This window comes from Chenopodium quinoa, unplaced genomic scaffold (assembly GCF_001683475.1).
Source record: "Chenopodium quinoa cultivar QQ74 unplaced genomic scaffold, ASM168347v1, whole genome shotgun sequence".
Classification (NCBI taxonomy): Eukaryota; Viridiplantae; Streptophyta; class Magnoliopsida; order Caryophyllales; family Amaranthaceae; genus Chenopodium; species Chenopodium quinoa.
The window spans coordinates 13,784,187-13,919,302 of record NW_018743292.1 but is presented as its reverse complement, the minus strand read 5'-3'; the positions used below and the strand labels follow the sequence as shown (position 1 = coordinate 13,919,302).

General features: G+C 34.7%; 7 protein-coding genes and 1 long non-coding RNA gene across 11 annotated transcripts; 7 read left to right on the top strand and 1 right to left on the bottom strand.

The window, feature by feature from the left end:
- Positions 1-6: 6 nt before the first annotated feature.
- LOC110737161 (pentatricopeptide repeat-containing protein At5g48910) lies at positions 7-564 on the top strand. The gene has a single exon (XM_021917540.1). It carries the CDS (start codon positions 102-104, stop codon positions 534-536), a length of 435 nt encoding a protein of 144 aa, XP_021773232.1. The 5' UTR covers positions 7-101; the 3' UTR covers positions 537-564.
- On the bottom strand, positions 554-6,363 carry LOC110735992. Its single transcript, XM_021916159.1, has 7 exons — positions 5,946-6,363; positions 4,128-4,417; positions 3,930-4,020; positions 2,855-2,925; positions 2,565-2,672; positions 1,056-1,429; positions 554-973 (listed from the first exon to the last, which is right to left on the bottom strand). The coding sequence occupies exons 1-7, from the start codon at positions 6,166-6,168 to the stop codon at positions 709-711; spliced, it is 1,422 nt and encodes a 473-aa protein (XP_021771851.1). The 5' UTR covers positions 6,169-6,363; the 3' UTR covers positions 554-708.
- Positions 6,364-20,158: 13,795 nt separating this feature from the next.
- Positions 20,159-24,290, top strand: LOC110737160. The gene is made up of 3 exons (XR_002514349.1): positions 20,159-22,703; positions 23,056-23,224; positions 23,847-24,290. It is a non-coding gene; the product is annotated as an uncharacterized LOC110737160 (long non-coding RNA).
- Positions 24,291-46,054: 21,764 nt separating this feature from the next.
- LOC110737159 (AT-hook motif nuclear-localized protein 14-like) lies at positions 46,055-57,324 on the top strand. The gene is made up of 6 exons (XM_021917539.1): positions 46,055-46,755; positions 47,395-47,441; positions 54,072-54,203; positions 56,309-56,461; positions 56,569-56,809; positions 56,963-57,324. The coding sequence occupies exons 1-6, from the start codon at positions 46,350-46,352 to the stop codon at positions 57,025-57,027; spliced, it is 1,044 nt and encodes a 347-aa protein (XP_021773231.1). The 5' UTR covers positions 46,055-46,349; the 3' UTR covers positions 57,028-57,324.
- An 8,955-nt stretch (positions 57,325-66,279) lies between these two features.
- LOC110737158 (protein EIN4-like) lies at positions 66,280-78,427 on the top strand. The gene is made up of 3 exons (XM_021917538.1): positions 66,280-66,689; positions 66,940-68,772; positions 77,501-78,427. The coding sequence occupies exons 2-3, from the start codon at positions 67,054-67,056 to the stop codon at positions 78,014-78,016; spliced, it is 2,235 nt and encodes a 744-aa protein (XP_021773230.1). The 5' UTR covers positions 66,280-66,689; positions 66,940-67,053; the 3' UTR covers positions 78,017-78,427.
- A 4,868-nt stretch (positions 78,428-83,295) lies between these two features.
- On the top strand, positions 83,296-88,389 carry LOC110737157. Of its 2 annotated transcripts, none has more exons than XM_021917537.1 (3): positions 83,296-83,471; positions 83,755-84,007; positions 87,867-88,389. In XM_021917537.1, the coding sequence occupies exons 2-3, from the start codon at positions 83,825-83,827 to the stop codon at positions 88,134-88,136; spliced, it is 453 nt and encodes a 150-aa protein (XP_021773229.1). In that variant the 5' UTR covers positions 83,296-83,471; positions 83,755-83,824; the 3' UTR covers positions 88,137-88,389. The 2 variants fall into 2 exon arrangements, with proteins under 2 accessions (XP_021773229.1, XP_021773228.1); XM_021917536.1 differs by having other exon boundaries at positions 83,297-83,471; positions 83,781-84,007.
- Positions 88,390-89,875: 1,486 nt separating this feature from the next.
- On the top strand, positions 89,876-96,347 carry LOC110737156 (methyltransferase-like protein 6). Of its 3 annotated transcripts, none has more exons than XM_021917533.1 (7): positions 89,876-90,301; positions 91,415-91,519; positions 93,695-93,906; positions 93,995-94,083; positions 95,388-95,490; positions 95,662-95,804; positions 96,028-96,347. In XM_021917533.1, the coding sequence occupies exons 1-7, from the start codon at positions 90,129-90,131 to the stop codon at positions 96,124-96,126; spliced, it is 924 nt and encodes a 307-aa protein (XP_021773225.1). In that variant the 5' UTR covers positions 89,876-90,128; the 3' UTR covers positions 96,127-96,347. The 3 variants fall into 3 exon arrangements, with proteins under 3 accessions (XP_021773225.1, XP_021773227.1, XP_021773224.1); XM_021917535.1 differs by having other exon boundaries at positions 89,884-90,301; positions 91,410-91,519; positions 93,695-93,886; positions 94,047-94,083; XM_021917532.1 differs by having other exon boundaries at positions 89,884-90,301; positions 91,410-91,519.
- Positions 96,348-113,523: 17,176 nt separating this feature from the next.
- On the top strand, positions 113,524-115,224 carry LOC110737155 (AT-hook motif nuclear-localized protein 19-like). Its single transcript, XM_021917531.1, has one exon. It carries the CDS (start codon positions 114,086-114,088, stop codon positions 114,959-114,961), a length of 876 nt encoding a protein of 291 aa, XP_021773223.1. The 5' UTR covers positions 113,524-114,085; the 3' UTR covers positions 114,962-115,224.
- The last annotated feature ends 19,892 nt before the right edge of the window (positions 115,225-135,116 follow it).

Sequence of the window (135,116 nt, the reverse complement as noted above, 5' to 3'; positions counted from 1 at the left end):
TGCTTGAAATCGATCCTGAAAGCTGCGGTCATAATGTTCTCATCTCCAATATCTATGCAACAGAGAAGAGATGGAAGAATGTAGTGAGTGTGAGAAAAGCCATGAAAAACAGAGGAATGAAAAAGGAACCGGGAATCAGTTGTATCGAGGTAAATGGTGCAGTGCATGAGTTCACAACAGGAATTCAGGCACACGCACAATTTGGAGAAATTGATGATATGCTCAGGGAGATGCTCTGCAAACTGGAGGCAGCTGGTTACAAGCCAGATACTTCTGTAGTACTGCTTAACATAGAAGAGAAAGAAAGAGAGAAGTCACTTAAGTATCACAGTGAGAAGATTGCCATGGCTTTTGGCCTTATTAACACAGCTCCCAGTACTCCTATTCGGATTGTAAAAAATCTAAGGGTTTGTGACGACTGCCATACTGCTACAAAACTCCTCTCCAAGATCTATAAGAGGACCATCATAGTTAGGGACCGTATTCGCTTCCACCATTTCTCAGAAGGATCTTGTTCTTGTGGTGACTACTGGTAATGCATTACAAAAAGAAATAGGGAAAGATACTGAAATGTTATATAACTAGGAAGTACAGTATATACAGTTGAAGCTTACAGCTCTTTCACTTGAAAATGACATTCTCTAAATGCCATTTGCTCAAATAAGTGTACAAGATTTAGCTGGTACAAACGAAGGAATATAAAGCCAATCAACCAAGCCACTGCTGACAACGTCTGTCCCCAGTACCCCCAACAGCACGACGAATGCTGATCTTCTCATTTGAGTACTTCTCTTGAAGAGATTCAAAAGCAGTCACATCAAGCTTACCGGAAACTGACTTCCCTTGTTTTCGACGATTAAGTTGCTCTCGTATTGAAGTCCAAAGTTTCCCTATAGCATCCCTTTGTTGAGAGGTGAACCGTGATACATTGTCATAGGCATGTTTTACCAGTATGTCAATGACAGTCTGACACCTACAAATAAGATTCCATCGTTGTTAGCACAAAAAACGAGAATGAAGTAATTAACTTGTAGCAAAGGGGCGCTAGAACAAACCATGGGATTTTATAGCGCTTTGCAGCTATCTCCAAACAATTGATTATGGCTTCTCTTTGTAACCTCAGAAATCTCATCATCTCTTCTTCATCCTCCTTCCCTTTATTATTTTTTGCTTCTTTTTTCGGTTTACTTGAGATAAGAGCATCAAGCCCAAAAGGATCGAACTCTTCTTTGGTGGTAACCTCATTAGAAAGATCAGAGGGAATCACATCCTGGCTTGACTGAACCTCTCTACTTACCCTTTCCTTCTCATCTTGAAGTGCTGCAACTTCCTCAGCATCATCTTCCTTGGTTGCAACAGGAAGATTGGATATCAAATCTTTGACGCGACCAGCAGCTTTTGAGAACTGCATGTAGCCCGAACAAGAATGTTAACCTAGGTAGCACACACGCATTATAAGCTCAGGAAAGTACATTATAAAACAATTTACATCAATGAAGCTTCACATTGGCCAGAATGCCAAAAACTATAATCAGAATAGAAACTAATGTAAGAAAGTCAAGACAGCTACCAGCAATGGTAGAGCTTAAAAACTTAAAAGCTTCACAGAAAAAAAAGGGGCTGCCAACTTGCCATACGAAAAGTAACTGTGAAGAGGTCTATAGATGAAGAACTGTAACTGCTTCCCTAAGCCATGCATTTTCATGTACCTCTCCAATCTACAAAATTTGCTCTTTACTATTACCTCATGTTAGTTACCGGTGGAGAGTTGGAGACAGGAAAGGAATACTCATCTGCTTCATGAGGTTAAGATCAGAGGAAATATATAGTTTAAATAGAATAAGCTACCTTTGGCATTGTGTTCTTATGAATTATAATAGACATGGATTTCAGTAGAAAACTTATGATCTGTTTCTTGGTTCTTGACTTCTCCATTCTTTGTTATTATTTTAAGGAATACTAAACCCTCTCTAGCTGCAACTAAATTATTAATTTTTTTTTACGTATTTTTCATCTCCCAGCCCCAAAACTGCCATATAAAGAGTTAATTGTAGACCTTTCAAAATAGGTGACACGCTGGTGTATTGATACTTAGGTTACACATGTGTAGGGTTTGGTGGTTGGATGTATCTCTTTGAGACACTTAAAATTGACCAGAGCTTTTGTTGTAGCTTAACCAAAGGATTGAAAAAACTTCCTCATTTATACCTTCTCATCAAGTTTGCAACGATTGAAAATCTGCTTATCTAAATTTTCATCTAATTTCTGGTATTAAACTTCATATATATTTTAGTCCCAGATATATATATATATAAAAATGTATAAATTGTTATAATGGCCAGTTGGGCTCATAAGTGAGGTCAAAGACATATATTTGCATGCAAGTAAATAGAGTTGCATGTTCCCCCTCCGCACCCCCCACAACACCCGAGCCATCCATAAAATTTACAAAAACTACTCTAGAAATTTATCTTCTGTTATTTATAATATGAACCGCAGAGAGAACTTTATAAGATATGTCAATCAATGAATAGATGAGCAGAAGCATATGAATATTAGAATACCACAGAATGAAGTGGTCCAACAGAAGGTATAGGTTGTAAGCTAATAAACCCATTTACAAGCACAAGCATGAAGTCACTGTGGTGTATAAGCACACCAGTATGCATACGCTAATAGTATTCATCAGGTCAATGATTTCTGTACACAAAGATGTAATTTCCATCACCATGTTTCTGCAACCATTTAATTCCCTGAAGAAGACATGTTGACAGGAATAATGCAATAAATAAAGTATCTCCTTTTAGCATAAAACCCATTCTGATCCTATTTGTCAAACGTAAATCTCAAATACCCTAGCTTCTACATTTGGCAACTCTGAACTGCTACAATACCATCCAGTTAGCCACAGAGGCACAGAACATCCTAGAAATCACAGAAACACTGAAGGGTAAATCCTGCTGTTCTAGTAATATTTTGGAAATGAGAGCATGTAAAAATGTTTATAAGAAGAGACACTCAGAAAAATTATTTTTTGCCAATTTCCATAACACCTTGCATCTAAAAACATTTTTGAAATTTCTATGCCACCTCAATCACAATTTTTTACAAGGGAAAAATAGTTTGTAATCCCCTTCTTTGTTCTTTCATCATTGTACTGATCTACACTTAAACCAACACAAATTCATAACGCAAGGCCCAATGAGGTCGTCACTTATAATTTGATAGGCACAAATAACCTTTATTCTAATATAAATTATTATCCAGCAGCCATGCTAGAAAATCACTATGGACCAAAAGTGGTAACTAATATATAAGGGGCAACTCTGACCATAAGCTTCTATCTCACATAAATAACACATGCCATCAAAAAACTCATTCATCAATCCATCCTAGAGTAGAAAACAAATCACTTTGAGCATAGAACATTTGGCTAATTCCTCTTCTTAGACCAACTTTATCCCATCCTCAAAGATGCATCAAAATCTCCACAGCAGATTGCATGCATACCAATATTGTACACAATCCACAACTAAATCGTAAGATATTCTTCAGAAATATACCAAAGAAATAAGCCCTAATAGGGATCCTTTATTTCTATACACTGTTTCTTAACTAGATCTACAGGCATCAGCCCTCCACAGGTGATAAAGCATTAATCATCACTCGATCTAAAGAATACTTAATTACAAAAAACTAGCAGCTTTATCATAATAATTCATTAACCCATACTGCCATCCTTTAAGCTACAAAATAACTATGGGTTGCAAAGTCATAACATCACAAACTCATATTTTAATGCTGAATAACCTATCTATGATAGTACTCACAGTATATCATCATCTCTACTTTTCTTCTTCTTTCTTTCTTTCTTTTTAAAAAAAAAAATTAGTAAATGATATCTTAAGCAAAGTTCCAAAAATGCTTACCACAAAAGCTGTCATCAGTATACAAGTCATTTGCCACCACGGCTCGGATGGTCCATACAGTTAGTTGATTCTTCTGCTTCTTATTCAGACACTGCAGTCAACACAAGGAGAGTCATCTCTACAGAAATGTATCAAATATGAAATCAACAATCATAATAACAGAGATAACCACGCATTAAAGATCATTGAAAAACTTACATCTTTTGCATCTTGTGCCGCAGAGAACAATGCATGATAATCTGATCGTGCAGAAGCATTATTGCATGAAGTAGGCGAAAACATTGCTGCTTCCAGTATGGAAAAGAAGTGATCAGCAGTTTCAGGTTTGACACTTCCAGCCTGAATCAACTGTATAGCCAACTTCGAAGCTTTACTGAACTTAGCAGAATTTCCGATGTGGGAGGCTATCTTCTGCATGGCCTCAGCAATTTGTGATATAGAAGCATCCGTGGAGGTTTTAAACCTCAATTTCTTTCCAGATCCAACCTCTGAAATGAATTAAAAATAATTCAGCACCTTACTAGCATTTTAGTGCCATGCTTAGACATATATAGTCATAAAAGATCATATAAGAACAAAATTTCTCTCAAGTCTTTCCATAGCTCGAAATGCTATGAAATGCATATGGAATTTGGAAGGTTGCTGTAAGAAAAATAGCAGTCAGCAATTGAAAATTGATGATATTGTCTCACGTGAGACATCCCAATACTAAAACAATTTTCAGTAGGTTCCTCTAGATCAATCTATATTCGCAATTTCAGCAACTAAACCAGACAAAATTGAATCTTCATTGACTTATTGCTTTCTAGAAACACAAATGACTCAAGATGTCTTGTGAAAAAATTGGAAAAAAATCTAGATAAAAATTATTATCACCTACGACAGGAAAGAGTCAAAATTATGTGAAACCAGGAAACTCCTTAATACCTGAAGTCAAAGACAAAGGTAAGTCGAAACTTTGCAGCTTCAAATATCAGACTCTGACCAGTGTAGATAAAACAAGTGACATTCCTGAGTCACGGATCAATTGGCATCACTTATGCAATAACCATAACAAAATAGCGATCTAGTAAACTAATTTGAAAAATCATTACCATGAAAATGTTGCACAGATAGATATAACAATTCAAACTCACCCAGAGCGTAAGATTTTTATCAGCCACGTGCCATTTTTTAGATCATAAAATGATACCTTGAACTGTTATTGATTAAAATTGTTTCATTCCCCAAACTAGCTACCCTTAACTAGAAACACTGTACAAAGTATAGTATAAACCAGATCTAAGAATTTAAGCCTGGCAACAACCCTTGATTGCCAAACTTTATCCAAAACCGAATCAACCACAAAAAATACCAATCCTTGTTCATCTCTGCTTATATAGAACCACTATAGTAACAAGACGAATTCAAATCCACAATGACCCTTAACCACTGAAATAATCCAAGCAAATCAACCATAACCAATATCATTTCTTGTTTCAATACAGCACTGCTTATCTAGAACACTCTAGTAAACAAATCTATGGATTGCGACAACCCTAAATTACCGAACTTTATTCAAAAGCCAATAAATTATAATCAATAACATTTCTTATTTTTGATGAAAATTGTTCAGCTAAGCTTATCTAGACCCACTAAAGTAACAGACCTATAAATTCAAGTCGAAAACGACTCTTAATCACCAAAACTCAATCCAACAGCGAATCAACCGCAATTAACATCATTCGAACCAATCACCAAAACTCCAAAACCATTTAATCTTCAGCTTTCTCTTCTTAGAATCATTCAAGTCTAAAAAACCAACTTTCCCTACTCAGAAACCCTAAAATGACCAACCCCTTTAGTTCAGGTCAGCAATAACTCGTAATCACCAAAAATTTATACACAAATAAATAAACCAACAATCAATACCATTCCAATTAACAATCAAAATGCATAAATTAAAACATGAAATCAAAACTATACACAATTACATAGATAAATTAAAGTAATTGATTAAAAAGGGGGCAAAATAACCTTCATTTGGGGTAGATTCTGGAGGCTTGGATCGTTTGAAGGCGCTTTTGAGGGGAGGAGGAGGGAGTGGAGTTGGGTCTTTAATAATACTAGTTGTTTTATTATTTTCATTGATTTTGACAGATTTGTGAGGTTGAAGATGAAGTTGTTGTTCTTGTTGTTCTTGAGAAGGAGGTGAGAGGTATGAAGGAGGTGGTAAGTCGCCAAATAAGTCACCCGCCATTGTTGAAGGTTGAAGGTTTTCTCGCGCTCTCTGTTGCGCAGTTGCTAACTTGCTTGTGTATATGGAATTTACAGAATTGCAGGCTTTGCAGCACTAAAGATAGATAGAGTGTAAAATAAATTGAATGAGTAATTGATGTTGAAATAAAGAAAGGGAATTCAAAAGGTCAAACATAGGCATCCGATCGGACGCGCACCGTTTGATCAGGCGCGAGAAGAGTTGCAAATTCTGGAGTTTTGCCGTCTGATCGGCGCGAGAACAGCCCAGTTTTTGACTGGTTGTTCGCCTGACCGAGCACGAGAGCAACCCAGTTTTCGACTGGTTGCTTCCCAATCGGGCGCGAGGTAACCCGTTGGACTCCAACGACTCTCTCTTGGATTCCTCTTCTTGATTTCTAATTTGATTCTTTGCAACCCCCCATTTAAGAGGTTGATTATGTTGATTAAATCATTATGTTTATTCTGATTTTATTCCCTCATTGATGAAAATATTCTTCTTTGATTTTCTATCTTCCTCCATCCATCATTATAAATTGAAGGATGATTTTTCTGCTTTTACGCACTTGAAAAATACTTCAAACACATATTCTATTTTGGGCATAAATTACTTGGCTCCAACCTTCCACCCAAAAGTGCTTTTGAGTGGAAGTGGTGTGTTAACCTTAGGGTGAAAGGAATGGTGTCCTTCCAACAAGTGTATTCTTCCGGTAGAGGGTTCAGAATTATTACAGAGCTAATTCTTCAGTAAGGTCAAGTGATCGGAATGCCTAGGTGGAGGCCGCTTCCGATCAGTAATATCGATGTGCAATTGATGTTACAGCTTAATCTTAACTGAACCCTTCGGGTCGAACCCAATCGAATCACCGATCCGAGACGACGAATTAATCCGAAAGGATTTAATGAGTCGACAGAGTTTTACGAATACAGACGTCGGACATCGAGCCTAGGGCGTCGAGACCGAGCGTCGCAAAAATCACAATCGACAAATATGAGCGTAGCCATAGCTAGGCTAGGCTAGCTCATCATAGGCACTAGGCGCGCCATAGCAGCCCTAGCATCATGCCTAGGCGCTATCGCAGCCTTAGCGTGATGGCTAGGCACCATGGCTGGCTATCGCTAGCACCAGGCGCGCCAACACAGCCCTGGCATCATGCCTAGGCGCTATCGCAGCCCTAGCATGATGTTGGGCGCCATCGCAGCCCATCGCAAGCCAGCAGCATCACTAGGCGCACCATGCATGCCCTAGGATGGCTGGGCACCATCGCAGCCCAGGCAGCATCACTAGACGCACCATGCGTGCCCTAGGATGGTTGGGCACCATCGCAGCCCAGGCAGCATCACTAGGCGCACCATGCGTGCCCTAGGATGGCCTGATGCCGTAGCAGCCCTAGCATAATGCTAAGCGCATGGCAGGACCACACGCACCAAGCACAGCTAGTGCTAAGCGCTGGCGCATGCGTGGTGCGCGGTGCTTGGGCGAGGCATGTACGTGCATGGTGCACGGTGCATGGCCGAGGCAGATGCGTGTGGCTGTGCGAATGTGTGCGAGGGGCTAGCAAGCTAGCAACGTCAAGCCAAGCATGCGTGGCTTGCTAGAAGCACGCATGCTAGGCATTGCGTGCGAGAGAGGCTGATGCGTGGCGCGCATGATGTGCGAGAGGCCAGCATGCGTGGCTCGCTAGCAGCACGCATGCTGGGCCATGTGAACATATGGTGCAGCGATGATGCGTGGGATGCTGGCACCAGCGCCAGCACGCACCAGCCAGCACCAGCGCCAGCACGCACCAGCAAGCACCAGCGCTGCTGCTGGGCTTGTGCTAGCATGCTGGGCTAGCTGGCACAGCCAGCTGGCGTGCTAGCTAACAGTTGGCCAGCAGCCTTGGTTGAGGCGGTTTGTGAGGAGAGTGGGGACCAAGGCTTTGTGAAAGCCTTGGGGAGCAAGGCATTGGTCCCCCCACCTCTCCATGGTCCTCACCTAATACTCTCTCTCCCTTTGACACTTGTCGAATTATAATTGCATTTATTTATTGATTTATTTTAGAAATAAATTAATTAGCAAATAAAACATTCTCCCACATTGGTTGGGGAATGAAATGCAAGGGTTCATTTCCCTATAAATACCAAGCTTGGGTATTGGGAAATGAACAACCTTGAGTGGAATTAAAAAGGCAACTCTAAGAAAGAGTAAACCTTTGATTCGTAAAACTCATAGTTATTTTGTCTGGGTCTTGACTAACCTTCAAGACTTAGGACGCTCGGGTCGGGTCGAGGGTACGATCCGTCGGAGATCTCGTCTTTTCGGAATTTTGAAGTAAGAGCTCTTTGGGGGCGAAGCACGCGTCAAAGGTATAATTCTTGTTCTTAATCTTGTTTGATTAATTTTATTATGCTTGTTAATTGCTTTAATTAAGGGGCGGGTCTTGGTGGGTTTCCTTCCGCGTAGTGTCGGGTCACTACGAAACCCTACAACGGTATCGGAGCCACGCTCCTTTTAATTTTGCAATTATTGTTTAATTAAGGTGTTTTAAAAGAATTTAATTTTCTGGTTCATGTTCATCTAATTAGATTAGATGCTCATTTTAATTAATTTTTAAAACTCGATTTTATTTTCGATTTGGCTGTCGAACCTAGATTTTGGCTCAAAAATAGTGATTTTTGGGTGGAATCGACATTCTGGAACTGTTTTACTCCTTTAGGTTTGTCCAGAAGCCAAATTCGAACCAGAAACCCAATTTTTCTGGGGTTTTTCGTTTTTCAACGAAAATTTTAATTCTTTTTAAGCCTTGATTAATGCAAGCATTACAAGGTTAGATTAAATGCACATTTGCATCACTAATCTACTGGTTTTAAAATATCCTTCAGCATAATAATGGAGTGTTTATTAGTGCTTAAGTTGATATACCAACTTATCACATAAACTTGTTTTTCACAAATTTTGCAAATAAATTGCAATGAGGTGTGAAAACTTGTTGTGATTTTGTATTTAAGTTCCCAAGTAATGTTAAAGTTCTAATCTTTAAAGGTTTAAATGATTGGAACCCTAACCCTAAATTCCATATTGAACAAAGTTTGGATTTTTCATGTTTTGGTTGATTAAAATCCATTAAGTTCAATTACTTGTGAGTAAAATTTGATTAATCTTCATATTGGAAGATGTAATCTTGGTATTTTACACAAGTATGCAAGTTGGAATTTTTATTTTTTTTTTATCATTGGATGGTTAATTTATTTTTTCCAATTCCCATTTGTCAAATCCATTATTAATTTGCATATTGGCAAGATTAATTTTGGACATAGCTCATTTTATTTTAAGCATAAAGTTTGACCTAATTTTGTTCAAAATTGAAATTTTGGATAAATTTAGGCTTGTGCACCAATAAAATAAATTTGTTTAAGTTAGACTTAATTTTATTTTATTTTCCCTCAAAATTAATTCTAAAATGTAATTTAGAATTGATTATTGTCACACACAAATCGGAATTAAAATTCCGAGTAAAATGCACGCAAATCGATGCAAAACCGCAAGCGTGACCAAGGCTAGCCGAGCTGCCTAGCAGCCCACATGTAGGCTGTCTGTGGTGCGCATATGGTTGTGCATCGTTTGGTGCGTGGTTGTGTGGCGAGGAGAGGTATGTTGTGTGGTGCGTGTGCTGGTGCATGGGCCTTAGGCTGCTGGTGCGCTTGTGCTGCTGCTGGCAACGAGGCAGCAAGCCCCAGCCAGCCAGCCAGCCCGCTGCTGGCATGCGTAGCATGCTGCTGGTGCTAGCTAGCAAGGCAGGCTGTGCTAGGCACACTTGCTAGCTGCCAGCACCACGCACCATGGCGCAGGGCCATGGGCTGCCTAGCAGCCATGGTGCGCCATGTATCATGGGATGATGCCTTGTTGCTTAAGCATGAGCTATGATTTTGCGATAAATCTTTGCCGTTTTAATAATTTTAATTAATTATTTTAATGAGGCTAAAAACCTCGATTTTGATTTTGCAAAATTTTGACAAATTATGGGTTATGCCGACTTAATTAATTGGATTAATTAAGTACGGATGCGGAATTTAGTGGGAGCTTAATCAAGTGCGTTAGCATTTTGCGTTTAGAAATAATGGATTAAACCACTTTGACTAGTTTTAATTAGGCGTGTTAATTGGATTAACCACCTAAGTTAGTACTAGTTTTGCGTGTTTAATTATGTATTTCGTAAAATTGCATGGGCCATTCACAAATAGTGAATGGGTGAATGGAAGATTGTTTTCAAAACAGGTTCCTTGAATATGGCAACTAGTGGGGCCCGACTAGGATAGAAAATACGGACTGCGTTCCGTTATGTATTTTTGTAAATCTAAATACGGTCTGCGAACCGTTAAGTATTTTTGTACTATTAGATTAATCTTAGTCGTTCTAGCTAGCTTCTTTTATTTCATTTTGGTCAAGATGTCTCAAGACGGCGTTTCGACGAAGACGAGCCAAGATGAAGACCCATGGAAATTGAAGATTTCAAGGGGTCATGCTAGTTGCCAAATGCATCTATTTTTATGCCTTATATATTGTTATTATATATGATTGCTAGATGCATGTCTAGGATTTCTATTATGTTGCGACGATTAGTTAAGTTCACTTAAATCAACCAACATAGAAACCCTAGGTCCCTTAATAATATTGAGCTAAAATTTGTCGTTCCAAGAACAACACTTACCGAACTAATGCGCGTACGTGATGGATTACGCCAAAGCGAGGCATCACTACTTCCCTAGGAACGTAAGGTATACTAGGTATACAAGTTCTCTTGGTTAAGCTCACCGATATCAGTAAGGAGTCCTTAGATGTCGTGGCAAAAGAGATAAAATGTCAAGTATGCATTAGATGCGACATCTTATTAAACCGAGAGTAGCTTGGAGCTATTAGCAATTGGATTGCTTACCTTAAGATATTTAATGGTTAAGACAAGCCAAAGCATGCTTAACCATTTCTTGATCTTTGGGATCTCGGAATCATTTTATTCTCGCCCATAAGGGACAATCTTAAAAATGCGTGGATAAAATGCTCAATAAGTTTGAATATATGCATGAACGCTTTGAATTTCGACTTATTGATGTATGAATGGTTTTTCACTTCAAATTCTTTCAATTGTAGAATCATGTCTGCAAGTAACTCAAACAACAACCAATTCTCTTTGCGCTCAATTCTCGACAAGGAGAAGTTGAGCGGGCCAAACTTTCTTGATTGGCAAAGAAATCTCCGCATTGTACTAATGCAGGAGCAAAAGGAATACGTCCTTGATGAGGAAATGCCCGACGCTCCCAATGAGGAGGTCACTCAGGCTGCCCTTAACCGATGGCAAAGTGCCAATCGGGATGTCAAATGCATCATGTTGGCCACAATGTCTCTAGATCTTCAAAAGACTTTCTTTGAAAAGGAGACAACTTTTGAGATCATTTTTGAGCTACAGAATATGTTCCAAGAGCAGGCCCGAACTGAAAGGTTCGAAACCCACAGGCAGATCCTTGAGAGCAAGCTCAAGAAAGGAGAGCCAATCAGTCCGCATGTTCTCAAAATGATTGGATTATTTGAAAACATGGAAAGGATAGATGCTGGGTACTCAACCAAAATGGCAATTGACATCATTCTCCACTCCCTTCACAAAGGCTATGATCAGTTCAAGATGAACTATAATATGCATAGTATGGAGAAAACCCTCACCGAGCTTCATGGTATGTTGAAGCAAGCTGAGCAAACCCTCAAGGATGAGGGCAAGCATGACATGCTCATGGTGAGGAAGGGCAAGCCGTTCAAACGTGCGGGCAAAAAGAAGAGCTTTAAAGGGAAAAAGAAGAAATTCCCGCCTAAGTCAAAGTCTGCCAAGGGCAGCAAGGACAAGAAGGCAGCTTCTTCTAAATCTGATTCCGAATGTTTCTACTGCAAGAAGAAGGGACGTTGGAAACGGGACTGCCTCAAATTCAAGGAAGATAAGAAGAACGGCAACGTTGCTTCTTCATCAGGTATTTTCGTTATAGACTTAAACTTCGCTAGCAAAACATCATGGGTATTAGATACCGGATGTGGCTCACACCTTTGTTCCAATTCTCAGGGACTAAGGATAAGTAGGACGCTAGAGAAGGGAGAGGTCGAGCTTCGGGTCGGCAATGGAGCAAGAATGTCTGCCGTCTCCGTTGGAAGTCTTAGTTTTTCTTTGCCCACATGGCTTGTTCAAGAACTTGAAAATTGTTATCATGTTCCTAGAGTGACCAAAAACATTATTTCAATATCGGCGTTGGACGCCAAAGGATTTGAATTTCGAATCAAAAACAATGGTTGTTTTATATATTTTGATAATGTTTTATATGGTAAGGCACATTCTAAAAATGGTCTTTATGTGCTTTCACTAGACAAACAGGTCTATAACATCGAGAATACTGCCAAAAGGGCTAAGACCTTCGAGTCGAATCAAACCTACTTGTGGCATTATCGTCTTGGCCATATTAACATCAAACGCATCAAGAAACTTCTTCAAGAAGGTGTTCTTGACTCATTCGACTTAGAGTCGTTTGAAAATTGCGAAGGATGCTTATTAGGCAAGATGATAAAACAGCCATTCTCCAAGTTGGGAGAAAGGGCAAATGACTTATTAGGTCTAATACACACGGATGTATGTGGACCAATGAGCACACCCGCAAGGCAAGGTTACCGATATTTCATCACTTTCACCGACGATTATAGCAGATATGGCTATGTCTACATAATGTCGAATAAATCTGAATCCTTTGACAAGTTCAAAGAATTTCAGAAAGAAGTTGAAAATCAACTTAGCAAGAAAATTAAAGCACTTTGATCGGATCGAGGTGGCGAATATTGATCCATGAATTCGACGATCAATAAAGAAAATGGCATTCTTTCAGAGTTGACACCACCCGGAACTCCTCAATGGAACGGAGTGTCCGAACGGAGGAATCGAACCTTGTAGACATGGTTCGATCAATGATGGGTCTTAGTGAACTCCCTATCTTGTTCTGGGGACATGCGCTACAAACAGCAGCACTAACACTGAATAGAGCTCCGTCAAAAGCTGTTGAAAAGACTCCATATAAATTATGGACTAAGAAACCTCCTAGGTTGTCTTTTCTCAAGATTTGGGGATGCGAAGCATATGTCAAGCGATTAATTTCGGACAAACTTCACCCCAAATCGGATAAGTGTTTCTTTGTGGGATATCCAAAAGAAACCAAAGGGTATTACTTCTACAATAAATCCGAGAACAAAGTGTTTGTTGCTCGTGATGGTGTCTTTTTGGAGAAGGATCACCTTTCCAAAATGACAAGTGGGAGGAAAATCGAACTTGACGAAGTTCGAGAGGACGAGCAACAATGTCAACCTGACAAAACTGACAATCTAGATACTTTGGAAGCATCTAAGAAGATTGGTCGGAATCAAACAGACAATGTAAATGCTCAACCGATTACCCTACGTAGGTCGCAACGGCAAAGATCTCAACCAGACAGATACCTCGGTATCGTCTTAACTGATGATCAGGACATCCTAGTTATGGATGGTGATGAGCCAGCGACATACAAGCAAGCTATGACGAGCCCCGACTCTACAAAATGGAAAGAGGCCATGAAATCCGAGATGGACTCCATGTCTGAAAATCAAGTTTGGGACTTGGTGAATTTTCCCGAGGGTTATACACCCATTGGTTGCAAATGGATCTTCAAGGTGAAGACAGACAAGGATGGAAATGTATCTGTATACAAAGCTAGACTGGTGGAAAAAGGTTATAGACAAGTCCACGGGATTGACTATGACGAAACTTTTTCACCAATTGCAATGCTAAAATCCGTCCGGATCATCCTAGCGATTGCTGCATATTACGATTACGAAATATGGCAAATGAATGTCAAAACCGCCTTCCTTAATGGAATTTTGGAAGAAACTGTGTATATGACACAGCCAGAAGGTTTTTTCAATCTAGGCAACGCTGGAAAGGTTTGTAAGCTGAAGAAGTCCATTTATGGACTAAAGCAAGCTAACAGAAGTTGGAATCTGCGATTTGATGAAGCCATTAGCAAGTTTGGTTTTATCAAGAATCCAGATGAGTCTTGTGTATACAAGAAGGTCAGTGGGAGTGATATTGCATTCCTAGTCCTGTATGTCGATGACATACTGCTCATTGGAAACAACACAAAATTGTTGGAGTCCGTAAAGGGCTGGTTGGGAAAGTGTTTTTCAATGAAGGACTTAGGAGAGGCACAGTACATATTGGACATCAAGATCTACAGGGATAGATCTAAGAGGATGATTGGATTAAGCCAGAGTACTTACATTGATAAGATACTGGCTCGATTCAACATGGAAAATGCCAAAAGAGGGCATTTACCGATGTCCCATGGCGTAACTCTAAGCAAGAAACAGTGTCCGCAGACACCTGTCGAACGAGAAAGAATGAATCAGATCCCATATGCTTCGCTAATCGGATCGATCATGTATGCCATGATATGTATAAGGCCAGATGTATCGTATGCCCTGAGTGCAACGAGTCGATACCAATCTAACCCAGGAGAGGCGCATTAGACTGCGGCCAAGAACATCCTTAAGTACCTGAAAAGGAACAAGGATAAATTCCTGGTGTATGGAGGCCACAAAGAACTGGTTGTTGAAGGTTACACCGACACTAGCTTCCAGACTGACAGAGACGACTTCAAGTCACAGCCGGGGTACATATTATGTCTGAATGGAGGAGTGTTTAGCTAGAAGAGTGCTAAGCAGAGCACCACTGCAGACTCTACAACTAAAGCCGAGTACTTGGCCGCTTCAGAAGCTGCCAAGGAAGCTGTTTGGATTCGCAAGTTCATTAGCGAACTTGGTGTTGTACCCTCAATCAAGGGGCCGATAGACCTCTATTGTGATAATAATGGAGCTATCGCTCAGGCCAGGGAGCCAAGAGAACACCAGAAGGTTAAACACGTGCAAAGGCGATTTCACATGATAAGGGAATGGAAATCCGAAGGTGAAATCAGAATTTGTAAGATCGGCACGGATGATAATGTAGCCGATCCTTTGACTAAACCTTTGCCTCAAGTGAAACACAACAAGCACATTGAGGAAATGGGAATCAAGCATGTTGGAGACTGACTTTGAAATTCCCTGTACATGTGTTTTAATTAAATAGGATATTTAATGTAAGACACTGTATTAAAACCATTCATTAATAAAGTAATTAATTTTTGTGCATAATTATCATTCACTCCATTACTATTTAATTGTGGTTTAGAATTAAATAATGAGTCCATTTGATTTACGGAAATATTCAAAACATGGTATCAAGACCATGTCTTGGATAAAGAAACACCTGTTAAGTGAACATTGAATATTAAATCGAACAGTATCCCTAATCGAGGTCATCAAACAAATGGACGATTGATGACCACCATAGATTAGTGTGTAGTATGATTTACAGCACCGTTTCTTGTGCTGCGAGGACGTGACGGTCATAAATCATTTGCACAGGTACAGTTTAAGACTGTACTGGATAAGACCTATGAGAGTACTTTAAGAAAATTTAAAATTTTTTCATAAGTACATTTCTCATTATGACTATCGGAACTTGTTTCCTCCGACCATGAGTACTGTGAAGTTTTCTTGTTTGAGTACTAGACTCTTTGATGTTTCCAAACGTCTGCCGTAACTGGGGATCATAACGGGAACTCTCGAGAGACTATGTCCTCTTAGTAAGAAGAACTTACAATACAAGACTGGGATTGTCCCCCTACTAACAGTAGGGAAAATGTTTTGTTGTTTACAAGGCCGCTCGAAGAGCGAGACTGTGAAAATGCATGGCCGTGCTCAGATGGATTTTAGAAATCATCTGCTTATTGACAGTCGAACTCGGAGATCGAGAAACACTTCTGAACGTAATAAGGATGACAAAGAATCTTACCTTATAGTTCACGAAGAAACATTAAGTGACATAGGAAATAAGCTATACAATGTATGCACACTTGTCCGGAAGGACAAGTGGGAAATTGAAAGGAATGGTGTCCTTCCAACAAGTGTATTCTTCCGGTAGAGGGTTCAGAATTATTACAGAGCTAATTCTTCAGTAAGGTCAAGTGATCGGAATGCCTAGGTGGAGGCCGCTTCCGATCAGTAATATCAATGTGCAATTGATGTTACAGCTTAATCTTAACTGAACCCTTCAGGTCGAACCCAATCGAATCACCGATCCGAGACGACGAATTAATCCAAAAGGATTTAATGAGTCGACAGAGTTTTACGAATACAGATGTCGGACATCGAGCCTAGGGCGTCGAGACCGAGCGTCGCAAAATCACAATCGACAAATATGAGCGTAGCCATAGCTAGGCTAGGCTAGCTCATCATAAGCACTAGGCGCGCCATAGCAGCCCTAGCATCATGCTTAGGCGCTATCGCAGCCTTAGCGTGATGGCTAGGCACCATGGCTGGCTATCGCTAGCACCAGGCGCGCCAACACAGCCCTGGCATCATGCCTAGGCGCTATCGCAGCCTTAGCATGATGCTGGGCGCCATCGCAGCCCATCGCAAGCCAGCAACATCACTAGGCGCACCATGCGTGCCCTAGGATGGCTGGGCACCATCGCAGCCCAGGCAGCATCACTAGGCGCACCATGCGTGCCCTCGGATGGCTGGGCGCCATCGCAGCCCAGGCAGCATCACTAGGCGCACCATACGTGCCCTAGGATGGCCTGATGCCGTAGCAACCCTAGCATAATGCTGGGCACATGGCAGGACCACACGCACCAAGCACAGCTAGTGCTAGGCGCTGGCGCATGCGTGGTGCGTGGTGCTTGGGCGAGGCATGTACGTGCATGGTGCACGGTGCATGGCCGAGGCAGATGCGTGTGGTTGTGCGAATGTGTGCGAGGGGCTAGCAAGCTAGCAACGTCAAGCCAAGCATGCGTGGCTTACTAGCAGCACGCATGCTAGGCATTGCGTGCGAGAGAGGCTGATGCGTGGCGCGCATGATGTGCGAAAGGCCAGCATGCATGGCTCGCTAGCAGCACGCATGCTGGGCCATGCGAGCATATGGTGCAGTGATGATGCGTGGGATGCTGGCACCAGCCAGCACCAGCGCCAGCACGGACCAGCAAGCACCAGCGCTGCTGCTGGGCTTGTGCTAGCATGCTGGGCTAGCTGGCACAGCCAGCTGGCGTGCTAGCTGACAGCTGGCCAGCAGCCTTGGTTGAGGCGGTTTGTGAGGAGAGTGGGGACCAAGGCTTTGTGAAAGCCTTGGGGAGCAAGGCATTGGTCCCCCCACCTCTCCATGGTCCTCACCTAATACTCTCTCTCCCTTTGACACTTGTCGAATTGTGATTGCATTTATTTATTGATTTATTTTAGAAATAAATTAATTAGCAAATAAAACATTCCCCCACATTGGTTGGGGAATAAAATGCAAGGGTTCATTTCCCTATAAATACCAAGCTTGGGTATTGGGAAATAAACAACCTTGAGTGGAATTAAAAAGGCAACTCTAAGAAAGAGTAAACCTTTGATTCGTAAAACTCATAGTTATTTTGTCCGGGTCTTGACTAACCTTCAAGACTTAGGACGCTCGGGTCGGGTCGAGGGTACGATCCGTCGGAGATCTCGTCTTTTCGGGATTTTGAAGTAAGAGCTCTTTGGGAGCGAAGCACGCGTCAAAGGTATAATTCTTGTTCTTAATCTTGTTTGATTAAGTTTATTATGCTTGTTAATTGCTTTAATTAAGGGGCGGGTCTTGGTGGGTTTCCTTCCGCGTAGTGTCGGGTCACTACGAAACCCTACATAGGGAACGTGCTGACGAATACAATTGAGCACCCCGGTTGCATCGGAATTTCATTTTCAAGTCAGTGAATTTGCTTCACGACACACCGTACTCATTCCTTTTTGTGAGATCAATTTTTCGATCTTATTGATTAATATTTTATACGTACTATTTGTACTAGACTACTTCTTTATTTACAACAATTTGAAAACGAAATTATGTCTATTACTAATAGTATTGTGAAGTCTCTTCCCGACCTCTCTAAGTTGGAACCTTTGGATGGTAATAATTGTAAGAGATGGTCACAAAAGTTACTAATCTTTTTTGAACAATTGGAAATAGATTATGTTTTGAATGAAGATGTTATTGAGACACTCAATAAGGCTGAAGAAGATGCTAAAACCGCTACAGCTGCAATTCCGGCGGCCACAACGGAAGCCTTGAAGAAGAAGGAAAAGGACAACAAGCTTGTTCGTGGTCATCTCCTTAACCACATGAACAACACTTTGTTTGATTTGTTTGTCAATTTCAAGTCAAGCAAAGTCATATAGGATTCTTTGGAGAAGAAATATGGAGCGGATGATGCCATGAAAAAGAAGTACGTGGTGGGCAAGTGGATCAACTTCAAAATGGATGATGAGAAGCCTATCATGACTCAAGTCCATGACTATGAGAACATAGTGACTGAGATTCTTAGTGAAGGCATAAAGATGTGTGAGACTCTTCAAGCCAATGTCCTCTTGGAGAAATTACCTCCCTTTTGGAATGACTACTTACAATTCTTTGAAGCACAAGAAGAAGGACATGACCCTTCAAGAACTCATTAGTCACAGGAGAACCGAAGAGGTTAATCGCCTTAAGGATAAGTTTGAAAATTTATCTCTTAATTCTTCTAAAGCTAATCTTGTTGAGTCTCCTTTGAATGTGTCTAAAAACTGGAAAAACTCTAAGAAGAAGGGAAACAACAAGTCCAAAAGCAATTTCACTCCAAACAACAAAATCCAAAAGCTAAAAGATGTTTGCTATGTGTGTGGGATCGTTGGACACAAAGCATACCAATGCAACCGAAGGCATGGAGCCAAGAAATATGGCAACCCCTCCCAAGCCAATGTTGTTGAAAAGGAAGAAATCATTACAGCGGTGGTGGTGGAAGCCAACTTGATTGAGAACAAAGTGGAGCGAATTTTGGACACCGGAGCATCAAGGCACTTTTGTGCCAATAAGGCCTTGATGACCGAGTTTGAAGATGTTACCGACGACGATCATGTCTACATGGGCAATAGTAGTACCGCCGGTGTCCTTGGTAAGGGAAAGGTCCATCTCAAACTTACCTCCGGAAAAACTTTATTTTTAAATAATGTGTTGTATGTACCTTCTCTTAGGAGAAATGATATTTCGGGAGCCCTTCTCAACAAAGCCGGCCTAAAACTTGTCTTTGAGGCCGACAAGATTGTAATGATTAAGAATGGAGACTTTGTTGGGAAAGGCTATCTTAATAATGGCTTGTTTGTTTTGAATGTTATGAATGAAAATGAAAGTATATATTGTTGAGTCTTTGGATGTTTGGCACAACCGTTTGGGTCACTTAAATTCTTCTTATTTAAAAAAGTTAAAGGATATGAATTTGATTAGATTTTCAATGGATGACAAACTTGACAAATGCCAAATTTGTATTGAGGCCAAACATACTAAGAAACCATTTAAGCAAGTGGTCTCAAGGAGTACCAAATTACTTGAATTGATTCATTCGGATTTAGCAGACTTTAAAAAATGCACTAGTATGGGTGGAAAAAATATTTATATTACTTTTGTTGATGACTTTTCTCGTTATACCAAAGTTTATTTGCTTAAATCAAAAGATGAAGCCGAAAGTACATTTTTAAAGTACAAAGCCAAAGTTGAAAATCAATTGGACCTAAAGATCAAAAGAGTTAGAACCGATAAAGGTGATGAATATGGTAAAGATTCTTTAAAAGATTTTGTGAGGCCAATGGCATCATACATGAAACAAGTCCACCTTACACACCCCAATCAAATGGTGTTGCCGAAAGGGAAAAATAAATCTTTGAAAGAGACTATGAATGCCATGCTTCTTAGTTCCGGTTTATCCGATAACTTGTGGGGAGAGGCGTTTCTTTCCGCTTTTTGTGTACTCTATAGAGTGCCCCATAAGAAGTTGGTGATAAAACCCCCTATGAACTTTGGAAGGGATATAGTCCAAATTTTAAAATTTTGAAAGTATGGGGGTGTTTGGCTAAGGTGGCTTTTCCAGATTTTAAAAAGTCCACTATCGGGTCTAAAACTTTTGATTGTGTGTTCATTGGATATGCTCATAATAGTGCAGCCTATTAGGGCTGGCAAAAACTGATCTGACCCGAACCCGACCTGAAAATAGCGGGTTAGGGTTGAGATTTTCGACACGAAAACTTAAATGGGTTGACGCGAACCCGACCCGAAATTAAATGGGTTAGGTTAAGGTTGAAAATTCCAACCCGAAAATGACCCACTTAACCCGAATTTCCGAATATTTTTAAAAAAAAAAAACCTTAACTATAAAGATACCAACCAGCCGCACAACACACAAAAAATATGGGTCCTAATGTAAATTGACCAAAGCCCAAATATAGCTCCTTATATAAAAAATAAAACCCTAAAATCATCTCAAATTCTCAATGCTCACACCTCTCACTCAGCCGTTTCTAGCAGCAAAACTCCAGCATTTTTATAATTTAATTTTTCTTTCAATTTTCTCTCTCATAACTCAAACTCTAAAAATCTAAAATCATATGTGAATTCAATTCACCATTGATTGTTCAATTTCTAGTTGGGTTTTCGGTCTCTAAAATTCTAAAAAAAATCTAAAATCATACAAATTTGTTGATTTGGGTTTTCGGTCTCAAGCTGGGGTTTTTCCTTTTTGGTTGATCTGAGTTCAATTCACCATCGTTCAATTTCAAGTTTTCAACCGTTCAAGCTAATTTTTCGGTTGGTCTGAGTTCTACTTGTACATCTCCTCAAGCTGAACTTCAAGCCTCAAGCTCAACTACATGGGTTTTCGGTCGATCTAATTCTACATCTCCAAAACTTTCACCGTCATCTTCAATTCTTCCTCTCCTTCAAAGACAATTTTCTGTTTTAATTTTGTGTTTTGGTTTTTTTTTTTTTAATTTTTTATTTTCAGTTTTTCTATTCGATTGTGCTGTTTTTGGTTAATAATTGTAATGCACCTAAAATTTTTGTTGTTAATTTTTGCATGTTGGTTGTTTTTGCCGATTTATTGTTTCTGATTTTTTTTGTTGTTGCCAATTTGTTGTTAATTACATTGTTTTCGGTCAAATCAATTAATCAACTTAATTTAAAAAAAAACAACATAATTTAAAAAAAAAAATCAGGTCAAATCAGGTCGTTTTCGGGTTGACCCGAACCTGAAAATATCAGGTTCAGGTTAGGGTTTTCAACCCGAAAACTTAAATGGATCAGGTTCAGGTTGGGGGTTAGCTGACCCGAAACCCAAAAACCCGAACACGAACCCGACCTGACCTGATCCGTTTGCCACCCCTACAGCCTATGGGTTCATGCTATTAAGTGATAGATCAATTTGTGAAGCTAGAGATGCGGTATTTTTTTAGCATATTTTTCCTATGAACAAATCCTTGTCTTCTAATGTTGATGAGAATGCTAGTAAGTCAAGTATGAATGTGCCTCTTGCTGACTCTATGCCTAGTTCTAATCTTACCAAAGTGGTAGAAGTTAAACCTAAGAGAAGTAAGAGACCTAGAATAGAGTCTTCTTTTGGACCGAATTTCTTGTCTTCTTTTGTAGTAGAAGACTTTGATGTAGATTCTTTGAGTGAGCATATTGTGTCTTTGTTTCTTTTAGAAAAAGACCCTAAGACTTATGATGAGGCAATGAGATCCATAAATGCTAGATTTTGGAAAGAAGCCATTAAGAGTGAACTTGATTCTATTATGTCCAATCACACTTGGGATCTTTGTGAGTTGCCTAAGGGTTCTAAACCTATAAGTTGTAAGTGGATTTTCAAAAAGAAACTTAGACCGAAAGGGACCATAGATAAATTTAAAGCTAGACTTGTCATTAGAGGTTTCACCCAAAAGGAAGGTATAGATTTCTTTGACACCTATTCTCCTGTGACTAAGATTGCCACCATTAGAACCTTGGTAGCTCTTGCGGCAATTCATGACTTAGTGGTTCACCAAGTGGATGTTAAAACGGCTTTTCTTAATGGAGACCTTGATGAAGAATTTATATGACTCAACCGAAAGGGTTTGTGGTGAAAGGACAAAAACATAAAGTATGTAGGCTTAGAAAGTCTCTTTATGGTCTTAAGCAAGCTCCTAAGCAATGGTTTGAAAAGTTTTATAGCACTCTTAGGAGTTGTGGATATGTGGCTAATTCTTCGGATTCATGTTTATACTCTAAGGAGTTTGAATCATCTTGTGTTATAATATGTTAATATGTTGATGATATGCTTATTGTTGATACTAACCTTGATGTGGTGAAAAATGCTAAGGCTATGCTTTCTACCAAGTTTGAAATGAAGTACATGGGAGAAGCCGATTTAATCCTTGGAATTCGTCTAAGGAAAACAAGAAAGGGTTTTTCCCTGAGCCAATCTCACTATGTGGAAAAAATTCTCAAGAAATTTGATTCTTTTGATGTAGTGCCTTGCAATACCCCATATGATCCAAACATGAAGCTTGAGAAAAACAAGGGTCCTAGTGCATCTCAAGAGCTCTATGCAAAGGTAATTGGTAGTGTGATGTTTCTAATTAATTGCACACGACCCGACATTGCCTATGCGGTAAGTAGACTTAGTAGATATACTCATAATCCAAGTCAAAGTCATTGGATTGCACTTCGTCGGTTACTAAGGTACCTTAAAGGTACTATGAATGAATGTTTGCATTTTTATCGCTTTCCTAGTATTTTAGAAGGATATTGTGATGCAAGTTGGGTAACCGATAATGATGAAATTTCCTCAACTAGTGGCTATGTTTTTATTTTGGGTGGAGGTGTTATTTCATGGAAGTCCTCAAAACAACCATGTTTAGCTCGCTTCACCATGGAATCTAAACTTATTGCTCTTGAGTTGGCAGGTCATGAAGCGGAATAGCTTAGGAACCTCCTAGCTGACATACCATTATGGGGGAAGAGTTCATCACTAGTGTCCATACATTGTGACTCTCAAGCGGCAATTGGAGTGGCCAATAATAGCAACTACAATGGCAAAAAGAGACATATTCGTATGAGACACAAAGTATTGAGGTAATTTCTCAAGAATGGAGTGATTGCATTGGACTATGTGAGGTCCGAAAAGAACTTGGCGGATCTTTTGACGAAAGGATTGGCAAGAAAATAAGTTGGTGAATCATCGAGGGGAATAGAACTTAAGCCATATGATAAATTACATTTGTCCTAGTTCCTATGGTGATAATGTTTGTAATGTTTGTGTTTTGTTTGTGAGGTTGATTTGTTTAACTCTTAATGGGTCCTTGTACTATTGAGACGCACGTTAAACGACTCACCTATGTGGTTGTGAAGACTAGCCATCTTCTATGAAAACTTTGGTCGGTTTTCTAGAGTCTCCACTAAACCTAAGGTGAATGTGCTTAGCTATAAATAAGTACATCTTTTTGCGGAGTTCAAGTATAATTTGGACTGATGTATGTGATGTGGGGGTCTTGGATTAAACCTTAGAGTTTCAAGGTCCGTCCACTATTTGATGAAGGGTCTAAGGGTTTCAAGGTTTTTCCACCCTTATACTTGTAATTCATTGCCTCATCTTCAAGTTACTTATGTAATATCTAAATGTTATGTATTGATCTCCTCTTATGCCCAATATGTTTCTTATCCTCATCTTTTGTTGGTTTTTCTTCCCTTCCTTTAGTGCAGGATTATTGGAATAAAGAAAGGGAATTCAAAAGGTCAGATATGGGCACCCGACGGGCGAGCACCGCCCAAGAAGAGTCGAAATTCTGGAGTTCTGCCGCCCTACCGGGTACGAGAGCAACCCAATTTTTTGACGTTGTTCGCACGACCAGGCGAGCTTCGCCCGACCGGGCGCGAGAAGACTTCTGGAAAAATCAGAGGGTTAGCACGATCGGGCGCGAGAGCAACCCAGTTTTTTACTTGTTGCTCGCCCGACCGGGCGAGCTGCGCCAGATCGGGCGCGAGATTACCCGTTGGACTCCAACGACTCTCTCTTGGATTCCCCTTCTTAATTTCTAGTTTGATTCTTTGTAACCCCCCATTTTAAGAGGTTGGTGATTAAATCATTATGTTTATTCTGATTTTATTCCCTTATTGATGAAAATATTCTTCTTTGATCTTCTATCTTCCTCCATCCATCATTATAAATTGAAGGATGATTTTTCTCATTTTACACGCTTGAAAAATACTTCAAACACAAGCTAAACACATATTCTATTTTGGGCATAAGTTACTTGGCTCCAACCTTCCACTCAAAAGTGTCTTTGTGTGGAAGTGGTGTGTTAACCTTTGGGAATGTGTCGATGAGTACAATTGAGCACCCAGTTGCGTCGAAATTTCGTTTTCAAGTCAGTGAATTTGCTTCATGACACACCGTACTCATTCCTTTATGTAAGATCAATTTTTCGATCTTGCTTAACATTTTATACTATTTGTACTAGACTACTTCTTTATTTACAACAATTGAGTACTCTCTCCATCCATAATTGCACAGGTGTTAACAAGCAAATCTGGTCTAGTGGTAGATTTGCATTTCATATCCTAAGATTGTGGGATCAAACTCCACAAGAGGCACTTTAAGGTGGGATTTTCTTACCCTTTTCCCCCACTCCCCAAGTGTCTAAGCCCGCTAACTCGGGTCGAGAGGTTTTGCAAATGGTTTCGGCTCAATAGTGTCATTCTCCTTACCAAATTCCAACTCATAGTACTAATTCAATGGTGACATTAATGAGATTAATTTGCAATTATAAGTCTAACTATAGTTAACTAAAGGCAAATTGACTAATACATCCTTGAAAATCATATTTTCCTTTATTTTTTTAAAAATTAAATTATTTCAAAATAATAAAAAAATAAATCCACCACTACTCTTTCCCCCATCCCAGCCAGCCAAGCCCCTACCTCCATCCATGCCTAGCCTCAATCCCCGCTGCAGCGCCGACACCGCACAAACCACCAACTCCCCCTCCCTACCCCCACAAAACCCTATCCCTCTAAAAAAACCATCCCCAACCCCTAGCGATGGCGGGGGAGGGTCGGTTAGGGATTTTCAAGGGTGGGGTGATGTTTTTAGGCGGTTTCGTAGGGGGGTTTCGGGGAAGGGATAGGGTGGTTATCGGGGAATGGAGACGCGATAGGGGAAGGGGGTTTAGCGTGGCGTCGGCGCCGAGGAGGAGAAGTCTGGGCGCGCCGACGCGGGGGGCGGTAGAGGGCAGGGGTGGCTGGGATGGTGGGGATGTGGTAGGTTTTTTATCATTGTTTTTAAAATAATTTAATTATTAAAAAAATAAAAAAATTGTAACCCTAGTTAAAGTTTTAACCGAAATAAATCATTAACGTTATGATTAATAAATACTAATAATTCATGATTACCAAAGATAATTAGAATTTGAGAAATTCTCTTTGGTAACATTATAGTTTTTATTTTAATCGTCTTGAATCACGATCCCCCTTCCCCAAAACCCCTGCCACGTCGGCCTCCCTTCCGCACCCTCTCCCCTCCCCATCCCCCTGAACCACGACCCCCCTTCCCCAAAACCTCAATAGTAGGCATTTTCATGAAAATGAAGAACAATCCAATGACGAAGCCGGAGAACACAGCCATAGCAACAGAATTCCCACCTCGACCGTCACCCAACCAACCTGGCCACCCCTGCCGAGCTGCTACCACCTAAACCAGTCTTCTTCACCGGACAAATGGCCTTCCCCCCACCCCTACCGTCATCCCTTCTCTCCACTGGTCAATCTTTCTCTCTCTTCACGGTACTCCTACTGCTCGTGGGAACTTCCCGTTATCCCGTACCTTTAATGGCGTCGGGATTTAAGGTTTGTAGTTATGTGAACTGGTTTGATTTAGTTGATTTCGTGAGTTTTTGTTTTTGATTTTTGGTGGGTGTCAGGATGAAGGAAGGAGGGCGGTGGGGTGACAGGGGTAAAGGTAGGGTCGCTGCTGGGCGCCAGCAAGGGGAGGAGGTGGCGCTGGCAGGAGGGGAAGGGCCTAGGTTGCTGGTTGGGGGAGGGGTAGTGGGTTGTTTTTTTAAAAAAATTGGGGGAAACCTCTTTGTGGGTCGCCGGTAGGAGACGGAGGAAGCAGGGGTTCGCCGTCGGCCAGGGTAAAGAGGGGTGGGGGGTCGCTGCCGCCCAAGGGATCTGGGTGTCACCAGCCAAGGGAGGGGGTAAGGTGGTGGCTGGTGGGTGGGGAGGGGGAAGGGATTGATTTTTATAAAAAAAAACTTATTTTATTATTAAAAAAATAAATATTTAACCATGGTTAATGATATCAAAAATAGTTATTATCTATGGTAACAAAAATTTCAATGTTACCAATGAAAATAAGAATTTTTGCAATTTACCACTGAGAAAAATAAAAACTATAGTGTTACCAAAGAGAATTTTTCCTTGGATTTTTGTTGTTCACCATTGTGAAAAATTAAAAAAAAAACAGATGAGCACCAAAGAGAATTTTCCATGAAAAACACAAATTTGCATAGGTGTCCATATATATATATATGTACATATATATATATACATATATATATATATGTACATATATATATATATATATGTACATATATATATATATATATGTACATATATATATATACATATATATGTACATATATATATATATATATATATATATATATATATATATATATATATGTATATATATATATGTACATATATATATATATATATGTACATATATATATATATGTATATATATATATGTACATATATATATATATATATATATATATATATATATATATATATATATATATATATAGGGGAGGGATCATGTGAGAACCCACCCCTTAGGTGAGAACCCTCTTAAAATAAGAACCAATCTTACACCATCAATTTTGAGATTATGGATGGCTGAGATTAATTATCACTTTCCCATGCATTTTCTTGGGAACACGCATTTCAGTCATTAGTACATGCTTTTTAATTTTTTTCCTTATTTTCTGCATTGAAACACCGATTTATGTACTATAAAACCAAGAGATTCAGCCATTGAAGAGAGAGAAAATGGAAAATCTGGTTTCATTTTAATTTAGCCATTGAAGAGAGAGAAATGAAGGCAGATTTCAAATGAATATTTCTCTCTCATAAAGAAAGCTTTTGAAGCGATTTTTTTTAATTTGATTATGTTTTTGTGTAGAATAAGCATACAAAATTTCATAATTTTTGGAGTTCGTTTGATATTTTTTTGGGTAGAATTTTCGAAGTAGTGCAAAAAAGGAGCAAATCTGGAAAGACGGATTTCAAATGAAGATTTCTCTCTCATAAAAAACCCTTTTGAAGGGATTCGTTTTTTGAATCTGCTTATTTTTTTGTGTAGAATAAGCATACAAAATTTCAGAATTTTTGGAGTTCGTTTGATATTTTTTTGGTAGAATTTTCGAAGTAGTGCAAAAAAAGAGCAAATCTGTATGTGGTACAATAGTTGAAAATTCTGGAACGACATATTTAAAATTCGAAAACTAGGGGCAAATCATGTAGTTGGAACACTAGTTCTTATATATGGAACAATATATAATATTTATGGGACAATAATTCATATTTCTGGAACAATATAAATTGTATTGACAATAACGGGCATATCATCCTATTGGAACAGTATTAATTACTTATTTTATTGTATTAAAGGAATAATTTTGAGATGTTTCAAAAGATGTTATTATTGTTTCAAAAAGACTTGTCGTTGTTTCAATTAAAAAATGTAATGTTACATTGAATTGTGTTGTCAACGTTAAGTTAAAATGTAGTTGAAGTGTACGTTAATGATGTTTCATAAAATATATTAAGTGTTTCAATTTATAATATTAATGTTTCATATATATTATTGCTTGTTTCATATAGTTGGGCTATATATGAACTAGGTTTACTGTGATTTCTTATACCTTATTGATGTTTAAAAAAACATAACTTATGTTTCATTTTATACTACTTATGTTCCATAAAATATATGTATTGTTTCATATACTAATGATTTTGTTTTATACATAATATAATATTTCATTCGGATATTATTTATATTGTTCCAGAAATATGAACTATTGTCCCATAAAACAATATCATTAGTATATGAAATAATACATATATTTTATGGAACATTAGTAGTATAAAATGAAACATAAGGTATGTTTTTTGAAACATCAATAAGGTATAAGAAATCACAGTAAACCTAGTTCATATAGAGCCCAACTATATGAAACAAGCAATAATATATATGAAACTTTAATATTATAAATTGAAACACTTGATATATTTTACGAAACATCATTAACGTACACCAACTACACATAATGGATGGCTGAGATTAATTATCACTTTCCCATGCATTTTCTTGGGAACACGCATTTCAGTCATTGGTACATGCTTTTTAATTTTCTTGGGAACACGCATTTCAGTCATTGATACATTTCACACATATGATATGGAACAATGTATAATATTTATGGGACAATAGTTCATATTTCTGGAACAATATAAATAATATTCGAATGAAATATTATATGAAATATCAATGATTTTTATGTATAAAACAATATCATTAGTATATGAAACAATACATATATTTTATGGAACATAAGTAGTATAAAATGAACCATAAGGTATGTTTTTTGAAACATCAGATAAGGTATAAGAAATCACAGTAAACCTAGTTCATATAAAGCCCAACTATATGAAACAAACAATAATATATATGAAACATTAATATTATAAATTGAAACACTTGATATATTTTACGAAACATCATTAACGTACACCAACTACACTTAATGGATGGCTGAGATTAATTATAAATTTCCCATGCATTTTCTTGGGAACACGCATTTCAGTCATTGGTACATGCTTTTTAATTTTCTTGGGAACATGCATTTCAGTCATTGGTACATTTCACACATATGGTATGGAACAATGTATAATATTTATGAGACAATAGTTCAAATTTCTGGAACAATATAAATAATATTCGAATGAAATATTATATGAAACATCAATGATTTTTATGTATAAAACAATATCATTAGTATATGAAACAACACATATATTTTATGGAACATAAGCACTATAAAATGAAACATAAGGTATATTTTTTGAAACATCAGATAAGGTATGAGAAATCACAGTACACCTAGTTCATATAGAGCCCAACTGTATGAAACAAGCAATAATATATATGAAACATTAATATTATAAATTGAAACACTTGATATATTTTACGAAACATCATTAACGACGTACACTTCAACTATATTTTAACGTAACGTGTTTCAATGCAATAAATAATAAAAAGCATGTAATAATGACAGCTTTTGGCAGATTTTGTGTCCCAATGCACAAAAATTAAAAAAAAAAATACAAACAATCATTACAATTAATGAAGGTGGCCCACGTGAATTCCCACTAATGAAACAATAAATCTGAACCATTCATCTAATAAAAATGAATGGTGTTAGATGAGTTCTCATTTTAAAATGGTTCTCACCTAAGCCATGGGTTCTCACATGATCCCATTTCTATATATATATATATATATATATATATGATATAGAATTAAGATCATGTGAAAACAGGTGTAAAGCTGAAAATTAAAAACAGGCAATCTTGACCATTGAATTTCATCTAATGGATTATATTAGATCTGGTGTATTTAAGTGTTTTGTTACCTAATTTATGACAATCCATTATCTGTCCTTTATTTTTACTCTATTTTTCTCTCTCCACCATCTCACTGATCTCCACCCCCCCTCTCTCTCCTTCCCAAATCAAAATCGATGCTGAAAATCATCAAATTACAGAGGAATTTGGTTCAGTCTTCATCGATTTCGTCGTTATCTTTGGAAATCCAGCTGCAATTTCTTCGGTTCTTCATCAATTTCTCAATCAACAATCTATTATGTGAGTCATTTTTCATAATTTGAGTAGATTTCAGATTTTTAATTTTCGATTTTATTTGGCAATTTTATCAAATTTTTTTTGTTTTATAATTTTGATTGATATTCAATGTAATACAATTGTTTTATTTTAAAAAGTATTTCAATTAATTGTAAAAAATTATGATGGTTTTAATTTTTTTTTTTTAAGGAATGGTTTTAAATTTGTAATTATTAATCAATTTGTGTTCTTTTTGTTAAATCGTACATCGTACGGGAGCTAAACTAGTATATATATATATATATATATATATATATATATATATATATATATATATATATATATATATATATATATATATATATATATATATATATATATATATATATATATATATATATATATATAGGGGAGGGATCCGGTAAGAAATCCTCCCTATATAAGAGCCCAAGTGTATATAAGAACTAATCTAAGCCGTAGGATTAGATTAAAGTAGAAGGTTAAGATCAACGGAGAACAAGTAATGGCATTAGTGTAAATAATGAAGCTGCCCAACTTCATTTTTTACCCAAAATATCTGATTTCCTCTCTCATCAAACACGTTTCACACTTTCCTTCATCTTCTCTCTTAAAACCACCAAATTTTCTCTAAAATCCATTGTAACTGCTCCAAATCAAAGCAAATCACATCGATTCCTTTTGATTTTTGCTCAAATTCAATGAATTTTATTCATAAACTTATATAAAATAAGTTGAATTGAGCAATTTAAATAGAATTTTTGCAAATACGAACCCTAATTTGACGAAAGAACATATTGAAGAAAATTTTGAATGGAGGTTGGCGAAGAACAATAAATTCGTACAGACATTGTTCTAAATATACTCCAATATTTTCAAAGATTTTGATGATTTTTTGGGCGATTTTCGGCTAATATTTTGTGTACTATGTATATATAGTTCAAATTGTTGCAACTTGCAGGGTTAGAAGGAATAAGATAAAAGAAGTCTCTTTAATTAATGTGCCTGCTACCAATTCGTAAGACTTTTCTTCAACTTTTAGTTTTATGTTCTAAGCTTGTATTATGAAGATTTTATTGTGCTTGATATGTTCTAAATTTACAATCATAATGGGTGATTAAGAGAAGATTTTTGTACTGTGTATCTATGTGCAGATGTTAGCATTGTTAGTATACTAGTCTCATTGTGTTGTATCTATTCGAATTAATATTTGTTGTTTGCTTGACATGCTTTGAATTAATATGTTTTAAATTTATATGCATTATGCTTATGTTCTAATTTGTTTTTGAGGTTTGTGTTGTGGCACAATCGGTATAATGAGGGTGAGTATATTTTGTTGCACGTGTAATGGGTGGTTCAAGTTGTTCTATTTGGATTGTTGTATGATTGAGGAGTCATAGTTGTGTTGTGTTACATGTGTATATGTAGGGGCTTGCAAGAGAGTTTGAGTCTAGGTCAGTAAGGGTCAAGCGTGTTCATGTGTTGTGTGCGTATCGTATAGATGTTGCGGCTATTGGGCTGTTTTGGTATGCGTGTGAGGTTGCAGGAAGTGTGCTCTAATGTGGCTGCACTTTGGGCAACGAGTGCAGATGGTATAGGAGGGTTGTAGAGTGTTAAATGAGTGTGTTAAGTGCAAAACAGGTGGCTGGTTGTTGCGCCTGTTTGATGAGTTACCTAGTTTGTAAAGTTGTGTATTGCATTCATAAAACAATTGACATAACAATAAGATATGATTTAGTAATTTATATTAACCAAAAGGAAAAGAACAAGTAAAAAGTAAAAGTGAATGAGTTGAAGATTAGAACATAGGAAGAAAGTTTAGAACATGAGAATAAAAAATTAGAACATTGGGTTAAGAGTTTCGTCCAAGATCTTGTGAGAGCTTATGGTGCCATGAGGTATTGGGGTGCCGGCTTTGGTTTGAATTTCAGACTTATTGCCTTGCCTCCTAACTTTAGGAAAGCTCAAAGTGTAAGAATAAAATTTAGAACATAAAGAAAGCTCACAGTATAAGAATAAAATTTAGAACATAAGTAGGAAAAAAAAATGAGAACATAGTTAAAATACAGGGGAAATTAGAACATTGGTTTAGAACATAGGATAAATCATAGAAAAATGAGAAAGAAAAAAAAAAGGTTTAAATCATAGGTGATTAAAACATAGAGGAAAAAACTTTGGAATATAGGTATAAAAAGTTTAGAACATTAGATAAAAAAAATTAGAACATTGGTTTAGAACATAAGATAAAAATTTAAAACATACGGAGGCAAAAAAATTAGAACATAGTAAATAATTAGAACATAGAAAAAAAAAATTAGAACATAGGCACAAAAAATTTAGAACATAAAGAAAAAAAAATTAAAACATAGGCAGAAATAATTTAGAACATACAAAAAAAAAAGTTTTAGAACATTGGCAAAAATAATTAGAACGTGGGAAAAAATTTAGAACATAAGAAAAATTTTAGAACATACAGAAAATTTAAAGCATAAAAATTTAGAACATAGAAAAAAAAAAATTTAGAACATAGGCAGAAAAATTTAGAATGTAAGAAAGATTTTGAACATTGGAAAAAAATTTAGAACATAAGAAAATTTTTAGAACATACGAATAAATTTAAAGCATAAAACTTTAGAACATAGACAAAAAAAATTTGAAACATAGAAAAAAAAAAACGATTTCAAACATAGGAAATGTAGAACATAGGCAGAAAAATTTAGAATATAAGAAAAAAAAATTTAGAATATAAGCTGAAAAATTTTAAAACATAGGAAAAAAAATTTAGAACAAAAGTAAAAGTTTAGAATATAAGGAAAATGTTTAGAACATGGGAAAAAAAATTAGAAAAAAAATGATTAGTTTATAGGTATAGAACATAGATAAAAAAAAATTTAAATAGATTTGGAACATAGAAAGAAAAAAATTAGAACTTAGGAAAATTTAGAAATAGGTTTTAGAACATAAGAACATAGGTAGAAGAAGTTTAGAGCATTCATATATTTTAAACAGAAGAAAAAAAATTAGAACATAAGTTTAGAATATAGAAAAAGGTTTGGAACATAGGTTTAGTGTATAAGAGAAAAAAAATGAGGACATATGAAATAATATTTAAAACATACAAAAAAAGTAGAAAATAAGTTTAGAATATAGGAATTAAATTTAGAACACATGTTTATAACATAATGTTAGAACATATTCAGTAATTTTTAGAACATATGCAAATCAATTAGAACATACGGAGTATATTATAACCTATTAGCTCAATTGGTAGAGCACTATGCAAATGCGTAGGGATAAAGGTTGGATTCTTACATAGGTTCTCTTTTAAAATAACTAAAAAAAACTTCAAAAGTAAATCATAATAACTCAAAAGTAAATGAATAATTAAAAAAAAAAAGAATAAAATGAAAATTTTATCAAATTAGCACCAAGTTATAAGCTACACTGGGACCAGTATTTGAGGCGCAAAATCACTTTTACTTGAAGGAATAAAACGAAGGGTGGATGACGGTATGAGTATACGGGTGTGGGATGAGGCATGGCTGCCTGAGAGCATCGATTCTATTGTTCTTCCATCTAACTTGAATGTTGATCCTAAGCTTAAAGTTCTGGATTTAGTCGATTTTGAGAGCATGCAAAGGGAGTCTTGCCATCAAGGAAAGGTTGTGCTATCGTCACATTGTCACTAATAGTAATTCCAGGGGTGTGGGGTTGCTAGCGAGACTATAATACATGCTTTGTTCGAGTGCCTGAGTGCAGCGACCATATGGTCTCACAGTATCTTCCGGGAGTTGCTCACTTATGGTATTGATGCTTCTAATATTTCCTGTTTTGTTCGGCTATTGTGGGTTGTAAATAGGCTTGAAAAAATGAATTAACGTGTTAAGAGATGATGCAGGAAGTATTATAGCTACTGCTGTACAAAGAGTGAAGGCGAGATGGGATGTGGAGCAGGCTGAAATTGCTCCAAAGCTATATAACTTTGGCGGGGCTTGATTTGCTTTAATAAAATTGCCCGCCTATTGTTTCCTTCAAAAGAAAAAAAAAATTATACGAGCAACAATTTGGCTTGAAATGATTAATGACTATAACTTTGTTACAACTAATTATACTCTCATACAAACTCTTGTCTCTACATTAGTACATTACATAAATGAACTTAATTACACGTTCGAACCCACATTTTGTGCATTTGCACAATGCTCTACCTATTGAGCTAATAGGCTAATGTATATAAATCATTTGAACTAAAGAAAAACTACTAAAATGTAAATCAAATTAGTACTGTTATACGAGCCAAATAATGGCTTGAAATGATTATTTGTTATGAAATCTTTGTTACAACTAGACACATAGACATAATATACCCAAACTTCTACTTGTGTATAAACCCAGATTTCTACAAATCAAAGCAAAAAAGAGCAAACCAAAAAATCAAATGCAATTAGAAACCTCAATTCAGAACACCAAGCTGATATGAACCAGACCTGGAGTTTAAAGCAATATCATTTGGGGAATTTCATGCATTAAACAAGAAATTTTTACACGATGGCACATTAACTCCCAATATTCATTCATATGTATGTGCAATGAGACAAGTTAGTTATCAATATTAGTCATTATACAAGTCATGACTCACAATGGCACAAGTTGTAAGCTATTTTTCAGTATTTTGTGTTGAAGATAATGCTGCCAAGTCAAGTTAGTTATCCAAACATTGGGTTCTTAGCTTGATTATAGGAGATTGTTTCCTTATTTATCAAGGTTTAATACTATATTTAGTAGTCATGACTAGTATATAATACTTAGCTTGTACCTTGTAACTTTAAACTTATCAATATACTTTAATTAATCTTCTACATGGTATCTAAGCATTGAAGATATATATCTTATTCTCCATACTTTATTCCGCTGCTACAATTTTATTTTTTCCTTCCATGGCAACTTCCAATCAATCTCTTATTCCTAATGATGAACCGACAAAAAATGCAAAAAAAAAAAAAAGTTGAACATTATTCATTGAAAAAACGAATAATGTAGAAGTATAACGAAAAAATTACAGAAATAACCATATGATTTCATCAAAATCGCAATAATAATCCACAACCGTAGTAATAATCGTAAAGTTTCAGCAAATTCTCAAAAATAAACCCAAAATATGATAAAAATCGCAATAATAATCGAATATGGAAATAAACTATATAAAAACAAAATTTTCTACTCAAAAATCAATGAAAATATGAACTGAATAACAAAAACAAACACAGAAATTCAAAAAAAAAATAAAGAATAGAAATTATAAAATTGAATAACAAATCCTAGTTTTTCATCATACCTTGAAATAGACCAGAAACACGATATTTAGGAAAATTTAATGAAGAATTCGAACAAAATTCATGAATTTTAACAAATTTAATGTAGATTTTGATGAATCTTAACAAATTTAATGGAGAAATTGATGAATCTGGCATGAATGAGAGGAATTGGCAACGAAATTGATGAGAGAAGAGCGAGAAAGACTTGCGGCTAGAGAGAGAAAGTAAATGGTGTAAAAAACGAAGGCAATAAGTGTCATTAATATCATATTCATGTTAAGCGGTTAGATCTACTCTAATCCAACGGTCTGCATTAGTTTTTATATAAAGGAGTATTCTTATATAGAGAAGGGTTCTTATATGAGTCTTATATATATATATATATATATATATATATATATATATATATATATATATATATATATATATATATATATATATATATATATATATATATATATATATATAATTGAGATCATGTGAAAACCAAGGTGAATAATGAGAACTAAGAACCAATCTCAGCCTTTAATCGTGCTCCACCCCTAACGGCTTACCTTTTTCACCCGAATTCATTAATGTCATTTTCGTAATTTTGCGGCTTTTCAAACTTTTTTTTCTTCAGTTTTTTAACTTTTAAGGCATATATATATAAAGTCTAGTTTTTCTATGTGGTTACCCTCTATTATTGACTTTTCTAAGTTGTGCTCACTCCTATTTAATGTTGTAACCTTCAATTACAATTAGTGAATCAACAATGACCTTGCCATTAACGAATTCTGTCTTGTTGATTCAATTACCGTTAGAGGGCCCCTTTCTCCGCATATTAATTTTTTATTTAGATTTGCGTGCTAAAAATGTTTCGCTAAAGGTTTTAGGTGTCATTTTGGTTCTTATAAGTCCAAATTGAGCTTGGATTTTGCAACAAAATAACGTTAATGTCTCATCTTACATATCAAAAAGTGTCACAATTTGTGTATTATTATTATTTTAGCAGTGGAAATTGCTTAGGTAAAGTTTTTGCTATAGTTCCAAAAGATCAGAATTTGCAAAAAAACAAATGTAATGTCTCATTATGTGTGTTAAGAAATAATACAATTGACACTTAAAAACGAGATAATTATATTATTTATTTGCTGATTTTGAGTTCTATTTGAGGCCTTAGGAGTAAAATGACCCCCTAAAACCTTACCTTTACAATTTCTGCTCCTAAAAAATAATGACACGCAAATTTGAGACATTTCTTGATATGCAAAACGAGGCATTTACTTCATATTTTTGTCAAATCCAAGCTCAATTTGGTCTCATAAAAACCAAAATGACCCCTAAACCTTTTAAAAAATATTTTTCAGCACGAAATAGAAAAAAAAAAAATCAATAGGTGGATAATGGGACCCACTAACGGTGATTGAATTAACAAGACGAAATTCGTTAACGGCAAGGTCACTATTGATTCACTAATTATAGTTGAAGGTTACCGCGTGTAACTTTCAAAAGGGGTAAGCAGAGGTTGAAAAACTCAAAAATAAAGTATTACCATGTAGAAAAACCCTAAAAAGTCATAATATATCTAAAAAAAATCCAGATTACCTAATTAATTCATAAAAATGGTGTTATAAATATAAGTAAACTTAACACCGTGTGATGCACGTGTTTTTCTTATTAATTAGATTTAACACGTCTATCATAATAATTATTAAATTAATCCTTGTATATCTTATTCATTTATTACGACATGTTCTGTTTACTTTATTTTACTTATTTCAGGTTTAAAAATTTCATACAAGTCCAGTTTCGGAAATATAATATAAGTTCTGATAAGGGTTACCTAAATTCAAATTGCAACCAGAATTAGTTTTAATAGGGCCTAATAAGTTCAGTAAGTTCAAATAAGTACGGATGAGTGAAAATCAGGTGAATAGAACACATCCTTAGTATAGGTTGGTAGATTAAAAATTATGTGATTGAAATAATGGTGAATGATGTAAGATAATTACAAACTTTATCATTAGAAACTTATACAAATTAAGGTTCACACATATATAAACACTATATATTTTGTAACAATTTCTTTTCATTTTTACATAGGTTTAAATAACAAAACAAACCAATTCTTAAAGAACAAAAGAAAGAAAATAAAATATTTGAAACTATATCTATTTGTTTAACTCAAACTTTTTACGATGACTATTCATCGCCAATACAGGATAATACATGGTTATTGACTGGATCCTTAATTACGATGACCGTTCATCGCGTTTAAGAGTTTCATGATGTTCAACTTTTGAAATATGCTTCTTTGTTTGTACGTATGATTAATCATATTTATATAGGATTCTTAGGCACGTTTATGCTAGTTTTATTCCTTTTTCTTAGTCTTTTTGGTCGATTTTAGGGTCATATATGTTTGCATAAGTTATCATATATTGCTCTATTATGCTCTGTTTGTGTTTTTCTTAATGTTTCATCAAGTGATTTCATAGTCATTTGGACGCTTTTGAAGTGTTTAGAGTTGATTCATATGATTGTTGGATGGAAGCCAATGAATTAAGTTTGTTTATCGAGGATTATATGCTCGTAGACGTTGATTTTGATTAGTGTGTACATGGGCAATGAAAATAGTGTAGGGAATTTTTCATCGCCTCACCTGTGGGTCATGTTTTTAAGTATGACGGCGCTCCAAGGGAAAGAAGCTAAAGAAACAGAGTCGCCAACAAGTTTTAGGAACTTGTAAACCGTTCATGATTATGAAGGTTATACCCCATTCACAATCATAGAGATTGCTAACTCCATAGTGGTCCAGAACCATGACTGAATGTTCGGGGATGATGGTACGAATTTGACTTAAGAGAAGTCAAACCCGCCCCAAATAGGCCTTTACTTAATTCTTTTGATATCCCTAAACCTGTTTAATCTACGTTGGTTGATTATTAATACACAATCAAATCTAATATTGGTGATCACTTGTATTAAAATCATATTAAACCCAAATCCAATTATTAATTATCTTATTAGGCGTGATTTCAAGTACAAATCCCCTTTAAACTTGCAAAAAGGGGGCGTGATCAAGCAATAGCAATAAATCATGAATAATCAAGCAACATATGATTAATATCATCATCATAAAAACATTGTTAGTAGTAAGATCCTAGGCATGATACTAAACAGATTAATAACAATACTAGCATGTCACTAATAACAAACTCAAAGCGTTATCCTAAACATGATACAAGAAATCAAAATCAAACATCCTAAACATGATACTAGAAATCAAAATAACATCCTAAATATGAATTCTACTCCAAAATCAAAAGAATAATTAAGTAATTAAATTACTTACTTCGATGCCTCGACCTTCTTACTATTAAAACAATACGCATGTTAGTAAACTTCAAGAAAGCGAAATCAATAAAGTAAATAATAAACTAAATTAATTAAGAATTGAAATATAGATTTGGGACCAAACCCTCAGAACTATCAACCTTTCACGTCGAGGTCGAAGACAATGTCAAGTATGGTTTGGAGTATTCAAATCTCGCAAAGGAAGTATTGTGAATGATTTGAATGAATCAAAGAGGTGTTTAGGTTAAGGCTAAGAACATGGGTATTGATGATGATTGATGATAGGTGATTGATAAGGATTGGAGCTAAGGATTCTTGATGGTTGTAGGTGATTTTAAAATGTGGAAACTATTTATAAAGAAAAAGAGAGTCAAAACGATCAGAAAAAGATCAGACTTTGGTACGAGATAAAACTCAATTTGACGCGTCGCGACAGGCTTATCGCGGCGCGTTGGTCTCTATCGCGACGCGACAAGGCTGACGTGACGCGTTGAGCCTGTCGTTTTGCGACGGTTTATAAAGATTGCAAAGTTCGTAAGGAGTTTGGTTTCTGATGGGTTTTCTATGCAAAAGATATCCGAACGTCTTTAAATTCGAATAGAACAAGGATTATTAAAAAGAGAAGTTTTATTCAATCTCAAACTCTTTGATCTTTAAAAGATAAATTAGAACCTTCTAGAAATTTCTCAAAGAATCTCAATTGATTTAGGATTGGGAATATGATCATATAAGGCCTAAAATAAAATATTTGGACTCCATATAATCATAGGGTCATAGTTAAGGTGGACCTAGGCTCGGTTTGGGCTCGATTTAGTATTTTGGCCATAATTCGTTCTTTTTAAGTCGGATTTGAGCTTATAATATATCGTTAGAAAGCTCTTTTCAAACCCCATCCAACTAAGCAATAATTGGACTGAGAAAATGGACCAAAATAATCTGATTTGGACGTTTTTATAATTTGGACACGAAATGAATGATATTGGATTAACACATTTTAGGTAAGGTTAGAAATATGGTCAAGGCTTAAAAAAACTTTGCGAAACTCTTCAACTCTTTACCAAACTCGTCATTCAAAACATGAAAGGTACTCATCATTGGGTTTGGTTTTTGGGAGACACAATCAGATGTCTACACATAGCATCCTCAAGAGGTCACTATGTGCCAATCTAGATTGAATTTGAGTGAAAACGAAGCAAAACACTAATGAATTACGAGGCGAAAAAGGACCCTTAAGCACTGTTTTAGCCATAACTCTAGATATACACATCGGATAGAGGTGATTCAAGTTGGGTTGGAAACTAGACTTGAAGAGCTTTCCAATGATAGGTTGCACGTCTCCATACAATTCCTAGATCGTGAGTTACAGCCATTCGAAGCTATTCTTGCAAATCTGCCAGTCAAGCGCCCAGCCATCGGCGATGGCTTTGCCACACACACGAGCCTTTGAATCTGCATGGCCCACTGGAAAGCCATCGGACGTTGGTCAAACATCGACTTTGTCGCATCCCATGATCACTTGACCAGCGCCGGGCGTGTGGAACATAGTGCTATTCGTCTTCCACTGACTTTGATTCTCCAAGCGACCTATCATAAGACGACCTTTGTTATTTTTATTTCCTTTTTTTTTATTTATTTATTTTATTTAGGAAGAGGCAAAAATATTAATACTTAGAGGATTTTATTTTTCTTCTTATGCTTTATTTTCTAGATTAAATGCTTATTAGTTTTCCTTCTCCATTGTTAAACCCTAGTTATTGCTCTTCATTAATTCAATCATTGAGGTACTTTAATCTTTCGTTCTTTATTTTATTAATTATGAATTCTAGTTTATTTATCTCTTTTATTTTGTTTATTTCAATTATGAATGAGTAGTCATTTTCTAAGGCTAAGTGAGGGAAGCCATGTTTATACCTTGATTATTTGTGCTTAATTATTTATAAATTTATGAATTAGGGTTTGAATGATTTCAATTGATTTGTGCTTTATTGTTTGATTCATGTAATTGGCCAATATCTAGAGTTGATTATTTAGCTAATAAAAATTAGAATTGAAAGATCATATTTTTAGAGGCTTAATTACAATTGGCGAATTTGATTATGTTAGCGACCAAACTACATATGTTAATTCGTAAGCGTTAATTCCCGACCGTAGCATTAACACTTTAATTATTCGACCTAGTTTATTTATTAATGGAGTGTTTGCATTTCTTGGATTGGTATAAGCATAGTTGACTGAACGTATGCTCAAGACTTTTATTTGTTTGAGAACAACCTTATTTTCATTATTGTCCTAGTTTAGCTAATTGATATCAAATCACTCTTCGTTTATTGAAATAGTTTATAATAATTGGGCAAAAACTAATAGAACATGTCTCCCTGTGGGATTCGACCCGTATTTGCTAAGTCTCTGCTAACAACAGACAATGTGCACTTGCGGTATAACTTTTTATTCATCAACGTAAAAGTTGTTAAAATTGTACATTAAATAATTTGTGTAGAATTGACATTAGATGGGTTTATATAGGAATGGAAAAAATGTTGAATTTAAAGTGGTGATAAATTTTTATAATTGAATATGATAAACTTTGTCAATGCACAATTTAATCTTTTAGTCGAATCAATGATAAATGTTGAAAGGATTTAGGATTTTTTATTAGTTATTTTTAGTATATAAATTTTATTATAATCACATTTCATAATTCATTATTATTTTTATTTAATCAAATTTGAACATTTTTTACGTGATTTATATTTTTTAAGTTTAATAGTTTTTTACTTTTAATATATATTTTATTATAACCACTTATTATTTTTTTTTCTATATTTTAATTGAACGTAATTTTCAATTTAATATTTATTCAAAAAAAAATAGTGACACAGAAATCCTACGTGGCGCTCTTAAATCTCGGAAAAAACTCTTTTTTATATATGAGATAGATTAGATTAGATATTAGATTCGTCTTTTAATTACTTACACTATCTAACGTATTCTTTTTATATACTATACATGTAATCAATATTGAAATGAAAAATCTGTTGTGTATATATATATCGCATATCAATAACAAGATAATATGCTCAAAATATTTTGTGCTAATGAGTGCTATAGAAATTATTAGGATATTTGTTATTATATTACCATCATATAGTAGTCAAACCAAATTTGGTGACATTAGAGCCTTAGTGGCGGGAAAGAGGATGACCAAGAAAATATAGGAGCCCAGAAAAGAGGATGGTATAGATATTATGCTAGTTTTGAGGATGTTGTCGCCCCAAAAAGAGCTTCATCACCACACATTCTTCGATCTTTTTCTTCTTCTAAAAATTCTAATTTAGATTTCTTTGTTGAGAATTTTCATGCCTTTGTTTGATTTCGATTTTGTTTTAAATTGCTTTCTTTTTTAGAATTATTACAAATTCTTTATACTAAAAGGATTGATTCATGAATAGGAAATTGCTTTGTTATTTTTACAATTTGTAAAAAACTTCCTATCTTAATTTTTATAATTGCACCTATATTGCAAAAAGGTTAATCAGTAGGTTGAATTTTGTATTAATTCCAAAAATAACATCATTTTACTAATGAAAAAGCTTGAGAATATTAGATTATCATGCTATGTATTTAATATTAAAACATAAGATGATTGATGGGTTCGAAATGAATATCGTTTTCATCGTTAAAAAAAAAGTGAGGGTGACATTAACGCATTTTTGCATCTCAACTTCAACAAAGATAAGAAATTCCAATAATAATGTTTGTATTGTTGTCGTTATGATTGCGGAAGGGTGTTAAATATGCTACGTAATCAAATCGAAAAATATATTTGTGCGATATTTCCATACTGATTAGGTAATAATCTCTTGTATAAATAGTTATTTATGGGTTGTAAGTGCGTAACGAAAGCAAATAGGTAGAGATTGAGAAATATTACCTATAAACATAGGCAAGCAAAATAGAAAAAACATGTAATAGGAGGGTTAATATGCAGGGATAATGTAGAATGAATATGACTCCTTGTTAGGATGTTTGTGAACGATTGTCTAGCACTTATATATATAGCTGAAGATAGAGGTTGAAAGAAATGGTAAAATATTTTAGACTTTGTTGTATTTAGAACTTTTTAGTAATCTTAAGTTGTTTCTAGTTGCTTCCAGCTTCAATTTTTTTTTTTTTTTTTTTTTTTATTTTTTTTTTAATGTATCATGAATAGCACAAGTTTGTATATAAGTCCAGAAAAATCAGCAGTCACTAACCTTATTGATTTTTTTTTGTAAGCTTCTAAAACACGCATAAAGAATTCACCCTAGAAAATTTAAGACACACTCAACATGGTGGATAATTAATTCAAAAATGTAAAAATTTGATATTAGAAGTCAATTATTAATATAAAAATGTCAAAACATGACAATATAATGTTAAAATCTGATACAAATCTGAAAAAAATCTGATAGTGTGAATGTTGGACTCACGGTGAGTCCGGCCTCACACAATACCTGTAGAAGGGTATTGGCATAACACATGCAATGTTTATTATTAGTCCTTGTTTTACTACACTCGTCTCAATTTACCTACTTATTTATTTTTTACTAGAACGTACCCGTGCTAAAGCACAAACTATATATATTTTTTGCGACGAAAAATAATCTTTGAATAACTTTAGGGTAGTTATGGGTGGTTTTTAATAAAAAGTAATTAGTTTTTTGTAAAAAAAAAATTATATAGAAGTGGAAGCTATTTTTTTTTTGTAATAGAAGTTATCCAAAATAAAAAATGAGTGCATTTTGAGAATTGGAGTTTTGGAGTGCTGTGGATAAAAGTTGGGGAAAAAAACTTTATGATGTGCTGCGGATAAAGTTATGGCGTGTTTGGAAAAATGTAGCTGTGGCAACTGTTAGCTGTGATAGTAGTTGTTAACTATATGTGTAGCTATTAGCTATCAACTAGATGTTAGATGTGAAAATAAATAATTAAGTAGGAGTGTTTGGTAAACTGGCTGTTGACTAAACTATTAGCTGTGAAATTATAAAATTATAGAAGAAAAATTCCAACAGTGTAGGCGTCATTCGAAGTGTGCCTCCTTAAGCATGTTGTGAATATGCTTGGCAATCATAGGAAGTGAGAATTGACATTATACGATTAGGGACAAGGAAATTAGTGAGCCGCCAACAAGCGTTTAAGGAACTTGTAAATTGTTCATATATCATTAAAGGCAACCACGAAAAGGGACAAAACTGAAGGCAACAACGATTTGATCCATGAAGGTTACACCCATTCATAATCGAAATTACTAACTTCAAATGGTTCGGAACCACAAAAGGAGGATCGAGGATGATGGTATGAAGTGAGTCATGGAGTCACATTCGCCCGTATTGGCCTCTACTCGATTCTTATAGTGAAAAATATTTTATGCGGTATCAAAGGCATACAAACAAATATTCAATTTGCTCCAAACTAAATTAGGCTAAATTGGTTAAATATAGTGCACACATAACTCTAAAATATTTGTGATCACTTCAATTAACAACAAGATTAAAAAGGAACCTAAATCGGTCGTCCAAATTAATTTATTAGTCGTGATTTTCAATTACATATTCATGATTAAACATGCAAAAGGGTGATCAATAAAACAATAGAATAAACATTAATATTGGAAGCAATTTAACCATAACATTGTTAGTCAAATCAAAGCATAATAACCCTAATCATGATACTAGCAATAAAAATAAAAATAAGAGTAATAAGTAAATAAATTACTCACGTTCCGCGCTTCTTTAAATTGCTACATCATAAATAAAACGTTAGTAACTTCAAGAAATATAATAAATAAAATTGAAATTAATTAAATTAAAGTAGAATTGATTTAATTGGTCTAAACCCTTAATCGGTTATACCTTTCACACCTTGGTGTAAGTTGTATGGAACTTCGAGTATTGTATAGACTCCTTGCCTCTTTGGAATGCTTAAGGGAGGAATGATGTAATTAAGAAGGCTAGGTTTAAGGCTTAGAATGAGAGAGATGAGAGAATGAGAATGTGTTTTGCTATCCCAAAACTCGTAAATGAGCTTCGTATTTATAAAGAAAAATGATGGAGTGAGCTACGGAACCCTAAAAACGAGTCGCTTTGAAAGAAAAAGGTACCCCGTCACGGCACAAGTACCGTGGCATGATACAAATTTTATCAATTTTAAAGAAAAAACGCGTTAAGAAAGAATATGGGAAGATCTTAGTGCCGTGGCATGGCAATAGTACTGTCGAACGGTACATAGTACCGTGGCGCGTTAATTTCTAGTTTTTACGCGTTTTTAAAACATCTATAACTTTTGATCCATAATTTGGAATAAGGCATATAAATATCATTGGAAAGATCTTTAAGTCTACTTTCCAATTCAATTGAAATAAGGTCAAAAGCTTTTGTAGATTTTAAGATACGGCCGTTTTAGTGCAAGGGTATCGGTTTTGGGCCGAGTTTGGTATTTCGTTCATATCTTTTTCGTTATAGCTCGGAATTGGGCTTATGATATATCGTTGGAAAACTTCTTTCAAGAACTATCCAACCAAATAATATTTGGATCAAAGTTATGGGCCACAAAATCAGTTTTGTCCGTTTTTTGGTTATGGTCACGAAAAGAGAAAGTTGGGTGATGGTTTGTGGATTAAATGGAAATATGTTGAGCTATGGATATGGTTTTAATCACTCCAAACATTAAATACTCAAACCGATCATGGCGGTGAAAGGTTATTCATCACCGGGTTTAGTTTTTGGGAGACATTTTTAGGTGTCTACAAACAGCTACCCAGCTTTTCACAAAAGCTACTCCAACTACTAAACTCTACTCCCACTACTACATTATCAAACACGAATATTTTTTTACAAAGTAATATGTTGAATAAGTTAAACCACTAAAAGTTCCTCAAAAACTAGTGCCAAACACGCTCATATTGGAGTGTTCCAAAGTACTTGCCGTTTTCCTTACCTTTTCTACCGACTTAAATCATATAACAATCAACTCATTTTTTTTTTGTCTAATTGTTCATTTGCATAAAATCTATGCAAATAATTTCGACTATTGAACAAGGGACCTTTTCTTTTGTTACGGAGTATTGTTGTTTTCGTTGTCAAACATGTTCAAGGGTTTAAAGTTGATTGACACACAACTATCCTATTTCATGTGATTAGATCTTTTGCTCCAATTACATGCTTGGACATACTTTTGAAATTGAAGAAGATTCAAATCCTATCCTTTCAATTGTGGGACACACATACTACTCCCTCATAAATCAGATAACTCTCCCTACATTTCATTACCATCATTATTATCAATATTATCAAATATGTTTTTTTTTTTTTTTAAAAAAAAAAAAGTCAAAATCTCACTCGCAACTTCACAAGTCATATTTTTCCACTTTACCCACGCTTTAATAAAAAGTAAAACACACTCCCAAATAATCAACCTTAACCACCTCAACCCAAATCCAACGGCCCAAAATCCTCCAAAATAATAAAAAAAACCTAATAATTTTTTTTTTCTTTTTTCTCAATTTATTTATTGAAATCAATTCTCCAAAAAATAAAAAAAATAAAAAAATCCCTAAAAAAATCTTCATCTTCTTCTCTCTAATGGAACCGAATGAACAAAGCGGACTAACCTCTTACTACCACCCACATCAACACCCTCACCCTCAACAACAAAAACCCTCTTCCACTCTCTCTCCTCCTCCGCCGTCTTCCTCCGGCGCCGGTGGCGGTAATTCTCCGGTCACTAATGGAATGTCCGACGGTACTGCCGGCGCACTGTACCCTCAAACTGTAGCCGGTAAAGCGCCGGCGACATCGGAGCCTCAGCGAAGAAAAAGAGGACGGCCGAGAAAGTACGGAACCCCTGAAGCTGCCGCCGCTGCGAAAAGGGCCGCCGTTCCCTCTTCTATTAATAAGTGGAAAGAACAACAGCATCACCATTTTATTCATGGGTCTTCTTCTCACTCCTCTTCTGCTTCTTCTAAGAAGTCTAATTTAGTTTCTGTTGGTGAGAATTTTGGTGTTTTTGTTTTATTTTTTTTGTTTATTGCAATTGTTAATATGAAAAGGGTTTTTTAGCTTTTGATTTTTATTTGTTTAATTAATGTAGGTCTTGTCTCCATAGTTCAGACAACTTGTCTTATTAATAATATGAAGAATAAGATTTGTTTAAAGATGATATTTTTTATGGTGTTTTTGATAATTGGGGGCATTGCTGTTTTATTTTCTCAATTTGTAAAAATTTTTATTTGTAAAGGTGTTAAGAAATGTTTTTAATGTGCCAGATCGAATTCTTGTGGTAGAGCAGTAAGTTGAAGAAGCTGATGTCTCTGAGTTAATTGTTTCCTCACATGTCAAAATGATAATAATTGAGTGAGGGACTTAGGGTGTGATCAATTCACTTGATTTTCACTATCTTATATTATCTGAGCTTAATAAACCTTATTAAAAGTTTAAAACTTAGTTGAGTTGTAATTTAAACTTGGGTAACCCTTACTAGATCTTATCATAACTTATTTTTCTTGAACCTAAAATTACGATATTTGAAACAAATTAAGTGAACAGAATAGAGATAGCTGTAAAATATATTATGTTGTATGAATTATTGATTTTTATTTTTTTTCTTCCGTGAAAATGCTTTATGCAGGTGGTCAGGGTTTTACACCGCATGTCATCAATGTACCTTCTGGAGAGGTATGAAATTTTAATTTGGTATAAAAGCACCATTATTTGTTGAATGTGATATTCTAAAAGTATATCTTTTTACTATGTTATTGTTTTGTATTGTCAAGGGTAGCATTTGTTTAGGATAGGGAGAGGAGAAACTAATTATCTTTGTGCTAATGTTACGGAGAGGGGTAGAAAACTATGTTTTAAGGAAAGTTTGAAGCATGAGCATGGAAATAGCATTGAATTGGTGATAAGCATCAGCTCCTTTTGTTTGTGGATATGAGGTTTCAATATAACTGTCATCTGAACTTTTGATTTGTGGCCAGATGCCCCAAAGACGATGTTCATTATAGGATGATAAGTGAGTTTAAATTCGTGTGAGCTTAATGCCCTGTATGTATTGAATTGGTCTAGTAGAGAGGAGTTTCTGAGTTGAGAAGACTGGTGAGTATACACAACTTCCTTTACAATAACACGTGAGGCTTTTCGAAAGATATTAAATTGTATTTTGTATGGTCTAGACTCTGCAGAATGCAGCAATATCTTTTTGGAAGATGTACACGGGTTTTTAAACCTTTTTTTGGTTATGTAACGTACTGTGCTACTACCTAAGGATGTTGTTGTGCTGTTTTTCCCTAGTACATTTTCTTGGAAAAAAATAATTATGAATTGGGCCTAAAAGCTTGAATTCCGTGAAAAAGATGAATACATCTATGGTTAACCAAATCACCAATTCACCATATTGAAGTAATCATAGATGCTTCATTTTTTTTCTTGCCATGGTAATGGTTATCAATTTTACTGAAGCAATGGGTGGGTGTGTGGAGACAAGAATCCAAAGCTTAATGCTGTAATGAAGTTGCTTTTGGGGGATTTGTGGTAGACACCAATGAGTACTCCATTACGAATAACTTCATAGCTGAATCTGATATTACAACTCTCATCTTCAAAGACGGTCATCCTTGAATAAGTGGCTGACTGGTAGATTCTTTCTTGATCCGCATTTCTTTCAATATTTATATTTTTCCTGTTTATCCTAGACATTTAGAATGCGATGGAAATTGGGTATTCTTTCTATACCAAAAGCTTTCTTGCTATTCATTTAATTATTCACCGGACCCATATCGCCATTGTTGGATTGCTGTTCTTGCTCCTATTTGATCTAAGCTGTTTTTTTCTGATGTTTTCTTTGACTCTAGCTTCCTGACATAACTTGCAAATACTTCCAACTTCCATACCAGCTATCTAGAAGTTGATTTTAGTTCATGCTGAAAGTTGAATTCTTGAAACTGGAAGTGATTGTGGCCCAATCATTGGAATGAGATGAGTGATCGGTTTCAAAAATTTTCATTCTTAGTTCTAAGCTTTATAATTCAATTTTGCAAGAGTTAAGCAAAGATCAATGGATCCAGTAACTTTTCGGAAGTTTTCTTTCCCTTATTTTCATAAACTTTTAGATAAGAAAGAATTTTTCCTCACCTCAATGTTTTGCTTTTGTATAGTTGTTGATTTGAAGAGCTAGTCACAATTTTGGTGGCTGTCTTGAATGAAGAGATTACTGCAACACTTGGAAATTCATGTGCAATTAGAAGAACCTAAAAATGTAATCCCTCCAATCCAATTTCAACTTCCAGTTAGGCTTCAACACGCATATAAAGAAAAAGAAACAGAGTTAATGTTATGGAGACAATCAAGAGTTTGGAATGAGGATCAAGGAGTGGAGCGATGGTTAGTCCCTCCATCTCCCCCCGGTGTGACCCAGCACCCTTCTTGTGATAGGAGGGGCACCCCGTATCTTACCGTAAACATCAAAAAAAAAAAAAAAATCAAGAGTTTGGAATAGTGAGGCTGGTGTTTATTTGGTATATAGGGGCTTGTTTCCCTTTTAGCTAACCCAAAATTTATCTAGGACGACCTGTATAGTTAAGTAGAGGCTTATTTGTGACAGAGGGATTAAGTGAATATGTGTAGAGTCAAAATGAAGGTGAGAGGGGAGTAGATGATATGTCAATTGTAAAAGTGTGATTTAGCAACCAAAAAAATGGATTAAGACTTTAAGGAGAAGAGGATTGAGTGGGTCAATTGTAAAAGTGGGATTGAGTGAATATGTGTAGTGTCAAATTGAAGGTGAGAGGGGAGAAGATGATGAGTCAATTGTAAAAGTGTGATTTAGCAACAAAAAAAAAAAAGGTTTAAGACTTTAAGGAGAGGAGGACATGTGGCTGTTGAGGTTTGTCTTTTGATGTGGAAGTTTTATTGTATTTTGCTCAATGGTAAATTTTGCCCTAATGAAACGTCCTAAATCCTAAGTATTTTTCTTAGAAGGGAGGCTGTTTTGTAGACTTGCCGTACTTAATTAGGTCCGTGGATGAGAGGTCCTAGTGATGATTCTAGGGTTGTGCTATGACTTGAGCAAGTGATCTATGCATATTGTTATACCAATTAGTTTACAAGGGAAGGCATTATTGCATACTTATCCGCTTATTAGATACAACATCCATTGTAGTTGTAAATTAGTGATGTGGTTGTTTTGTTAAGATTACAGTTGAACCTGGCTTTAATTCAAAATTCAACTTAGTGGTTGTTTAGTTGACTCTAAATACATTGGAAGTTCTGAAGTACAAATTTCAGGGAAGTAAAAGTTCGAGTTGTTTGGTTGGAGCTTCCTTGGAACTTGGAAGTTCTTCTATTACAAAGTGGGGGAAATTGCTTATCCAGTCACCTTTAGGTAATTAGAACTTTCCTTGGGAATTTCAACTTTCTAAACAATTTTGCTCACTTCTTAAGAATTGAAACTCAATGGGTATTGAAATTTCAAGGGAAGTGTAACTTCGTACATGCATTTTACACTTTAAATATATGATGAGAGTGACGGTCTATTCTAAACTACTACCTCTGTTTTTTATTAGTTGACACGTATTCCATTTTGGGAAGCTTTCTTTTAGTTGACACGTTTCTATTTTGAGTAAACTTTGTGTTGTTAAATGGCAATTTTACCCTTTTTTTTTTCTCTTTCCCACAATAGTCTCTCTCCTCTCTTCCTTAACTGCCTACCCACATTCTCTGTCTCTCTCCTCTGCCATGGCTATGAGCACCACCGTACCATGGTAAGATTGGTAACCTGATGATAGAAGAACCGGCGAACGAAGCCCTGTTGAATGGCGGCAACACCATTTCAATTATTTCTCTATCCTCTCTCCTCTGTTACGAGCACCACCATGGACACCACAATTGCATTTTCTCACTACTCCTTCACCATTAGATCTCAGATTTCTCCCTCCTCTCATTCCCCTCCTTTCTTCTCGGACTATGAACAGGGTTATGGGGATCCTTACAATGGTAAATTTGAGGGTAGTTCTTGTAATTAGCTTGTAAAAAAGGCTAACATTTCATTGTAGGGCTTGATTGGGGTTTTATATGCCGCCATTGTTGACATAATGACATTAAGAGCTAATTTTAATGTTGAGATACGGATCTAAGAATTGTAAAATTGTGATGCCGACGTCGCCTGAGAAATCTCCATTGAAGAGATCGAAAGTTTAACATTTTGCTTTTATTTGGTTTTGAGTATTGTGGGAGATGTTTGAATATAATATTGGTTTGCAGAATTTTCAGTCGGAAAAAGAGCCAAAGAAGATGAGGTCAGATGGTATTGAAGGTGGTGAGAAGGAGGTTGAGGAGTGGAGGAAGGTGATGGTGGAGGTGGTGGTGGTGGGCCTGGTAAGCTAGCTTGGGGGGCGCTAGAGTAGTAGTGTAGACAGTAAGTTGGGGTAGGAGTAATCAATAAAGTAAGGGTATTTTTGTATTTTCTTTTGCTCTCCTACCTCTTCATTCTTGGATTATTTAAATTTCTGTGGTCATAGTAGTCCATATGTTTTGTCTGATTTCACTTTGCTGGGTCTCAAAGTTCGTTTTTGATGCTTTAAATGACTGGGGAATATGTTGGCAGTTTCGCACTGTGACTTGAAAGTGCATATTCAACTTGTTTGTTTGGATGACAAGTTTTGTGTAGTATTTACAAGGAAATATTGATTAGAATGATTTCAACTTTTGGGTATCCATCCCACCTTTTTGATTAATTAGAAGAAAATTTTTTTGCTCAACTTTATCTTCTTAGTCCTTTATAGTGACTACATTTCTGGTAAATGGGTTTATTGTTTTCCATGTTAAATTTATACTTCCTCCGTTCTACAAATATTGCGACAATTAACATTTTAGGAAGTTTCACATATATTGCAACATTTCCTTATTTTTACATGTTTTCTCTCTTTTTCTCTCATCACATGGGTCCTTTTTTTAATTTCTCTCTATCTCTCTCCTCTTCTTAAAATCAGTGTCTTAACCCCATGTTACACTATTTGTGGAACAGAGAAAGTATTTAATTAGAATTTTTTAATGAAAGATGACTTTCAATGCTCACATTGTCAGGTTCACCTAACCCGACACCTCCATATTGCCACCGGAAACCCTATAAGATACCTACATTGGTTACTGTCACCTAGCTTAGTAGCGTACCTAGATTTTATTGCCCTCCTTAGCCATTTGTTTGTTATGCCTGTTTATGTTATCATCACCTCCAAGTATAGCCGACAATCGTGTCGTGTTCGAAATTAAATGAGTTATTAGCCTCAACACTAACCGACCCTTTTAATAAACGTACCGTGTCATGTTGACCAGTTTAATTTAATGTATCGGAAACCCTTGACACTAACCTGCTTTTTTTTGTGTCCGATTCGTGTTGTATTATGTGAAAAAGTATTAGCCTCGTTCAATATACTATCAATAATTCTGTAAACCATAAGCATTTTTCTTAGGCTGGCTTTGTTGTGTTAATTTTGTTTTAGAAATCTCAACACTAACCCAACCTAACCTGTTTAAGTACGTGTGTCGGGATGTGTTGACCCGTTTAATTAAACATGTCGAAAACTCTTTTGACACTAATCCGGTTTGTTGGTGTCCGGTTCATGTCATGATATGTTGTCGTGTCGCGTTAGCTTTTGCCACCTCTTTTCAAGCCAACTTTGATTATCGGATCATGTATGAGTGTTAGGCTTGGGTATGTGTTCAAGAATTCATGGAAATTTCTCTAGTGTTACTTGTTACATTCACGAGTTTTACCCTTTTGGCCAAGTATTGAAGTGTTTATGTCCATCCTTCTATGGAGCGTCAAGTATCTGATATTTATGTTTGAGCTGATTTGAAAGCATGTGTATCATATAGCTTACCACCACCCTCAGTTCCACTCACACATACTCTCTGCCCCACTCCCTCCCTCCCAAAAAAAAAAAAAATTCTTCTCCAGTGTTGTCCGCCATCCTTTTTATTTCCTGCCATTCTATTTTGACTGTCATCACCATCACAACACCCTTTTTCCACCGCTACTATTGTGATTTTTCCTATATTAATGCTCCATATCTCCTTTTCAACCTGTAGCCCCAAAGCCATTGCCAGCATCACCATAGTAACCACCATCCTTTTTACTATAATCTCTATTTTTCCTTTTTATCTAACTGCTAGGACTGCTTTTGGCTTCCAATATTTTATAGTTGAAATTTGGTAGATAGTGCCAGACACTAAAGGTCACTTTTGCTAACATACTACTACCTTCTTTTTATTTATTTATATAAATTTTAAATGCTATAATCGACTGTTTTCTTAAATGCAACACTTCCTTAAATGGAATCACTTTACTCTATTTATTCTCTCTCCTCACATGGTCTCCACTCCTAGTCCACTCATACTTTTTTTTTTTATAAATATTCTCTTCTTTAATATCCCTTATTTTACATAAACTATTCACACACTATTACTTTTATTATAATTATTATTATTTTTAATTAAAAAATTTCCCTGACGAACCCAACTTACAGAATATATTAACAAATTCAACTCAACCGCATAAAACTCCATGCTGGTTTAAGTGTTGCATTTAAAATAAAAAAACAGAGGGAGTACTTAGTTGGGAAAAAACGAGTTGTTTGTCTCTTTGTTACTATATGAGAGACATGGGTGGAGATGGCTGTAGCCAAAAGTTGGATGGGGGAGGGCAAGGTGTTGGTCGTGAGATTGCAAATAGTTTCTCTTTAATGATTATTAGACCTCTAATTAATCTTGTTATTAGCATCTCTATATAGTATATAGCTCAGGTACGGAAGTTTCGAAATACTATCAATATTGGAGCTACTTCTACCCTCTTTCATAACGGATAGGAGTCTTAATTAAGGACGCAAAAAGTCGATAGAGATTATCATCATTATTAAAGATTCTTTTCGTTTTATCTAATACTCCACAGATTGGTATAGATTCGTAAGAATTAGAGCAATCAATAAGAAGGAGACCTTTCAACTCTCACCATTCCGAAATATAATGATGGAAACTATTTATTGATTCTATATCACTCATACAATACAACTCATATCTACAACTATGTAATTGATATTGTCTCTGAATTTGAATCATTATCATTTGAACCAATGAATAAATAATCAACACGTCTTTTTTATCAACACATATTTCACACTCCGACATATTAGTTGAAAGAGCATCAGGATCTTTTAATTCTATTGTGCTTGCTTGTAGGTTTAGTTTATCATTTAAAGGGTAATAGGGCATACAATATCAATCTTTAAATTTATGGTAATTTTTTAAACACAGGATGTCGGCCAGAAAATTATGTTATTTATGCAACAAACAAGAAAGGAATTATGCATCTTGTCAGCTTCTGGTTCTATCTCTAATGCATCTCTTCGGCAGCCAGCAATTTCTGGAGGCAGTATTGCATATGAGGTACATTAAATGTGTTTTTCCTTTCCTTTTTTAATCAGTTCAGAATAGGTACTTAATTGAGACTCTTTCGTAGTCTCCATACAATTGTTTTGTGTTTTACATATCCATTTTTCTTGGATTCTTTATAATGAAATATCACCCGCTAAAATAGTCTTAACTGTCACATTAAGTTTATGTAGTTGATTATGTTGCTTTGCGTCCCCTGTTAGGACTCTCACTCAAATTGGTTGATCTTGTACAACTGCTCCTTTTATCTACTGTATTCCACATTTCCATCGCCACCAGTTTTTTTTTTCATGTTCTAGAGCTGTGTTAGATGCAGTTGTGCTATGGCAATGAGCATTTAGTTATATTTTTTGTCCAGACACCAGAGTGGAGAATTTGCTTAAAGTTTGTGAACATCTCTGTTGTTATAATATGAAAGTAGAAGAATAGAGTTCCAATACCCTAAAGTATCTTAATATATTTAGGCAAACGAAGATGGAGGAAATTTGTCATTGAAAGGCTGATATTTCATCTAGTCAGTTAGTAACCCTGGAAAAGCATCTTTTGTAGGCCATTCTTATGATATTTAATTCATGCTCATAGTAAGTACATGGATGGCCGTTGAAAGGTTGATATTTCATCTAATTGGTTAGTAACTTAAGACATTGGTGGCGTGTTAAGTACTTTTTTCCAATGTGCCCTCCTATTTACTACTACCTCCATTTCATATATGTGCAAAATTTACTAAAAATGGCTACTACATATTATGTGCAACAAATGTTTTCTTTTCGTTTTTGAGTTCTCATTTCTCTTTATTTCTTTCCTCATCACATACATCTCTATCTTTCTCTCTCCATTCAACACTCATAAACAAATTTTGTATTGGAGTCTTGTACAAACTCATTTGTTGCACATATTATGAGACAGAGGTAGTATTTAGTTAAAGAAGTTCCCCAAAGCCTTTAGATTTACCAGAAATTAAAAATGGCTGTTATCTACTCTTAAAGATGTGTATCATTGTCTGTGTGTGAATTATAGCTGCACTGAGGGCTTTAAAAGAGGCTTAGAAGTCTGGGTCTGGAATACAGATGTACTGCACATTAGGGGTGTTCAAGGCAAGCTGTTTCTGCAATTCTGCAAATATAGTGTATCAACCTTGGAAAATTGTTCCTAGTAGTGTGTTAGTAAATACTGTTAAAATGTAATGAGCTGGAATGCTTTGCTCCAGTGTTTGATCAGCAGATACATAGGAAGCAGTTGGGCTTTTGTAATCTATAATAATTAATACTAAAATAGCAACTGCTGACATCATCCTATCCTAAAGTTAGACACATGTCAGGTTGTTATTAAAAATTTTCCCTCCAAAACTATAAATGATGTCCTTATTTTATGATTTTTATTTTATTTTATTAAAATTCTAATCAGCTATATTTTTTTTTTGACAAGCTGAACAACTATATTTTATTAGTATCAATTTTCAAAAAACAGTCTATTCTCTTTAACAATAATAATTTAATTTCTCTGCCTCACATTCCCCTTTCGTCATTCAATTTTTCTATGAGCACTATTTTTTTTAAAAAAAAAAGTATTTGATGTATTATTTGTTTTGGGAATTTCTTTTGTTTATAATTTTGATGTGAAAAAATGAACAAATTTAGAAAATTTTATTTGTTCACATCGTGCATCGCACGAGACTAATCTAGTTATTTAATAAAATTTGCCCCAGTGATTTATTGCCTCTATAGCTCTAGGTGAGTTAGTTGTACTATGGTGTGCTTGAGGCTCCTGAGGAGCTGTAGATGCTTGTGCTACAAGTGGTTCTCTTCTGGGTTTCAAATTACAATGTTGCTGCTTTGTAGCTTCTTTAAACACAACTTTAAGGGATCATACTGCTCTTTGGTTAGCTTGATTTTCTTTTAATGTTCACAAGTACTTGTTAATGTACCTGGAGTTTTGCTGCATATCCTCTTCATTTATGGCTATATGCCTTGATTTTATATTGCTTCAGTATCTCTAGTCCAAATATCTCTACATATGCTGATATGTAAGATAGACATGTGCTTGTGTCTTGTGTGTTGCATGGGATAGCTTACATTATACATTTTGTGCTATTTTTTCAGGGACGTTTTGACATTATTTCACTTACTGGATCATATGTGCGCTCAGATCTTGGAGGCAAGGCAGGGGGCCTTAGTGCATGCCTTTCCACTACAAATGGACAAATTGTTGGAGGTGGCGTAGGTGGTCCTCTAATAGCTGCAGGCCCTGTGGAGGTACCATACATATGCTAATAATACTAACTTTTGGATGTATAAATATACCCGAAATCCCGTTTTTGTTAAAATTGTCTTCATATATGTTTGATTGGTTCTATATACAGGTTATTGTAGCTACCTTTCAGATGGACCCCAAGAAAGATGTTAATGCTGGATTCAAAGGCGATGTGTCTACCAGTACAATGCCTTCTCCAGTTTCAGCGTCAACTGTAGTTTATAGACCAATAGTTGAATCTTCTGGAGGATTTACAGTAGCCACTGGGGGTGATGATCATCAGAATATGGATGGAAATCCGTTTATGATGCAAAGTCAATGGAGAAGTGGAATTAGCTATGATTTGGGAGGTAACGGTTCTTATGCTTGCTTTCAACACGTCAGTTTCCTCTGTGTTCTTTCAAGCTTTTTATCCATTAGGGCCTAGAAACGAGAACTTTGTGCTGTATTGCATGCTGAGGTCTATATTGATACTGAGGCTGAAATTTGTTGCCGTTTTACAGGAAATACTGGCCACAGCTCACATGATTCGCCTGAAAATGGAGATTATGAGCAGATGCCTGACTAGATGTTTGCTTTATTTGGTTGCCAGTCATTTAATACTTTAATCACAGGCTTTCCATGCTCATGAGTTGCTTTGTTAGGTGAAGTTAGATATATATTTCCTATTCATATGGACTACAATTCGATACATGTACAGGTGACTAACAATCTTTCACTCATTTTACTCTCGATTTCTGCCGCTCACGTTGCTGTAGCTTTGATCTTTAACATTTTTAGCGATTGTTAAGCCATTCACATTATATGCCTGTGCATTTTCCACATATGTGAGATGATCCTTTATTTTTTAGATTTCCTTTGCTTATCAGTGATTTCTGATCGCGGTTTGCTGTATGGGGGAAATTTTTGTAATGGTCACATGAAAGGAAACAATAAAGACAACTTATAAATATCAGAATAATATTAATATTGCTACAATGTGATACAAAACTATATTTTCAAAAGATGCATTAGAAGCCATCATATAGGTTTTAGTTGATACAATGTGTGCAAGGGTGCCAAGATTATGATTTTAGCTATAATCAACTTCAAGTCCTACAAATGTCTCACTTGATAACATTATTTGAATTTCTTTGACTTGTCATTTTTTGCGACATCAATAATCTAATATATTTAATGACAGGCGAGATTAAATTAGCGGATCAAATCATTTTATATTATCATTGTATGTTGGATCAAATCAGTGGATCGTAAGATTGTAAATCATATTAAAATCAATTAAGAGTTTATAAGAGACTAAGAGAGGCTAGCTTACATCCTAGATAAGTGCTAGGTTTAAGGACTTTAAGGATTACAATTTACAAAGACTAACCGATATAGTATGTTTTTTCAGAGCTCAAAAATGTATCAACTTGATTATTGTTTACAAAAAGAAGGAACACATTATTTTTAAGCTTTGGTGGAGACAACTACATGAACTACATGTGCGTGCAATTATGTGAGGATAAAAACATCTCCATAATATGATGTGGAAATTGGGGCGGGTCAATTGTAACATGTATGAGGATTGAGGAGTGACTCACCTTTCCAAATAATGTAGAGTCTACCAATTGGCGGTTGGTATAGTAGTGATTGGAGCTGCACTTGGTAGGAAAAATCGCGTGTTCGATCCCCCGCAACAACAATTGGGAGGGGATTGGAACCTAACCACCCAAAACTGAGCCCCAAATCCGAATTAATCCAAAAGGTGAATCGGATGAAACACCAAAAAAATAATAATAATATAGTATCTTGTGTGGTTACACGTTACAACTTATAGTCTCACTCTATTATTTGTGTATAAGACATTAGTGTCCTTCCCTCTTAGTGAAGGACTAACTAACACTATATTATACTTTGCTGCCCAAAATTAAAATAAAGGATCAAGGAAGGGTATCAACGTTATTATATTTTCCTTTTTCAAAATCAACAATTTTTATCAAATCAAGAAACATATAATCATATCTTTCTTTTTCAAAACACAAACTCAAGCCCCACCCAATAAATCGTACGGCGTTCCTAATAACTACCCCAAACTTCTTATCTTTATCAATGTCCTGCATTTCATTCAAACACCATTTTCTTCTCTTCTTCCACTAACACCTCCCATGGCAGAAAAATTGATATACGAATGATCGCTCCCATCGGCGGCGTTGTTATTGGCGGTGGTATCGTCGACGACGAGAAACTCGTCGAGATCAAAGACGTCATCCATGGCGGAAGAGAGAGGAAGTTTAAGAGAATTGAAGAGGATGGAGAGGAGAGAGAAAATAAAGATTGTTGATTATATTTGTCCATGATTTATACTTGAATTGGCTTGATAATTAATTGAGATTTTCGGATTTTCCGAAATATGTCCAAAAAAATAGAATTGGGGCTTTCTTGTGTGATGTTTAATTGTTGAAATTGATTGTCACATGTGATTGTATGTTGAATTGTGAGCGTTTTGATACAAATGCATGTATTTTGGTTGAGAAATGAGCAAGTTATGTTATACCCTCGAGCTTAGTACGGGACCTTTGATGGAGGTTCTACCATTGTTGACCTTTTAATTATTTTTATGTATATCAGCCAACAAAAGGAACATGTCAACCAACAAATGAAACATATTAACCAACAAAAGGAACATATCAGACAAAAATAAGATAGATATCAGCCCACAGATTGAATATATCAACCAACAAATGAGGCATATTAGCCAACAAATGAAGCATATCAGCCAACAAAAGCAACAGGTAAGCCAACAAAATAAACATATTAGCCAACTATACATATCCTCTATCAAATAATACATATCCTCTAACATACCATAAATAACCTCTATCAAATAACACATATCCTCCACCAGATAGTACATCATATCTTCTAACAAACTGTACGTATCCTCCTCTATCAAAGATAAATTGTACATATCCTCTATCAAATACTACATATTCTCTAACAAACTATACATATCCTCTAACAAACTGTACGTATCCTTTATCAAAGATAAATTGTACATATCCTCCAACAAATAATATACATCATCCAACAAACTGTACGTATCCTCTATCAAATAACACATATCTTCCAACAAGTTGTACATATCCTTTACCAAATAATACATATCCTCCACCAAATATTGCATATCATATATACTTGTCGCACGAAATTTTTGGTGCGGCTTGCCGCACCCAATACATTCTGTTTTCAAAATCAACATTTTTTTTTCTTTCAAATTAACAAACATATAATCATATGTCAATCCGCCCATTGCTTAAATTCTTAACTCTCATAATGCTATATCATAGTGTTGAGCATTGTGATATAATCACACTCTTCTCAATCACATCAAGCTTGAAATGAAATGACCTAGCCACCTAGTTTTCTAAATCCACTAAAGAATTAGAAGACTCCTTTTCTCATTAAGAGAGGGCTTTTTCCTCATTGTAATATTGAATTAAGTCAACAGAACCATTCAAGATTGCCTTCCATAGCCATGTAATAAAAAAACAACGGATAGCTTTTTGTTTCTTAGGTTATAATAATGTCTCTCTTGAAAGAAAGGGTTTATCTTCTTCGAAATACAAGGTTTTTTCGATCTCCTTCAAAAGACAAGGTTTTTCGAATTCCTTCGAAAGACAAGGTTTTATTTGCGTTTAATTTGGTCTCTAGTTGTGCGGGGCTACGATTGATTATGGTTCGGATTCGGGTTACGAAATCAGCAAAAGAATTTTCTCTCTCACAAAATTGCGAAGCGACGACGGATCCACTCACAAAGTTGTATGAGACAACGAATCGAGAATGTGCCGAATTGTTATATTTATGTATTTGGATTCTTAGCCCTTCCCCGATTAATTCTTGTTTGATTTTGTTAAATTTGTTTTCATTATCGTTAATTGTCAATCGTAGATAATGTATGGCTTTAATTGATGAAATTTAGTGTCCTTTAGGACTTCTTTCAAAAAAAAAAAAATTGATCAAGAAAAAGACTATACTTCTAATTTTTAAAAAAAATAATAATAAACAAGGAAAAATTTCATTTTATTGTCTTGATGTTTGGCAAATTAGGATTTGTATACAATATTTTCCATTTTGACAATCTATGATTAGAATTTTTATTCACTTTGCTGACCTAAATGTTACTCCCTTCTTGTTTAAATACATGAAACGTTTTCTTTTTCGGACCGTGTTTAAATAAATGAATCGTTTCCTTTATTAGTAACTTCTCTCTATTTTTTTTTAATAATATTCTCTCTTTTTTAATAACATTATTCTACTAACTAATGGTACCCACAAAACCCCTTACTTTTTTCTCTCTCCTCAACTTATACCCACTACCTATTATTTTAATAAATTCAACTAACTTTCATAAAACTCTGTTAAAGTCAAAACGATTCATTTATTTAAACACAGAGGAAGTACCTGATATATGAAATAATTGAAACAAAAGAATGAAGAAGATAACTCTTGCTTTATTTTGACATGATTTTGTGTTGGGGGTGTTATTGATGTATGTTGTTAGTGAGTGAATTTATTAGAAATATCTTCTCCACTCACAAGTTTTTGCATGGTGTATCTAGTAAAAAATTAATGACAACCTATATTCTTAAAGATTAAACTAAGTGGACTTCTACTATGATCTCGATTATGACTTATGTTTTGGGAAAAGTATCATGTGAGTTAGAAACATTGTGAGTTCGACCAGACAAACAAAAATACACTCCCCACATTAAATCCATCTCTGCAAATAGCTGCGCACACATATTCGGAAAAAAAGACACATATAACTTTCATCCACCGTCTTGATCTCCACTGTTTTCAAACATTCCACCGTTGATTTTGTCGCTGGTAGCGCCCATCTCCTCTCCTTCGCATCCGCCAAATTCTAGAACAACGCCTCGTACACATTATCTAATGGATGTCAGATTTACCAATCTGTAGTCTACGACCGACATTTTGAAGCGACTCTTGAAAAAGAGGCGATGACGATGTAGTTGAAAAGGAGGCGGAGAATAACATCACGACCTTCAAAATATGAGGAAACCCCCAAAATTTCATATTGGGGTTTCGATTTTATATTTAGGCAATGAATCAGAATTCGCTTCTAGCTAGGACGTTTCATGATTTGGTTATAGGCTTATAGATAGCTATGATTTTGAAGGAGAATAGTGGTTTTGATCTTTTTTAGGAGACTCTAGAAGAGGTTAGGAAATGTGGTGTTTAAGGGCGTGTTCAAAAAAATGTAGCTGTAGAGGTGCCTGTTAGTTGTAGGAATAATTGTTAGTTGTCAACAAGCTGTTAACTGTGAAGATAATAAACAATTAACTATGAGTGTTTGATAAAGTAGCGGTTAATTAGCTTTTAACTTCAAAAATATAGGGGAAAAAACCCAACATCTACCTCCACTTTCCAAAAGATAATTTTAACTTTTGACAAAAGCTACTTTCACCACTAAACACTAAATCAACCATTATATTGTCAAACACTCAATTTTTATGATGTAAGATATTAAAAGGTATTGAACTTTTGATATTAGATATTGAACTTTTAATATCGGACATTAAATTATTGACATCAAATATTGAATTTTTTATATTAGATATTAAAATGTTGATATAAGATATTAAAGTGTTGATACATATTATATATTAAAAAGACAAAATTTGATATTAGAATGTAAATATCTGATACAAAAACGATATAAATCTGATGTAAAAGAGTCAAAATATGATATGAAAAAATTCAAAATCTAATATGAAAAAGTCAGACTAAAAGAATATCAAAATCAGATGTTTAAAAGTCAAAATGTGATGTAAAGATATCGAATTCTATTTTTTAACAAGTCAAAATTTGATATTAGAATGTCAAAATCTAATATAAAAATATCTAAATCCGATGAAAAAAGAGTTAAAGTCTGATATGAAAAATAATCAAAATCTGATATAAAAATGTCAAAATTTGATATGAAAATATCAAAATTTTGATGTTGTCGTGATGAGTTCGGTGTCACACAATACCTTCTCCTATATTGTTATGAAGGTGAATAAACCATGTTATTGTATTTGGAATGAACTATAAGTTCTTTTACTCAATGTCCTAAACCTTAACATTCTTTAGGTTTGATTTTTTTTATTTATTTTATAAATCTAAGGATGAGGTAAAATAAATTTGAGACATTGTGCTATATCTTAAAAATTGGGTTCTTGTTGCCTAATTTGATAGAAATTTGAAATTTTAAAGTTCACTCGCTTAACATCCAATCCAGTTCAGGTTGAATCATCCACATTTATAAACAAACCAAATACTAAATTAATGAGTTTTATACAAACTAAATAAATAGAAGGAAAGAGAAAAGATAATATCCAAGAGTCCAAAACTACCTACAAAACACAAAAATCGATTGGTCTAATGGGGTAAAGAATTACTGGGAAACACATATATAGATGAATTAAACATATTCTTGCAACTGAAGTTAATCTTCCGCAAAATAATGTATAATGCACATTTGAAACATAAGTGTCAAAAGTCAATGGAAGGAAAAGGGTGAGAATTTCATTCACGGTTATACAAAATCAAGAACTTGTTGGCGGAGATTAAGAATTCAAGAAAAGAGAAAATGTGCTAGAGACTCAAACATTTTATTTGGAGGAAAGATCGCCTTTGCAAGCACCATCAAGAAAAACTACTTTGAATACAATGATACTGCTAGCACAAAATATATTATTTCAAACTTGAAACAATTTCCACATTGATGTCCTTTTACCACTAAACCAAACTGTTTAAAATTCACATATGCCAACAATAAATGAAATTTTCTTTCAGCGTGTTGGGTGTTTACTCAATTGCCTTAACACCGCCCCTACTTTTATTTGAAAATTTTCTTATACACCCGGATGTAGAGTACAATCTCCTTTTATATATTTTCTTTGTATTTTGCCTAATTTCTGTAGATAATAAGATGTGTCGTGTGTAGAGGTGTCAATTCGGGTACTTGGGTCTGGTTCGGTAAGATCGGGCCGGGTCTATTTTAAATTTGCGTCATGCTAAATTATTATGTTCAAACAAGTCAAAAATCAGATTTTGTTCAGGTCGATTTCAGTTTGTGCGAGGCACGGTTTTTTCATGCATAAATTTCATGAAAGGATAATTTATACTTAATAAATAAATTATAAATAAATAATAAGCCTAAATCATTATTCGTTGTTTGTTCAAAAAAAAAATAATTCTTTATTCATTGTATTTTACATTTTAAATTAAATTCTCAAATTAAATTCGTTAATTTTGCTCATGTGGCGATTGAATTTTTTACGATTGAAAAGGATTATTTTCTTAATTATATCCCATAATATTTGATGACTTGCTATTGTGGGTTAAAAAGGATAATTATTATTTTTATGTAATTTAAAATGCAACCAAATGTGATAATTTTTACACTTTATACCAAAAATCTCAAAATTTATGATCGTTCACCAGATGTGCCAGTTTAAATTTTTTATATGAAAAGGATAATTTTTTTTATTATTTAAATAATATAAATCCTAAATTATATATATATTTTTAATTATAAAATAAAATGTGAATTTTATTTTATTAGCCGAGTCACCAAATATCATTTATTAATTTTTATGTGGATTTATTTTTTAATTCTAAAATAAAATATTATTTTTTTCATTATGTATATTATCTCTTTCGTCAGATATTTGGATAACTTTTTTAAGGTTATTTTTTTTAGATAATTTAAATCCTAAATCACCAATTGTAGGGATTTCTTTTTTTTTTTTCTCAACTTAAGTGGCACATAAAATTAAAATAAAATCATCTCAAATCTTATTCATTAATTTTCCTTATGTGGTGATTACTTTTTTTTTAATTCTAAAATTAAACGTAAATATCTTATTTTGTTGGTTGATAACTTGATATAAAATTCCTAATCTAGGCTATAAAGATTTTTTGTAATTAAATTATTATTTTCTACATTATAATTATCGAATATCTGGATAAAGTCTGTAATATCAAAAGATAAGTTTCTTTTTTTTTTAATTATTTAAATTCAAAATCATTATTCTTCATTTTTTTAATTACGTGGCAGTGGAATATAAATTCTTAAATCTCATATATACCAAATTAAGATTGTGCGATGCACGGGTCTCTATTAATAATATTTATTTAACATTTAATATCCAATCGTAATAACAAATATATACAATTAAAAATTATTACATATATAAACACTATATATTTTGTAAATTTTTCGTTTAAACAACAAAACAAACTAATTCTTGAAAAAAAAAAAAACAAACTATGTGAAGCTAACTTTTTTCAAATGGTATACACGATGAAAATAATGAATGCCCTTCCACAATCCTTTGTAAATCAATCGCAAATTGTGTTAGTTGATGAGTTTCATACTTAATCCCACCCTTGCAAAATTAACATTTATGACTGACTACTCCGTTCATCGCATTCAACAACTTCAAAACTTATAAAATATGTTTTTTTGCCTACAAAATTTATACGTATATTTGTGTGAAACATTAAATGGGTTTATATAGGATTTAAAAAATGGTGAATTTAAAGTTTTCTCTTTTGCTTAGGCGGCGAGTGAATTTTAAAAATCTAAAATAAAATACAAATCTAATTTTTAATTGGTCAAAATGATACCTTTGCTTATGTGGCGCATCGAATGCTCCCGAAAAATGCCTACTTTATTTATATACTAATTTTGTGCCCGGATGATGCCCAAATGGTTGATAAAATTTAATTTTAAGATAGTATTTTTACTTGAATGTTAAATACGGTCAAATACTTCGTTCTGATAATAGTGTAGGATATTTATGAGGCATACTTTATCATATGGCTTATATTTATATAGTAATGTACTTTTTGTAGTTTTGTTATAGATATATATGTTATTATTGACTTGAAATTATTTTTATTGAACTTAAATTAATTTCACTGAATTGAAAGTATTTTTACCAAACTAAAATTATTTTTACTAATTAAAACTTATTTTTACTGATCTATTATATTTTTTTTAAATAAATTAAATATCAATGCATTTTGTATGCGGCTAGCCACATAATCTGGCCGGACAAAGTAACCCCTATAAACTGACCGAGTAACCATGTACTCCGTAATACTAACTGAATAATATATAACATTGATTAAGTAACCCCTATCTATAACACTGATTGAGTAACCACTATAACACTGACCAAGTAATCTCTATAGCACCAACGAAGTAACTTTTGTAAGAGTTGGTGACACTACGGCTTGGCCAGCTACGTATAAAAGTTTGTGATTAAATATATTATAAATGAATGTTATTTTAAACAACTTATAAAAACGAATTTGATGATGGAAATAGAATTGAGTTATAGGATATTTATTAAAAGTTATGATTAATTTTGTATATATGAAATATTAGAATTCTATCGATAATAAAATTCTATACAATATTTTTATCTTAAAAAATCTATCCAAAAATCGCTTACTTAGCATCATATGTGTCACAATAATACCTATTTATATTTTACGTGGGGCGACACTTGGCGAAAAACTGAAATGCCAAGTGTCGCTGTCTTGTGGCCTGGCTGCGAGACCGACTTTATTTATTAGTGATATGGTATTAGATTTATCGGCCAGTCTTTGACACCTCTAGTCTCCCATCTTGTTTATTGTAGATTGAGCTCTAGTGCATTGTGCATAAACCAAGCATTGCCCAATCTCTAGAGCCTAAACATCAAATTGGAAATTTTGCAAATTCAATAGATTTGTTTTTGACGAGGTTGCACTGGTGCAGCAAAATAGGGTGTGTAGACTGTCGAAACGTCTAGGTTCGGTTCATAAAAATCTTTGTGGGCCTTCTATGACCTGCCAAACCGCTTTTTCTCTTATTTTTCATTTCATTTCATTGTTCAAACTTCAAAGCAAGCTGTAAGATTTTATTTTTTTTATTTTTTTTCCTAGTAGCTGCGCCATTTCTGCTTCAGAGTGAAAGCTGCCCTCTGAAGCTAAACTCCATCAAAATCAAAATTGGATCCATAAAAACTGAGTTTCACATTTGATTTGTTTTGGGTCTTTAGATTTTTAAAACGGTACGATCTTGCATGATTTTTGTATTTGGGTTGAAGATAAATTGATGAATTAGAACTTGAGAACTTTATTGTAACCGGGTTTTGGTGTTCTTGCTGAAAATGACTTTTCCAGGTTAGTGTTTTTGGGAATATTCCTGCAGATTATTCAGATTTTGATTTCCAATTTTAGCTTGATTTCTTTCCTTTTTTTTTTTTTTTGTTAATTTTTTTTATATTTCCTGATTTTTGATTACTTAAAGAAATAGCAAAGGAATTTAAATTATTGAAACATTGGATTTTTGTAATATTAGAACAGATTCAGTTGAATATAGAGATGGGTATTGGCCTGTTACTGATTTTCTATCAATTTTCATTGTTTATAGGTTTTTTCTTCAAATTTTAAGTCCAATTGTTAGAAATTAGGCTTTGTTGAGGTATTTGATAAAAAGGGATTTATATTTGTTTTATGGGTTAAGAAGTGTGGTGTAATTGGTGCAATGATGAGAGTGATTGCCATTGGATTGTTGGTTTGCACTCTCATATTGTCTGTATCCACCATTGTTTGTGGGTACTCACATTGTAATTGTGATGATGAGGGGTTTTGGAGCATTAACATTATTATGGAATGCCAAAAAGTGAGTGATTTTTTGATCGCCATTGCCTATTTCTCGATACCAATTGAACTCGTGTACTTCATTAGTTGCGCAAATGTTCCCTTCAAATGGGTACTCGTCGAATTCATTGGTTTCATTGTACTCTGTGGAATGACCCATTTGCTAAATGGATGGACTTACTATGGTCCTCACTCATTTCAGCTCATGATGTCACTTACAATATTCAAATTCCTAACAGCTTTGGTTTCATGTGCCACAGCAATAACCCTTTTAACTTTGATCCCTCTTTTACTTAAATTGAAAGTTAGAGAGTTGTTTTTGACTCAAAATGTCTTGGAATTGGACCAAGAGGTTGGGATAATGAAAAAGAAGAAGGAAGCTAGTTGGCATGTTCGAATGCTCACTCGAGAAATTAGGAAATCACTCGATAAGCATACAATATTACACACTACTTTGGTTGAACTTTCCAATATTTTGGACTTGCAGAATTGTGCTGTTTGGATGCCAAATAATATTAAGACTTCAATGAACTTGACCCATGAGCTGAAGCCTAGCCCCTCAAATATCTTTCCTAGTAATATCCCAATGAATGATCGCGATGTTCAGGAGATACGTGAAAGTGAGGGAGTGAGGATTTTAAGACCAGATTCAGCACTGGGAATGGCAAGCAGTGGTGGTTTGGAGGTTTCTGGTTCTGTGGCAGCAATTCGAATGCCATTGCTGAATGTTTCAAATTTCAAAGGTGGGACTCCTGAATTGGTTCAGACATCTTATGCCATACTAGTTTTGGTTCTTCCAAGCTCAACTGATAGGGCTTGGAGCCATCATGAATTAGAAATGGTAGAAGTGGTTGCTGATCAAGTGGCTGTGGCCCTTTCTCATGCTAATGTTCTTGAAGAGTCTCAGCTGATGAGAGATCAGCTAAAGGAGCGAAATCGTGTTCTGCAGCAGGCTAAGAAGGATGCGATCATGGCAAACCAAGCAAGAGATTCATTCCAAAAGGTGATGAGCCATGGAATGAGGAGGCCAATGCACTCAATTCTCGGTCTTCTTTCAATGTTTGAAGAGAATATGAATTTTGAGCAAAAAATCATGGTTGACACCATGGCGAGAACTGGTAACGTGATCTCAACTTTATTAAATGACGTGACAGAAATATCTACAAAAGACAATGGAAGATTTCCTTTGGAGATGAGGCTTTTCCACCTGCATTCCATGATTAAGGAAACTTCTTGCCTGGCCAAATGTTTATTTGTTTATCAAGGGTTCAGCTTTTCTCCTGATGTTGAGAGTAGCTTGCCAGCCCAGGTGATCGGTGATGAGAGAAGAACATTTCAGGTTTTGCTACACATGGTAGGGCACCTACTGCATTTTTCGCTTAAAGGAGGCTTAATGATTCTTCGAGTGTCTGAAGAGACTGGCAGTGTGGGAAAGAATGATAATAAGTGGGGGATGTGGAGGTCAGCTTCTGCTGACGAGTTCATTAAAGTAAAGTTTGAGTTTGACATAAGTGGAGGTCATCCGACAGACACTGTCAGGAGAACCCAGAATGATGCAAATAAGGAAGTTTTGAGCTTCAACATGTGCAAAAGGCTAGCTCAGGTCAGTGCTTTAGAGCTCCCTTTCTTTAAGCTAAATTATCTTGCATTTGTCTCATTATTATATTTGGTTTCAGGAATATTATCTTGAATAAGTCTTTGAATGACTGTCTTCTGAAATTTCTTCTACACTTATTTGCATGATTATTTTTCTAAAAATTATTATCAATGACAGTTCACACGGTTTAGGCAAATTATGGTTGTGATGTTGATGATTGGATGAAAGTTTATGAAAAATTGATTTCAATTTGTGGAATTCAGTTTTGGAGATTGAATCTTAAAAGTAATTTTTAAGATTGTGTTTGAAAAACCTCAAATTTCATTCTAAAATTTTAATTTTTGCTTTGCTTTTTAAGAAGTCATTTGAATTCCAATTCCAACATTTTATATTATATTAGTTTAGTAAGTTATTAGAATTCCAATTGCTATAAATCAAAGTATAATACTAGTTTGGTAGTTGCTAGACTTGCTACTCAACTACTCCGTAGTTGTTTTGTCAATATACAATTCTCCAAGGAGTACTGTAAAATGTAATATTATACACCAAGTACAAGAATATATAAAAATAGCTTTGTAGTCACATGTAGCTAGATATTTCCTTGGGTCAATTGGAGGACTCTAGGGCTGTGGGCTGCCTTTGTCATCCATTCACTATAATCTTATTCTCCCAAATAAGGGTCAATTGGCCTGTTTTCAATCAGTACATCTTGTACATGTCACTTTCCTGTTGTTTTGAGCCTGTAGACACATTCTGCAACCAAAATACTGTGGAAAATGATTTTAATTAGTATGTGCTATTATTAAATATATGGCCGTAGGTTGCCTTGAGTAATGCAACCTACGGCTATAGATTTAATAAAAGCACATACTCCCTCCGTTCCTGAAAGAGGGTTACTTTTGACACTTTAAGTGTTCCCTTTTAATGGTTACTTTTCAACTATTTTCTAGATTCATGTAGATTTTTTATTTTTTTACACATTTCCCCTCATACATACTTACTTCCAATGCAACTATTCTTATTTCCAACGTTAAATTTACATATTTACTAAAATAATTACCTACCCCCGATGCCACTGTTCCTATCTACATAAAAATATTTACCTATTTCCAATGCAAATATTCTTATTTCCAACGTTAAATTTATGTTAATACTTGATATATGTGATATCTAATCATTACTTTCCACTATCTTATTTTTCTTAATAACCACGTAAAATGACCAATGAACAGAGTGAGTACTAATTAAAATTGAGCTCAAGGGGCTTGTATGGAATTAAGATTTCACTTAACCTTTTCATAATATCCTTTTATTTTATTATTTTTTTAATACTTCATCCGTTTATTTTGAGTTGCATCACTTTCCTAAAAGGGAAGTTCTAAATTAGTTGCATCACTATCCTTTTTAGTTAATAAACTCTCTCTATCTCTCTCCTATCACATGAGTACATTTTTTTTAATTCTCTCTATCTTTCTCATCTCAAAAAATTGTCTAAGAGTATGCAATTTGCAAAGTGCTGCAACTAAAAAAAAAACGGAGGAAGTAAATTTTTTAAAACCCTTTTCCTCAAAAATTGGGCTCCGGCTTTAGCAGCCATTGGTTTTGGGGGTAATCTGAAGCTAGTAATGTTAGGAAAAAAATACAAACAAAAGACAAGATTAATATGAACAAATCTAAGGTGCGAAAATTAAATGATTTTTATGTGGAAAGAATCCTCACAAATTATGTAGGGGAATAAACCACCAACTGTCACTAATCAATTACATTATCAGTAACCCTCTCTCAACCCTTCACATTCTAAGTACTCAAATCTAAATTCCAATGTTTGCTTGTAATCAATCTCTCACATTAACACCCATGCATGGCATAACAAACTCTCCTCTCTAGACTACATCAGTACATCTTGCATCCTAAGAGTGTTTGTTAAATCTCTCCCTGATGTTGTGTTCTACATTCCAAGGCCCCAAGCCTTCTTTATATAGAGGATTACAAGCAAACAATATCTTAAAAGATCTAGAACTTTACACGGATTAGGAAACTAACAAAATTATTTCCTAATTATACTAAAACCTCATTTCCTGAATACAATTTAATTAATCTAGGAAACTAATTCAACATTATCTTCTAATTATTATTCCAATGCATATAGGAATGATTAGCTAACAGTAATCTTGCCAAACCATAAGCAGGATGTTGTGGAGTTAATTACTTGCTCAACCTTGACTCTGCCTGTGTCACGTGTCTCATCGCCAAGCATCTCAATGTCAAGGCTTTGTCAACATTATACATGGTTACATTAGAAATAAAACCCAACTACCTCCTAGAGCATGCCTACAGAGCCCTTCTGCTCCCCCGAAAGAGCTGTGAGAATGTGACAAAGCCTACTTGCACGACTGCATGAGTCCACATAATCTGCCCAACTGGACCCACTTTTCATGATTAAATCCAAGACCCATCACTATTTCTCAGACTTACTCCCATGTTGGTCTTGTAACCTAACAAGTAATTGATTAAATAAAGAAAGATTTTTGAAGGTGGAGCATAAATAAAAGTAATAATAATTTTATGAAATAAAAAGAAAAGATAGAAATGCAAGCCAGCAAATTTTCTTTACATCTCGCTTCCAAACTTACAGTTCCCCCTTGAGTGTTTCAAATTTCAAAATATATCTCTTATTTACACCTAATACAAAACATTAGATCCTAGATGATGAGTTGTTGACTTCATGGCAAAATGCTAAATAAATCATCACTCAAATGACTCTAAACGAATAACTTATGATAAAGAAGTTGAACTAAATTTAGATGCTGTCAACACCTCAAATGAAAAATCCAACACCACCAACATGAAATACATGCCCTTTCGTTGCTTCATTGATCAAAGTTAGTACATCAAATTCAAAAAAGGGGAAAAAAAAAAAAGGCCAAATTTTGATAAAATAAACACCTGATGTGGATTTAAGAAGACCCGGAAGAAACAAGGATAGTTCTCAATTCTTGCAGTAATTGCAAATTTCTTGTCAATAAGTTGAACACAAATCGCATAAGTATTTTTGGTTTTAGTACTCATTAGTCTTAACAAAATCAAATAAACAAGCAAAACACTTAGCCATCTTCATAAAATTCTAATCTACAATGTTACATCATATGTATTTATTTAGCTATAAACTACAACTCTTATAGAATTCTAGAATATTCCTACTAGATTACAATAGAAAATCAATCAATCAATTAAAGCCTTAATCCCACAAGTGGGGTCGGCTATATGAACCAAATTTGATTATTTCTTGTAGTTATCCACAAAAATCTTCCTCCTTCATCCTTGACGATCAAATTCTTCATCCTCATGCAAATCCATATACTTCATACCCTTCCTAACTCCTTCCAACCAAGTCATTTTTTAGTCTCCCTCTCCCTTGTTTAACCCCTCAATGGTCCTACTCTTCCACTCTTCGAACCGGTGCACCCTCGGGTCTCCGTCTAACATGCCCAAACCAACGCTAGCGATTTTCCCTTAGTTTGTCTGCAATGTCTGCCACACCTACTTTCTTGCGAATAACCTCATTTCTAATTCTATCCCTTAGAGTGTTCCCGCACATCCACCTTAACATGCGCATTCCTGTAACCTTCATTGTGTTAATGTGCTCCTTCTTAGAAGCCCAACATTCTGTACCATAGAGCAACACTGGTCTTATGGAAGTCCTGTAGAATTTTCCCTTTAACTTTAAGGGAATGCTTCGGTCACATAACACTCTCGTAGCTGCTCTCCATTTAAGCCACCCCGACTTAATCCTGTGGGCCACGTCTTGATCAATCCTGGACGATCGACCCAAGATACTTAAACATTCACTCATGGTCAATTCTTTTCAATCCAAACTCACCACTTCATCACATGTCCCCCTCGAGTACCAAAGCGACATACCAAATATTCTGTCTTACTCCGACTTAGCTTAAACCCTCTAGATTCCAACCTTTGCCTCCATTGCTCCAACTTGGCATTAACCCCATCTTTAGTTTCATCCACCAACATGATATCATTCGCAAACAACATACACAGTGGAACCTCATCTTGAATTGGTCTAGTTACTTCATCTAGAACCGTTGCAAAAAGAAAAGGGCTTAATGCAGACCCTTAATGCAATCCAATTGTGATAGAGAAATCTTTTGTCAACCCTCCACATGTCCTCTTCTTGACACATCCCGATACATATCCTTAACCTGGTCCACGTACCTTCATGGGATACCTTTCTTCAACATTGCCCACCAAAGTACCTCTCTTGGCACCTTGTCATATGCCTTCTCCAAATCAATAAAGACCATATGAACATCCTTCTTTTTTACCCGATAAAACTCTATCATTTGTCTTTTCAAATGGATTGCTTCCATAGTAGATCTCCCAGGCATAAAACCAAATTGGTTATCCGAAATGCTTGTGCATGCCCTCAACCTATGTTCAATCACTCTTTCCCACAACTTCATAATGTGGCTCATAAGCTTGATCCCTCGATAGTTAGAACAATCTTGGGCGTCTCCTTTGTTTTTATAAACCGGGACCAAGGTGCTCCTCCTCCAATCTTGCGGGATCCTCGTAGCCCTCCATATCTTGTCAAAGAGGTTTGTTAATCAATCAATACTAATCTTACCTGGACACCTCCACACCTCTATCGGTATACTATAAGGGCCAACCGCCTTCTTAGGCTTCATCTTCTTTGGTGCAATCTCCACCTCTACTCTTCTAGTCCTCCGCACATACTTCATGTTGATTTCTTCATCACTCACGGAGGTATCTCCTGTCACAACTCCATTACTTCCATTAAACAATTCATCGAAGTACCCCTTCCACTCCTCCTCTTGTACTAGGACAATTTGGTACTTATCTTTGACACACTTTACCATGTCAATATCCTTCCTTGCCTCTTGTCTTCTCTTTGCCATCTTATAAATGATCTTTTCTCCCTCCTTGAAGTCAAGCTTTTCATAAACCTCCTGATAAGCCTTTTCTTTTGCTTGTCGAACAACTGCTTTTGCCTTACTCTTAGCCTCCTTATACGCTGGAAAGGTTTCGTCACTCCTACATTTTCCCAAGGCTTGATAGCATTCCCTTTTTTGCTTAATTATTGCTTTCACCTCTTCATTCCACCATGAAGTATATCTCTGCATCCAAGTTCTTCCCCTTGATTCCCCTAAGACCTCTTTGGCCACTCTAGTTCTTCATTCGTAACCAAGTCATGTCTGGATCCATCTCTCCATCTCAATCCGCCTCCTTGATTACCTTTTCTGTAAAAACCTTAGCATTTGCATCCCTTAGAGTCCACCATCTTATCCTTGGCTCCTCTTGTTTTCCTTTTTTCTCCGCCTTCTCTTTCAAATGAATAGTCATAACCATAAGGCGGTGTTGGGTGACCACACTCTCTCCTGGAATGACCTTGCAGTTTAAGCAACTTTGTCTATCCGTGCTCTTTGTGAGCACGAAGTTTATTTGTGTTGCATTTGCTCTACTCCGGAAAGTTATCAAGTGTGAATCCCACTTCTTAAACCAAGTATTAGCTAAAATTAAGTCATAAGATTGGGCAAAATCCATAATAGCTTCACCACCTGCGTTCCTCAACCCATACCCAAAGCCTTCATGAACACTCTCGTAGCCATCTCGGCTCGCCTCAACATGCCCATTGAAATCACCTCTTTCTTCCCTGTACCACCTCGTCTAAATCCTCCCAAAATTGACGTTTCTCTTTTGCATCCAAACCAACTTGGGGAGCATAAGTACTAATAACATTCACAATCTCCTTGCCACATAGCAACTTCACCCTTATCAACCTATCATTCTTCCAATAGACCTCAATTACCTCTTTCGACAACCTCTCATCAAGAATTACACCAACTCCATTCCTAGCTCCTCCATCCCTGGTCTTGTGGCTCGTTTCCTGTCCAACGTACTACACCTTATACCCCAAAACCAAGCATCGAGCTCCTTCTCCTGTCCACCTTGTCTCTTGGAGGCACATGATGTTTATGCGTCTTCTATTCATCACTTATACCACTTCTGCTGATTTCCCCGTAAGAGACCTCACATTACAAGAACCAATCCGCAAACTAGAGTCCTTTCTCCCACGTTCCCTCATACCATGCGCACTCGTACCATGCTCCCTCCTGTCTCCAACTGTAAACCCTTAATCATTTGACACCACACTTGGGCAATGTGGCGCGTCGTTTCCGGGCGACGACCTAGCAACCCTTGTATACTTATCACTGCACCCGAGTCTGGGAAGTGCAGCGCGTCGCTCGATAGGGAACGCCCCAATGGCACGGCCTTGCTCATTTAACACCACACTCGGGCAATGTGGCGCGTCGCTACTACACCCGGGTCTAGGAAGTGCAGCACGTCGCTGAGTAGGGAACGCCCCCACGAAAATATCAGTTTGGCTCATGTCATGGGATGTGACAAAGTTTTACACTGGTTGTCACTGGCCTACTTAAACCCTCCTCCTTTATCGGGACTAGCTGGCGGAGTTTAGATTACAATAGAAAACAAACCACAAAATATACACATCACAGCTTTGATTTGTAATATAGCCCAAACCCAAACATTTCAAAGCCCAGCATGATAATTGATTTTTAGTAGCCCTTTGCTATGACAGCTATAGCCTTATTCTTGATACTTCCTCCGTTCTATTAATATTGCACCACTTCCCTTTTAAGGAAGATTCACAAATGTTGCACCATACCCATTTTAGGAAAACAAATATCTCTGTTCATACTGCAAATACTCAATGTGCTTTTACTTATTTATACTTGATTCTTTAGTTTACGCTTACAATCACATGGACAATTTGGTATTTTTTTCCTTTTTCCCACTACCCACAAAGTTGTGCCCATCTCCTATGGTGCAATATTAAAAGAACTGAAGAAGTATACTTGTTACTAAAGTTAGTAGCATAGGACTTGTTTAGCAGGGCTTCAAGAAAAGTTTATCAATATACCTAACACACCACAAACCAGAAAATTAAAGTTTGAACAAAAACAACTTTGTGTGGTCAACTTTGATCATTGCAGAAAAAAACAAAGCAAGTACTATCTAAATCAGAGGGACTACTCTTCAGATGAGATTGTTTCATAATATAATTTTTTTTGTGCTTCCAAAATCATTATGTCTTCACTGCGTCATTATAACAACTTTACCATTATTCTATTTTTTAGCTGCAAGTAATTGGTTTCGTTTTGTTCAAGGTGCTCTCAATCAATTAGTCAAAGCCTTAATCCCATAAATGGGTCGGCTACATGAACCAAAAGTGATTATTCCGTGTAGTCATCGACAAATTCTTCCTCCTCCATCCCTTACGATCAAAAGCCTCATTCTCATGCAAATCCATATACTTCATATCCTTCATAACTCCTTTTAACCAAGTCATTTTCAGTCACCCTCTCCCTCGTTTAACCCCTCCATGGTCCTACTCTAGATTCTGAATTATTTTACATCGTTGCTTTGTAGCTTGTAACAAATTGATATAGAGGTTAAGAGGCAAAGCCATCCTAGCAACCTTGCTGCTCTCTCCATTGTAACTTCCATCCAGAAACTATGTTCCGGTATTTTTTGCCAGAAGGTTAAATGGGTTATCTCAAATTTCATCTTTTTGTTGGTTCTCAAAGTTAAAATCTGGGTCAGTTGCTTGATAAAGTAGGAAGGCATCGCACTATGATTTTTTGGTGTGAAAAATCTACTGTTTGCTCTATGTAGTGTGTGGTCTCTAATAGAGAACATGGGGGGCTTGTCGCACTTGTAGGGTAGTAACATAATATTGGTATATGGTAGCTGATTTTGTTGAAGTAGTTCTCAAATATATTGTTGCACCATATTCCATGAGCCGGTTTTAATGTTCCATGTCATGGTTTGAGGGATGAGTAATTGGTTCACGTTGGTTGGGTGACAAGTATTAGGATTTTATTTTTATATTTTGAAGCAAGTATATTATTTTGGCTTAAGTAACTGTTTGGTTAACACTACACAAAAAATTTTAATTGCTAGGAAATGAATTTTCAGAACTATTGCTAGAGGCCATATGATAGAGATCCAATTACTTTGAGAGTTTGAACTAAGTTAGCAAGTTCTGTAAAATTTCCTAGGAAGTTGATATTCATACCTTTCAAGATTTCAACCAAGTGACCACTATGTCTACTATCGAGTATTGCCTTAAGTGATTAATTTGGAGTGACACTATGGAGTAACACTGTGATTTTTTGGAGTGAAAAATGCACTTAACTCTCAGTCATGAATGCAAATTCATTTTTCTTCACAAGGAAACCTACTTTTCCTCACTAGGTGTAAATAACTGTATTATCTCGCGAGGAAAACCAACTCTCCCCATAAATATGAGATAATGAAGAATTTTTTTCCACACCATTTTTCCTCACATGGAAAAACTTCTTCATGGATGGGACTGTTCTAATGCCCATATCCCATCACTCTTCCTTAGGCTTCTATTATGAATTTGGATACTAAAATAGCTGTAGCCTTTTTGGGCTTGTTTCTGTCATAAAGAATCTCAAGTATTTGGTCAGTAGTTGATAATTGAAATGAATTTGTCTTGGCTTAAGCTTAATCTTCTTTGTAGATCACTTGATTTTTTACATTTTTTTTTTTTTTTTGTTAATGTTCTTGATATATACTTTTGCCTTTTTTTGTTTACATGACTTGGTTTTGATCTTGCAAAATTCTGACTTCTTTTATTCATTCACAGATGATGCAGGGTGATATCTGGATATCTCTTAACTCATATGGCTTGCCGCAAACTATGACTCTTGTTCTTCGATTTCAAAAGCAAAAATACCTTCCTGAAGGAAACTCTTATATGCCGGAGCACACATTTTCTAATTCTCGCTTTAGAGGCTTAAAGGTCATGATTGCTGATGACGATAATGTAAATCGGACAGTGACAAAGAGGTTGCTGGAGAAGTTAGGCTGTGAAGTATTTGCCTGTTCTTCTGGTTACGAGTGCCTCACTGCTTTGGCACCTTCTCAAAACACTATTAGGGTTGTGCTACTTGATCTTCACATGCCTGAAATGGATGGCTTTGAAGTCGCAAGAAGAATCAGGAAATTGTATAGCCGAGGCGGTCCATCTATTATAGCCATAACAGCAAGTGCAGAGGATAATATATGGGAGAGATGCTTACAAATTGGGATGAATGGTCTAATAAGGAAACCTGTGGTGCTGCAGGGAATTATTGATGAGTTCCGAAGGGTCCTCAGGTGACCAAAATGAGAGTTTATCGAGGTATTAGATTTATTTTAGAGCATAGGCAGCCAAGCATGTCAATTTATAGATACGTCGTCACCCTTTAATCTGGGATTAGGTATGTCCATCACAGTCATTAGAAGTTCAGTTACTCTGTTTGCTAACAGTAGTTGATGGCCGTGACATTTTTTATAATTTTTATAAAAAATTGTAGTAAAATGTGTCATTCAATTAACATAATGTCTAGTATGAACTATACTATACATGATATGCATAGCAAGGATAGAATATTTCTATAAGAGTATAAGACAATAATTTATAGCAATTATTTTTTATAAAAATACAGCAAATGCCATGCATTTTTATTGAGAAATTTAGGATAAATCTGTAATGTTATCTTAGGGAAGTTGCCTTAGTGCTGTTTTTGTATGTTATGTTTAGCATATTTCTTATGTTATTATGAATTATTATAGCCAGATCCTCTGAATAATTAGGATTCGGATTCCCTCTTGTCTTGTATAAATATGGAGATTATGATTAATGAAATGCCAGCAGAAAACTCTCTGTGATCGAATAATTCTAATGACTTGTCAAGAAATTGGATTGATTTGGAGCTAGTAATCTATTACAGGTTGTGGACAATTAAGTAGCTTAGTTGGTTAAACTGTTGACGGGTGATACTATTACAGGTTGTGGACAAATCCCGTCTACATGCCCTTACGGCTCTCTGCACATACACACCCAAGAGAAGTATCACAAGTGAAGTAGGAGTATAAATTCCATTCAAAAAAAAAATTTGAGTATAAATTTATGATCCATACAAAATAGGGAGTAATATAAAAGGTAGTTAAACATTAAACATTGGCCATGACGCGGTGGCAGTGGGGCACCCCTTATGTCATGAGCAAACAAAAATATGAATAAGAGTTAATAATGAAAAAATGTCAAATGTGACCGTCGTATACTTAGGTCGTGTCAACTAATAATTTCAGAAAATGATCAGAGTTGATTTCATGTGTTGAACTCATATATTTGCGTGTGTAAGAAGCATTCATATCTAATAAGTGTTCAACATTTTTTTTTTTGACGAGTAATAAGTGTTCAACATAGATACTCTTTTTAGATGGTGTGCTATGTAATAGTGCAATTTTTTTTTTTTTTGTTTTGTTTTGTTTCACAATACATGCACTATTTTGATTTTTGCATTTTAAATGCACAACTTTAACAGATGTAATTTTATACCTACATAATTACATTAGGTTAGATTTTACAAAAATGATGTTTTGAAAATGTACATTGAATCAATTATTTTCATATATTTTAATTATTATAAAACTAGTATTTGAGTCAGGCAATGCCCTAGGTTGTTACATAAAAATATAGAATTTGCAATTATAGGTTTAATTCACGACTCAATCTTCTTTTGATTTAATTTTATTTCTCACATTAATAAACTTTACTAGTGATACTCGGTATTTTCTTTGCGAAATAGAACCTGAAATAGGGAATATACAAGTTGATGGATTTTTTTCCAAAGTAAGCTTTATTACAAAACTATTTTGTAAAGTAGACTCGTGGCCAAACTATTTACCAAACTAAGCTTCTAAACGCTGTCTCGGACAACATTTTATACCCTGGTTTTAAAAAAAAAAATCAATGTGTAAAACGCTGTCTCAGACAACGTTTTACACGTTGACTTTTTTTTTTTAAATTTCGTAATTTTTTATTTTAAAATAAAAAATAAAAAAATTTACACTAAAAACGCTGACTGAGTCAGCGTTTTTAGTGTAAATATATATTTTTTTTAAATATTCTTAATTTCTGATTTCAACCCATTACTCAAGGAGTTAGTGATAGCTCTGCATTTGAATGTTGTTGCTTGTGCGATAAAACTTCATGACTTTAATATAGCCATTGTCTACTGCTCTATGGTGTTCGGAATTGGTAAGAGAAATGTCAAGGCAAGGCTTTAGTGAAATCAAGGAAGTTTGATAAGGCTTATGAAGGTTTAGAGAAGGCAAGGTCATTAGAACCAAAAAAATAAAGAAATAGAAAAGGAGTTATCAACTTTGATGAGTATCACTTCAACTGAGAAAAAATTCGATGCTGAAGATCATGGTAATCAAGTAGAAGGGAAGCAATTGAACACCAAGCCTCAAGCCTTGGAACTTACTAACAAAGTTAATAAAAGGTTTGGAAGCTCATCTAGAAGTTGTGGTAATGAAGAAGAGTTGCTGGGAGAAGGAACCAAAGAGAGTATGGAGCTCGATAATGTGCAGGAGCCGAGTTCAAACAACCCACATCACAGAGTACAACAGATAGGGAAAGCTACCTTTGTCAATAAAAGAAAACCAAACATGCGAATGAAAATTTCTCGAGAAGATATGGCCAAGTTATCAAAACGAAAGGAGCTGTATCTGTATCACTCCCACACACACTCTTCTTTGAAGGTTCGTACCTTCATCAAAAACTCTGATATCTTGATAGAGACCCCCCACAATCAAGATTTGAGGGAAGCAGTGGTCTCAAGATAAGAAAATAAGAATTTTAAAAAAAATATAGTCAGCGTTTTTAGTGTAAATTTTTTTTTATTTTTTATTTTTAATTTTAAAATCAAAAATTACGAAATTTAAAAAAAAAAAAAAGTCAACATGTACACGTTGATTTTTTTTTTTTAAAAAAAAACCAGGGTATAAAACCCTGTCCGAGACAACATTTTACCCTAAAAACTTAGTTTGGTAAATAGTTTGGCCACGAGTCTACTTTACAAAATAGTTTTGTACTAAAGCTTACTTTGGATAAAAATCCCAAGTTGATTTTCATGATAAACAACAATTGTTTATCAAGTGGCAATATAGTAAATAAGTACATTTTTTTTTACTGTTTACGAGTGAGTAGTGCTGTAGTAGCTGTTTTGCACCAAAGCCGCTACTTGATTTATACCAAAACCACTGCTTGAGGGAAAAATTGCTACTTCAACTAAATAAACATTAATCGTTTATAAAAAACATCAATGGGGCTCCCTCCCTAAAATATGACATATCTTAGGGCTTGTTTGGTTGGTTGACGTGGAAAATGCAAATTCCTTGAAAATTTATATTCATATGTAATTAGAATTCCTAATAAATGCTAAATTGTGTTTGGTGAGTGAGTATGGGTGAAAGTTTGGTTTGCGGTATGGTTTATAGTCTAAACTGAAATCAAACCATATTAATTAGGTTTGGGATTTTCAAACCGCACCACACCATATTATTATTCGGTCCAAATCAAACTACACTGTTTTTAATTTGGTTTTATAGCAATTTTTCGGCCTAGTTTTGGCGTTGATTTGTAATTTTTTTTTTGTCCTAAATTAACATAACTTGTGTTTGGCCTTATATAGTAGAGCTGAAAATCAAATTTGGGTTATAATTTAGATATGGGCCTGTATTTCGGTTTGGTTTTTCAAATCCTAAAACCGAAACCAAACTGCAATTTTTATTTCTCAAACCGCACCAAACCATATTAAAGAAAAAACCAAATCGCATTACTAATTCTGTTTGGTTTGTAGTTCGGTTTGATTTTAAGCCATATTAGTTTCATCCCTATGAGTTAGTAGCGTTGTAGTAGCGGTTTTGCACCAAAACCGCTATTTGATTTATACCAAAACTACTAATTAAGTTCAACTAAATAAACATATATCGTTATCAAAACCATCAATGGGGGTCCCTCCCTAAAATATGACATATCTTAGACTCTTAGAGCTTGTTTGGTTGAATGTGGGAAATACAGATTCCTTGAAAATTAATATTCCCATGTAATTAAAATTCCTAGGAAATACTAAATTGTGTTTGGTTAACAATGAGAATTGGAAATTACCTAATACTCCCTTCGTCTCATATTATAGTTCCTGCTTTTCTATTTTGGAGATCCAAAATATTGTTCTTATTTCTATTTTTGGATAGTATGTAAAAACCATTATACCCTCATTTTTTTTAACTTTATTCATTGAACTTCCTAATTTATCCTTAAATTATTCACATGTCTTATACTTTTTTCCACTTTCTGTCTCTAACTTTGTCTATAATTGTACTTTTCACTTTTTTCCCATTAAATTATCTACTTACCTTGTACCTTTTTTCACTTTCTCTCTCTAAATTTTGTCTATAATTGTACTTTTCACTTTTTCCCCCTTAAATTATCCACTTGCCTTGTACTTTTGTCTAACTTTTGTTCACTTTTAATGTACTTCATCCACTTTTTCCCCCCATTTCTTAAATAATATTGTGAAAAAACACTAACAAGAATTATATATTGGGGCGGAAGGAGTAATTAACTTCCTTCATTTTATGAGCAGTGATTAGGGGATTTTGCTCCCACCAATCGGAATGCGCCACGTGGGCCAATCAGGTCCTGCCAAGTGTTCCCCAGTTGGACCTCTCAGGGCTTGCCACGTGGCACACGCTTATTCGTCCGCCTTGGACCTATTATGTCATGACACGTGGCATACTCCATGCCTAATGGAGAAGTCGGCCACCCAGGCCCAACTTCCGAGGGAAGCCCAATCAGCCCAAGGTTAACCTAAACCTAGATTGGCACGTTTCCCGAGGTTATAAATACCTCCCTTAATCCTCATTAAGGGAGATTACGCAGATTACACACATTAAACTCTCTCACCTAGAGAGACCCAATCACTTTAATTTCCGCATTAATTACTCCTTAATCAAGTACTAACTTGACCGTCGGAGGCGGATCTCCAATCATCCGGAGCATCTGTTTGTTTTGCAGGTACAGGCGTCCGGTTCCAGTCTCGGAATTGTAACTCTCCCGCAGGACATCAGAAAACCCCGAAACAAGCAGCAACTTTTGTGTGCGCGAGTAACCCTTGACCGAATAACCTTTGACCGATCGAGTAACCCATGACCGACCAAGTAACCCTTGATCGATCAAGTAACCCTTGACCGACTTAGTAACCCCTAACCGAGTGACCCCTGACCAACTTAGTAACCCCCGACCGAGTGAGTAATCCCTAACCGACCGAGTAACCCCTAACCGACCAAGTAACCCCGAATCGAGTAACCCCTGACCGACTTAGTAACCTTTATAATACTAATAAAGTAACCCCCGTAATGGCTGACCACACTGGTCAGCCACATATGAAAGTTTATGTTTTACGAAAAGTAGAACAAATTTTTTATTTTCCTTAAATTTGTCAACCAAGTAACACATGAGAATTTTAATTTCTAGAAATTTCAATTTTCATATTTTTTTTTTTCAACCAAACGACATCTTACTGTATATAGTTGTAACTTGTAACTTTCCTTTCTACTTTTTTCTGAAAATAAACGCTTAAGTCGAAAGAACATCACTACACACTTCGGCACTTCCCTTCTCTCACCAAATCGGCGGCGGCGGCAACATTTGACCGGCAACGGAAGGACTGAGCTCTCCCATTCTCCGAGTTCTTTACAGCTCTACTTCTATTTTCTTAAAGGTAAATTACTAAATTAATCTTCTTGTTTGTTTGTCTAATTAGTAATTGCAAATATATTGAATTACTATAATTCAAGTTCTTAAAATTTTAGGTTAAATTGCAATTTTTATAATTGTTATTGAATATATTTTCAATACATACGTTGTTTATAAATGTTACAATTTCGGGAGACGATGGAGTAAGGATTTGATACTTTGATGTATATGAATATTGAAGTGAAATGTTGTTAATTGAAATTGTTGGTTTGATTACTAAAAATTTGTTTCGATTTCGATTGATTCAGGATTTTATTGTGTACTTTTTGTACAGATTGGAGGTATTTCAGTAGTTAGGGTAGGAGAAGTGTATCAAACATGCCACTCTATGACTGTGTGCTATTACTGAAACCTCAAGTGAAGAATCCTTCCTTGAGGGAATTGATTGCTCGGGTGGGGAAACACGTTTACGCTCGAAATGGCGTGCTCACCGAGATTAAGTCCTTTGGAACTGTTCATCTGGGTTATGGTATTAAGAAGCTTGATGGAAGATACTTTCAGGTAATAATATAGATCCTTCGTTTTCTTTCTGTTTTTGTTACGATATAATATTGTTGGTATGATTTTACGTATTAGTTTGTTGAAGTCATCACATTGCCTGGAGATTTTGATCTTTATCTGCTGCTGGAAGACATTCCCAATTCCCAGCTTTGAGATCACTTGTTGGGGGCTAATCTGGTGATTTAGTTTATGATGGTTGTGTAAATCTTTTGGGTGTATAACTTCTGGCATATGTCATTGAATCAAAGGTGAAAAGTTCCTTGAGTTGATATCTACCAAGTCTTGTTTAGACGATTTGGTTGACCTTGAAATAATGTACTCCCTCCATACTATAATATAATGTTTATTTCATTTTGCATGGTCTTCAAGATGTACCTTTGATCATAAATATCTTTAATTGTATATTAACAAAAAATATAAAAGAAAATTTCATATATCAAAACTATACATTGAGACAAATCTAAGGATATTTCACATGACTAATTGACTATGTTTCTTATTTTTATTAATGAGAATTTTTGGTCAAGGTTATAAAGTTTGACCATTAAAATAGGAATAGACATTATATTATGGGATGGAGGGAGTATATGCTTAGAATATCAAGGAAGATGAAGGTGGAAGTATCTATATTTCTCTTTCATGTATATTGCTTGCATACTATTTTCTATGTTAGCATCTCGCATGAAAGGTTATATAATTTGTAGAGGAGTGTGTATTAAAGACCACCCAAAAGAATACGAAGTAGAAAAAAAGATTAGGATCAAACCAAGGAGGTCAATGAATGAAGAGAGGGGGGGGGGGGGTGACAACCTTGTTGCTTTCAATGAGGAAACTAGTTTGTCATCTTGCCACTGCATAGAGGCGTCCTTTAGGAGGTTTTCTAAATCAAAAGAGGCCTGTTTCCATTTTAGACACAAGTCACTTTAAGTGGCACCAATAGATGTGTTATTGGTACAAAGGTTGTGTTTTGGTACCCCTACTTAGAGTACCAATACACTTCTTATTGGTACTAGTTAGAAGAGGGGCTTAATTGGTGCCATTATGTTAATTTGGTACCAATAAAGAATTTTGTTGGTACTCATTTTGGGTACTACTCTAGGTTGCTTGTGTCCAAATAAGACCTAGCCACTTCCTCCATCCATTTATCAAAGGAAGAACGTATGTGCCGCTTTTTGGGAAGAATTCTTGGCAGGTTTTCTTTCCCTGTTTTTATTTCTTGTCATGTGTCCATGTACAATTTTTTGAGTTTTTTTCCTTGTTCTTTAAGTTTTTAAAGGGGAGGGGAAGAGGGGAGGGTGTAGGTGGTGGAAGTCATTCTACAGAAGATCTCTTTTATGGCAAACTTCATGAAATCATGAGTGAGAGTCAAGTCCATTAGGAGATACTGTTCAATAATCATGTTTATTACCTTGAAGAATGCTGAAGGCAAAAGTATATTGTTTTTTTGCCTTGTACTTTTGGTAAAAGGCAAAATTATCATGTTGGATAAATAAATCTCAAAAGAAGTCAAAACTTGCTAGTTTGAGGGTCTCTTTCTAGTCGCAACCATTGAATTTAATACAAGTCACATCAAGGGTTGTTAAAACAGAATTCAAGCCAAAACCTCTTGATTATATTGTTTACAATTTTTAGTGTTTAGGCCTATTTATGAGACCTCAAAAGTGCCCCCTAGCTTCCCAAATTAGGAAATGGCTTTATGCTACATGCTCCCTAAAAGAGCCTGAGACTCAGCTCTAAATCTTCTGAAAGTCAATCCATTCTATAGCTTTCATACATAAGATATGAAGAAGCTCGCATGATGTTACCATACGGTCCATACAACATCTCATTCATTCTTCAGCTTCTCCATTATAGCTAACACATTTTTGTGTCCTTGATGCATGATTTAACAATAATATATAGCATGCAAGTGGCGTTAAGGGCCTAGGAGAAAGGTTATTAGAAGGCTAGAAGCTATGTGTTGATGTTTAAGGGTAATTGGAAAATATGGCTGAAGAAGAGAAAAACACAGCAGCTCGAGAAAAAACAAATGACATAGAAACTTTGGTATTTCGGTTCAATTGAGGCACAAGAGATGTAATTTGATGGTGATGCCCAGAAGCTCAGGAGTACAATAAAGCACAGTCGAGTATTTTGACAAGTTCAAATGCATTTGGTCTAACAAGCCTAGTCAATTTAGTTTAATTGGAGAGATAAAGTGGAGTGTAATTCATTTTTAAGACTCTATCAAGCTGCTCAGCCTATTTTGCAGTTTACCCCATTAATTTAAGGTCATATTGACAGTTAGAAAATAGAAACTTAGAATAAATATATGTGGATTCTTGATATGTCCATATTGTCATTAAAATGAATTCATTATGCATATCAAGATGTATCTTGTAGCACAGCCTATGATGATTGATAAATTCTTTTCAGAACTTCTATCAAAGGTTTTGCAAAATTATAGACTCAATGGAATAAGGCTTGATAGCATGGTTAGTAGATATTACCTGAGGCTAGTTTCTCTATAATGTTCTGCACTCTGAACAGAACTAGTCTAGGTTTAATTTTTAGCAGTCTCCTAGGAAATCCATCCTCATCCTCTTAAATTTACATCAGAACCAGTAACAAAATTGATTGGGTTTGTAAACGAAACCAGTTATGAGGAATAACTTTCTTTTCAAACTTCAAAGTGAACTTTAACATGTGTATATGCCATAAATTCCATCATAAGGCCAACAAAATTTTTTGAGGGCTTATAATGCTTGCTTTTTTTTTTTTAACAAGTTGTGTCAGCCAGGAACACTGCATTATGTGTATTGGTAATTGGTATAGTGTCAAGTCAATTAGTTATGTTAGTTTCACTGCAAAGAAATGTGTGAAGTCAATCTCAATAGAGAGTTAGAGACTGAGATGAAGAATCATTGAAATTTTTAGAAACATGTATGGCCTGTATGGCATGGCAAGATGAAGAACAAAGAGAGAGAGAGAGAGAGGGTTCAAGAGTAAGGGTAATTTGCCCCTTATTTTCAGGTTATGGACTTATTGTCTCATCATTGTGAGAAGCTTGGGAGTATTGATCCATTTGGATGCTACATACAGTTATGAGACCTTTCGACTATACAAAGTTGATTTCCTTGAACATTAACAGTAGTATCTTGGACCTTGCAGCCACTAACAGCTGGTCAGTTATACTCCTTAATTCAACTAAAGGGTGGCTTTGTGAGGCTTTTGTGAAGATAACGAAAGCAATATCTATTAATTTTATTAAATGTATAAATATTCAATTTTGTCTATCTTTGTTTCTTAAAAGTTGGGCAAACCATGATGAACATCTCTTGTGATGTGGGATTGATGTTTAAAGAAAATGAGGGGGTGTGGGGGGGGGGGGGGTGTGGCGCCAAACTAAGAAACACTGAGGTTGGAAGTAGAGCTTTGGGGGTGTTTAGGTTGAGGTAGAACTTTTGGGAAGTTTTGGTTTATGTACCAGTTTGATGGTTAACTAAGTTCAGTTGGCTGAGATATTCCCTTTTTTGTTTGGTCTCTTTGGTTGTGCTGGTCGAGATCTTAGTAACATGATTTCTGATTGTATTGCTCTTCTTTAACAAAGTGATTTGCTTTCCCTAGTTCAAGTTGTATCAACCCTGCTGTTTCTTCGGTTTTTCTCTGAAATACTTCCTGACTAATATAGACTGTATATGTTCACGCATTGATTTCTCTGTCCACTATTGTCATCCAGTTTGGATATGTTTTCTTTGTGAAGTCACACTATGTTCATATGTGCTCTAGCTGTGCTATATGCAGATAATTTGGTTTTCCCATGAATGAGGATGATACTCATAAAATTTATGGACGTGAAATATTTGCTTTATACATGTAGGGACAACTGATGCAAATGACCATGATGGCAACTCCCAATATAAACAAGGAGCTTCATTACTTGAACAAAGAAGATCGGCTATTACGATGGCTCCTTGTGAAGCATCGAGACACAAAGTTTGGGCTTGACTACTCGGATAGAGAAGATTCAAGAAGTGAACTAAACAAATTCAGCTTGCCTAGCATATATGATAATGCAGATGGAGATGAGGAGGAGGATGATGATGATGAAAATGAATATGATGAGGAGGCAGAGAAGCAAGATGGTTAAGGATCATTGATATCGCAAGTCCCATGTAATTTCCTGTTAGTCAAGCTTGTTCTTGCAGCACGTGGGTGATAATTCTTAGGTTTTAGGTTATTGCAGCAGAGTGCATATGCAACTTACTATTGATGTTCTTTTAGGGTTACCCTCCTTTTTAGCAATAAGAGAATTTGCTTCATATTCCGAAATTACTGTCATAACTCATACATCCTTTTTTCTGGAAATAAAGGATTTTGTTGGGCTCTTGGAATGGCCTCAATTTTATTTGTTGTATATCCTCCTCCCCCCTCCTTTCCCCCAGATTGCAGTTTAGCATGTCTTTTTCCGACGTGCTTGCTGAAAGCTGTGATTCCCTGCAGCTAGATGGCCTGAAGGCATCTCTGCATCATCACTGCGAGTGCATGCCTTTCATTTCTAAGAAAGCAAGGAATGAGGGTGTGTAAAGACTAAAGACTCTAGGGTCTAGACTCTAGAGGGAGAAACTCCCCTGTACATGAAAAAGTCATATTACATATACAAAACAAATACTTGCTTAAATTTTAGTTAGGGTGGTAACATCAACCTTTGGCTAAGGCCCCCAACTAGAGATGGCACATTGGCACTTAGATAGTCCAAGTCCAGAAGTTCTGATGTGTAAAACTTACTTTCCTAAATTCAGTACCAACAAATCAAAATAGATATCATCACTTCTTTTTTTTGTTGATTGATTAGAAATCCTGATAGTTTCAACGATGGGTGAGAAATTAAAATGGACTTGAAATAGGGAAAAAATGTCCAAGTTGAAAAGCTATGAGAGACTGGACGATTTGTAATGCACATCATATTTTTGTAAGTATACTCTAGCAAGTGCCCGTACCAAATTCCAATACATAGTTGAACTGCAACTGATGCCTCATGCCCTACAGCTTATAAGCTTATTATTATTGAACAAAGTGGATAAGGGCTAGTCAATGGTAAGTTATTGACGCAAACAAGCAATAATGGAGAACCACGCGAAGGAAGAGTTGCCTATGAAACCTCGATTAGTAAATTGACGAGAACTAATTTTCCCTTACTTTGGCTTAAAATTTATGGGCCATAGGCAAGGCCTTCAAGATAATATAAGAAGGCTCAACACCCACCTCAAGCTAAAGCATGCAGATCACTATTACCTAAAACCTTAATGAAAATATATATTGGCAACACAAATGAGATGTGAGTAGGCAGTCTTGCCTATTGATAATAATAACAAATTAAAAGCGAGGACAAGAGTCGATTGAGACTTGTGATGGTCGAACAAGTTGAGGTAGCCACAAAGTGGGTTCGACATTGAATTTTAGTTGTTTTGAAAGTTTCTTGTGAATTTATCTGTTTAGGTGTTTTAAAATATGAGGCGACTTAATTCCTATAAAAACGCGCAACAACAAACAAGTCTTAAAGTGATAAGCATCAGTGAGTAAGAATATGTTTCTTTCTTTCGAAACATCGGGTTGTGGACAACGTATAGAATTGATTGACTATCGCAAATATATGTCAAAAAGTAAAGTCAATTCTCGATAACTTGACCTTCTCACCAAAACACAATGTCAATGTGTGTCATGAGTCAAACTATACGGAGTAATATAATTCTATAAAGACGCGCAACAACAAACAAGTCTAAAGTCAATTACCCAACTATAAATACCTACGTAACTTAGTTTTGTAAAATGTTCAAAATCATACGGAGTAGCAAGTGATATCTTGCAAATTTACAATTTACTTATTTCTCTTCTCAATCTACTTGTACATCGTACGGAATATTTCAAAAGGTAATATATAGATCTTCATAGTTGACTAAAATTAAAAAAAAAACAAAGGTAGCAGTGGTACCACTCAAAAACTTGACAAAAAGTTGGACAATTTTGCAAACTCCATAAATTTTTCAGTATCTCTCAATAAAATTGAATGAAATCAGCATTTGAAGGCACATAATGAGCAAAATAGAGCAAGCGACAGAGATGAGTAAAGCAGCAGCAGCAAATGAATATCATTCCAAAGACTTCGAATGGGAGGAACTCAAACTTGAAGTTGAGACTCATCCTTCTCTCTCCTACCATCTTTCTCCTTTTCAACCCTCTCTTTCTCCGTCTTCTCAGCATCCTCAAGCATGGTCCCACTTTCACTCTCGTCACTCCACTGGCAAATTCTTCAAGGTACTCTCTTTTATTCAATTAATTATGATTGAAACTTGTGAATTTTGCTTTTTCATGGGATTTTCTCTATTGTATTGTATTGTATTTGGATTTTGAAGGGTTTGCCTTTCTGGGTTTTGTTCTTGCACTTGAGAATATTAAAAAGGAAAGATTAAGAATTAAAATTTGTGATTTTGTCATGAATTCCCAAACTTATACCATTTTAGGAAATGTATATAATGCTTATATGCGGCTCTGAGGGTTTTTTTCATTTTTATTTTTTATCAATTGATGCCCCTTTGGAATTGGATTTTGTTTCGTATTTAGGATTAGGGTGCATTATAGCTGTATTGTTGCAAAAATATGGAATAGAATGGAGTTAAATGGGAGATAGAAAGGGTAATGATGGTCATTACTTTTATGTATGGTTTGGTATCAGAATGGAATGGAAAAAAAAAATGAGTGGAGTCAGATTGGGGAGGGTAGCTTGATGTGTTACCATTGGGTTAGGAAGTGTAAACAAGTGGTAGGAATCAATTAAACTTGAGTAAGAGAATTCTTTAATCTTCATACTAAACACATTCTTAATTGTTAATGGGAGAGGGGCTTTCTTTTGGGGAGGGGGTGTGGTTGGACCAATGCTTTGGTAAAGGGTGTCAAGATTTTAAAAACTTGGGTTGGCTATTGATCTGGAGATAGTAGAGGGTTGTGGATTTTGACTTCTAAGGGTAGATAAAGAGGAATGAAAGGGAATGTTTAAGAAAAAGTAAACTTGGATAGACATTTAATTTGCTGCTTTCAATTGAACATAATGATGCAAGAGGATTTTCATTGCAACTGCACATTAGGGGTTCATGATGTTGTATTGTATTTCTTATTGGGTTTGAAATGAAATTTTATGTGTAATTATTGATTCTTTCTAATGTGATTGGAGAATCACTGTTTATTGTTTGACTGAGTTCTTTCTTGTCGTCTATATATGACTATATGTCTGTATGGTATTGTTTGTAATCCTTGTCTATTACTTTATGTTGGGTGAGTGGGTGTTATATGATTTCTGACGAGTAATTTGTGCCAAATTTTGTGGTTATACGGTATAATGATTCTGAACATGCTTGTGTGCGTTTAGGAAAGAAGGTATTTGCTGAAGGAATTCCCCGAACTACTTTCTTGTGAAGACTACTCCAAAGTTCTGGAGGTGGGATGTGGTAATGGTAGTACAATTCTCCCAATACTGCGGTAATGACTTTCATAATCTTCACCAACTTTCATAATCATGCTGGCAACTTTGATTCTTGATTTCATGAAGTATACTTCTCTGTTGATTATATCTCCCACTTTAGATATCTCTTTGATGTGTGTTCAACTTCCTAGTTTATTATTCAATTTCCAAGTAGAGATCATTGCTAAGAGTTTCTGCATCATTTTGTTGCACCAAGGCACCAGTCTCTTAAGCTTCTCGTGCTCATATCAAGCTAAGATACAAATGAAGCATATAGTAACCAGGCATTTAACCTAGCAGGCCTAGCTTTTACATGGAAATGTTGAATTAACAAGCATTACCTTTTCAAACATTTACTAACATGAAATACAAGGGGTATAAAGCAACTTAGTTTAAGTGTGCAGCAGTTGGTAGTTTATTGTTTTCTACTTTTCATACAAGAAAATGTATTTTTCTATTCTTCCCATTAGACTCTGTAATTTGAATGTAGAATGTTGACCTTTCGTTATGTTTTCTACTATTGCATACTTGTCATCTCTCTGAAGATTACATTGCAAGTAGGTAGCTTTTTTGTCATTCACCTTTTAACATACCCCATTCGTTTTAGACTCTTGTTTCTAAGATAAATTGGAGTAAATGAATGGGTGTAAAATGAAAATCGAATAAAGTAAAAGAGATGGAGTAAATAGGTAGATAAAGTAAGAACAAAGCAGTTGAATATTCAATTATAAGAGAGGGGAGGGGGAGGGGGGGGGGGAGATAATATGTGGTTGCCAAATTAGAATAAATTGAAGGTGACTTGAACTTTCTAAAACACCTCTAAATGAATAGTGAGTTGAACTTTCTTAAATAGAGTATATTAGGAGCGCAATTTCTATCTTACTCCTGCAAGGTACTCCAGGTTTATAAAATTTATGTTATTTTGATGTGAACTTCTTATTATTTCAATATATATATATATATATATATATATATATATATATATGTTATTTTTAAATAAGTACGTGTTATTTTATACTTGCATGTTGTTTTTTGTTTCAACATGATCATTACACTGTACTCTAGGTTTATAAAATTCATGTTATTTTGATGTGAACTTATTATTTTAATTTATATATATGTTATTTTTAAATAAGTACAAGTTATTTTATACATGCATGCTGTTTTTAATACATGTTGAAGTAAATAAGTAAATAACATATTGTTTTAGCAAAATAACACCAGATTTAAGCAAAATAACATAAGGTTTAGGCAAAATAGCTCAAGTATTGGGTATGGAGTACCATGATCCAGGAGTATATAATACTTACTCTATTAGGAGATATATGCCAGTAAGAAAGATTGTATATTTTGCGATTATTTACTTATTTACAACAAAATTGCAGCAGCTTGAGGTGAAAGATATGAATCTTTATTTACAACAATGACCTCCAGAATAAAGCTTAAAAGGTTGAGGCTGCACATTATGTGCTTTGCTCTTCAAGAACAAAAACATAACCCCCCACCCTGATGCTGCAAATTTTTATTGTTGAAAAACAATACTTTCTTTAACTTAGCCAAACTTATCATTCTATTATTTTTTATGAATTGCTATTCTGAGACGATGATTTTGCATATCAGTTGATGCTTTCTGCAAAGTGTTTAAGTAATTAGTTTGGAATCACCAAAGATAGAAAGTACTCCATAAGAGTTGAGTTACAAATTGTTCAAGTTTACTATCAATTTAACCATCTTAATCCTCATATATTTTATGCTCAGCAGGTCAAAGTACACCACTCTGATATTCATAGACTGTAGTAATATTTTTTGAGATCCATTTCACTATCATTAAACAAGCAAAAAGTTATGTCCGCCTGGTGACTGAGAAGATTGGGAAGATTATCTAGACTTCTATTGCACTTTTGCTATTAATAAAGCTAATCATCTTCCTAGATTTTGATAATTTTATTCAGGACCTTTTCAATGCTATACATTTGCATGAACTTAAGTATGTTACCAAGTTGCCTCCTTCCATACATGTACAATCCCAAGTTCCCAACTCTTTTATGAGAGGGCTTGTAGTTAGTGGAAAATAAAGATGTCCAGTCCCTCCTGATCTGCTGAAGTCTTGATTTGGTTTAATTTTGCAGCATATTGCTCCCTTTAATTATCTTAAACTCTTATTTGTATTTTTTTTTTTTTTTCTTCTGTAGAGTAAAGGAGAGGACCAGTGTTTATGCTTGTGATTGTAGTGTTGAGGCACTTGAGAGAGCTAAGCAAAATTTAGAATGTTCTGGTATTATTCATGTGATGGAGCGTTTCCATCCTTTTTGCTGTGATTTCTCTACAACTCCGTTTCCAAATTGGTTGGCTTGTGATTCATGTCGGAACAAGCAATTAGAAAAGTTGGTACATTGTGATTCTGGTAGAATAATTGATGACGTTTTTTTCCCCATATATTATATATTATCTATAAACTGTTGTCCATTATGTTGCTTTTTTTAATGTTACAGAAGTCAATGACAATGACAGAACACTAACTGATCTGCCTTCCGTGCAAAATAGTAGGTGTTGCCTTGGTGGAGTGGACTTTGTCACATTGGTATGTTTTTTTAACCAAGTTTCTTCTAGGGGATATGCAAACGTTTCCCAATCTCTCTCTCTCTCTCTCTCTCTCTCTCAAATGAGAGAATACACTATAAATGTCTGGCATATTATGTATGCGACCCATTGCTAATCTTCAAGTTTAAGAGCTTTTGAAAGTACATGATATCTATGCTTGTTGCAGCAATGTCATGAGTTCAAAACTAAGTGCCTCTCTCAGAAAAACATTAGAAGGTGAGGGAAGCTAATTGTTAGGGCATAATTAAAAATTGTTCTGGGGATTAGTGCACTAACCTTTACCATACTAAAAGCTGAATAAAATGTTCCTCCAGTTAGGTCTCATAGCAAAAATGGTAAATAACAAACCAAGGTTAGAACATTGACATATATGATATGCAGTACAGGCAATATATCTGGTGTGTGGAAGATGTTTTAGGTATAATGTCCGTCTAGGTAATGAAAGTAAACCAACCAACTTTCATTTGGAAATTTGGTCAAAATTCATGTTTTCTGATGTTGGACTTGTATTTACATGCTCCTATGATAAATTTAAGGGAATACTTAGTTTGAAGTTTCATTATTTGTGCTCTTATCCCTACCTTTTAAAAGTTTAACTAAACACTTATGAATAGTGTTATACCAACTATATCCCTTAAAATGTTTAATTACATATGTACCCCCAGTTATGCTTGAAAATCACATGAGTGACATTTATTTCCCCTTATTTTTTACTAGCATAGCTTTTTGGCTTTTTTTTTTTATTTTTTATTTTTTTTTTATATTTGGATAATTATACCCTTTAAAATATTTATCTACTTATTTGCCCTCATTATTATTAGGGCTTGTTTTGTTCACTTTATTTTCACTTATTTCAGGTCTAATAAGTTTAGTTAAATTCAAATAAATTTAGTTAAGTTCAAATAAGATAAGTTCATGAAAAATCAATTTTAATAATTGTCACCCAAGTACAAATTTCAACTAAAATAAGTTTTAATAAGTTAAGATAAGTTCAGTAAGTGAAAATCAGTTGAATAGAACACACCCTTAGTTGACTTTTCTATTAAACTCTTAAAAAAATGTGCGGATATATATATATCCCTAAAATTTTTTGTTTATATATTTTCCCTTATTAAGGTTACCAACAACTAAAGTTGTGACATAAAACTAAACTAAAAGTGATTCCTGGATATGGCTAATATGCGCGCATCGCACGCTTTAGCCTCCCTAGTTGTCTTAAAATCTTGTAAGAGTAAGATGGTGCCTCTTGGAATTCCAATGATTGTTTGATTGTATGTTGATTAGATTTTTACATTATCTGCCATTCCACCTGAGAGGATGGCAACAGCAATCATGGAATGCTTTTCTGTCTTAAAGCCAGGTGGCCTGCTCTTCTTCAGGGATTACGGTATTACTCCTTTTTAAGATTTCCATATTTAATTGCTTGCTTTTTTTTTTTTTTTTTTTTTTTTTCTTGTTTTGAAGTTCTTTCTTTAAGAAATTAGGCTTCATTTTGCTTGTTAGATGTACTATTATTCTAAAGTTCATGATATAGCTGATGATAGATGATGGTTTGCAGGACTTTATGACATGACCATGCTTAGGTTTGAGCCAGATAAAAGAGTGGGTTTTAGGCATTACATGCGTTCTGACGGAACGCTCTCTTATTTCTTTGATCTGGATGGTGCGAGGAATCTCTTTGTTGGTGTTGGCTTCAATGAGGTAGCAAAATTTCTTTTGGATTCATTGTATAAATTTTTCTTTCTCAATGATAGAAACAGTTTATCTGTAAACTTAGCATTCAATATTTTGCTGAAGATAGATGCAACAATTTATTTCTTGCTTTGGAGAACTTAGTTGTATAATAAAGCTGTAGCTTATTTGTTCCACCATTGCTTATACTTCAGATTTTAATTTTCTAGAGAATTATTCACCTGTTTTGCAGCTAGAGCTAGAATATTGTTGTGTGAAGTCGGTCAATCGGCAAAAAGGAAAGAGCATGAGAAGAGTTTGGGTTCATGGGAAATTCCAAAAGCCCTTGTGATTCTGCAACTGAAAGTTCCATCCAAACGTATTATTACTGCATGGAGTAATTGGTCCTTACCTGTTGTGCAACATTAGTTTGACAAAGATGATAGATATCTTGTAAACTTGGGAAGTTCATGCTTTTTAATTTTAATTTTAGTTTTGTTCAGAAAACATTTCATAGAAAATTCTAAATTTTAACTAAGAGATGGTTATCACTTATCACACCTTGTACTTTTACTGCTGCTGATATATGGCTTATCGTACATTACAATATACTCAACTATCTCAAATTCACAATAGCCCTTAACTGTCATTTTAGCTGTGTAGAAGAAGGGAAGCTAATACTTCTGTTAGCTGTGTAACTGCTGGAGTAAATGCGATAATAGGCGTACAATAGTATAATGTGTGGCTGAGCGAAGATCTATCCCTATTTTCTGTCTTCTTGGGCCATCTTCATTACTGTATAAAAAATTTTGTCTGAATTGAAAGAAAAAAAAAGTTTCTAAGAATATATAAGTGGTAGCGGAAAAGACACAAGTATAAGATTGAGGTTTTGAGCCTTTTGGTTTTTAATGCTTATACATACAACAGGTAAGAGTTGGAAAATCAACATACTCTGTACTATATAATATTGTCGATCCACTAAGACTAGAACTTTGTTGATAGTCCTGTAGTTAAAGGAATTCCTGTCATGTTGAGTCCTTCCAAGTTGCTCATGGCAGTATTGGGTTTCAGTGTATAGTTTCGGAGTTTAACCGCATCTCAGTATTTTAGAATCTTATTATGTCTGTGCTACTTGAGAAAATATCTGAAGTACTTGACAGGTACCAAAAACAGAGGTGAATTCCCTGCTATGGATTCCGACTTAGTTCTGTCCGGCTGTTGATTTCCTTGCAATTTGATAGTGTAATCTGATTCCCTTTAATGCCTTAGTCCCAATGAGCCTTGTTCTCAAGTGTCCATTAGATACATGTCCAAGAAAGTTTTGCTCTGAAACTTGCTTTCGTACTATTCTCTCGGAAAGTTAATTCTTTTTAATTCATCTATAACATGAAATCAATTTGAATATGTTATGCTGTTAATTGTAATTTCAGATTAATTGTAACACTTTTGGTAAGTAGATGTGAGTTGGGATGCTATCCACACTAAAGAAAAGTAGTTTGACAAAGTAAGGAGTTAAGCCAACATTTAGGTTCTTTCTTATCACCTTTTTCACCGTTTGAGTTCGAAGTTTTTTTTTTTTTTCTATTTGAGTACACTAATTCATTTTCCGGTCAGATTAATTAAATTACACTCAAAACTGAGTACCTTGAGTTTAGAAAACTTTGAACCTTTGAGTTAAAATTTGTCTAACTCATCACACATAATTCCTGATTAGCGATAGACTACTATCAGGTATGGGCTCCCTTGGTCCATGCAAAGGGGCATTACTTTCATGCAAATACTTAGACAGTAATTCATTTGTTACTAATATGTAAAAAGTACTCTCTCTCCACTTTTCCCTTCTCTCTCCTCTTTCTCCATCGGAATTCTCACTGATTAACCCTTTAAATTGTATTTTATTTTATTTTTTATTTTTTATTTTAATTCTTTCCTCTTTCCCTCTGTAATTCGAAGATCTCAAAGGCGAGCTTGGTCTTTCTTATAGCTTAAAGGTGTCTATGGTGGTGGTTGTAAAGTTTGTAATTCGACCAGAATTTTCACCGAAAAACCAATTCAAAAACCTTTGCATGAGAGGAGAGAAAATCACCATCACCATCATCATCTCCGTCTTCGTCTTCATCAAGTACAGTGTGTCGGTGGGTTATCGCACTGTCATTACCACCACCACAATCGAATGTGTAATAATAATATGCAGCACTGCAATAATAGTATGAATCCCTACGATAACAGTATACAAATCAACCATAATAGTATACAAATCAATAACAACAATATAATTGTTATAAAATAAGGAATAAAGGAAGAGAAAATATTGGAGAAAGATATAGATTGTAATGGGTTCATCTTCCATTTCATTAGCCCATGTCATATATATACATGATGAATATAGTTGAAGCTTAAGAGTTTTGATGATGATGAATAAAAGCAAACTTCAACTAATGCGTTTTCTCTAAGTGTTTGATTAGAATAGGTGAAGTTGACTTTGGAAGTGGAAGAGTAACTTATTCATGAAGACTCAAGAAGATTTAAAGGAAAGTTAAAGAAAGTAGAAGAAGAGTTCCTCACTGGAACTAGCTGTGATCCCTAACAGGAACACAAAAAAAAGTTCACTAACAGGAGCTTGACAGCAAGCTGAGAAGATCAGTTTAGACTGCGCTGAAGACAGCAAGTTCCACAAGAACTTGGACTGCGAGTTCCAGCATGAAGCTGGAGAGTTGAAGACAGCAGGAATTTAGTCCTGGTCTGCGTGAAGCCCAAGTATCCTTACAATACAATGATTGATGAGACAATCCAGTTATAGAATAAAAGTCTTTTTGTTAAGTTTATTTTACTAAGGATTGTTGTAAATATGTTAGGTAAGATTATGCATGAAATCTATTAGAAGCGTGGCAAAGCTTGGCAAGCTATTAAATATGGAAAGTTTATAAAACATAAGTTTTAATTTTATGAAAAGATTTTTGAAAGATTTTATCTTATAAAATCCGGGTTTTACAAAATATTATTCTTTTCTAAAATTATATCTTTGTTAAGTTTTCTAAAAGATTTTCTTCTAAAAGATTTACTTAAGTGTTGTGATTATGAAAACGGTAGTTTATTAATTTCTATCTTTTGAAAACCCTACTTCACATACGAGTACAACTTGTATATAAAGTAGAATTCATAATTTGCACAACTTATGAGTTTAAGTTTGCCAAGTCTAAACTTTGTCATATGAGTTTCGGATTTCATGTGTAGCTTTCCAATCACATATTAGAGTCAATAGTTTGTATTGTTTTGGTATTAGGGTGAGTGTTTAGCATATTGCATACAGATTGTAGGCTTCAAAGTTGAAGCTGAGTGTGTGAGTACTCTGAGAGTGCTGAGTGAATCTAAGTCAGGGACTTAGGTTGGGTAGAATAGGGTTCTACTGTGTAGCAAGTTCAGTCTAGAACTTGTGAGTAAAGGTCTGTGTTTAATAGGTTGTAGCTAGGTGTGTTTGCCCTGTTATAGTGGATTGGTTTTGTGTGAAATCCCTTGGAGGGTCGAGGTTTTACTTACAATTGAGCCTTGGAAGGTTTGCTCATAAAATCCTATGTGCATTGCAAGTTCCTTTATTATTTTGTTTAATTACGCCCAAAAGTAGTCACTGGGAACTCACTTACAATTCACCCCCCCTTGTAGAGTTCGTCTCAACTAACAATTGGTATCAGAGCTTTGGTTCTCGCGTATAAATGAATACCTTTGTTGTGTAAGTTCCTGAGGAGAGATGAATTATCGAGAGATGTTTGAAGAAGGGTACTCTACCGAACGTCCACCTATGTTCAATGATAAGTTCTACACCTACTGGAAGAACAGGATGAAGATTTTCATCAAGACTGAAAATTACCAAGTTTGGCGCGTCATTGAGTCTGGTGATTTTGAGGTAACCAAAACTAATGAGAAAAACGAGGTAGTTCCTAAACGTTTATCTGATTTTGGAAAAAGAAGATTTTCAAAATTTATCATCTTTTTTAACTTCCATGTCTTAAAAATAGATGACTGCCATGTCTATTATGAAACCTCATGTTTTCCACTTATTAATAGCAATTTGGCTGAATGGATGACTGCATGAACTATCATTTAGCTCCTTCTCTAATTGTCTATAGTTCTAGACAGTGAAAGTGGTTCTTTAGCCTGACTAAATGGAATCATAGAGAAGTATGATATTTGCTACTTGGGCTAGAAACAAGAACTGAACAGTAGATAGGTACAAATACATGTTGCCTAAGCTTTCTCGTTCTTTCTTCTTAGATTCTGGTATATATTATTTATAAATAGAAGTTCTCGGAAATTGACTAAGTAGAAATTGATATTTTGTAATGTACATTTAGAGCATTTTAATTTAGAGTATCTAGGAACCAAAATATATGGACTTGAAAATGTAAATCAGTAGAATACAATTTAATTATTTTGATCCTCGTTTCGTTAAATTGAATCAAATGTTTCACCACAATAGATGACTGCCATTTACGTATCATATCTGTTGAGTTAATTAGGGGTATCTTTCTCTTTAGGGTGTGGATGTAATTGCTCTCTCTCTTTTTTTTTTCAATCTTGTTCACTCCCTCTTTCTTGCAAACTGATGAAATCATGAAAACATTTTTGTTATAGTTTTGACCCTTTAGAAGTTATTGAGGTCTATGTCTAAGCTCTTTTCATCTTAGCTTACAACTTTTTGAGCTTGATTATAATCATTGGTCTGTACTTGAAAGCATTCTAATTTGCACTACTACTTAATATAGGAGAGAAACCGTGCTTGACCCTAACGGTGAAGGTTTTCTTCTTCTTAAATCGGATTTTACTAAAACGTTTTGAACTTGGCTATACGTTACTAGTCTTGTGAAGGGTTCTATTTGTTAGTGAAGGTTGCAATGCATATTACTTTGTTAACAATGATAAATCATTAAATCATATAGAGCATCATACTTGCCCTGTTGTTTCTAGTCTTTCGACCTATAAACCATGATTTGTGTTAGATCAGGGTATAAAAATCACTATTTCTTTTTGATATGTCACATTAGTTCTGGCTATTATAATTGTGTAATTAATGTTAGCCCTGAAACAAGTGTACTTGTTGAAATCACACTTTAGAGGAGCTCAGAGCCTAACTTCTTTGCATGGAAGTACTTTGGATTTTTTTTTTTTCCTTAGTGTACTATATGCTCCTCCATGAGAAAAACTCTATTACATTGGCACATACTTATTTTACTGTATGTAAACATGCTTCTCTTGAAATGTAGTGAGTTAAATTTTGGACTTATAATGATGTAATCTCAAGACGAAGAAAGCGCCTGCTTGCTGAAATTGAAAAAGTTCGTGCTGTGCCGCTTGTCGGAGAAAGCAAGATGTTTTAATGCTCCTAGATTTTCCACTATTGTAGTAGGGCGTTGATGTTTGTCATTGCTGGACACTGATGCTGCTTCTACTTTGCTGATTGTTGCTCTATTTTTTTTTTTTTTTTGATAAAAAGTGTAAATTTACAAGCTATTATTGAAAATATCTAAGTTTTTTGTGTTATTGTACCGTGTTTGTTGATGGTATTTTTTTAAGCATTAAAGGAACCGGTTTTATCTTAAATTGGTGCCTAATTTATTTATTTATTATTTTTTTTCCTATAAGCATCACTAGCCATGTTAATGTTTAAGGTAACATATTTTATTAGCCACGTTGACATTTGTGGCAAACAAACTAATTAGGCACGGTAATATTTGTGCAACAATTTTTATTAGCCACAGTAGATTTTGTGGCAAATAATTTGTTAGCCACATTAATGTTCGTGGCAAGTGAATTTGTTTGCCACGTAAATACTCGTGGCAAAAAAAATTAAAATTTGCCACGACATCCATTTCCCCGTGGCAAATTTCTAACCACGGCCTCTGGTGCCACGGGAGTAAATTTCAAAATCTACGTGGCTAAATTGCATAGCCACGGAAATTTCATACTTGTGCCACAATTCTACTTGTGGCACAAAGGTCAATTTGTTGTAGTGCAAGCACATTCTTCGTGGGATCAACCCCTACTTCCACTATTTACAAGTTAGTGGTCTTAGGATAATTATTATTAATTTGTGTGTGTTTCAACATCGCATCAAATTTTGGCGCCATTGTCGGGGAATGTGATTATTTTGCTATCTAATTTAAGAATTTGATCTTTCTTGTTTGTTTTTTTTTTTAGATGCTTTAGCATGGATTCATTTTTAGAAGAAGAACAGGAACTGTAATACCCTGTATTTTTGAAACGTATTTTCTAATTAAATAATTAATTATTATTTTTCTAAAAAGGGTATTGTAGTAATTTATTTTACTATTTGAATTTTGGAGCCAAAATGATATTGAATTTTGGCGCCAAATTTAAAACTTAATTATTTTTGGATTTTGAATTATCCATTTTTTTTATTCAAAAACAGAATTATTTATATATATTCCGGATATTTTTATTAAGCAAAATTATATTTTCTTATTTAATTTAAAAGGGCCGAATTTCCCTAATTAATTAGCTAGGATTTTCGGATTTTCTAAGTGCAGAAAATCTGATTTTCTTCGTTAAATTAATTAGTGAATAATTGGTATTTTTCTAATTAATTATTTTATACAAAATATATTATTTACACAATCATTTTTATTCCTTAAAAACTAGAAAATTATTCCTTAAAAACTAGCAAAATAATTGCCTAAATATTTAAAGGGATGTCGGAAAATACGAGGTTAGGAAAGCTCAGATTTTCGGCCACCATATTGTATTTTGAGCAAAATTATTTTGGTAATTTTTGTATTCTAATTATCTTCCTCAATTCTATTATTTTCCTTAATTCTTATTTTCCATCTCCTAAATATTTGATCATCTTATTTCCCTACCTTAAATCATTCTTGATTATTCCCCAAGCAAAGCCATTTACCATTTAATATTTCATGACTACATACTTACCTTATTTCTTCATTACTAAATCACCAAAACCTAGACTTTCCATAATTCTTTAGTTCTCTTTTCCAAGTAATTTTCTTAAACCAATTTACCATAATTCTTCCTACATTCTCCTACCATAATTCTTTCATGAGCTAGCCTATAAATACCCCCTCATACCTCTCATATTCTTCACACCAAAAACTCAATTCTCTTCTTCTCTCTTACTCGTCTTTTCCCTAAACCTTTTCATACATAATCAACCCGTATATCTTTGGATCCAATTTTCGGGCACTTATGGTTAGTTTTGGGGTTATTATATTTCACAAAAAAAAAAATCCTTGAGGTTAGGCTAAAGAATCACCCAATTCGGAGTTATATTGAAGGAGTTATAGCCTCTGCAAGTTATGCCTATTCTTTCCAACGCAAATCCAATTCTCTTTAATCCTATTCCTTTATTTTCTTCATGGTTAGTTTTCTAAAATATAAATACTTATTTCAAAGCTATAATTTTATATTAAAGTATTATTTCTAAAAGAGTTTTATAGTCCATGCACATTAGATTTGGGTTTATGTCTAAAAATGTTGTGATAACCTAATGGTTATGTTAATTGCAAGGTGTATTCGTGATTGAACTTTGAAAGTGCAAAGTGGTGATTGGTATTCGAAATCAAGGTACGTTTAGGTGGCTAGATTAACTTCAAAAGTGATTGGTTTGAATAGCATGTTTTTTATGATTTTATTGATGATTGAATTAAATTGATTTGAATTATGATTTGTGAAACAAAGTATGGTTGGAGGAATTGATTTTAATATTTGTTTTAATAAATGTATTTTTGAAGGGTTTATTTTAATATCATGTTTTGAATGGTTTGAAACTATTTATTATGTTTAAAGGAATTTGGTTTTAAAAAGTATGTTGGATTGTTTTAAAGATATTTTAAAAAGGTTTTTCAAAGGAAGAGTTATTGATTTTGAAAAGTTATTTATATGAGATTTAATTCTCAAGTATCTATTAAAAGGCTGATTTTGAAAGCATGTTGAATTAAATAAAAAGGAGTTTTGAGTTAACCTATTATAAAGGTTGATTTATTCAAAGAGGAATTTTATGAGGATTTATTGAATTATTTATTAAAAAGCTTTACAAGCATGATTATTATATTAATCCCACTATGCGGATTTATTGAAGACTATGGACTTTGTATGACCTAGTCTTTCCTTTAGAATAACCTTAAAATAGTAGGAGACTAGCTTGGGGGGTGTGCACACTTAGAGAGGAAATTGGGTTTTTGAAAAGAATTGATTTTAATAATCATTATTATTGAGTTATTGGAATTGTTTTGAGAATATTTGAGAATTGGTTTCAAAAGAGGAATTGGTTTTATAAATCGTTTCATCGAATTATTGAATTATTGGAATTGATTTGAAATCATGAGTTTTGGAATTCATTGGATTAATTATTGGAATTGGTTTTAAAAGCATGTTTGCAAATAAATTGAATTTACTTATCTTGCACTTATCGTACTTAGCTTTTTTTGCTAATCCGTATTTCCTATTTGTTTTGGTTCGCCCTGTTTACCTTAATGGTAAGCAGTGTCGACTATTTTCAGGTGGAGTCAAGAATTGAGCATATGGGAGTCCCGAGAATGTTCTTCACCTAGATTGGGAATGTTGGTCTTTGTTTATTTATGAGTACTCATGACGATGGTTTCTATTTATAGTTATTATTAATAAAGAAAGAGTTTGAGTTTCCGCTGCAAAGTATTGATTTTGGTTAGTAGTTTGAGTAGCCTTGCGTAATCACGCGGCAGTAATATGCCTAAGTCTATCTCTACTGTATAATTATATGTATTATACTAGTATTTCCGTGGAGGGAGATTTGGGGGTGTTATAGGAACTCCTTGAGATGGCCAGAAACATAATTTCTCAAATTAATGAAGATGAAGATGGTGAGGAAACTTCAAATGCTGGCTATATGGCTATGTTCAATGTCCTTGCAAGACTTATAGAGATTCAACGCCTTAAACTAGTGGAAGAAATTAAAACAAGGGCAGATTGTTGAAGTTCCTTGTGGAACTACTGATTTATATGCAGGAACTCAACACTGTTCTAATTTATATGGAGGAACTTATGGTTTACAAGGAGTGAACTATTATGATTATGATTCATCTTTTGCATATTCATATAGGAAAGTAAAGTATGTATTTAATGATGAGTTAGTAGCATGTTTGGTTGATTAAATGCTTGGATTTGATGATGGTTGTTTATGAATTCTTATGCAAGCATGTGAACATGTTATTTAATACATGATATAAGTTGAATTATGTATGAATCATGATAGTATGTTTTATTTTAAATTATCAAGGAAGCATGAATTTAATAAGCAAGGCTTATGTATGTTTAAAGGAGCTAAAGTTATATTTATTGAGCATGATTCATGATTTTATTCTCACCCATATATTATTGGAGTTGAGTCAAGGAAGTTAGTTTATTTATTTACTCACTCATATAAGTTGAGATTGAGTCAAGGAAGTTTATTAGTGCATCTTATGCACCAAGGTAGTAATAGTGCAATTTTGTGCACAAAACTAGGTAAGGAATCTTAATTAAAATAAATCGGATGTGCTCACAATTAATTCAAGAATGAAATGGAAGTATGTGTTGATGATTATAATGTTTGCTCTAGATCGATTGGTTAGAGTCATCACATGTTAAATTGGTAAATCACGTAAAGTGTAAGAGGATACGCACCAAAACTCTTGGAATGTATATACCTTGAGTATGAACATATAGGGGAGTTATGTGACTTTATATTTGATCATAGCTTCTACAGGGTTACACGATGCTATACTTTCTTTTATTATTAATGCGCTGGAATTCCGTCACAAGTGTGACATAGTAGGTGCCAATGGGGGTAGCTCCCTAATTGGAAGCCCAATATTTTAAAGGGCTTTGTAAGGAAGGAAACCCGTTCGATGCGTAATCCAAAGCTATTTATTAATAATTAATATTGCTAGTTATGAGTCAAAAATAAGTTGACTTGTGAATTGTATGGCGAGCCTGTTTTAATTAATATTGCTAGGATGATCATGTTAGTGTGCTAGTTTTATAGGTGCATATGTACTCAGCTTTTGTTGATTCGTACTTTTGTGTTTGTGTTTGGCTTTCCTTTGGATTGATCCTACTATGACCCATTTGTATGGTGAGTAAATGGGTTGAAATAAAGAGAAGGTGACAGGTACTTGAAGCATGAAGAGCATGAAGGGAATAAGTCCAAAGAGTTATATATTATGCTTTCTTAGTTTTATATTTTGATTAATTATTTGTGGAATGTGGACTAACATTTTTATGTTTAATTTTAAAACTGGTTTTGAAGGGTCATGTTTATATTAGTTCCAACTTGTGAATGTTTTAATTTACTTATGTTTTGAGATTGTGAACTCAAGTTATCTATTTATAAAAAGTTTATTTTGATTCAAGACTTCCGCTGTGTGACTTTGAAAAGCCTTAGCCGAATTCAAGGTGGCGGTAATATTTTGGTTATTTCCTAAAATAAGTTTTATTAAAGGTAAAAAAAAAAAAGTATTTTAAAAGAACGAAATTTCCAGGGTATTACATGCTAGGGTTGATTGTGGGTGGCTGGAGGTTGAGGGAATGCGGGGGAAAAGGGCTGGTGTTATTGGAGTTGATGGTGGATAATTGAAGGTGAGAGGAGCAGCTGGGCGAGGGTGGTTCAAGGGGGAAGGGGGAGGGGTGACGGGATTGGAGTAGGGGCGGTTGAACGACGGGAGGAGGGTTGTGGGATTTCAGGTGTGGGAGGGGATTGAAGTGGCTGGGGTTTCGGTGGGTAGTGGGGTTGGGTTTCTGAATTTTTTTTAATTTTTTGGCTGATTAGCTCTTGACTCGTGACATTTATTAAATAAAAAAAAACCTTTTCAACAAGTAACTAGTAATTGGGATTGAAGAAAGTAAACATCCCTCAAAGTTCGAATTATTCCAGAATAATTCAAAGTTGAGATTATTAAAAGAAAATACAGCAACGTTGGGATTATTATTTACAATTCGAACTTTGAGGGATGTTTACTTTCTTCAATCCCAATTACTCTACATATATATATATATATATATATATATATATATATATATATATATATATATATATATATATATATATATATATATATATATATATATATATATATATATATATATATATATATATATATATATATATAGAGAGAGAGAGAGAGAGAGAGAGAGAGAGAGAGAGAGAGAGAGTTACCTTTTCAATATAAGACTACCAGTGAGAATTTCCTTATTTTCATTATAAAAATATGGAGGAAAATATGAACTAAAAGTGCAATCACATAGCATAAACAACATGATTTCTAATGCCAAATGATTTTATGAGAAAGTGTAAAACTTACTTATCATATCACATCCCAAGTGAAATAATCTATACACACCCGAGTGTACTGTGTATCCAACTTATCCAAAGTTAGTTTTTGCACTTCATTTGATGATTAAATGAAAAACAATTATTATGATGAGAACAAAATGCTCATGGGTTACCATGCACTCGAGTGTATATAACAATCTCTCTCCATCCCAAGGGAATGATCTTGACTCGTCAAATCAGAGAAAAAAGATTAGGAGATCGAAAAGGTAACTAATTACTTCCTCCGTTTCTTTTTAGTTGACACGTTTCTTTAGTCACGTTTGCCCATGTACAAACTCAACCATTAATACCTTTAATTACCGATAAGCAAAATTATGAAAAGTTGATATTTTGAAAATATATATCGTGATGAATCTAACAAGATTCCACATGAATATATTTTGTATTATGTATAAAGCACAAAATACGGTCAAAGAAAAGTGTGTGAATAGTGCTAAAGTCAAAACGTGTGGACTAAAAAAAACGGAGGTAGTATATGACAACATACACCATAAAGGGTATTTAGGTAATTTTCATTATTATATATTTATATAAATTAAGGTGATACAACATGTAATTTGACTAAATATTTTAGATTTAAATTAGTTTATATGTAATTCAATTAAATTAGTCCAAAGACAATATTAAAGTTGATGAAATTAATAAATCAAAGTATATATACAATGTACAAAATATATATAAATACAATACTACATTTATTTGTCTCTTCATCTCTTTATCCTCCCCGCCTTTCCAATGGAGGCTGTCATTAGCACCACCCCCTCCTCTTCTTTACCATTAGTTACAACTACTTCATCCACTGTACCCCTTTTGTTTCGGTATGAAAACAATAGGACCTTCCGCAGACCCTTTTCGTTGGGAGAAGATTGATCTCGGCCCAAGTTGTAGCTGGCCGAGGATTTCCTGCACAATGAACACACGTAAACTGGCCTCGGGGGGTTGTGCCGAGGAAGGCCCCTTCGATGCCGAAGTCAGTAATGTGTTTTAGGTAGAGCCGTGCCAAAGAGTACTAAGAGCGTAGGGCCTTTAGTGTGTAAGAGTGAATGAGAGAGGAACTGAATCAGTATCCCCTTACTTTGACTTACTTGGAGGCTTTTATACCTTGACTTGATGGATAAGTCGGCCGCAGGTCAGATAGGCTTGCCAAGCTAACTGGGCTTGACTAACTTGGCATTGACTTTGGAGAGTTGAACCTTGCTTTGGGCTTTAAATTGTATCATTTGTGGACCGGGCCCAATTGAGGTGAAATTGGACCCAAACAACTTGCCCTCCAGACCCGATTTGGAAGAATGACGAGTCGGGTTTTGACTTGCAAAATTGGAGGGAAGAAAATGATGGTAATGTGAATTTGAGAAGTTAGGGGTTTATTGAGGCTAATAACCGTTTTTTTTGGAGTAATGGGGAAGTTGGATAGATTAGCGGGTAGTTATTAGAGAGGGATATGAACAATTGATAATTGAAGTGGGATTAGTGGGGTTTTTAGTGGCGCTGACTCCCAAAATTCTTGTTTCTGGAAAATATTTAAACCACTTGCACCACGATCCTCTTTCACTTCATTTCTTTCGCACTTGATAAAGGTAATTTTCTTGATCCTCTTTCACCTAAAGATCGGCAATTTCGCACTTGATAAAGATAATTTTCTTTGAAATTTCTTCGGTTTTCTTTGCTTTTTCGAACACCCCTATTTTTTGCGTTTTCTCGCACTTCCTTTGCTCAATAATGGTCGGTGACCGAGGAAAGAGGCCAGTGGAATCCAAACCAGTTGTTGAGGAAGAGGAGGAGGAAATGCCGCAATTGATTCCAAGGCAGAATCGGCTTTTGGCGATGACGCCATTTCTCAGCGGTCAGAACCCTAAAGTCAGGACTAGAGCTGCTGCTATCCCGAGGGGAGCTGCGCTGAGGGTTGTGCCCATTTCCAGCATGCCCCCCCCAGAGCCTCGGCGAAAGCCAGTACCTCTGGCCGAAGTGCAACTTCGACATCTAGGTCATTGACTCCCGAGGAAAGGGAATGGACCGATGTTCAGGAGAATGCGGAAATAGTGGCGGTCGCGCCTTATGCATGGTTGGTCAAAAATGACGCCAAGTACTGCTTTGCCGAGCAACTTGAAGTTTACTATGGCATAATGGAGGAGGACGGGTACTGGTGTTAAATGCCCTCTGCCAAGGAAAGAATTCATCGTCCCCCACCTGGATATATTGGGGGTTACACTCGGCAGCTGCAGTACGGGCTTCGGTTCCTTGCCCATGCCTTTGTAGTGAAGTTGTTGAATGGGTACAACATTTCTCTGGCTCAGTTGACTCCTGTAAGCATCCGAAGGACAATGACCTATCTCTGGGTTTGCTTATTTTACGGGCTTGAGCCGAGCGTGCATTGTTTTCGCTGCACGCACAAGTTGATGTTGAACACCCAGTCCAATAAATGGCATGGCCCTGATTGGTGGCAGATTGAGGACGAAAGGGGTTTCCTTTCGACTTATTTGAACGATACTTCAGATAAGGATTGGAGAGGGCAGTGGATCTGGATTCGGGCGCCGTCAGACGAGGATCATCCAAATTATTTCGGCGGCCCCCGATTCTTAAGGAAGCCAGACCCTAAGATGTTCAACATCGGTCCTGATGAGTTCACTAATGCTGATCACAAGCAGATGAAGCTCTTTGGCCAAAGCCAAATGCCCGAGGCCACAAGCCGAATGGAAAATGTGCCAACCATCTGGCTGCCTTGCTGCCATTATATCTTCCAAGAGAAGAGTCTTGCTATTTTCGGCCTCAGCCGAAAGTACCAAGGCGGTAAGGGATCCGGCTGGGGCCCTGACTTTGCTTATTTTTTCAGCTTTCTGATGCGTAGTTCTTTCGGCCAAGCTAACCATTGTCTTCTTGATTTTTCAGAGCTGTGCGAAGAAAACTCGGGCGTTGATTACGAAGTGCTTGGGATCAGCCAGAAAAGGAATCCGATCACAAACACCCCGAAGATCACTGATTCTAAGGAACGGGCCCTTTCCCTGCATCCGAGGAGGCTTCAAATAGTCAGCGCTCTCGAGAATATCGCCGCTGCGGCCTCCCAAAGCGGAGCTGAGCCTTCTACTTCCACTGTTGGGCCGAGGGTAGAAGTAGTCGAAGAAGAGGAAGATTCTGAAGACGAGTGTATGTTGAAGACTTCGGCAAGACTTCCAGACTTGTTTAAATTTCTTCTCTTTTTCTCTTTTCCTTTTGCCTTGCTCCTTTTACTTAGATTTTTCAAAAAATTTCTAAGTACTAAATTTCTAAGTACTAAACTTCAGACTTGTGTAAACATTAAACATCATTACCTATCTACTAATAGTTGGTTTTTTTTTTTTTAAATAAACATCGGAGGTATTGATTTGACTTGATCAAAATTGGACTAAATGGTAAAAATAATGGTTGAGGTAGTTTGTAGAATCTAAAAGATATACTTGTAGCATTTAGAAGCTGAAAAATAGTTTACTATATTCTTCACACTAATCCAAAATCTAGCACGAAGTATTAGCCAAGACAAATATTCTATTGTGATATCATTTACAAAAACTAATAACACAATGACAACTAGCTACGAAGAGATCTGCCATAATATATAACAACTACTTTTATCAAACATATCTTTTGTTATTTTCAATTTTCATTATACTTTATTTAATCACATAATTAAAATCGTCATTTATCATAATGTAATGTACAATACGCTACTATAAATCATTCATCTATCCTAAACGACCCATATATATAGATGAATAATTTCCATGTCTTGATCCGAGGGAAATAATTATATAATGAATATCCTTAGGGGCCGTTTGGTTCGCTGTAATGGGAGAGGAAATGGGAATGATTACCTTTGTTGGTGTTTATTTTCCCTCTTTTGTCATTCCATTCCCCCTTTTTATTTTTGGGTTTATCCAAAATCCTCCTAATCCCATTCCCCACCCCCCTACCTTTCTCATTCCTTTCCCCAACCACCACCATACCCCTTAACCCTAAACCACCTTGCCGGGACTAGTAGCACCTCGCCGGAACCCGCTGCACCTCGCCGAATACTTGCCGGCCTTCCCCCGACCCTCGCCGCCCCTCCTCCCACCCGGAAACCCTTCCCCCGCCCACGTATAACCCTTAAAAAACCCTCCCCTCCACCAAAACCAAAGGCCGCACCTCACTAGACGTGGTTTGTGGGGTTGCTTGGCTAGGTTTCGGTCGTGGTTTTGCCGCACCTCACCGGACGTGGGTTTGGATTTCGGTCGTGGTTTATGGGGTTGCGTGGTTAGGTTTCGGTCGTGGTTCGTGGGGTTGCTTGGCTGGGTTTCGATCTTGGTGGTTCTTGAGGGTGGCGTGGGTTTGGATTTGGGTTCGTGGAGGTCTGGTGAGGTACGACGGTCGGTGGGGTGGCTGTTGGTTGGGCATTGGGGTGGCTGGAGAAGGTGGAAAAAAATGAAGGACGGGTGTTGTGGTGGTGCAATGGTGGTGTGATTGGCTAGCTTATTTTTTTTTTAAACAAACAATATGCTTAATTTTGAGGGTTTCATTCCATTCTCCTCTATTCCCTTTCCGCATTCCATTTTTATTTCCCTTGTGCGAACTAAACGGCCCCTTAATATACACCCAATCAATCAGGAAAACAATTTGTTAGTCATTAAACAAGTACAAAAAAGTCAGAATTATAGCATATAATATATACTCCGAGTATATATTATCTATAATATAATCCTATTTCCTATGTTTAATTAGAAAAAGCATAAAATTCTCATTTTGTATTACACCAAAAATTAGGCAATTATCCCCATCCGTTGAGATGTCGGAGTACGAGACAACGACGTGCGCTCCACCTCCTCACGCGCACGCGACCCTATTCTCAAAATTTTGGTCCACCCTTTTTTTTTTTTTTTTTTTTTTTTTTTTTTTGTTTTGTTTTGGTATGTAAGCATTAATTGTTTCCTTAGGGCTCGAGCTATCAATTTGGATAATTAAATAGGCTCAGGTCAATGTAGGTCATGTCAAACTCAGATCGGGTTTTGTCAGAATAATAGATATATTTATACAGGTTAGGTTTTGGTTGGGTCAACTTTGGATCGGATAAGGTCTCGTCAAATAGTAGTCATGCATCATTAAGTTTAAGTGGTTCAATTTAGATTCAGGTGGACTTGGTTAGGTTTTGATTTGGGTTTGTAGCATGTTATTTTTGGCTATCAAGTTCAGGACATTTTTCATTTAGATTGGGACATTGATAGATCGGGTTAAGTTTGGGTTAATTAAGTTTAAGTCATTTAGCTAGTACGGTTTGATCGAGTCATTATTATTGTGTGTTTGATTATGATCTTATTTCCTCACTGGGTAATTGTAATTCACATTGAATGTCCTGTTTTTTAAAACTCACAAATTCTATCATTATTTCCTCAATGGGTAATTGTAAGATTTGCAATTATTTCATGAACGAGTCATGGGTTTGACACAACTTGTATGGCTTATATCCCATATACATGTACATATTATACTATAGAGAATGATATATATATTCCTAACAGAATTTTTTTTGAGAGGATTAGAGGAACGTGAAATTGTATGAAGTCAAGGTTGTCTAGGTTACATTTAAGTCGAGATGACCAATACAATTTGGGTTATTATTACAAATAGCAACTCGAAATCGGGTTGAATTAGGGTTGAGGTAGTAACATGCAATGTTAGATGGGTTGAATTCAATTTAGGTTTCAACGAAATACATGAGGTTTGGGTGTTTCTTGGGTATGGGTTTGGTTTAATTCAAATTTATAATTTGCGAATTATATTTGGTTCTGATCATCTCTAGATCAGTCCATGCATCTTCATAAATTTTTTTAGGCTAACTCGAGTCGAGTTGATTTAGGTTAGTTCGTGATTGGGTTCTAGTTACCAAATTCTCAGCTTCAATCAAGTCGGGTAGTGATCGAGCTTGCATTAATTTTTTTGAATGGGTTGGGTTTTTACTACTCTACATAGGGCTAGCTACAAATAAGTATTTTACAAAATGAATTAATATTCAACCATCTTTGCTACTCTGTATTTTTTTGTTATGCTTTATATTCAACTATAATATACTAAATACTTTGTACTGAACATCAATTTGAGAACGCTTATTTAGTTTCATTTATTATAGTTTATATATTATAGATCAAATAATGATTATTGATATTCATAGGTAAAATCCAATGTATCGCTTGAGCTAGCCACACACTGATTAATGTATATGTAATTTATTATTACTTTCTTAACTCCTTGTTACTTATTAGTAGTACTTAGGGCTTTATATATCAATTTTGTTTTCTATCATTCCTACAGATTAAAACAATGTTATTTTATTAGGTGGAAGACATGGTAACAAAAAAGTCAGCGAAAAAATCAAAAACAAATTTCGAACATGGAATGACTAATTGCCTTCATTTTCTAGGTTTCCCATAACCTTGACATAACAAGCAGCATACTTCTTGCTACTACAACTCAATTATTTATCCATTTTCATTATTAGCGCATATTAGATTATTACAAAATATAATTATTTTTATGATAAAAAAAGGAGAGAGAAAAAATAAAAGAAAAAGAAAACACTGAAAAGAAACGCCAAAGTATACTTGGTTCCTCTACCACCTGATAAGCAGGAAGACTTTCTAACTGATCCATCCTATGATATATATGTCATCCTATTAGATTTATTTATATGTTTTGAGGGGGTGGCAATAAACAAAGAAAATAGTTATACCAACATCAAAAGACTAAGAGAGAGAGAGAAATTGATCGTGTGAGTTTTATCTTGATCTTTTTGATGGATTGAGCTCTATTATTACTACTAGGTAATTTTAAGGAAGATCTGAAAAAGTGAGAAAAGAAGAGAAGTTAGCTTGAGTATAGGAAAGAAAGGTAGCATAGTTGTGAAGGGCTTTTGATTTATTTGGTGAGAAAGATGGCGAATCCGTGGTGGACGGGTCAAGTTGGGCTGCAAGGTTTGGAGTCAACTTCATCTGGGATGAAGGGGAAGCCAGATCTAGGGATTTCTATGGGAGCTGATCATCATCACCACCAGGCCGAGGAGGAGGATAGAGAAAACAGTGATGAGCCGAGGGAAGGGGCGGTCGAGGCACCGAATAGACGGCCAAGGGGCCGTCCTCCCGGTTCCAAAAATAAGCCCAAGCCACCGATTTTTGTTACCCGGGATAGCCCGAATGCGCTCCGTTCACATGTTATGGAGGTGGCGGGCGGAGCTGACGTTGCAGAAAGCATCGCCAACTTTGCCCGCCGACGCCAGCGAGGTGTCTGTGTGCTTTCTGCTGCAGGTGCCGTCACTGGCGTCACAATACGTCAACCCTCGGCGGGGCCAGGCGGGCCTACGGTTGTTGCCCTACATGGCCGGTTTGAGATCTTGTCTCTCACAGGAGCCTTTTTACCAGGGCCTGCTCCACCTGGCTCCACGGGGCTTACTGTGTACCTGGCTGGTGGACAAGGCCAAGTAGTTGGTGGGAGTGTTGTGGGACCACTTATTGCCTCCGGACCTGTTATGGTCATCGCCGCCACATTCTCCAACGCCACATATGAGCGGCTCCCGTTAGAGGAACAAGAAGACGAGCAACCCGGACAACTTACAGGTGGCGCGTCAGGATCCCCTCCTGCAGGACAACATCAACAGCAACAACAAGGTATGGGAGGAGATCCGTCTTCTGGCTTAGGAATGTACAATTTACCCCCTAATCTACTCCCAAACGGCGGAGGAGCAAGCGGTGGTGGTGGGCAACTTAACCATGAAGCCTATGGTTGGACTCATGGTGGTCGCCCTCCCTTTTAACAAGAATAATGATATTCATCAAGACATAGATTGGTTTATTTTCAGGTAAATTAGTCATGTCAAAGATACATATATATATGAAGCACTACTTGTATGATTTGATGTTAATTAATAGTGAGAGAAAGATAGAAACGAGGAAATGATGAGAAAAGCAAGCAAAGAATTGAAAGGGTTTATTATGCTCTCTTGGTGATGATGATAGTTTTTATTTTTCTTGTAAATTTTAATGTTTCTCTATATTCTAGACTAGGGTTCAGCTTTTACATGTAATCTCACAAAACAAAAAACATGTTTTTTTTTTATAAGGAAAAAAAAAATTAAAAACAAAAAATTCTTGAAACCCTCTTACCTTAGTTCTTTTTGAATTGAATAACAAATTTGACTGAAATATTTGAAATAATTAATTATAATAATTAAGTGTTACTGGTAGGAATCCTTAGCTTCATTGATAGAAGCAATATTAGTGTGGGAGTGCTCAAAATTCTTAAATGCTTGTCTTGCTGTTTTTTCATTAATTTTAGGAATTTGAAATTTCCTGAAAATCTGTATAACTTTGATGATGCTCATAATAATAATAATTAATTTTTCTGCACTTAATTTCATGCATTCCTTACTTCGTGGTTAATGTTCTTTGAACCATCTTTTTCTTAATTTTTTTTAATTTATTATATTTTGCTGGTTTTTTGCCTGATTATTCTTTCTTTTTCTTTTTATTTATTTATTTTTTTTAATTTACTCAATCATATGTCTTATAGATTTATTACTCTAATATAGTAAGAAGATGGTATTTAAATATTATAATTTTCAACATTCACAATCTTTCTTACTCTTTGTTTTAAACATTTAACAATGCTATGATGATCTTGATTTTAATATACATGACAAACCTAACTCATTGTTTTTTTCATTTATTTTTTATATAATTAATCTAAAAATAATATAATCTTTAATGTATACAATTTATACAATTATATGTTAATATATGTACTGGCCTGGTAAGTGTTTTCAGTTGTTTAGTTTTAGATTAGCTAAATGATGTTTTAAGCAAAAGCATATTTTAATTCTTAATACTTGATTATTAATTGTCACATAACTTTGTTTGTGGTTCCCAATTGATTCCTTTCTTACAAAAAACAAACGTATGTTTGTTGTCCTACATTTTTATATGATCACTAATTTTTTTCATTAAATTAACAATTCAGGATCACTTGATAGATCACAACTAATCACCTCGAGATTAGCCAATTAAAAAATTCATGGACATCTTATACTCTGTAATAAATTTTTATTTTTTTTATTTTATGGTTTAATTGAAGTTATGACCAATGGCAAAGAGACTTAAGACTTTTATAAGCTTTGTAAATGATTGGGCTTATCCTATATTACTAAATCCAAACTAGTTCACTTACATGATTAAATTTAAATTTAGCAATGAAATGGGCAAAAACATTGCCTCCTTATTAACATGAGATATGAAAGTTTTTTTTGGTGCGAATCAACCACATAAAATAAAAAAATAGATAAATAAAATAAATAAATAAGTAAACCGCCACATTGTTTGCCTCTTTGTCTGTAAACTTTCATAGCTAGACAATTTATTGTTTATACTCTGTCCTATGATTAGAAATATAATTAGCAATTCAACATTTATACTCAATTCATTTCAAGACATAAACAATCTACACGTTTTAAATCCAACATTACTGTATCTTTAAATAAGTATAGATATATACAAAATATAATAAGACAAGAATAATAATATTATCAATGTACTACTATTTCATACAAATAAATAAAAAACGAATATATCTACATAGTAAATAAATAACTCTTAGCAAGGATTTATGTTTTTCATAAATTTGCAATGGAAAATATAATATTTCTTCGGGCCTATTCTGTTCACCTAATTTTCACTTATTTCAGGTGTAATAAGTTCATATAAGTTTAAATAAGTTCAGTTCAGATAAATAAGTTCTGATAAGGGTTACCTAAGTATAAATTACAACTAAAATAAGTGAAAATTAGGTGAATAGAACACACCCTACTAATCGGTATGGAATTAGACACAAATATGAAGGTTACTTAGCTAACTCTATAGTGAATATCCATTAAATCTTTCAAAGTTTAACTGTGCCCTCGTAAGTTGAGACTTGAGATGCCATAATATGTAATTTAAATTTCATTAAATTGATTATGTATTTGTTCATTTCATTTTTCTTTTTTTTTTTTTCTTTTTTTTTTTGTGTGTGTAACTGTAGTACGACTTTTTAATTAATAAATTGTATTTACTATTACAAAACATAAATAATGGGTAGTCTATTAAACGTCTACCAAATTACCAATACCCAAATTGTATTTGTTGATTTTTATCTAATTTATTCTTTAAAGCTATTGAATTTTATTGATTACAAAATATTTTTATTACTCTGAAATTACTTTTGCTAAACGGTTCTTATTTTTACTAAACTAAAATTATTTTTTACAAGATACTATTATTTAATGAAGAAGGCATCTTAATTTTGTTAAATTGAACTCATGTTTTACAAAATTGAAATTAATTTTTCTTAAATTAAATTATTTATATATTGAACATATTATTTTTACTAATTAAAACTTATTTTATTGAATCTCTAATATTTTTTTCTTTAAATTTAATGATTTTTATTGATCAAAACTTATTTATATCGAACTGGAATTTTAATTGCTGAATTGAATTGATTTTAACTACTATTGAACTAAAATTATTTTGGTGAATTGAAATATTTTTTTAAAAATATTACATTAATTTAAGGTGAAGAGAACAAGATCTCACAAAACTCTAGTCACTTTAAGTTTTCAAAAGATAATGTTCTATTCACATTCTTTTTCAAAATATATTTCAAGATTATAAGGTCATATAAAGATTAATAATTTCATATTAGTTAACTTCTTGAATAACAGGTTAAAATAAGTTCAAATAAGGTCTAATGAGAGTTTTTTTTATTCAATTTATAACTAGGCAAGTTCCTGTAATTTAAATTCATGTAATTAAGTTAAGGTAAGTTTAGATATATAAGTTCATTCCAATAAGATAAGACTAGTATCGATAAGTTAAAATAAGTAAAAATCAGGTGAATAAAATGCACCTTAAATTTAGATTGATTTTCTTGTTAGAAGACACGATATAGCTAGCTAGTTTTAGGAATTCATTAACATTCTAAAAAGTTGTCTTTTGGATGAGCTAGAGATGATAGAATAAACTATAAAGAATCTCGTTCAATAAAACAAGTATTTTGAATAATTTTAAATAAGTTACTAATTTTAAAACTAAAAACAAAAAACAAAAATAAACAAGCCCTAAAATAGTGTGGTCTAATGCTTTGTTTGATTCATTCGATTTTGTGTCAATCAATCAATTAATCAAAGCCTTAATTCCATAAGTGAGGTCGGCTAACATGAATCAAATTTGATTATTCCGTGTAGTCATCGACATAAATCTTCCTCCTCCATTTTTTACGATCCAATGCTTCATCCTCATGCAAATCCATACACTTCATATCCTTCCTAACTCCTTCTAACCAAGTCATTTTCGGTCTCCCTCTCCCTCGTTTAACCCCTCCATGGTCCCACTCTTCCACTCTTCGCACCGGTGCACCTTCGGGTCTCCGTCTTACATGCCCAAACCAACGCAGACGATTTTCCCTTAGTTTATCTGCAATGTCTGCCACACCTACTTTCATGCGAATAACCTCATTTCTGATTCTATCTCTTAGAGTATTCCCACACATCCACCTTAACATTATATTATTCTAAAATTATATCATTCGATTTTGTGTGAAAATCTAAAATTATATTATTTTATATAAACTTTTTATTATATTTTACCTAAACTTTTTTTTTAATTTATCTAAAATAATTTTGTCGCAGTTTATTTGACTGAACTTATTATATTTGAAAATTTTGAACTTTGTTGAAATTATTTTATTTTATTTTATCTAAAACAATCTAAAATATTATATTTTTAAAATAAGATAAAATAAGTTATAACAAAATAAAACAAACAGACATCACTATAATAATTGAGTGGTATAAAAGGAAATTTTTAGGGAGAAAAAAAAAATTGTCCCAAGGCCAACAAATTTGAGGTATGATCGCCAAGTATTTAGGAAAAATGAAATTTTACAAATTTTTATGATTGTATGTTTGTAAAGGAGGTTTTATCATTTTTTAATCCTTTTTGTCGTGCTTTACAAAGAAAATTAAGTTTTCACTCAACAGTTCTCTTTAAAAACGTTTCACCTTCACTCTTGTTGCTGTAGCTTGAATTGCATCAAATCTATAGATGGAAACGTTTTTTTTTTAAATTAGTTTTAAAATTAGGTTTTGTTGGTGTCATGTCATGTCACTGACCGAGTTTTAGAGCATACGTTGTACCCTCACATATAAATTTCATCACTCCATCTAAAATTAATCAACGGCTACTGTTTTGTTTGTTTTAAAAATGTTTTAGGGTAATGCTATATATATATATATATATATATATATATATATATATATATATATATATATATATATATATATATATAACCCTAAGTGCTCAGAAAAAACAATTAATATTTTTTTTCAATTTGATATTAATTTAGTAATGCATGACAAAATTACGCGCAAGTTAGGCCCCGTTCACTTCACCTTAATTTTGCTGAACTGAAATTATTTTTACTGAACTGAAATTATTTTTACTGATTAAAACTGAATTTTACTGATTAAAACTGAATTTTACTGAAATTATTTTTACTGAACTGAACTTATTTTTTACTAAACTGAAATTATTTTTACTGAACTGAACTTATTTTACTAAACTGAAGTTATTTTTACTAAACTGAAATTATTTTTACTGAAATAAACTTATTTTTACTGATTTAGATATTATTTTTACTGATTTTAATATATATATATATATATAGATATATATATATAGATATATTAGGTAAAATAATCTATTTTTGAAATTATGTAATTTATATAATTTATATATTTTTGTTTAATAGTTAATTACATTTGTTTTTTTATGCAAATAATTAATTACATTTGTTGAACATAAAATAAAACATTCTACAATTTATTAAATAAAAGTCAAACACACTGACATCATTATGATATATATATATATATAAATATATATAAATATATATATATATATATATATATATATATATATATATATATATATATATATATATATATATATATATATATATATGAGACTATTAATATATATAGTTGATCGATAAATAGTTGCTAAAGCAGCAAGTTGGAGTTAACGATCTCAAACCAAAAGACTTTAGCACAATTTATGACATGCATGAAAAAAATATTGTTAATTAAATTTTTGGTTTGAATTGTCAGTCAATTTTTTACTACGTATATGTTGGTTAACTGCATGTAATTTACAAATAATTATAGCAAATATTGGTAGATTGATTGATCATATCAAGGCATGTGATATTTAAGCAAAAAAAAATATAACGACATATTGGTAGTATTGTATAGATCATGCATATATAATCATATATGAATATCATATTTCAATATCTTATTGCATTTATTGTAATTGATTAGGTGTGCTATTATGATGAATTTTGTTTACCCTTTTATAAAATATAGTACTTGTATTTACCAAATATCACCGACTACAATATTATCAATAAGACATAATATTTTATACTTGACAAAAAAAAAAAAATTATATTTTATAACTATACAATATGTGATAAAAGTATAGACAAAAGTGATGCATAAAAAAAATATATGTGAAGTATTAAAAAAACTTGTACGACAATATTTTGCAATATATGGAAAAAATAATTTACATAAAAAGCCTAGTAAAAAAAAGCATCAAAGTACATGAACTTAAATTATTTTTGCTGAATTTATTATTGCTGAGCTTAAATTATTTTTACTGAACTGAAATTATTTTTGCTGAGCTGAAATTATTTTTACTGAACTTATTTTTGCTGAACTTATTTTTACTGAACTTAAATTAATTTTACTGATTAAAACTGATTTTTACTGAACTGAAATTATTTTTACTTAATATTATTTTTTTTAAGGTGAAGTGAACAGGGCCTTAGTGTAATGTAATTAATGTTATATTTTCATTTTTTTTTTTTCCATTTTTACCTCTTTATAGGTAGCCCTAAGGACTATATATAGCATTTGGTTTACAACTTTACGGTGTGTTTATGAAATATTTCCTTAATTTAGAACTCTACTTAACAACTATTTGAATTATACGTGGGGAGTAATTTAGGATTCCATGTTATATACGGAATCATTAGGTGATTACATTGATGACACTTTTGTATGTTCCTTTTGTTTCCTCCGTTATAATTATGGGTGAGCATGGATCGGATATCCAATTCGAAACTGGGTTTGGATTTGAATATCTGTATCCGAAAATTTCCATATTTGATATCCGTATCCGATCCAAAAATTTCGGATCGGATAGCTCGAATTTCCAATATCAGACCCTATTTAATGGAAAATTTTATGTTTTTTTAAAGGCAAATTATATATATGTTGAATTGAACTTCAGCAAGTAAATTAATTATTCAACAATTCTCTTAAAATAAAATTAATTCATTGCAACTTCTTAAACAAGAAGATCCTATAGGCTAGAAATTTTAAAATCCAACAAATAATTTTCAAAAAAAAAAAAATTACACAAACCAATTACAAAAACAAAGAAAAGAAATTTTAATTGTCAATGAGAAGAAAAGCCATTGTTGGTGTTGCAGGTTGGAAGCTCGAGGGGGCGATGATGGTGTCTAGAGGAGGATGTTGCAGTTGTGGTTGTGGGTTTAAGTCGTCGTTGTTGCAGTTGTTGATGACGGTGGCTGGAGGAGGATCGAAGGAGGAAGACCGGTCCATCACTTGGTCATCAGCTAGTGGTGCGGTGGGGTTGCAAAGATCAAAAGAGAAGATAGAGAGAAGTGATAGAGATTAGAGAGGGGCCGTGAGGATGAATATGAGAGGAGAGAGAGAGAAAGGGGCGGTGGGGTTAGGGCTTGCATTTTGAGAAATGGGCGATGGGATTTTAGGGTTTGCTGGTTTCAGAATTTGGGCTTTGGGGATATTTGGGCCTTTGTGGCTATTTAGGGCTTGCTAGTTTGGATATTTTTTTGAATATCGGATCGGATATCCAATATCTGATTTCATTTCGGATATCGGATATCCAAAATTCGATATTTCAATATCCGATATCCGATCAGATATTCGATTTTTTCGGATCAGATATTCGATCAGAAATTGATTTCGAATCGGTTATCCATAATTTTTGGATCAAATTTTTGGATTTTCAGATACTTTTGCTCAACCCTAGTTATAGTGAAGAGAAGCTCTATAATCCCCACACTGCGTAGTAGCTTTAATTGATCGAATCATGTAAATCCATATGTTCTCTATTAATTGTTTGTCTTTTTTATTGTTTTCTAATACTGTTCCGTATTAACTAAACTTTATACATGATATTTCACAATAGTTATACATCACAAAGGCTAGTTAAAGTAGACTTTATAAATAGTGTCAAATTTCAAAATATATGAATTTAAAAAAACACATAAAGTAATAAATTAAACAAAACAATTGGTTCCAATAACTTAATTACATACTACACTTTAATCTGCCGGTATTCCAAATGTCAAATTATTCTTGACAATTTTTCATTAAATAAATACCTTATTTGTATGTAACGGTAACAATATTTCTACCAAACTAGACAAATAACTTAAGTTAGTACACAATGTATCTCAGTGGTACATGTAGTTAATTGTATTCAACACGCCAATAAAAAATAGACAAGTGTATAGCTACTTTGTTGAGTTTGATTTGCAGATTAGTTAATAAAAGCCTCAACTCAAGTTGGAATTGGGTAGAGCCTTGAATGGTTACTCGGTTAGACCTTGACATTAGCTAGGAACACAATGACCAATTTGTCGATCCATACTTTTTGCCAACAATTCTCTTAAAATGTGTGAATTGCCTTTGGAAAAAGTATATCAATTTTTGGAGTTTTATGTATTGGATGGGTGGAATCAGGTGAAACATTCACTCAATATTTAGTGTTTCAAATTAATTTTGCTCAATTACATTATGAGATCTCATAAACAACTCATGAATGAGTGAAATTTGTTATCTCAAATTGGAAAAATAGAAGAGAATTAAAGCGGTTTATAAAGAGAGTTAATTTTGTTCATTTCAAAAGTTCAAATTATCTTAATTAAACTACTTAACTTATACAAAGTATATATGAAGTATAAAAGAAAACAATTGCTCCGTACAAAGTATTATTTTTACTACTACATATCGTGCCATGTAACAACTAAATAACTAAACAACGAATTCAACTCAATATAATATTACATGTCCATTTTACATTATTAGAACGCATGAATAATATAAGTTTGGAAAATCCTTTTCACATTTTCTGAATGCATGAATAATATAAGTTTGAATTAATTAAGTATGGAATATGTTGGATATGCAATTAAATTAAATATATGAGTATCGGTGCTGATTATGTTTTGTGGTATATATGTCACTAAGTGAGCTTGGTATTGAAGTTTACGAACCTTTGAAATGCACTTTCCAGCTAGATTTTGGTCAACTAAAACTATTTTGAATTGAAGTGGTTATCAATATATTTAACCAATAAAATAAAGTAGATATCAATGTATGTGAGATTTTACATCAAATTTGCATGTATTAAATTATGTCAAATGCAACTTAGTACATATGATATAACATAACGTACAATCATTGAAACATAATAAATACTCCATAAGCCAATAACATAAACACTCATAATTTAACAAAATTTAATTCTCAAAAGTAGGGTTTATTAACATTGATAAAATTCAATGAACGGTCTTTATAACAATTGAGCTTGCGAAGGAGATCAATAAATTGTATAAAGAGAATGTCCATTGTCGAATACTAATTCGTCTATATCTATTTAAAGTTACGTTGATCACCTAGTTACTAATTTGTAGTCTGTACAAGATTGATTGATTATATTGGTGCCAGTACTTTTAACTTCGCACGTCCGATCCTTATTGACAAATGACTCTTGCTAAAGCAAAAACAAATACTCAACTAATTCCAACATCAGATCAATAAAAAAGATCAACATCTTACCATGTTGGAGCAGCTAATTAACAAATGAAAGCAGTTTACTGACCATAGGATAAAGTTTTAGCTTAACAAATTTACTACTCCTAATTAATGTTAGGTGTTCATGCATTAATTAATCACTAATCACTAATCATTCTTTTTAATTTTAACGATAAACTTTTTAAGGCACCTCATAATATATCATCATATGCACTAAGTGTCAGCTCATTAATCTGATTTGTCTAATCTTGGGACAAACGCTAAAGTTAATTGATATGGTTTGCCACAAATTATAAATAAATACGTCTCTTTTTTCATAGGATAGTTAAATTAGTAATATAATTAGATGTATTAGTTAGCTCTAATTTTATAAATATAATTATTACTTAAAATATGAAAACTAATCAATTGTATTTGTAGTGAACTAGTGATGATTGTTTAGGCAGATTTTGTACTTTTGAACAACAAATAAACTATAGTTGCCAAGTTGTCAAGACCACATTTTAAGGCAATTAACTGTTTAATGTACACTTGTATTTCTCTGTCCTAGGATATTATCTTTTACCAATAAAGGAAAATTTTAGTATTGAAATTGAGGAAAATTAAAAATATTACGTACCAAAAAGTACAATAGTTCTCATTGGTTAGTGCCAAGATGATCTTCTAAAAAATAACATCCAATATACAGAACTCAATTAGATATATTGGTTAACCATTTATTCTAAGAGTGATTAATTAAATGAAAAACAAGAATTATGGGCAACTAAGGTTAAGTCACTTAAGTGTTAATCAACACTAGTATGACCAATATATGATGACTATTTCTCACCTCAAACAACCTTTTAACAAAATTCAAGAGGAAAGATGCGCCATATAAAATAATAAAATATTGTAAACCTCTCAAATTGTGTTGCAATGGGCAATGGCTCCCTTAAATGCAATAAACACTATTGTCATTATATCATGAAATTCTAAGGATGTTATGCGTGTAATTCTAAGAATCTTTTTCTACCTATTTTCATGGAGAAATTCATGTGTTTAACTAAAATATTTAACCCATAAAGATCCAATAATTCCTATTGCATGCAACCAGTGTTAAATATCTTGGGTCGATCATCCAGAAAAATGGTGACATAAATCAAGACGTGGCCCATGTACAAGATTAAGTCGGGGTGGCTTAAATGAACAGCGGTCACGGGAGTGTTATGTGACCAAAGCATTCCCTTACAGTTGAAGGAAAAAATTCTACAGGACTGGCATAAGACCAGTGTTGCTCTATGGTACATAATGTTGGGCTTCTAAGAAGAAACACATTAAAAAGATAAATTTAAGGTGGTTATGCGAGAACACTCTAAGAGATAGAATCATAAATGAGGTTATTCGCAAGAAAGTAGTCAGGTTTTGCAGAAAAATTAAGGGAAAATCATCTGTATTAGTTTGGGCATGTAAGACGGAGACTTGAGGGTGCCCCAGTACGAAAACTGGAAGAGTGGGACCATAGAGGGGTTAAACGAGGGATAGGGAGACCGAAAATGACTTGGTTGGAAGGAGTTAGGAAAGATATGAAGTATATGGATTTGCATGAGGATAAGGCATTAGATCGTAAGGGATGGAGGTGGAAGATTTTTGTCGATGACTGCACGAAATAATCAAATTTGGTTCATGTAACTGACCCCACTTATGAGATTAAGGCTTGGATTGATTGATTGATTGAATTCCTATTGCAATATGGACATAAGGATTCAAACAATACTAGTTATCCCTAATGTAGTAAGGAGTAAAACAAAAGCAAGATTCAATTTTGAAAGAAAAAATAATCCAATACTAATTATCACTAATGTAGTACGTACGGAGTAAAACAAAAGCACGATTCAATTTAGAAAGAAAAATTAATCTTATAAAAAGGGTTATTTGACAAGAATATATATATATCAATCATGATTGTGGTATTACTTAACCCTAGATTAATACTGACTTATATAGATAAAGCAAATAATTGGAAAAAAAAAAAAATCATAATCTCATACTAACAATAATAGATTTAGATTTTTGTACAACAATAGAGTATCAAGATCTACACACTTCAATACGTAATATACAATTTTAATAATTGAGGGTTATGTTTAGAGATTTACGCCTAAGAAGTATTTACATTAAAACAGAAATCAACTTTCAAAAATTCATAAATAATATAAGCGTGCAAGTGAGATGAACTGGACATACCAAAAGTGATATGTTTGATTATTGAAGTTAATTTATTCTATCTAATTTTATTTCTTTATAATTTATTTAATATTTATGCATCAATTTAATTTTGTAAGAATAATTTTCTTTTATCTCTGTCATTTTATACTAGTTCAATTTAGTTCAACTCATTAAAACTTATAAAAATATACCTTATTTTCTTCGTTTAAAGAACATTTATTGTACACATGTAGTGGTATTAGAGTATTAATTAGGACATGTACGTTGTTAACTTGTCATTGCTTGTTGTATACTTAATGTGCATGTAAGAATTTGTGCTTTGCTTGCTTTCTCCTACTTTATTTCAAGGAATAAGATCGATGTTATCTTGAAATTGATCAAGCTAAGGATAAATGATATCCCTAATATGATTGTTTTTATTCTTAACACAAAGTCTTAAGTAAAACAAGAGGGCCCCTCTTCACATGGATTCACGTGTCAATGTTAATTAACCACTAATTAGCATTACCTAATCAAAGTTACATAGTCTTAGCATCCTAATGTTGAAGTTGGACGAAGAAGATATCATGGTCCACGATATCATGGTCCACATAATTTTAATTAATCAAATATTAATATGCGTTATGCCTATGACTAAAGAACAAATAAGGTTACACTTTGATGAAAACTATATTTTATATAATTTGTGTGTCATAATTGAAAGGATTGTTGAAAAGGAATCCGTAAAACTTGCATTAAGAAAATGTGGACCACACGATAAAAAACCTAATAATAATAATCACACGAATAAAGTACAAATATTAAAGTTTGGTTCTTATTTTAATTAATTAATACACAACTCAACTAGTGGTGGGGGAATCATTTCATCAGCCATGGAAATTTAGAGGTTTATGTTTGCTGTCAAAGTCGCCTTTGAATAGTTGAATTGATGTGGAGGCTTTTTCCAATTGGCTAATCTAAATTTGTCCGTGAAATACGAGTTTTTTTAAAAACGCGCTATGAGTGGTTGTTTGGTAAACATGTACTCGTATAATATATCTATATGTGTAACTTTTTTGGAAGTAAAAAGATGGGAGTTATATGATGATCTCGAGTTATCTTTTTATCAATAGTAGAAGTTTTTTACCTAGTTTCTCCTCAACAATTGAAGAATTAAAAGTGACAGGTGAAACTATGTGATGGTTTCAAAATTTTTTGATAGTGTAACTTCTATTGTGCAACAGTTGAGTGCTTTATTTCTCCCTATGGTACATATGTATTCTAGTTGAAAGTTAACTACTAATTTGAATATTAGCCTATTACTAATTTTCTACTGCCTTTGTTTTGATCAATCATTCAGTATGTCCCAAATCTTAATTAAGTGTACAACACCGACTTTACACAAAAATATCGTTTATAATAATGTCATTTATATAAAGAACAATTTGTTGAGAGGGTTATTTAATTTGTTCAATCAAGTATTATGTAGTGTTCACTATCACTCCCTCATCCTATATACTACAATTTGGCACACAAAAACAAACAATGCAATTTGGCACTTGAACACAAAGCATGTCCTACTAGATTTTCCTTACTGTTGGACATGCCACATTGCCATGTACCCATTTTGCAATACTTTCACACTCGCTTTCTAGAATGTGTGGTCGGAAAAGTAATTATTTCAATCCATGTATGAGGAGTAATAGTTAATATTTGGTCGGAAAAGCAATTATTATTGTACTGAGTAAAATAAGACTGCATTATCATAGCATAAAAATAACTAATAGTGGCTTAATAATAATAATAATAATAATAATAATAATAATAAATAAGCGTTTCAAATCAAGTCTACAAGTCACGTGTCACTCTCCCACTTTTTTTTGTTAGCTAGCTCATGATTAAATATTAGAAACTTAACCATTGAACTATGTCATAAAAATGTCATCATAATAATATGTGCTCTTTATTGAAAACAAAATAAACACCATAATATAATAATAAAAAAAAATCAATAAATTGTTTCAAAAAAAAAAAAAAAAAATCAATAAATGTAAGATTGCATCATGAATAGATAACAATATACTGTTTTTTTTCGAGTTCCCTCTAGGTCGAGCCTTGGGAGGGTTTTTGTTCTAGCTTTCTAGCTAGGGTTTCCTCGCTCTCGAGGCTTTTCTCGACCAAAGATCGAGATTTTTTGCTCTTTTTTCATCAAATTTCGTGCTCTTGAATCTTATTACTGGCCTAATGGCGGGAATCTGACCAAACCTGTGGAGAAGAAGAATGGTGAAGGAAGCTCCAAGGACTCGTCGAAAAAGCTTGACCCTGATGAAGCGATTGATTGGGATGAAACTGGAGGAAATGATGAGGACGCTCGAATTGAATTAACGCTGGTAGGCAAACTCTGGACTAGTCGTAACATAAATATTAATGCTTTCATTGCTACAATAAAGGGAGTATGGCAGCCTAAACATGGGGTTGATATCTCAAATATTGGGAATAATCGATTTTTATTCCAATTCTATCATTGGAGGGATAAGCAGGGGCGGAGCTAGAAGGGGACGAGTGGGGACACTTGTCCCCCCATTTTCAAAAAAAAAATTAAAAAAAAAAATTAAAAAAAAAAAACAAAAAAACGCAATTACAGAGTGCTCTGTGCGACATTTGCAGCCAAACCCTAAGTCTTTCAATTTTTAATTTCTCTCTCTTCGATTCGCCCTCACCTCGCCAGAGTCGCCTGACGCTGTCCACCGTTCTCCGGCAGTTCGCAGCAGTGAGGCCAATGACGAGGTTCGACAGACGACAGCGCACAGCGGACAGCCTTCAATTCCGTTCGACAGTCACCAAAATTAAAAAACCAAAGTCCTGTCTGTCGCTCGGTCGCTGCCTGCCAAACCCCTCATCGTCGTCGGTCGTCCGTCAGTCGCCAGTCGCCGCCTCGGTCATCTTCTGGTCTTCGCTGCATCTAAAGGTATGTCTTAACTCTTAAATATATTAATTTGTTCTTCTAATTGAAAATTTGAAATCCCAAATTTGCAATTTTAATTGTTAACCCAATAACCCTTTCTTTCTCCCCATACTTTACTTATTTTCTGAGGCTATATATTCTGAAAAGGGTATCGGAATTTGTGTCAAATATTGAAGGGGATTTGTTTTGGTCTTTAAATGGGGTTGGTGCTCCTGATTTGATCTTTATTTATGTGCCTGAAGGGTGCCGAGTTGATGCCCCTTTAAATTTGAGGTCTTTCTCACTGAAAGGGAGTGATGCCGAGTCGAATATGTTGTCGGTTTCGAACCCGAGAGTATTGGTGTTGATAGAAGGGAGGAGAGGTGGGTATAGTTGAGGTGTTTTTAGGTGGAGATGGTAACAAGTGTTATTGGACTAATTATGTTCTTGAGGTGATCATCGGTGAAGGAGCAACATTTAGCCATTTTTATGTACAAACACAATCTTTGGGAGCTGCCCATATTAAATGGACTTCCATTAGGCAAGTATATTTGGTTCTGCTTTTATTATGTTTTTGTTGATTAAGTGTCATTATGTGCAACACTTTAGATTTTGTGATATCCTTTGCTTATAATCCTGTTAGTGCATTATCATGTGATTGCTTATACTTCTATTCTTGTTGGTGCTTTGGTATATCAGGATTAAATACATTATAATGCAACTGTCTTCGCTTTTATATTATATCCATAATTTGTCCCCCCAATTTGAAAATCCTGGCTCCGCCAGTGGGGATAAGCAACATGTTCTAGATGAGCAACCATGGCATTTTGATAGGCATGCTTTGATTCTTGGTGATACTGTTGATTCTGTAAAACCTTCTGATATTGAACTCTTCCATCTACCTATGTGGATTAGAATCTACAATCTCCCCTTAAAAGGTAGATTAAACCTTGCTAATGTTGAAAAATTTGTCAACAAACTGGGTATCTTTGTAAAATTGGACGCAGCTGCTCACATTGGCATTGATAAGTCCATAAGAATTCGTGTGATGGTGGATGTTCGTAAACCCCTATTCAAACATGTGAGATTGAAGTTAAGGGGGGATTGAAGAAGCTTTCGAGGTGAAATATGAAAAACACCCTCTTTTTTGCTTTTTTTGTGGAATGATGGGTCATGGACTCAAAGATTGCGGAGATCACAAGGACATTGATGAGCCGGAACTTCCTTTTGGTAATTGGATGAAAGCTTCCCCATGGAAGTTGATGCAGGCACTAAGGAGTTCAAAGACAGGAAATGAGGGAATTGTGCAAGATCTTTGTTTGTCACCAAACCGAAACATGCTGGAGAGAAGAAAATAGTGGAACATGCGCAAGTTAAAGAGGTGCTTGATAAGTTGGGGGATGTGGGATTGAGTAATAAAGAGGGAGAAGGAGATATCCAGGATAATAGGGGCATTGAGAGTTTTGTTTTTAGTAGTGGAGAGAAGGTGGGGGAAGAGGCTGTGTAGTCCGTGAGGGAGGAAAAAATAAGTAAAAAGGGAGGTGGGCATAGCAAACTCTGGAAGTGCACTATTAGGGATCTTTATCATAGTATGGAGGGGAATGTGAGTATCTCTGGTGAGAAAAGGAAAATCTTAGAGAAGGAGACTACAGGAAGTAGTAGTATGAAAGTGGATAACTTGGAAAGCAATAAAAGGAGAGTTGTAGACAAAACTATTGATAACGTGGCGAACCCCACACTATGGGCTCTCGGTGATCAATGAGCTACATCATCTCGTGGAATTGTAGGGGTTTGGGTGGCACCCCTGCAATTAATGCCTTGAAACGGATATTGTTTCTTGAATGCCCTCAAATGGTGTTTCTATCGGAAACACGCTTGAAAGCTTTTGAGTTTGAAAAAATAAAACAAAAAACTAAGTTTGAGTGCGCTTTAGTGGTTGAGTGTGAGGGGGAGGGAAGGAAAGGAGTGGTGGGTTGGCCCTAATGTGGAAGAGCACGGTGGATGTTGTGGTGAATTCATACTCCAAGAATCATATTGATGTGGAAATAAACTCAAATCGGCAAGATAGATGGCGCTTTACAGGAATTTATGGTCACCCCGAGGATGAAAACAAATACAAAACGGGCTTGCTGCTTAAGGGGTTGTGGGATAATCAGGGTAGGCCGTGGCTTTGTGGTGGAGACCTCAATCTTATGTTTCAGTCAAGCGAAAAGATGGGAGGTTGGGGTTTTAGTAGTGAGGAAGCCGACATTCTAAGGGAGGCCATTGATTACTGTCATCTTGAGGACCTTGGCTATGTTGGCCACAATTTTACGTGGTCAAATAACCGTGGAGGAGCTGAGAACATCCAGGAACGTTTAGACCGTTTCCTTGCAAACCGTGCTTGGAGAGATTTATTCCCAGGTTCGTTTGTTTCACATCTCACCAAGAGAAAATCCGACCATCTTCTGATCCTTTTGTGTATTAAGGAAGCTCTTCATACCCCCCAAGAAAAAAAAAGAAAAAAAAAAAAGAAGTTGTACCGGTTTGAAGCAATGTGGCTATGAGATGAAAATTGTGCGGAGATTGTGTCTGATGCTTGGGAAAGAGGGGGTGATCTTTGTTCGAAAATTGCTTTTACCTCTTCAAATCTGAGTGCTTGGAGTAGAGAAAAATTTGGTGACTTCATGAAGGAGTTACAGGCTTGTAAGGGGAAGATGGAGCAGCTTATGGAAGAAACACAAACGGAGGAAGTGATTGCTCAAATGTGAGCAATAGATGATAGAATGGATGAGTTGGAGAGAAGGGAGGAGATGTATTGGAAGCAAAGGAGTAGGCAAGACTGGCTAAAGCATGGTGATAAAAACACTATGTTTTTTCACACAAAGACGAAACAAAGAGCCACACGAAATCAGATTACAAAAATTAAAGATGCGGCAAGTGCTGAGTTCGAGGACAAAGAGCAGATCACAGAAGTTTTTGAGAACTATTTCTAGGAGCTTTTCGCAAAAAATATCCATGTTGAACCAGAACCAGTCATTAAGAAGGTGGAAATAGTTGTTACTGAGCGACAATACAGCAACTTAGCAGCCCTTTTAATGCGGAGGAAGTTCGAATAACACTCTTTCAGATGTATCCGACAAAAGCCCCCGGGCCCGATGGTATGTTTGCAATCTTTTTTCAGAAATTTTGGGATGTTGTTGGTATGGATGTTGTGGAGAAAGTGTTGGATATTTTGAATAATAATGGTGACATAGGCTCTATTAATCAGACTCATATTGTGTTAATTTCGAAAAAGAAAGAGTGTGAGTCTTCTGTTGATTATAGGCCTATTAGTTTGTGTAATGTTTTGTACAAAATTGTCACCAAAGTACTAGCTAATAGATTGAAACTAGTACTTCCTTTCATTATTCATGAGTCGTAGAGTGTTTTTGTTCCAGGCCGATTAATCACTGACAATATTCTAGTTGTGTATGAGTGCTTCCACTACCTCAGGAAAAAGAAAAAAAGGAAGAAAGGTTTTTTAGGCCTTAAGCTTGATATGAGTAAGGCCTATGACAGGGTCGAATGGGATTTTTTGCAGAAAATGATGATTAAATTGGGTTTGCCGGAAACTTTGGTGAGTTTGATTATGAAATGTGTTAGCTCTGCGGATTTTGAGGTTTTGGTAAATGGGCAACCGTCGAGAAGTTTTAAGCCTAGTAGAGGGCTTAGACAGGGTGATCCTATCTCTCCTTTTCTTTTCATCATGTGTGTGGAAGGTTTGTCATCGTTGCTCCGGGATGCAGAAAGGAGAAAAATCATACATGGGGTTAAAATTGGGAGGAATGTTAATCCTATTTCTCATCTATTTTTTGCGAATGATAGTCTCCTTTTTGTTTAGACCGTTTCCTTGCAAACCGTGCTTGGAGAGATTTATTCCCAGGTTCGTTTGTTTCACATCTCACCAAGAGAAAATCCGACCATCTTCTGATCCTTTTGTGTATTAAGGAAGCTCTTCATACCCCCCAAGAAAAAAAAAAAGAAAAAAAAAAAAGAAGTTGTACCGGTTTGAAGCAATGTGGCTATGAGATGAAAATTGTGCGGAGATTGTGTCTGATGCTTGGGAAAGAGGGGGTGATCTTTGTTCGAAAATTGCTTTTACCTCTTCAAATCTGAGTGCTTGGAGTAGAGAAAAATTTGGTGACTTCATGAAGGAGTTACAGGCTTGTAAGGGAAGATGGAGCAGCTTATGGAAGAAACACAAACGGAGGAAGTGATTGCTCAAATGTGAGCAATAGATGATAGAATGGATGAGTTGGAGAGAAGGGAGGAGATGTATTGGAAGCAAAGGAGTAGGCAAGACTGGCTAAAGCATGGTGATAAAAACACTATGTTTTTTCACACAAAGACGAAACAAAGAGCCACACGAAATCAGATTACAAAAATTAAAGATGCGGCAAGTGCTGAGTTCGAGGACAAAGAGCAGATCACAGAAGTTTTTGAGAACTATTTCTAGGAGCTTTTCGCAAAAAATATCCATGTTGAACCAGAACCAGTCATTAAGAAGGTGGAAATAGTTGTTACTGAGCGACAATACAGCAACTTAGCAGCCCTTTTAATGCGGAGGAAGTTCGAATAACACTCTTTCAGATGTATCCGACAAAAGCCCCCGGGCCCGATGGTATGTTTGCAATCTTTTTTCAGAAATTTTGGGATGTTGTTGGTATGGATGTTGTGGAGAAAGTGTTGGATATTTTGAATAATAATGGTGACATAGGCTCTATTAATCAGACTCATATTGTGTTAATTTCGAAAAAGAAAGAGTGTGAGTCTTCTGTTGATTATAGGCCTATTAGTTTGTGTAATGTTTTGTACAAAATTGTCACCAAAGTACTAGCTAATAGATTGAAACTAGTACTTCCTTTCATTATTCATGAGTCGTAGAGTGTTTTTGTTCCAGGCCGATTAATCACTGACAATATTCTAGTTGTGTATGAGTGCTTCCACTACCTCAGGAAAAAGAAAAAAGGGAAGAAAGGTTTTTTAGGCCTTAAGCTTGATATGAGTAAGGCCTATGACAGGGTCGAATGGGATTTTTTTGCAGAAAATGATGATTAAATTGGGTTTGCCGGAAACTTTGGTGAGTTTGATTATGAAATGTGTTAGCTCTGCGGATTTTGAGGTTTTGGTAAATGGGCAACCGTCGAGAAGTTTTAAGCCTAGTAGAGGGCTTAGACAGGGTGATCCTATCTCTCCTTTTCTTTTCATCATGTGTGTGGAAGGTTTGTCATCGTTGCTCCGGGATGCAGAAAGGAGAAAAATCATACATGGGGTTAAAATTGGGAGGAATGTTAATCCTATTTCTCATCTATTTTTTGCGAATGATAGTCTCCTTTTTGTTTAGACCGTTTCCTTGCAAACCGTGCTTGGAGAGATTTATTCCCAGGTTCGTTTGTTTCACATCTCACCAAGAGAAAATCCGACCATCTTCTGATCCTTTTGTGTATTAAGGAAGCTCTTCATACCCCCCAAGAAAAAAAAAAGAAAAAAAAAAAGAAGTTGTACCGGTTTGAAGCAATGTGGCTATGAGATGAAAATTGTGCGGAGATTGTGTCTGATGCTTGGGAAAGAGGGGGTGATCTTTGTTCGAAAATTGCTTTTACCTCTTCAAATCTGAGTGCTTGGAGTAGAGAAAAATTTGGTGACTTCATGAAGGAGTTACAGGCTTGTAAGGGGAAGATGGAGCAGCTTATGGAAGAAACACAAACGGAGGAAGTGATTGCTCAAATGTGAGCAATAGATGATAGAATGGATGAGTTGGAGAGAAGGGAGGAGATGTATTGGAAGCAAAGGAGTAGGCAAGACTGGCTAAAGCATGGTGATAAAAACACTATGTTTTTTCACACAAAGACGAAA

What these genes read in the sequence shown, in the direction of transcription:
- LOC110737155 (XM_021917531.1), top strand. Translation starts at nt 114,086, where the DNA reads ATGGCGAATCCGTGGTGGACGGGTCAAGTTGGGCTGCAAGGTTTGGAG.
- LOC110737157 (XM_021917537.1), top strand. Translation starts at nt 83,825, where the DNA reads ATGCCACTCTATGACTGTGTGCTATTACTGAAACCTCAAGTGAAGAAT. An exon ending in TTGATGGAAGATACTTTCAG is followed by an intron (nt 84,008 to 87,866) that starts GTAATAATATAG and finishes TTATACATGTAG; the next exon opens with GGACAACTGATGCAAATGAC.
- LOC110737159 (XM_021917539.1), top strand. Translation starts at nt 46,350, where the DNA reads ATGGAACCGAATGAACAAAGCGGACTAACCTCTTACTACCACCCACAT. An exon ending in TCAATGTACCTTCTGGAGAG is followed by an intron (nt 47,442 to 54,071) that starts GTATGAAATTTT and finishes TTTTAAACACAG; the next exon opens with GATGTCGGCCAGAAAATTAT. An exon ending in TAGCTGCAGGCCCTGTGGAG is followed by an intron (nt 56,462 to 56,568) that starts GTACCATACATA and finishes TTCTATATACAG; the next exon opens with GTTATTGTAGCTACCTTTCA.
- LOC110735992 (XM_021916159.1), bottom strand. Translation starts at nt 6,168, where the DNA reads ATGGCGGGTGACTTATTTGGCGACTTACCACCTCCTTCATACCTCTCA. An exon ending in CGGCACAAGATGCAAAAGAT is followed by an intron (nt 4,021 to 4,127) that starts GTAAGTTTTTCA and finishes TGTTGACTGCAG; the next exon opens with TGTCTGAATAAGAAGCAGAA. An exon ending in TTGGACCACTTCATTCTGTG is followed by an intron (nt 1,430 to 2,564) that starts GTATTCTAATAT and finishes TACCTAGGTTAA; the next exon opens with CATTCTTGTTCGGGCTACAT.
- LOC110737158 (XM_021917538.1), top strand. Translation starts at nt 67,054, where the DNA reads ATGATGAGAGTGATTGCCATTGGATTGTTGGTTTGCACTCTCATATTG. An exon ending in TGTGCAAAAGGCTAGCTCAG is followed by an intron (nt 68,773 to 77,500) that starts GTCAGTGCTTTA and finishes ATTCATTCACAG; the next exon opens with ATGATGCAGGGTGATATCTG.
- LOC110737161 (XM_021917540.1), top strand. Translation starts at nt 102, where the DNA reads ATGAAAAACAGAGGAATGAAAAAGGAACCGGGAATCAGTTGTATCGAG.
- LOC110737156 (XM_021917532.1), top strand. Translation starts at nt 90,080, where the DNA reads ATGAGCAAAATAGAGCAAGCGACAGAGATGAGTAAAGCAGCAGCAGCA. An exon ending in CCACTGGCAAATTCTTCAAG is followed by an intron (nt 90,302 to 91,409) that starts GTACTCTCTTTT and finishes GTGTGCGTTTAG; the next exon opens with GAAAGAAGGTATTTGCTGAA. An exon ending in GAGTGGACTTTGTCACATTG is followed by an intron (nt 94,084 to 95,387) that starts GTATGTTTTTTT and finishes TATGTTGATTAG; the next exon opens with ATTTTTACATTATCTGCCAT.